General features: G+C 39.7%; 2 protein-coding genes across 5 annotated transcripts; one reads left to right on the top strand and one right to left on the bottom strand.

The window, feature by feature from the left end:
- The first annotated feature begins 4,151 nt into the window (after window positions 1-4,151).
- RDX (radixin) lies at window positions 4,152-49,104 on the top strand. 3 transcript variants are annotated; one of them, XM_050331841.1, is made up of 15 exons: window positions 4,152-4,385; window positions 12,565-12,636; window positions 21,307-21,390; window positions 26,278-26,373; window positions 27,502-27,776; window positions 29,638-29,721; window positions 30,167-30,313; window positions 31,795-31,891; window positions 32,548-32,711; window positions 33,336-33,466; window positions 35,585-35,745; window positions 36,694-36,786; window positions 37,637-37,879; window positions 38,862-39,022; window positions 48,398-49,104. In XM_050331841.1, exons 2-15 carry the CDS (start codon window positions 12,625-12,627, stop codon window positions 48,432-48,434), a joined length of 1,785 nt encoding a protein of 594 aa, XP_050187798.1. In that variant the 5' UTR covers window positions 4,152-4,385; window positions 12,565-12,624; the 3' UTR covers window positions 48,435-49,104. The 3 variants fall into 3 exon arrangements, with proteins under 3 accessions (XP_050187798.1, XP_050187799.1, XP_050187800.1); XM_050331842.1 differs by lacking the exon at window positions 4,152-4,385 and adding an exon at window positions 24,815-24,945 and having other exon boundaries at window positions 12,620-12,636; XM_050331843.1 differs by lacking the exons at window positions 4,152-4,385; window positions 12,565-12,636; window positions 26,278-26,373; window positions 27,502-27,776; window positions 48,398-49,104 and having other exon boundaries at window positions 21,332-21,390; window positions 38,862-41,321.
- A 7,300-nt stretch (window positions 49,105-56,404) lies between these two features.
- ZC3H12C (zinc finger CCCH-type containing 12C) lies at window positions 56,405-100,935 on the bottom strand. Of its 2 annotated transcripts, none has more exons than XM_050333363.1 (6): window positions 100,720-100,935; window positions 79,917-80,683; window positions 68,115-68,254; window positions 65,187-65,421; window positions 64,290-64,396; window positions 56,405-63,506 (listed from the first exon to the last, which is right to left on the bottom strand). In XM_050333363.1, exons 2-6 carry the CDS (start codon window positions 80,609-80,611, stop codon window positions 62,110-62,112), a joined length of 2,574 nt encoding a protein of 857 aa, XP_050189320.1. In that variant the 5' UTR covers window positions 80,612-80,683; window positions 100,720-100,935; the 3' UTR covers window positions 56,405-62,109. The 2 variants fall into 2 exon arrangements, with proteins under 2 accessions (XP_050189320.1, XP_050189319.1); XM_050333362.1 differs by lacking the exon at window positions 100,720-100,935 and adding an exon at window positions 86,022-86,099.
- Between the last annotated feature and the right edge of the window lie 21,036 nt (window positions 100,936-121,971).

The following is a 121,971-nucleotide window of genomic DNA, read 5'->3' as shown; positions in this document are numbered from 1 at the left end:
AAACACACTCCTCTACAAATGCTTCCATTACTTTCTGTTTTGAGCAGAAAAGGTATTAAAATTTGGCCCCAAGCGAGGCTGACACCACTGTAGTATCTTTGCTGTAGTACCAGAGGCTAAATATCCAAGAAAAACCAAAAACCTGTCACTGGAAGAAGTCTTCCTGTGTGAGAGATGACCAGTGATAAAAGCCGTTGGGCTTCTCACTCAGCACAGCCCTTGGGCTTCTGGCGGGCACAGTCATCGAGAGAAACAATGTTCCCCTTTAATCTTCCACGGGCAGGAGTTGATTGGGAGGCAGGAAAAGACACTTGCAAACAACCGTTCAGATTCTCAAGGGTAAAGGTGTCTGCTGGCCAGCCAGGTTTCAGTGTCGATGTTAGAGGCTAAGCCTCTCCAGCTGGGTTATTAAATGAGCAGGTAGAACGGCCTGACACGGAGCTTCAGTAGATGATCCTGACTGCTGTTTGCCAGGTGTTTTGGTCAGGCTTTCAGGTGCTTTCTGTTTCCTGCCTATCTCCATAGAGGAGGCAGAACCCCCCTTCTTTTTGCACACTAGGTCTGTCCTCCTCCATCAAAACACTTGTGCTATCCAATCATCCAACCAAAGAGTGCTGGACTTGGACTCCTTGACTTCTTCACTGGAGCTGAGGCTTGTTGAGGTGCTGCCAAAGTGCAAGATCACAGCCCTGGAGGACACCTAAGTAAGCTTCACACACTAGCGGTATTTCAGAAAGGAAAAAGACAAATCCCTCAGGGTCATACCATATTTTGCCTTTTGAACTTGATCAAAGCTGAGACTGTATATACACAGGCAATAAAGGCAATTGGGAATGCTCAGTGTTGCTACTGGAAGCCTTTTATTTTTATTGAAATCTGGTCTTTAAATACCATACATGAAAAATAATTTTGGGAATTAGATACATTACATTTTAAATGACAGATGAATTTAACAACAGATATAAAACTATGACTTGTAACTTCACCAAATATTTAAAATATCTGTGAATTGGATTCATCTAATGACCACAAAATTCTTTAAATTCCCTTTGTTCCTACTGCAGACTTTAAAAGGCAATCTAACATACTTTTTTGGAAAAATAAATACAATTAACAATTAAGGCAACATATCCCTTTATTGTTATTCAAATATTAACAAAAGAAAACAATTTGTTTTTACACCATACAATTAGTAACAGTAAAATTACACTGCAATAATTTTAGACAATGTAAGGTCAGTTTCTGTAAATATATTAATAGGTGAGTACGTGTGTGTTGAGTCATATACATAAATATTCCCAGAGTGGCTAGCTTCCAGGTTGGTAGACTAAGTCCACATATAGCTTTCCATGTTAGGGGCATAGTATGAGCAGAACTACACTTCTATCCTAGCTGATGGCATAAGTCTTAATTGAATTGGAGGATAAAGTAAAGCATACCATTTAAAGTTAAAAAAAAAAATCAGAAAGTCCTCATGGTGATTTTTCTTCTTAGTTCTCCTTTCCAAAATGCCTTGTCTAGTAAATGCCCCTTTATTAAAAGTAGATTCTAACACACCGTGAAGACTGGGTCTTTACTGACTGCTTTACGCTTTCGCAGGTGCACAGGAGAAGCATTTGCCCAGAAATCTTTACTTTCAAATGGGATTCTAGGATCGATTTCTCAAAATCTGTTTTTTAATGAAGAGCTGTGTTTTGGCATTACTGCTGGAAGATAAACTTTTATGTCTTGCAGTTAAGGCATTCTTATCATTACCTTTATCTTTATAACCTGCCTCTTAAAGAACTGTGTAATTTAAGTTGATATGGGTATCTGAAAGCTCTCTTTATTGCCTGTAGCTCTTTCTGTAGTTTCATTTTCATGGCTACAAAGAACACAATCTCTAACTACACTTCTGTTTTTACTGCCCCGTTTTATCATACAAACTGCAATTTTACACCTTGTTAAGGAAGCAAGGTGAGAAGGAAACCACATTATACTGTTGACAAGAAAGATAAGGCTATTATTTATCTTGACATTTTTGAGCAATAATATTCTTCATGTAACAGGATAAGAGATAAAGCATATCCTGCAGTGATAATGCAGGAACTGAGAGGAACTTTATTCCTCATGCTACCAACACTAGTAAAGAAATTGGGCCCTAGTGGAATAGTCCTATATCTGAGCCAGTTTTGAACAGATTGTTTTGGAAGAAAAGCAAGCCTTTAGTTCGGTCAACTAAAGCAAACACATTTTATCTGTGCACTGCAGTGAATCATAGTTAATTCATTTAGGTGACTGAGTGAAACGAGGTTTGTTTTCCCAGGCGTTTGTTTGTTTTTCTGGGTTTTTGTTTGTTTGTTTGTTTGTTTTTATTTATTTCCCTTATTCTGACCTGCAGGAAAAGGCCGTCTGAACGGGGAACAGTACATTGCACACTAGTGGTGGCTGGTCAGTGGAACTGTGTAACTGCAGAGGCTGCAAGTTACACTTAGAAGTGTAACATACTGCAAAATATTCTATTTCGTGCCAGGATGTTCTTCACAATGACGAACAGAAAGAAGGAGGAATTATCCATTATCACTTCTTCCTTGAAACAAAATGACATAAACAAAGTTAGCAATGAAATTTTAGTCCATGGTAAGAAATTGAACATACCTTTAATAGTCTGAGATGTTCAGGTTCTGTGATGATGACTGTGAGAGAAATGCCTGTTGCAAATATACAATATAATGCATAAAATCATCATAGCTGAAACTCATTCAATGTCTCCAGAAGTAATTAAATTCAAGCTTATATAATCCAATATCATTTCACCATGGTTTGTATTGTGTAGTCATCTATATTATTGGAATTGTTTTGTCCAAATAATCAAAAAAATCAGTCAATGAGGCCCCCACAGATTCTCTGGGAGATTATTCCTTGTCTGCCAGGCTGCTCTCCTCTTCTTCCCTTTCTCCCCACCTCAAATTCATCCTAGAATGTTCTTTTTATTTTTTTGGAAGCAGTTTTAAATTGAAAATTCCTCATAGTTCTTCCCCCAACCTTTCTTTATCAGACAGCCAGAGGGCAAGGTGTATTAATAGCAGCAGCATGACTCAGAGCTGGTAGCTCAAGTGGATCCCTTTGCACTGAGCTTTGCTGTTTGGCCTCCCTTGGTGAGTTGCCACTGAGCTCAAGCAGCACCTTCGTTTCTTGCAAACAAAAATAAACTGAGAAAACACAGTGGGGGGTGGGATTGCCTCAACCTCTCTGTCCTTCAGAAGGATTTTCCTTACTACCTTTTTCTTCTCTGTCCCCATTGGGACTCTATACAAAAAAATGAAAATATGTGCATGAAAAAAAAAAAAAAGTGTGATCCCATAACCCAGCACAACTGTTTCACACAAGAGAGCGATGGAAAAAGGAGAGAGCGATGAGATGGAGGAAGGAAAGAGGGTCAGTGCTCTCCACTCAAACTGCGTTCCATGCTCTTACCCTGAAGGGTATCCCTCTAGAGCCGTCACAGCTCGACCCAGCCCCTGGCTCAGCACACGCCGAGCCCCGCTCCTGCCCGCTGCACCCCGGCACTGGTGACATCGCCAGCTCCGTGCCTTTCTATCTGGCGAAACACCCGGCCTCCCACCGCGCCCCCTGAGCGCACGCTGCCAAAAAGGCGGCACTATTTCTGGCGGGCTTCGAACGGGAAACACCCACGCTGCCGACCGTCTCTTCCGTGGCTCTGGCTTCACCCAAGTTTCCTTTCCCGCCGCCCGGCTGCGTTAACGGGAGAGCCCCTTGTCCTCACCCCCTCCTCACTGAGGCGAGCAGGGAGTTTCCAGAGGGCAGCTGTGCCGCGGGAGCAGCGGGCACAGGCACACACACCACACGGCCCAGGGCTGCGCTCGGGCGGGTGCCGCGGGGTCCCCGAGCGCCGCAGAGCCCGGTGCGGAGGGACCGCCGCCTCCCAGGGCGGGCGCTCGCTGCCGTGCCCTCACGGGAGCGCCGTGTCCCGCCCCCACCGTGCCCGGCACGGGAGGCGCGTCCCGCGTCCCTCCCCGCCCAGCTCCGGAGCCCCTCACGGCCGCCGCCCCTCCGGGCAGCCGGCTTCGCGCCGCCCGCCGCGCATGCCCGGCCGCGCCGCGCGTGCGCACTGCGGGAGCAGCAGCCACATCTGATAGGGGGGAAAATCCGAACGGCGGCGGCTGCCGCCATATTGCGGAGCTGTCACAGCGCCCGCCGCGCTCCACGCCCCGGCCCCGCCGAGCAGCGCGGGGCGGCCCCGCAGCGCCTCCTGCCCCGCGGCGAGGGGGCGGCGGGGGGGACACACCGCCCTGCCCCGCCAGCAGCGCACAGCGCCGCGCCACACGCACCGGGGGGCGCGTTCCCCCGCTTCGCCCGGCGCCGCCGAGGGAGCGGAGCCCCAGGTGAGGTGGGGAGCGGGGGGCGCGGGCGGCTGCCGGCGGGGCCGCGGGCAGGCAGCGCGGGGGCGGGAGCCCGCCCGCAGCAGCCCTGGGTGGGCGAGGGGGCACCAGGCGACTTGTTGCAGCGGCAGGTTGGCGGCACCGCGCCGCCCGTGTGCGGAGTGCCCGCCGCCCCCGGCCGGGAGCGGGGCCCGGGCGGCCACCCCCGGGTGGCTTGGCCGTGCCGGGAGCGCGCCCCGCGTGCCCGCGCAGCCCCCGTGCATTATTGATGTCCCCGGCGGCGCGGAGCCGGGGGTACACCCGAGGAGACATGTGGCAGCCGGGCCGGGCCAGCTGACTGCGGCGGTGCGGGGGAATAATAAGGAATTACTTCATAAACAAGTGCTGTGGAGCATCTGTTGCTGTCTATTGTTTTCGACAAATGTGCGTTTTTAAGAGTCCTTAAGTGCTGACCGACGTAATGGGCGCAGGGGCCCTGAATGAGCCTTTGTGCATTGTTTTTGAATGGATTAATGTGTTGTACAAGTCGTGGGTATTTGTAATTAACTTTGTCTCTTAAAGTTTAGCGCGGATAAGAGGTTTTAGTTTCAGCTTGGTGGAATTCGCTTCTCTTTTGTCAGTTTTCTTAATTTGAACGTCAAAAAAAAACCCTCTTTGGACTCTATGCCAACACAACTAATCACTTCAGTTGTAAGGTGCTATTAAGCTGTCTTTTCCAGTCTATGTAACGCCCTAGACAAGTATTTCATGTTCCTCTTTTTGGTACAGGCTTTTAGAAAGATTCATTTTTTTTTAAACTGAGTCATGGGAGTGGCAGTTCTGAGTTTTTAATGAATTCTGCCTTTGCGACTGGTTTGTGTCAGGCTTCAGACGTGCCCCTGCATCTCGCTTTCATCAGAGATGCCTGCCGTTGTGTTTGTGCCGCGGGAGTGTTTTGGGGGACGCGTTCGGAAGGTTGCGGGGCTGCGGTTGTCGCTGTCAGGTGTGAGACAGCGCGTTGGCACCGCTCTGCCGGGCAGCGTGTGTGTGTGCCACGAGGGAGGACCTGGAGCACAGGGACCTCACGGCTACTGCGATCGAGTGGTTTTTTTTTTTAATCGTTAAGGATGGGGCAAGTAGTAACTGTTTATTGGATTATAAGACTCACCTGTATTGATCTATTGATTTAGCGTAAGAGGGACTGTGAGAAAAATAAACTGCAAGTCAGTGCAATGTTCCCAGATAAGCAACATCCCAGCAACTGGGAATTGCAAGGCATTGGCATGTTTCCAGGCTTTGTCCTGAAGCGGCACGGCTCTTCTATTAGGTTGGGAGACTGGAGAGTGAAAGCATAACAGACAGCTTTAGAAAATGCATGGAAAGTGACATGGTGTGACATTTCAGGAGCTGTCCAGAGAGTTTTCCTTGAGTGCTGACTGAAAGAAAAAGTATAAAAGTGTTTATAGAGTTCTGGTCTGACTGTTTTTGCCATTGCAGTAGAGAGCGTTGCAGGACTTGATGGTGGTAGAACTGCCAGCAGAAAACTTTCACAGAACATCGGGTGAAGTGTAAAGAGAGTGAGGATATGGATCCACCTACAAGGAACAAAATTAGAGGGGTGTAAGAAGTGTAGAGGCTATGATAATAGAAGGCAGTTCCTTGTAAAGAAAGTTTCTTTAGCCTTTGCTAGGATAGGTATACGGCCTTTCTTCTCCAGCAGTCTCTCTGCTTTTTGAGAAGGGGCACTTCTGTTGGCAGAGGTGAAGAGGAAAGTTGTTTGAGGCATTATGTCTTTCTGTTGGACGTGCTAAGTACATCAAAGCTGTCCTATCACTTTGTATTGCATTAGGAGTCTGTGGGAGTAGAGGAAAGGGAGGATTTTCAAGTTTGTAAATGTAAACAAAGCTTTATACAAACATCTGAAGAAAGTACTGATTGTTGAAAGATACTGACCCATTAAAGCAGCACTCAGTGTATCTTGCATGCTCAGCGAGTTTACTCCAGAGCTGAGGCGGGCCTAGGTGAACTCTTTCCTTTCTACACTGAAGAGCTGCATTTGTGGACTAACTTTACCAGTAGGCTAATTCTTAGGTGTACTTTGAATTACTTTTTTTTTTTTCTTTCTGCTTTAGACATTTATAAATCACTCTGTGAAGTGAAACGTTCAAGTCATGTACAAAGAAGAAGAAATATTACAGTGGCCAAAAAAGGGAGTTAATAATCTTTACACTAGAACATTTCAATTTAATAACTCTAGTTACTGTATAGGGAAAATGATGTGAGTGGTCAGTTCACATTCATAAGTTTCCTTTATTTTATGGAACTATTTCTGAGACTCAACAGTGTCATTCAGAAAATATAGTACTTGGCTTTGAGATGACATTATACCCAGCATTTCAGTTATGTCATATTTCTTTGCTAACTGTATTTTTAGGGAAAGGCTTATTTCACTTAGAAACAACAGTACTTCCATCAGTTTCCCTTCTTAATTTCCATTTTTGTTGATGCTTGGGATATATGTGGTAAGATTGACCATCCTGTCATTGTAGAACTCTTCAGGATCTTAGAGTTGTTCAAATAGTGCAGTTGTGGGTACTTGAAGATTAATACTTAATAAATAGGTTAAATAAATGAAATAATATATTGTTATGATAAAATAATACATATATTAATATATAATATTAAATATTTAATAAATACGATTAAACTTAATAAATATTAACTGTATGTAAACTGTATAAGCATGTCTAAAATGTACCAATTCACTAACTGGCAAAACTGCGAGCGTTGCACTAATATTCTTTGACTGGTTTGTGTTGCTTTTAATTGAACTACTGTGTTGGCAACTGCTAAGTTTTCATTTGTGCTTCTGAGGTTCTCAGGAACTCCAGTTTAGAAGCAGTACCTCACTCTTCAAAATGTGTTTTCCTATAAATACATTGAATACATAACAATTGTACTAGTTATACTGCAGTTATTTTTTAGGGAGTGTAAGCCTATCTTGGGTATTTCAGGGAAGGGAGGATTGGGGGAAATGGGGGGTTTAGGAAGGAAAAGATACAGTGCTCAAAAAAAAAAAAAGTTGATATGTAAGACTCTACATGTGATATCTAGCACTGGTCAAATCTCAATTATTACATATTAGCTATAGAATTCAACTCTTTGATTGTCTTTTTTTTTGTCTTTTTTCTTTTTTTTTCTTTCTCTCTATGAGATAAATGTCTTGTTTTAGTTCCCCCGTGGTTTGCTTATATTGCAGACAACTGTGTGGGCGATCTCTGTGTCCGCCTGAAAAAGATGTATGCAGAAGTAAAGTCTGTGGCAAATGAACTGCTTTATTGGACTGCAGCAAGTGTGTCATTAGGGAGCTGTTAGTGTGAAAGATGATTGCCCTGCAGGCATTCACAGAGTGCTTTGGAGTGGAGAGGTGTTTCTGTAGAAATCTGAGACCAGTTAGTCAGGTACAGTGGCCTCTAAGTTGCCTATTGCTGCCTCTCCAAAGATCTAAAACCTTTAGGTATGACAAAAAATGGAGTGGTAAAAAGACTTTGAAAAGAGAAAGTATATTAATTTTAAATAAGTTCCTGTAAGTAAATGAGTGAGTTATATTGCTATGGCTCAAGTTCTGTGGTCCCTGCTGTCTCTATTTAGGAAAACAGATAATGAACCTCTTGCTTGAGTTTAGGAGGGATGCTGCTGGGGGAACTGCTTCTGAGAGAAGGCCTTAAGCTGTCAGATAGGGACTCTACTTTAAAGTGCTACTTCTCCACCAGCCAAGCATCCTGCTCAAGCCTTCTGTCTCCTATCCCATCCTCACCTGACCTCAGACCCATAGCTGTGTGTATGAATGTTTCTTTTGAAAACAGCTGCTGCATAAATTATTTGACAGAATTTTGGCATCAAGCGTTTTATGCACCATCATTTTCTGAAGAAAGCTTTCTTTGTCATCCTTCAACAATTGCTTTTTTTGTTGGCTTCTGTGGCATAACTGGAAACATGGATGATACTGATTTAAAAATCCTAACTCTCTTGTAGTGAAATGAATTGACATCACAGTTCTTTATTTCAAGAGAATTCTTGATGTTCTGGGTGAGTTTTTTGGTCTGTTTGTGATGTGGAGCCTGCCGATACTTTGGTTTTTGGGGGTCCAGAGTCCAGATTACTGCATATGCTCTGGAAGGTCTTGAGTGTTGTAGCGGTAGGAAGTCTGCAAAGTCACAACCCTGCTAATCCTGACTCGGAAGAGGCACCTTTAGGAATTGAAATGCCAAAATGAGATAGGTCACAAACTGGTTTCAGAATGCTGGAGGCAACAGGAATATAATTTCTAATCTGAATTGACTTCCCCCCCCCCCCATTTGCAATGCCATTTCACATGAGTGTTACAGGTAATTAGTTGCTTCAAAGTTAAAAATTAAGTAAAACTGATATGATTGCATCTGCTAAATATATATTTATCTGAAATGCGTTAGTAGCAAAAGTGAACTCCCACTCCAGTAATAATAGTGGAGATGGACAATATTTTGCCTGACTGATTTTTGGTTTCTTTTGACCAAATGTGTTTTGTTTTGGTTTTGTTTGTTTTTTTTTTTTAATATGTGTTTTGTTTTTAATGTTAGCTGGTGCCAATAATTGGGATAGATAGGGTGCTTTTTGTTTTATTCAGTGCTTATTTGATTTCAATTTTTGCACAGTTTTACGATCTGCAAATTTCTAGATTTTTATATACGTATAATAGTTGCAACGTGTGTGATTGGACTGTTTTGAAATTGCACAACGTTTTGAGCATATAAAAGCATATAGACACAGGCTGTTTTTTGCATTATATATAAAATAGAAACAAGTTCAGCATAGTTGGCTATAAATTTATTAATTTTCTGTTTTTAAATTTTTTTTTAATTTTTAAAGAAACGATAGGGATTTTTTTCTTTACTCTACTGAAAGATACTACAGCAAGCATTTCAGAAAAATACCTGCGTTTCTATCTGTTTTGTGTAGATTTTTATTTTTACTCTGTTGCTCATATATTGTGATAATTTCTCACACCCATAAGATCTGTGAATCTGTGAGGCTCACAGTGAGACTTCATTTTTATTGAGTTTTGCACAAGAGGATTCTTGCTTTTTACTAATAACTTTGTTCTCTTGCGTGCAAACACATGTCTACCAATTGTGGTTTGACATAAAATTAACCTATAAAACTTTGTGTTTCTGATTTTAAAAATTACCCTAAGGTTTTAAAAGATGTTTTCAAACAAGTAATTTATGGTTTGTTGATAGTATTACAACAATGGCTTCGGGTAAAACCCAAAGAAAAAATTTGGGACATATTCAGGAAAGAATTTGTAATGATAAAATGTATGAGGGAATGACAGCCACTGTAGAAAGGGATGGACATGTTCTCTTGTAGAAGGACCTCAGAAAGTGATCAGCTGATAACAGAGATCTCGATCTTGTGCCATATGCTGTCATTCCTCTCCTGGAGACTGGACTTCCTTATCAGTCATCTTGCCATACCCCTTCTTTTCAATGCTAGTGTAACTAAAGACACATACAAATAGTGTGCTACTTTCTATTCCTTTTGGTACTGTTGAGTTGGCACGCTTACAAAATGGTGGATGAGAATCTAATTTAGCTTTTGCATAGTTAATTAACTGAGTGTAACTCTAGGGCTTCAATCTGCCCACAGTTTTTCAAGCAATGAACCTCTACTGTCAGAAAGGTGAACACAGGGGATACTGCAGCTCAGAATCCTGCGAACTTTAGCAGATATTAGAGCTAGGCTTGTTTTGCTTTTTATTACTCCTTTGAATTTTTTCAAGGAGTACATTAGGGAAAGGAGGGAGGAGGCAATCTATTCTGTGAAATGGAAACGTGCTGTTGAATTTTTATCAAAAACCAGAATTGTCAGCACCTCATTTTTTTTTTCTTCTTCCTGAAAGCTTTTGTTGTTAAAAAAAAAAAGGAGGGCAAGGAATTGAGGAAATCTGTATTCATATTTTTCAAGGATATATTTAAAAGTATCTTGGAATAGTAGTCTTACTGCTGATGTCCAGGTGTTAAAAAGATAAATTTCTTGTCAGTAGAATTGCCTTGTTAAGGCTGAGGGCTTACACGCTTCAGTGATCTCAGACCCAGGGGAAGGTTAACAAAGCTTGGGGAGAAGGATGTACCACTGATAGTGGGCACAGAGAATGCAGAATTCACAAGCCACAAGGACATTTGGCAGAACTCCCAAGATAAGGAAGAAACTAAGAAAGCCAACTCAGCAACTGTGCAGGAATCAGCTCCAACTGGGAAAAAGGTAATTCCGGCAGGAATGAGATTGCGACCATGACTCAGCGCCCACGAACTCACGAAACCCACCAACTCAAGAGAAGAGAGTGACTGAGCATGCAGACTAATGGGCCTGAGAAGAGAGAGAATGATTTAACCAGCAGAAGGTAGAATGCTAATCAGTAACAGCGATGTAGCTTGAAGCCAATAAACTGTGATTCCTTTGTCTGCTGCAATGTATAAATGTTGTGAAGTTTTGATGATCGCGGTGCCAGCCTTTTGTGGGTTAACATCCAGCTCCCTGCTTTGCACAGACTAGGATAAAGAAGTGGAGGTACCTCATCTCAGTGTGTAAATTGGTGCTACACATCGGGCAGTGAGCCTGCATTTGGGACATTACTGATACTGCCCTGTTCTTTAGAATATCTTCTGGAATTAAAAAAAAAAAATCTACTGGAATGTAATTGTCTTTATGCTAAACAAATGTATTATTATACCTTTATAGTTGGGCTGCACTAGTTACAGCATAATTAATATAACTTAAAGATACTGTTTTAATTTTTTCAGACTGATTTTTCCTTAAACAAAATTTTGCCCCATATTGGCATTATGTCATTAGATTTTTTTCTGTAATCCTTAGTCTTAACATTGATTTTCTTTACCAGCTAACAGCATCGGCATTTCTTAAATTCTCTTTCCATCCTTCATCTCTTTTTTCAGTCTCTCTTTTCAAACATATCTCTAAGATTAGAAAAAGAAATAAAAAGTGCTAGTGAACCTTACATTGCTGTGCAAATGTTTCTGATGTTTACTGTATTTTTTTATTGCCAAGAAGCAAGGAAAATTAACTTCTTTTATAATTTATATATAAAACTACTTTTTATTTATGATCGAAAGATCATTTATACGAAAGTTTGGTTTTGATAACTGGATTACTCATAAGTCTTCTGTTTTTATCCTTTTTTTTTTCCTTTTAAGCAATTCTGAAAATTTTATTCATCTGTTGCAACCATGGAGTAATAATAATGAAATCTCAGATTATTCTGAGTAGTATGTCATACTCATTTTTCTTAGTGTAAGTGTAATTCCAGTTTATATTATTTTTGGAGGCAGTACCACCTTTGATACTCTTTGCAAACCAGCAACAGGTGTGATTCATGGAAGTCATTACTGAAAATGTGTGTAAGAAGGTGTTATTACTGTAAATTTGTGCAAGGAGCTGGCTAGCTTCTTGTTCTTTCTGAGTTAGAATGAACTGAAAGGGAGGCAGGATGCTGTCTACCAATACCATTGCAAGCATATTTTTTCAAGGCATAGAAACTGTTTTGGAACAGAACACAATAGTGAATACTTTCATTACTACGTAGACATAACTTACAGCCTTTCTGCTTAAAAATAAAGTAGAAAAAGGTTCTATTTCAAGCAGAGCAGATTTTTTTTCCTTCTTTTTACTGTGGTGGTGAACTTGCACTTTATTTCGTTTGGGAAAAATGACCGTATCATTTCTTTGCTTAGAGAAATGGGTGATTTTATAGACATGAAATACAGTTTCGATGATTTAAAATTGCTAGGGTTTTTTTTTCTTCATGATGTTTCAAACTTTTACTTCCTTGTAAATAGTGTTGGAGGTTTTTAAAAGTAGATGATGTCTGATAAAAGAAGTTTTAAAAAGAATTTCTAGCACTTGAGGAACTTGCACATTAGTGCATTAATGCTCTTCAGAAAATAAAAAGGATGTTACTGCTTGGAGATCTTTAGATTCTGGTACTGGCTTAGTAGCTTTTTATTTGTCATCTGAGAAGTGTATTTTGTACATGTAGAGCACTTTTTTTTTTAACTTGTTTTGGAATGTGTATTATTTGCTGTGATGTACATGAACTCAGTTTTGATTACTTTAAAAACATCCGTTTTAATTTTGTTTTTGGCAGAAGGGGACAAAGAATTCGTAGAAGATTTAAGTGGACAGGAGTCAGCAGAAAACAAGAAAAATGCCGAAACCAGTAAGTAGCTGTTTGTTACCCATCTAAGTGGGTTTTCGTATTTCAGAGTGGTGATCTTATAACAGTTCTTTTTGTTGTTTTGACTCTGCTCTTTCTAGATTTCATAAGATCTGATAGTGCACAATTGAAGTTGAGATAGTTTACTACTAACATGTGGAAAAAAGGTGAAGAGAGCTTTGTAGCACAAGCTCTGGGGGAACACACCTAGGAATGGGAGCAGTGCTTGGAACCCATTTGGCTGGCAGGAGGAATGACTTTTCAGGAATTGTTGACTTTGAGATGAGCTTATATACAGTGGTTAATGGAGGCATAATTTAAACCTAACTCAGTGTCTCTGAGAATCGGTGGAAGGGTTTGCTACAGGATTTGGTAGGGGAAGACAGAACATGTGTGAAGTGTCTGCACTAAGTTGGATTGTATTTTTACCATGGTAGGGAGGAGCACATAGAAAGTAAATTTTGAAGGGAGGAAAAAAGCAACATTAGTGGTCCCCTATTCCTCTCACTTCAGCTAAGATAAGGGTTCATCTGCTTTTTATCCAGGGGAAAAAAAATCTCTGACTTCTGTTTTGATAATAATTCTAGAAGTCTTTGAAGAGATAATTATTCAGCAGTTTGGTTCTTTTTCTGTCTGTCTGGTTGCTTAGGATTTCATCTACCATGTGTTAAATGAGTTTTGGTTGTCTCTTCCTCTTCTATGCAGTGAGCAAAACATTCAGGAAGGGAACTGAATTGTCAGATTATTTCTACTCAACTCAGTTTATGTAGTAGCCTTCAGGCTTTCTCTGTTTACTGATGTTTCATTCCAATAGTAGATTGGGAGCAGGCAGATCTTTTACCAGAAGAAATGTGTCTATGTACATGTGTACCACATACGTAGTTATACATAGATGTATAAAATGGTTTTGCTATTAATCAGAAATTACCTGTGTTAATAGTCTGTATTGCCTTATTTGCCATTATTTGGAACTGGTACAGCTTGATGGATAATGTGAATATGGGAGTGTGCAAGGTCTAGAAGTTCTGTTCTGAGCTTTGTGGTTGGTTTGCTGACCAGCTGGCCATACCTTGTTTCTGTAATTTTTTCCTTTCCCCATAATGGATGAGGGACAATATCTTAGCACTTGCTGAAGTTGTCTGCTTCTTACAGAAGGCTGCACTATAAAGGGCAGGAAAATGAATTAGCAGCATGCTGTTTTCTGATCTGTTTGAGTGCTGGCTATGAGAATTGAGTAGTGCCTTTGATGGAGCTTCTCAGCTGGAAAAGTGTGTTTTAAGAATGAGGCAAAAAGTCACTCTGAGCTCATGTGATTTCTGAGGCCTGCAGCTCCATGCAGCTATAGAGCCATGAAGCCACAGAAGTGATGACTAGAAAAAAAAAAAAAGCCTGAATGAAGTAACTTCATTTTAAATTCTAGGATTGGAACCGTGAAATTTAGGCAGACGGGGTTCTCTATTTTAAGGACCAGAGAAAATTGAAGGAAATAGAGTTTTAGGGTTGTTCACAAGGAAGCAATATCTTTAGAACTGAGATTGCAGGGGTGTTGAAAGAGCACACAATCCACTCTAATAATGGAAATTAGCTACCAGATCTTGGGAAAGAAGCTGGACTCGTGCCAAGGATAATTTTTTTCTTTTATGAGGGACTTTTTATGAAGAGTTCTCATATGTCTTTTGACGATGTAGGTGCATGTGAGATCTTAGAGAGAAGCCAAGTGAAAGGAGCCATTAAAAATGAAAATAAATTGATTACATTTCTCAGTGTCTTTCTGTAAACTGCAGGTTGCTGTAATTGTAATTGGTAATCAGTGAATGAAGAGGTAGCACACATGCCGAAGGTTAAGTAATTTTACCTATAAAAATCAAACCTCAGATTTTGTTCTTGTTGTTTCTTAAGTGGTAGATGCTTTAGAGCTCTCTTCCTTCCCTTTTTTTTTTTTTTTTTTTTTTTTGGCTTTCTTTGGAGACTGTAAGAGCCTAGTCATTGGTTATGTTTAAGGAATCTGACGTTGTTCTTTGAAGAGTTCTTGCTGTTCTGCTTGGATTTGATAGTGCTGGACTGTAGAAGGTCTCCTGCTGTGGATATTTTACTGTAACTCTTGGGAGTTGTCTTTACAGACAATCCACAATAACCAAATGTACTTCTAGTCAGGAAACTATTTTTGCTTTAACTCCTCGTTGCTTATTTTTGAGAGCTGTTGCAAGAAGACTGTCAGTGTTCTGTAGCTTTATTGTTGGAAATCTTTTAACCTAAAAACTAATGAAATAATCATGGGTAAGAACTAAGAAAACTCAGTTAACAGAACTTGTGAGATTTTTGACAGTTATTTTATCTCTTTTCTGTATTACTGTGACCTATTTAGATTTTTTTTTTCCAGATTCTGTTCTAATGATCCAATTGATAGTTTTCAGAAAAGTCTGGTGGTCTTGTAATCTGTGCAGTACAACTATAAGTAAATTCTCCCTGTGTTTTTGGAATGATTTTTTTTTGTTATGCAAATAACAAATAATTAAGCCGTAGATCAGTTTAAATGAAATTAGCACACACTAAATCACAGAAAAAACAATAAAACAGATTTTGGTTTCATTTGAAAAGTTATGTAGCATTCCAAACAAAATTAGGTAAACAAAGACCAGTAAAGGGTCTTGGTGTATTTGAATTTTATAGCAAAAATCTTTTCTTCTTCATGGAAGTCTCAGTCTGAAGTTTCATGCCACTGTGAAATGATCCTGTACGTGGTAGTAAAAGGTCATTGTTCTTATGTGTTTGGGATTTTCTATCTCAGAGGCTAGTAGGCTAAATATCTTGAGTGAAAAGGGCTGTTTTGCAAGGGTAAAAGCTACTTTAATGTATTGTCCTGAGTTATTAAGGTAATGTGTCTGAAAAATATACAGTATTGAAACATTTTCTTGTTTGACTGCTTCGTAGAAAAGTCTGTTTGTTCATTTTGACTGTGTTTGTAACAAAGTGACTTTCCAGTTTTTCAAGCTGTTTGCTCAGCATCTCCTTTGCTTTTAAGACCAAATAGTTCTGAGACTTAATATTCTCAGTTCTACCCAGCAGTGTAAAATTGTTTCGTTTAGCATCTGTTGTGATCCATCTAAAAAAATTGGTGACTTCCTTGTTTAAATAGATCTTTGCAGCTGTAATCAAAATTTGAGCTGTTATAGGTCTGTTCTGAGTGTGCTTAGTTCTCTGCATGCTGAAGAACAGAATATTTGTTGACTGTTGTTTTTCAGTGCTTTCTTCCTAAAAAAACAGATAGAAAATGTTTTTTGGCTGTATGCCATTCTCACAGATCTTCACTGAAAATAGAAACATAGAAGCTAAAATTAGACATCATGGGTTACATAACTGTTAATCATTTCATAGGCTGAGAAGATTATGTTTAATTGACTGAAATATTAGTTGCATTTATATGGTGTAAGAGGAGTTAAATTATCGTCTGTTTTTGATGGCAGTTTGCAGCACTTTTGTACAGGAATGCAAGGCATGAAAGAGAAAGCATTACACTGGGGAGTAACAGGGGCAGATGTCAAAGTTACTAAGATTAAAAAGGATTCCTTTTTAGTCTTACTCAACATTCTACAATATTGTGTATTCAGAAGGCATAAATATCAGAATCTGGAATAAGATGGGGGTTTAAAATTTGAATTAATGTTTTTGAGATCAAGTTGATTTCTGTAAAGTGGTTGAAGTAGTATATAAATTAATTTTTTTATTAGAGTAGTGTTTTACAGGAAAATCTTTGAGACCGTGTAGTGCAGTATTTGAATTATGGTTTGAATATACGATTTATTTCTGCATCATAAATAGACAACTGATGTCAGCTTGGAGGACTGCTTTCTTTTGATTTGTCTATTAGTAAATTCTGTTTGTCATTATTCTGTAGCCTTCTGCTCCTAATGCTGTTTAATCCTTACCCTTTTACCTTATCTTCATAAAGTTTTTTCTTTCATCTCTTCCTCTGTCTTCTTTGAGATTGGTATGGAGAGCGTGCTGTATATATTTGTGCTGTATATATTTATGCAGTGTGTAAAGCGGTGGGACTAATATACTGCTATTCCTTAACACAAATGATTTAAAATGCAAACTGGAGAGAGTAATTGGCTGAACTAGTGAGAGGAATCTCTTTGAACAAATTTTTTTTGCTATATGCGGTTTTCTTATAAATATGAATTGGACTGGCTTCTGTGGCTTTTACATATGACTAATTCATATTGCATTTATTAAACCAAAGCAAAACCTCTGGAAACGTTTTTCATGTTATTTTACATGGCTTTCTTACTAAATACTGGTACCTCCTCAGTCCTACCTTTGGACTTCGTGATGAAAGCTGAAGTGCCACGACTGTTCTCTGCAATCTATGGCTGAAGTACAGTAATAGAAAGTATTAGGTTATTGAGCTAACAGTCAGTTTTTGTGCATGTTCCATGGACTGGGTCTGCGTTTGAGGAGAGGTTTAAAGATTAATGTGGTGATGCTATAATATCCCATTAGGGTTAGTTAGGTACTACAGAAAAGTGTAGTAATATTTTTTCAAGTCCTTAAAAGTGAAAGAATACAACAAAAACATAATTCCCATATGAAATGCTTGTTTTTATTAAGTGTACATAGATGTTTGTTATTCCAGATATGTTCATTGACTATACTCTTTATTGGTTTTGATAAATTATTTAATAGATAATTTGCTGTAGAATGGGTTTTTTACGAGTACTATTTTGTGAGCTGTGGCAAATGTCCTCATAACCCATTAGCAACGTTTGTTATCAGAACTTCAGTTGTTCTCTTCCCAAAGAATCATCTGTACATAGTTATGTATATGTTCTTCCTTTCCTTTGGCAATGTTTAATAATTCTGAAACAAGTCTGCTAAAATACAGATAAACTCAGACTGGTAGTTCTGATGCCAAGGACCTAAACAAGCTTGAGAAGTGGGCCAGTGTGAACTTCACGAGGTTCAACAAGAACAAATGCAAAGTGCTGCACCGGGATTGGGGTGACCCCTGATATGAATACAGGCTGGGGGATGAAGGGACTGAGAGCAGCCCTGGTGAGAAGCACTTGGGGATACTGGACATGAGCCAGCAATGTGTGGTTGCCGCCCAGAAAGCCATTTGTATCCTGGACTGCATCAAAAGCAGCGTGCCCAGCAGGTCGAGGGAGGGGATTTTGCTCCTCTATTCTGCTCTGGTGAGACCCCACCTGGAGTGCAGTGTGCAGCTCTTGGGTCCCCAGCACAAGAAAGGCATGGTGCTGTTGAAGCAGGTCCAGAGGAGGATCACAAAAATGGTTGTTGTAATGGAGCACCTCTCCTATGAGGAAAGGCTGAGAGAGTTAGGGTTGTTCAGCCTGGAGAAGGGAGGTAGGGAGACCTTAATTGTGGTCTTTCAGTACTTAAAGGGGGCTTATAAGAAAGATGGGGACAAACTTTTTAGCAGGGCCTGTTGCAATAGGACAAGGGTAGTAGTTTTAAATTTAAAGGATGTATATTCAGACTAGATATCAAGAAGAAATTTTTTACGATGGGGGAGGTGAAACACTGGAACAGTTGCCCAGAAAGGTGGCAGATGCCCCATTCCTAGAAGCATTCAAGATCAGGTTGGATGGGGCTCTGAGCAAGCTGATGCGCTGCTCATTGCAGGGGGGTTGAACTAGATGGCTTTTAAAGGTTCCTTCCAACCCAAACTATTCTGTGATTCTGTAGGGTAAAGAAGAGAACTGTCACAATCTGTTACAGAGATGTGTGGTCCTGGTGAGAGCAAGTTTGAAAAGCAGGAGTTGGATGCATCTTGTGGTATGAGTAGTAGTAGCCTTCCAACGCTTGCTACAGGAAACCTTTACACATTTCCCTCGTCACCATAACAAGAGCTCCTTCCAGTTCCTGTGTCTGTGGTAAAGTTGGTTCAGATTAGTGCTTGTCTTCATAATTTGTGGTTCAGATAATTTCCCCCTGTCACCAGTGTCACATAAACAGAATTGCTTTCAAGTAGCTGGGTACCAACAACAGCTTACATGAGTGACAATCCATTGCTGAAGTTCTTAGACCTTCATTCTCTTGGCTGTGTTTTCTCAATTCCCTGCCTTATTTATAATGTGGAAACTCCTCCCATGATTCTTAATGTAGTTTATTAGCTTTATTTTACAGACATAAAACTGACCAGAGATTTGATTTTTGTTGAGAGGGTACTGTGTGATCAAGGTTTAAATTAGATAAGTAAACCTCTGGGGCTCAGTCGCAGGTTTTGACAAAAGTAACCTTCTTATTTTCCATGCCCAGAAATAACTGAGACTGTGAAACAATGTTACAAGGTTGTAAAAGCATGGTATTTGTATGCCAAAAATCTAAGTTAGTCCAAATGCCTTCAAAAGGAAAATGATCATGTGTAGTGTTAAATTTCTCTCTTCTCAAATAATTCATATCACATTTTAAACTGAAAGTGTAAATATTAATTATTAAATAAACTATTAATTATGATCAAATTATCAAATATTAATTAGGGGATCTGTTAATTGGAAGTTCAAAGAAAAACAGGATTGCTGAAGACTTAAGCAGTTACGGTGATGTGTGTAAGTGATCAGGTAGTCCTGATGTGTATTTGTACCAATTGCAGGTGCAGAAGCTGTGTACTCTTAGAGCACTCAGATTTTTTGAGGCAGTAACATCCAGAAGCAAACAGAATCTACAGAGTTTGCCTCTGTATTACATCTATTATTTTATTGTTTGAGTATTTTAGTTCTTGTGAAGGATAAACTCTGAGGTAATAATTCCTGCGTTTGTAGAAGATGAGACTTGTTATAAGGATATTTATATAAGAAGTTTGTGCTGCCTGCTGCTGCAATTAGTTGAACTTGCTGTGCTTTGTAGATCTCCCGTGACGCTTCTTATTTTGGCAATGGTGCTGTTATATAACAGGGCACTTTGGCATTTGGTGAAGTTACTTTTTGGCCTTATTCTTTGTAACTTGCTTACTTGTAGCTGCCCAGAAACAGGCTTAATTTTTTTAATTGAAAAAGTGATTTAGAAAAATTAAGTTCTTGTAATTAAGAGGCAGTTCCTCACACTGAAAAAAGTACAACCGGCAGTGAGTTAGACCTTCCGTTTAAAATGAGTTATTCTGTTCTGTAAGGAATTTTTTTCCTGTTCTTGAAATGGGCAGAGTGAGACAATTTACAAAAAACATCTCTTTTTCCCGCTTCTCGACACACACCCTCTAATTTTTTTTGGCAATAAAACTTTACTATCATTTACTCCAAAGCCTTCAACTCTTATTCCTTATCAGTGTTTGCAGACAGAAAAAAGTTTGCTAAGCCCCTACTATCGTCCTTGTTTGCAGGTCTATAACCTACAGGTCCCCAGACTCCTGCTACTCTTGTCTTGTGTATCCTGCTCATGCACAAAGTTGTTTACCTTGACACTAAAGGAAGGAGTTAACAAGCTTAATCTGTTTCATGAGGACAAACTGTTATCCAGTTTTCTTTTTCACATCTTAGCTCTCCCTTTCATGTTCTGTCTTGTCGTCTTCTCCCCACACTCACTTCTCAAAGTATTCCACCTGGTGGTAAAATTAGGGAAATAGTTAATGGAAATGGTTCACATATGCATAGATCAAGTAGTGTAAGAACCTGTAATACAAGTCCTAATTTATTCCAGTTCCCTTTTTACAGTAATGAGAAATGAGAATATTATCTGTGCACCTTAAATAAGTTTTGCAAGTTCGGTTTTTTTGCATTTATAGTGAAATGTGTTTGATCTCTAACACTTTATATTGCTATGCACTAAAGATAAATAAAACGTGATACCCTGACAGTAGGCACAGAGAACCATTCTAACATTGATAAGACAGTACTATGTATTTAGTACTTTCTACTATTTAATAAAAATTCTCACTTCTGTGTGTGCCAGTTGCAGAGAAATTGGAACAGACTATTGTACTTCCAGGTAAGGTAGGCTTCCAGATATCTCCTGCAATATTTGACTTCTTGGTTTATAGCAAATAAAAACAGTGATTGTTAGTAGTCATCTGGAAAACGTTCCTCCCTTTCAGGAGAAAGAAACATTTCATTGAATGGTGGCATTTCTTCAGTTTTGTAGTAAGGGAAGGAGATCAATATTAAGGGGAGTTAACTTCTGTAGTTTGACTACAGATGAAAACTTTGCTATTAGTCTGTCCTGAGGTGTGAAAGCTCCAGTCCTATATACTTTAACACTGCTGAATTGCTTAATTTTAGAAATGGCAAGCAGGAGTCTGCTTGTCTTCTTATATTGCCAGGAATGAATACCTTAAAATGATAGGTATATTACTAGAAATTTTGCACACATTTGGGAAGCCCTCTGAATGGTGATGCCTAGTAGCTGAATGTCCCAACGTTCTTCAAGTGTTCAGTAATGTCAGCTGTCCCATTAAATTAATTTTGAACTTTGTTCTCTCGTTTGACCTTCAAACCTAGTGGTAAATACTATCCTGAGTATGCTTTTATACTGAATAAAAGATGAGATTTTTTTCAGATTCAAATTTTATGTTTCTCTAACTGCTGTGTTCTGTGTGTTCACAAGACCATTAAAATTGTTGAATTTACTTACCATATGTTGTTTCTTACAGGCTTATCACAGAATGTAGAAGCATTACACTGTGACAGTATTATTTAAATATTTCCTTATTTTCTCTAGATCAATGTCAGAGTAACCACAATGGATGCAGAGTTGGAATTTGCCATCCAGCCCAATACAACAGGCAAGCAGCTCTTTGATCAGGTAACTTGTCTCTGTGTATATGTGAGTACAAACACATAAAAGTATTGTGGGTATTAAGGCATAGTTTGAAAAAGCGAAAGTGTTCTCATGTACGGATTATGTTTTTCTGATGTTATCTGGCTGTGCTCTGCGTTAGTGTGAATATTCTCATTACTTCTCATGAAACTGTATTGAATTCAAAGACCACTCTGTAAATAGGTTACCAGTGAGACTTCGGTTGAATCATGTATAGAACTGTTTTTAAATGGAATAGTATTTCTTATGTCTAATAAAAAAAGTTGCTACTGCAATATAGTTGTTAGAATTACATATATTAAAAATATGAATGTAACAGTAACTTCATTAATGAAAGCTAACTTTTTTCCCCCAACAGTGGAAGCTGTAGGTTGTTTTTCACTTCCCAAATGTTAGAACTACCTAATGTTGTCCTATGAACCAGTTTGAAATTTAGGTTAACAAAAAGAAGGCAAAAACCCCCCAATAATGCAAAATAATGACATTAATATGCTTATAGATTACAGACCTATCAGAACTGCACATTCTCACTTGATAGTGTCTCTGTTGTACATCAGTCATGTACATCAATCATCAGAATGAATGATTTCTTAAAACAGGATTGTTCTCGCACTTATGTGATGCTAGCCAACAGATTCTTGAAACAATTTTTTGATCTAGGTTGTGAAGTGTTATAGAAAACGTTAAGAGTAGAAGCTTGTCAGTGCATTGTTTTGTTTCCCCAATATAACAATAAATATATTTTGTTTAAAAAATGCAGAACTGTCTGAAATTACTCTTGAAAAACAGTTCAGCTAGATGAACAGTTATGTCTAGTAGAACTGGTGTTTCTCTCCACTTTTGATGCTTGAAGTATGTACTGATAAGTACTAAGAGAAAGTAACACACTGAAAAAGTTCTTTAAGAGCATTTAAACTTTCAGGTGACCTTTTAGAGTTGATAGAATGTCTCAGTATATAACTTGAAAACAGGAGAATGTTTATTGTTTGTGACACTGAGGTTTTTCTTTTAGATAAATGAAATTTCATTTGCAATTTTCATTTGAAATGACTGCCTGACTCTTAACACTTATATTACCCATCCCATTCTCCAACATCAGTAGTAGTAGTATGTCTTCAGCCTCTACATAGGAATAGACTTCATGATTCTTACTAAGAATTCTTGAAAAAAAGGAACTGTCTTGCTTTTTGTCTAACCAACATCACCATCAAATATAAGTATGGTATTCTGTGATGTAGAAGGCTCAAGGTGTTCCTTGTCTTCTGCCAACCTTTGCTATCTTATGCCAGGCAGTGTTGGGTGGGGTGTAACATTCTACCATGTAACATCTTGTGTCCAGGTAATCAGGTTCATCCAAATTGGGGCATTCACAAACAGTGAACAAAGATACAGCCCTGAATTTGTTTTCATGCTCTCTTCTTTGTTCCTCAGTTCACTGTGTGGTGTTTGACATCTCACCAGCTCTTACCTCTGGAATTTTAAATAGAAAAAATGTTAGGTCAAGAAAAAACAACCAGCATAGATGTGTGTGAGAAGAGAAGCATTTTCAGCTTGATCTTAAATTCATCTGTGAGTTCTACAGAGTAACATGAAGAGCTGAACTGTATTGCAAAACAGTCATGAAATTTTCAGACAAAAGTTATCCTGTTTCTCTGTAGAAAGAGAATTCAATAGCACTGTTATTGAAGGGATTGCCTTATTCAGAAGTGGTGAACATGACAGCAGACTTGTTGATTATTGATTGCAGAAAATAACCTCTCCATGAATTTAGCTGTTATTTAGTGCTCCTCTATGTTTCTGGTGAACGATTTGTCCTTTTTTCAGTCAGTGTTCTTTTAAGCTTTTAATTGGTATTTTCTGGAGTTGTTGATTTGTTTTCCATTCCATGTGCGTGTTTTCACCATCTTCATCTGCTAGCAGACAAGAATGAAGCATTTAACATCTGTGGCTTTCTCTTTTCCATTTTCAAACTCGGCAAACTTCTTATTTATTGCACAAACTTTTTTAAATTATTATTACTTGCATTTCAGAAGGTATTTTAACATTTTTATCATTGGTCTATCTATCCTGTCAGCAGTCAGAATAGGCAAGAGATGACCTGTCCTCCTGTAGTCAACCAGTTAAGCATTTATAACTTTCCTAGGAGAGGAAGAACCCTGTGGTGGGTATGTTTCCACACACTGGTGGTATTGCTGGGGTTGTGTTGTGGTAGCACTGAGCATCAGTAGCTCTGGTTTACTGTGGTTGCCATTCAGAAAGAATGGGAGGGTTTGTTTTCTCTTCTATTTTGAATTATACCCTGCTGTCCTTTCCAGGTGTCTCAGAAACCTTCCTTACAGCCTTTTGGAAGGTGACTGAATGAAATCCTTATTAGATTGTCTTTGTGTATATTTTGATTTGCCAAAATGTATATTGTTCTGGTTACTTTTCTTCTTCAAGAAGGTTTTTTTTTGCCTATTAATAGTCACGTTTTAGGATGTGATGGTAGATAAATCCGTTTTACAGAGGTGATGAAGACTTGCATCTTCAGCTACTTAATGAAATGTTTGAGCGAGAATGAAACTGCTAAGTTTCTCATTCTGTACTTATTGTATCATGCTACTACAGTGCAAAAGTACATGTATTAGCTTGGTACAAAGTTCCAGGAAGTGTTTCTCTTTCCTTTGGGCTGAGAGGCCGTGTAGGCAATGCTTTTTCCTTATTTGTGGAGTCTGAAGTAAAATAGGCTAGTGTGCAAGCTGGTTTTGGTGTTGATTTGCAATCACGTGTAACTCTGCATTGCTGTATCCAAGTTGCCTGTATTTAAATAGTGTGCAGTGTGCATCTCAGTGAAGGACTGTAGTTAGTGGGTGAGAGCAAAATGTTTTGACATGAGCATAAGCACGTCTCCTTATGCCTTATGGGCAGAGCTGTTGAGCATCTGCAGCTCTTTGCAGCTCAGAGAGCTGATGAGGTACAGAGGCTCAACTTGGACAGCTGCAAAGTAAAGAGCATTCTCAGTCATTTGATAAAACCAGAGGTAGTTTGATCAACATTAAATAGGAGATATGTGTCAAAAGAAGCAGCAGGTCTGAAATTTCAGTGTTGGAACACCAAATTTAACCTATGTTACTAGGACCCATAGCTACTATGGTACTAGTAACATACACTTAATGTTTATGTTCTAAAGTAAATGGTGTGGGAATTCTAAAGGAAGTAACTGTGCTCACTAAAGACATCAATCAGGTTAGATCTGTGAACATTGTCCACTTAGTGCTTTGGAGCTTGACTGTGAAAGGGCAGAGGAGGAAAAAAGGTGCACAGTTGAATGATTGTTAAGTGATAATGCAAATATGCAAGGCAGCAGAAGTAAGTTTGCACAGCTATCTTATGACATATTTTCTAATTTTCAAAATCTTAATTTTGCAAGCCGATAGTACTACTTTAAAATGGAGGAGGATCTATGTGTAAAATTCTATTTACTTCACATGCATCTGAATGCTTCCATAAAACAGCCTTCAGTAAAGCAGCTTGCCAGCATGGTCCAACCTGAGAACATACGTAAGTACTGCCATACGGGATCTTTTGGAGCCAGAGTTTACAGTCATTTAATAATCTTTGCTGGACCTTTCAGATTAATTGTTCATTAAATCCACATGTGCTTCTGCTATGCAAGACTTGTAAAATAGTTCCACAGTTTCATTGCACTGCGTAGTAAAAGTGCTTCTTTTTGTTTGCTTTGTGCCTGCAATGTCATGATTTCTGTTGATTCTCTTAATTCTTATATTATGAGAAATAATGAATAATCATTCTCTATTATCCTTCTACATGCCATGCAAGTTTTATAGGTCTGTATCATATTTTTCCTTTCCTTGTTTCTCTGTCAGTAGCCCTAGTTCTCATCTTAGCTATGCAGAAAACGTTCCAAGTATGGTTGTTCTTTTCAGCGCTTCTGAAACATTTCAAGTGCTGCAGCATCCTTTTTTTAAGTCCTTATGTAGTATTAGAGATTTGGGAATACCATACACAAGTATAGTAATGTAACAGCTTTATTGCCTTTTTACTTTACAACTAGAACTTTGTTCCCATAATTTGAATAGTTGTCTTTTATGTATAGTATTTTGTTTTTATTAAACACCATCTTTTATTGAGGTTTGTGTTTTTACTGTTCATTCACAGATCTTTATGAAAGGTTTTCTACAGCAGATTTTGTCACATCAGTTTCATCCTTTTTGGAAGTCCTGGGGGACTTCAGTAGTGGTTACACTATAAGTCTGTTATGAAAACATTTAGGTTTTTTTTCTTTCTTTTTAGCTAGTGTATCCATAAATCAACCCTCCCTCTGTTCAAGGACAATTTTGTTTCTTTAGTAGCTTGTGGTGATAAACGCCATCAGAAATCTTATAGGAAAGTCTTGTATGGTTTATTAACTGAATCATCCTTATCCCTTTTATCAGTAACTCTCTTAGAAGCTTGTAAAAATATTTGAAGGAGCTGAGTCATCCTCATATCTGTCCACAAATGTTATTCTTTTTTCTCAATTCTCCAATTGTCTTCTGTAAGTGGACTTACATCTCTGTAGGTCTGCAGATCATTTCCCAGATGTGCTTTCCAATCTCAGGGTCCTGTTTACTACCTTCAGTTCCTCAGGTGCTGATGGACGCAGTAAGCTGCACGCTCCACTTGATAGTTTCGAAACACAGTGGTGTTTCGAAACATTTATGTAGAGCTCTGGGGTTCAATGAACCTGATGTTTTGCTACTATTTTATCTTTTTTTTTTTTTTGTTCTTGTAAGACTTGACTACATTTCAGTTTGCGATTGGTTTATGTAGGTTAATTACCATTTTAAAAATTTCAGTGATTACTGATGATTATGGCTCGTTTATCTTTAGGTGGTGAAAACTGTTGGTCTTCGTGAAGTCTGGTTTTTTGGGCTACAGTATGTGGACAGCAAAGGCTACTCAACTTGGCTGAAGCTAAATAAAAAGGTAACAATTCCTTAATATCGAGCCACGTGTACAGTTTGAAATATACTTTACAAGGTTTGCTGCTTTAGTGCTGTAGGTGAGATATAGCTGACTTCAGAGTTAAAGCAAATGAAAAATTTCTTTTCATTTGCTTTAAATGACAAAATACAGCGTTAAATTTGTTTAGTTGTAAAAGAATATGCAAAGCTGCATCAGTATTTAATTTGAGAAGGAGATAGTTTTCAGTATTTACAGTACCATGGTGATGCATGCGTTAGGAAAACTGATTCATGTGATTGTCTTGTTCTCTTGTAGCAAAACATAACAGAATAAATGTTTTACAGTTTGGGCATGTGTACCAGAACAATTTGGGCTTCAGGAATTTGTATGTACATAGATCTTTCAAACAAGGCACGAACAGCAGGCTTCTAAACTTTAGGTATCTAATAGGCAGATTTTAGGATAATTTTTATTTTGGTTCTTTTTTTTTTTTTTTCTTCCAAACAGCACTAAGCATGTTGTATCTCTCAGCTATTGGGAATCAGATCATTTTAATTTAAATTGTATTTGTGAATTTGAATGGTTACATATTTGAAAGACCACATCTGATCTGTTCACAGAAATCACGTTTATAAAGCTTATCGATTCTAGAAAAATAACATGATTAAAGGAATTATGTTTTTTTCACAGGAACAAAGCACATGTATTTAGTTGGGTAGTTCAGAGACTTTTAAAAGAATGCGGCTTTACACTGACATTGACAAAATGTACTGTAGTTCTTCCTAAAGAAATGTTGCTAGACCCTAATTTATTACTTCCTGAATATCATCCATGGATATAGTTTTTATTTTTTTAATGGTACTTTTATAGCTTCTTTTTTCCAGATTTTTATTATGATAAATACGGTTTTCACACCAGCCTACAAAAAAAATCTGGTTAAGAACCTTTAAGTAATATTTCAAGATCGTCTGGTTTATCCAAATTGGTGTACTTGATTGTTCCGTGAGAACCTTTAGTGAGTTCCACAGTGGGCTTGCTAGGAAGCACTTTGTTTCGGTTTAGAGTAGCTAAAGACTTCAGTACTACTTAATAATATTTAATATACCTTTTAGTGCTCTCTTTATTTCTTTCTGTATTCCTCTCCCTCAGGTAACACAGCAAGATGTACGAAAAGAAAATCCTTTGCAGTTCAAGTTCAGGGCCAAGTTTTTTCCAGAGGATGTATCTGAAGAACTAATTCAGGAAATAACTCAGAGACTTTTCTTCCTGCAAGTCAAAGAATCGATCTTAAATGATGAAATCTATTGCCCACCGGAAACTGCGGTTCTTCTGGCTTCTTATGCTGTCCAGTCCAAGTATGCAGATTACAGTAAGGAGATCCATAAACTAGGCTACCTAGCCAATGACAGACTTCTCCCCCAGCGGTGAGTGAGACTGATTTTGCACCAACTGCTGCATAGAAACTTAATTATTGCACAATTCTTAGAAATAAAACTATTAAGTGATAAAGTGCATTTAATGTTGGCTTTCTTAGGATTTCATGTTTTGCTAGTAAAATTTGGAGATCCTAATTTAGACTTTAAATAACAAGGAAGTGTCACAGCCACAGGTTTCTTGAGACGTATTTCCTGTCCTGTCCACAAACACCTGCAGAGATTTAGTTGAACACATTCCAAAATACTCCAAAATGGGTTAATGTTACTGGAGGCCTGCTTCTGCTAAACCAAAATCAAAATACTCCAATGTAGAAGCAACTGAGATCCATTTGGTACTCTCTCCCTTTGTTAATTTTAATGCTTTTGTACATTTAAACGGTAATTATTTTCTGAAAGTAATTGTAAAGTGTACTGCAAATAAAATACATTGCAGGAAAACGCTAACCTGAACAGAAGATTTAGAAACTAAATTGTTGCTGTTGAATATAAACTCTTTTGTATCAGTCACTCATCTAATTGGTTAGGGAAAGTAAGCACCAAGATTACAGTCCTATTTCTTTAATGCAGCTGAAACCACGCTCTTGGTGTGTTTGCCACGAAGAAAAGCATTGCAGCACAAATGTACAAAGTTAGACAATTTTGTTAGCTTAGATGAATACATAGTGATGTATTGTGGGCAAATGTGTAGTTACTAAATATGTGACATAAATCGTCAAAGAAATGAGTGACATGGGGTTATTTGAGGTTTCTTTAAGTCATATGCTTTGTCTCTTTGGTTTGAAAACTAAAAACTCACTTATTAGCATAACTAAGCTTGAGAATTTTCTAGCAAACAAAAAGACATTTCAAAGATTGTGGTGAAGTATTAAAAGAAGTATTTCTGAAAATCTTTTTTAAAAATCCTGGTGAAAAGCTTGGGTTTGGCTGTTTGCTTCCACTTTATGACAGTGAAATCTATACCTTTTCCTGGAAAATACCTTTTACGAGGAAGGCAGGGAGATGTAGAACCAGTAAAACTGTCATTACTGAGTATGTTCACAAATCCTGGCTTTTGCTCAGTTGTGATGACAGTCTGTGAACACGAGAGTGCTTGGATACAATAGAAATTCAACTATTTAAACTCCTTTTCAGTAGGCAAATGTTCAGGTGATTTTCTAATTGTCTTTTAAAATAATTTCTCCAGGAATGCTTGAAATGCTGAGTGTGTGGAATAAAAACATAATAAAGTTATCATATGCATTTGATTTTTTTTTACCACAGTACTGCACTGAAAGTTTTGGTAGGCCAAAATATAATTCCATAATTGCAGACTTAGACAAACCTCAAATAGCTTTCTGAAGCTGCTTTGCTATTGATTTTTTTTTTTTTAAATAAAGAAAAGAAACCAACACACAAAACCCCCAGAAAACTCGTCTGCTAACTTGTCTGCTAGTTTGTTACGCTCAGGCTTCCGTTTTGTTGTCATCTGAAACAAAAAGTCTTTGCATACCTAGAGATTAATTTGCAGCACTGTTGTGGGAATATTCTATAGGTGTGCATTTTCAAGTGTTCAAACATTACTTTTTACGACTTTACTGCTAGCTGAGATGTGCCATGGAGTGACTTTCATATTACAAAGAATGTAGAATACCAGGAAAAAAGAAGTGACTTTCACACTGTTTTAAAAGTGTATTTGTTCAAATACAAAGTTTGTGTCTTGTGTTAAAAAGATGAGCAGTGTATAGGAAGTCATCTTTAAGTTTATTCAATTAAAGCGTATGTTATGCTTTGTAACTAAACGTACTTTTATAACTTTAGGAGGTTAAATTGGTTGTCAGTGTCATTTAATAGCAACAACTTGTATTCACAGGGTGTTAGAACAGCACAAACTGACAAAAGAACAGTGGGAAGAAAGAATACAGAACTGGCATGAAGAGCACAGGGGAATGTTAAGGTAATAATACAAAAAAAAGGTTCTCAAGACATTTTATTACTATTAGGATGTGTTTTAGGAGGTGGTATATTTGTTTGGAAAACAGTTTTCATTTATTCTGACAAGGGTAGGTGGTTATGAAAAACTTGCATAGAAGTTTCAATAAGGGATGAATTTCCAATGAAGTTACTGGTTTACTTAAATACTTTCTGGTAGGGTTGTCAACTGCCTTTGTCCACAGTTGCCTGCCTCTAAAATACATTTAGGGTTTCCTTAGCTCATGGGGTGGAAAGACAAAGCACGGTGATTTGACTCTATGAGTATCTGAGTCAAACTACATGTGAATTTCAAAGAGATACTTAATTCATAAATAAATTTTACACCAACTGGTTATTCTGCAGTTCCCTTATTCTTACAAGATACTTATGATTTGTTGTCTACACTATACCAATTTTTCTTTCATCAGGGAAGATTCTATGATGGAATACCTTAAGATAGCACAAGACTTGGAAATGTATGGAGTCAACTATTTTGAAATAAAGAATAAAAAAGGAACTGAATTGTGGCTGGGAGTTGATGCTTTGGGTCTGAATATTTATGAGCATGATGATAAGTAAGTGGCTAATACTCATTTTCCAGTTCTGTTCTAGGAGATGCTATCTGAGATCATACAACCCCCACCTTACTGTGTGTTCAATAAGATCTGGCAAAACAGGCTCTCAAAGACCTTCTAATCTATGTAAAAAAAACAAAAAAAGAGAGATAGATGTTAACTGCCAGAATATTTGAATTTTAAAAAATAAATAGGGATGCAAAAGAAGGCAAAGGAAGAGCAGCAGTTCTGTGGAAGCTTTAAATTTACATTGCTTAATATGGATTTATGACAACTAGACCATATTTGTATGGTTTCTTTCTGTACTTTTCACTCAAGACTTCCCCTTCAGTCAGGATGAAAAGTACATATTGAAACTGGGCAACATATTTAATGAGAAACATTTTGTAAGAGCTAGGATTGGAATTACAGATGTTAGAGCATGAAAAACTTCGGTGTCTAGAAGTGAAACCTTTTGGACATCAAAGAAAATAGGTCAATCTCGTGTCCTGATAAGGAGATCAAATAATCGGTCCTACCCAAAGAGGTGTAAAGCTGAAATGTACAAGATTTGAAGAATTTGGAAATAGAACAACAGATTTATTATTTTATTTTTTTTACAAATACTTGTTAGTAGTATCTGGTGTCAACAGTCCATTCACAGTGGTTGAAGTGAAATGTGATGTGTCAGACTCCAGATAGCAGCTGTCAACTTTTGATGTATATACTCTGTAACAAAATTTTGTAAACCTTAATTGCCATTAGATGGCAATGTAACTCCTGAAAGAAGGAAATAGTCAGAAAATGTTCAGATCAGATTGTGAATGATGAGGCAGTTTTCAGTAATCTTTAGCTCCTGATAGTTAGCAATCAAATACTGAAATATTTTCTCTTGCTTAGAATTAAGATAATATGAATTGAAAAATCTTCCTGTGCAGATAGGAGAAAATAAGTACAGGTGTTGCAGTTGATGCATATCACTGTAACAATTTCTGAATGTAATTTATTTTGCTTAAGATGCAAAGGAAATAAATTTTGGAAACGAAAGAACACACCTTAAATCTGAGCTAAACTTAAGTACAGCATTGCTGAAAGCTACTTAAATTTCACTATTTAAAATGTCAATTTCTTAAATTTAAGTAGTTACTCTCTTTGCTGAAAATAAAATCATCAATAGCTTATAAAGAACTAGTACGTGATTGTGATGCTTAGCATCTAGCTGGTGGAAGTAGAATAAGTCACAAATTAAAATTCCTTTTGTTACAGTGCCATGTGATTTATTAATTATGTAATTAATTTGATGGAATAACGTGTTAAAAAAAAATGTCTACCAACATGAACTGTTGTTAATGTTTTAATGTAAACATAATGTTGTAATGGTAACATTCTAAACGTAACTGAGTGTAACACTGAAAATGGTATGGGAATAGATCTTATTGGATATATATATATATAAAGTGAACAGCCTTGCTGCTTCTAATGAGAGCTTCTTCTCTTTGAAGGCTGACACCCAAGATTGGTTTTCCTTGGAGCGAAATAAGAAACATCTCTTTTAACGACAAAAAATTTGTCATAAAGCCAATTGACAAAAAGGCCCCTGTAAGTAGTGTGTAGAATAGTATCCCTTTGTATATGGATACAAAGACATTTAAGCCTGCAGGGACTTGCTCTGGCATTATGGCATGAGTAAATATTTTGTGACAATTATTATTCTTACTGGTGGAATAGTCAGTAATCACAAGGAAATTTTGATTTTGAAATGTTACATTTTTATTTTTTGTCTTTTCTTTCTGGTTGATAGTATGGTATGTTTATTTTCTCTCTTTTCTGGTTGATACTTTTAATTACTGAGCTCTTTTTAAGTCAACTTAACACTTTGTAATGTGTTCAAAAGACACAGTGTAAGATGCTAAATTCTCTGCCCCCCTCCCTCCTTTGTTTTTCTTTTTTGTGTGTGTTACAGCAGCACATTTCAGGAGGCTCTCTAGGTCAAATCTCCTCAGAATAGAGAATAGTTTTAATGTTTTTAGAATTTTAAATGAATTATGTAAACCAGCTAATTTCTACTTAGAATATTCCAGGTGTAATCTTGAATTTATCTTACAAGATTTATAGATTATGGTGTTCCTTTGCTCAAAATGTCAAAATAACTAGTAAGTTTTCACTTAACCAGTGCAAGCATGAAGTAATGCTTTGAGTCTTGTCACAAATGTATTTTTTTAGATTAAGGGATATATTGCAATTATTTTTGCTAGGATTTTGTTTTTTATGCACCCCGTCTGAGAATTAACAAGCGAATTTTGGCACTTTGTATGGGAAATCATGAATTGTACATGAGGAGGAGGAAACCTGATACAATTGAAGTGCAACAGATGAAGGCCCAAGCTAGAGAAGAGAAACATCAGAAACAATTGGAAAGGTAATTAACAAACTTCCACGAAACAGAAAAAATTCTTCTGCCCTTTTAAGGAGTTATCGAAGTATCAGGGTTCTTAGAATTCTAGAAAAGGGAGAGCTGCTTTTCTTTCTGCAGTGTGTAAGTGGGTTTGTGGATTGTCATTGCTCACCTGTCTTAATAGAAAGCCGTATCTTTTTTGAACTTCCAGCGCAGTAATAGTAGCTGTACTGTTGTTTCTTGTTATGTTTTTTTGTGAAACAGTCTTTTGTCTCTTTTGCTTGATCTTTAGGGACTTTTATACTCTACAGGTGAGCCTTTTAAAGCAAGTTCAGTGAAGAATGGCACAGCTTACCTTTTGTGTATTTGAAAAATACTGTTGCCATTTCTAGCCCAGATTGAACATCATGCCTAAAATGCAGATATAATTGTAGATTTATGTGCTTGAACCATAACCAATGTTGCTGATCAGTTCTGTTCATAAAGTGTTGTTCTGTACAGTATTTTGAAACAGAAGCTGAATTTGAAACGTTTAAAGTCATGTGCTTCTCTTCTAGCTGAGTAAACTGAAAAATAGGCTACCAGCATACGAAGAGTAGAATTTAATATGCTTGACGGCAAAAAACCCTTTTTACAATTTTTTTTCAGGGCACAATTAGAAAATGAGAAGAAGAAAAGGGAGATAGCAGAAAAGGAGAAGGAGAGAATAGAGCGTGAAAAGGAAGAACTAATGGAACGCTTAAGACAAATTGAGGAACAAACCATGAAGGCTCAGAAAGGTGAGCTCTTACTGGTCATGGATTTCTTAAATCTGATGATGATGTTTAGTTTAGTAGGGTAGCTCAGTTCCACAATTCTTTTTTATGTTGGAGGGTTTTTTGTTATTTTATGGGGGGTTTTAAAAGTTTATTTTTCTAATAATAGCAATATTTGATGTAAAAGATACTATTTTTTAGTGTTCAGATGACGGTGTGCATGCATTTGCTTGTATCTTTTTAACATAAAACCAATTTCTAATATTACAGAAATTCCAGTTTAGTAAAAAGGTAATTAATGGATACACGGTTCAACTCAGGATTATGAAAGGCTTAAAGTGCTGAAAACCTGGAGTTGGAGGGAGCAGGGAAATTAGAGATGAAGATTCAAAGTAAATTCCTCTAGGGTTTTGTTGAATTTAGCTTGTAACTTGGAAATTCCTTTTTCCTTCATTTTCCTATTCCCTTGTAAGATCTGAGAAATTGAAAATTAAAATCTTGTCGGGTTTTAGTGACAAAAGATGTTTCACCAATGACAGTTCTTTGTGTTTAATCACCCTGTAGAGTCCCTGCCCCCATGACTTCCAAGTCCCTCCTCTTCCTGTTGTTTTAGGTTTTTTTGCTTCAGGTTTGGTTTGCATTCATAAAAGTTTTGTTACTCCTTTCTTTTCTTAACTGTTGGCTTCAGGCACGATAGAGAGAATCACTGACTAAATCTATGCAAATAAGTTACATATGCCTGGCACTGCTCTCCAGCTCTTCCACTGCGTTTTTCAGTCTTTCAAGGCAAAACAGGTTGGACACATCCAGACAGGTAACACACTAACTGTGTGTTTAAGGGAGAGCTATTTGGCCCAGGACAAAAGAGCGTCAGGGTGATTCTGGAGGTTTGACAATATACATTTTCTCATAACTTATGTAAGCAATATAGCCCAATTTCTGATGCAATACATAATGTTCATGTATTGCTGATCTTTTTAGCCTTCTGGTCACATATGGAAAAGTCTTTATATAAATGGTGTCTGTTCTGTAGTTCATGTGGTATTTTAGTGTTCTCCATCTTCATGGAAAGGTTTGTTTGAGCGGTGTTTTCAAATAGTAACATGTTTTATTTAGTTTTCTAAGTACTCCATTTGCAGAACCCCACATACTTGTGATGCTATTCATTTAATTTTATAACTGAAGTAGCAGGAAGCCTGGGAAAACAACTGATGAATAATGGTTACCTGAGACCTACTTAAAACTACAAGTGCAAAGATAAAGCATATGTCAGCATACCTGGGGAGATGCTTTTCTAGTATTAAACCATATGGTGAAGGGCAAATGGATTGTTCCAAAAAATAAGTCATTATTAAGCTTTTCAGGTGAAGGAGTCTGTGGCAGCTATGCCTAGCCAAAAACATAGTGGAAAACTTATCATTAAAATCAGCAAAGAGCTTTAGACTTTTTTTATAGTCACTTAATTTTTCACATCAGAGTAGGAGTGTAATTTGTCTGTTTAAATCTTACCTTGCAGTACTGGTAGATTATTACTTCATCCTATTTCATGAATGGTTCTACCTTTTAGATTTCAATACTTTGGTAACCAGGCACCTACACAACTATTACCCCTCACTTGATTTAAAACTGTCGTCCTCTTTCGTACAGAGAATTTTTCTGGCCCTTGAAATTGGTCTTGGGTCATTTTGCTGAAGGCACATGCCTAAATATTCAGCTTCAGTTAAGGAATCTGTCAGGTATTTCAGTACAGTAGGAGAGTTTTTTGCTCACTACAAGAGAGTGTGATTTAATGTGCATGAAATCTCCTTACTAGTAAGAGTGAGGGTGTATGTTCATGTATATGTACATATATTTTGGTGTTTAGTTTTATCAGTGAGGTGACAATTTTCTGAAACACTGGGCTGTAAGAACTACCTGGTGAGATGAAGTATATGTCCAAAATAAGTCGGGGTGGGGAAATCAAGACGTGTAAAAAGGCTTCAGGTAATGTGCTTAACAGCTTTTCTTAGCTTGAGTCAACCTTGTAAATCTTTGTTAGTGTTGTAGGTTACTTTATTTTGAGTGTGTTACAGCTGTTATCTGTGTTACATATGAGGAAGAGTTTGGTAGTGATACCTTGTCTGCAAACTTTCCTCTTGGCAGAGCTAGAGGAACAGACTAGAAGAGCTCTAGAATTGGATCAAGAACGAAAGCGTGCAAAAGAGGAAGCAGAGCGCCTGGAAAAAGAACGTCGAGCAGCTGAATCAGCTAAAGCTGCTCTAGCCAAGCAAGCAGCTGATCAAATGAAGAACCAGGAACAGCTAGTAAGAGACTTCAACTCTATTTTAAAAAAAAAAAAATCGTAAAAGGTAGTTGAAAATTTAGATTTTATTCTTGCTTCTGTCAAATGAAGAAGTACATTGAAATAGGTAAATATGTGAGATACCATTACAGATTGTTGTTGGGAGCTGCTTTAGAAATCTGCTTTAGATTTACCACTACTTTGCAAGACAAAAATAAAACTCTGGAGCTACAGGAAATTAAATGAAGACCTTTTGTACTGACAGCATTACATTCTCTTTCTAGTAGTGTCAGGCTTATCCAGCTGAGAACAAGAGTAGCTTTTTTCTGCAGTCCACTGGGAAACCTGTTCTCTAAGACAGGTCTATTCTGAAGCTTGGTTGTGGTGGGGAGTTGGTGACACTATGGTTTGTTGTGGTTGGGGTTTTTTTGTTGTTGCCTTTTCCGTCCCATTTCCAGCATTTGCAGAATCTTCTCACATTCTGTGCTAGACTGCTTGTAAGTTTGTGCATAATAATCAAGAAAGTCATGCAAATAGTAGAAGAAATGATTTCTCATCTGTAAACCAGCTTTTGATCTCCTGTAAATATAGCACAAAATTCTGAAGGCAAGATTTAGTTTAGTAGTATTGAGATTATGATCCAGAATCATAATCTTAATGATGAGATCATTAAGTTGTATTAGACTGAAACAACCTGAAATGCTAATTTGTAACTACAGCTTGCAGTTTCCCGGCAAGCTTTGGAAGTGCAGAAGGTAAATATTTTTTTTCTGGACTTATTTCCATCAGGCAAGAGTACTCTGATTCCCTCTCTCATGTATGCCTGAAATTTCTATTTTTAGCAGAGAAGTGATGGATAGTAACCAACTCCCTTCAAGCCAGGTTCATAGCAAGGGCTCAGCCTTCTTCCACTGCAAAGCCAAAATGATACCAAATGTAAACTTCTACTTTGTTTTTTTGTTTGTTTCAGGCAGCAGAAATTGCTGAATTCACAGCCAAGATTGCACTTCTAGAGGAGGCCAAGAAAAAGAAAGAAGAGGAAGCTTCAGAATGGCAGCACAAAGTAATGAACCCATGCTGTGTGAAGTCAGAACTTCAAAGAAACTAAGGGAGATGAGTGCGGAAATCCCACTGGAAGTCCATGTGGTTGAATCTCTCTCTTTCCCTTAGGCTTCAGAGAAGTCTTTCTTAAAGGTTTTTGTTCTCCAGTCTACTGGAGACAGCCTATGCTTCTATTTAAGTCACGTCTTGTTATTGCATAGCTGTGAAGGGGGGGAAATTCCCATCACAAAGGTATGGTCACAGATCAGAAATGGCCTTCTTTTGTATGATGACGTAATAGGTTGGAGCTTCACGTTAGAGAAGAAAACATCTCAGGAAGGAGGTGTATAAAATCATGAGTTGTGGTGAAAGTATGAACCAAAACAATAACAAAGGCACATAAAATGCAATTGAACAATAATTTAAAGCAAAATAGTATTTCTTCACAAAATCTGCAATTAATTATGTAATGGGAATACTTACTGTGTGCACAGGTTCAAAAAGTGATTGAAAAAATTTCATGATTTCTGGTTGAGTATGAAATTTGAAGACATCACCTTTGATTTAGGACATCTCTGAGCCTTACATTTCAGGATGCTAAGAAAGTGGAAAAGCAATCAGTATGACTGCTCTATTCTTTCACTCTTTTCTTGTCTACTTCTGGAAATAGCTTGACTCTGGTACAGCTGATTTTGAGTCATATCTTTTTTTACCCTGTATCTCTATTTGACAGTTTTCAGTGTGTAAGCTAGTCATGTTAGTTATAAGGAATAATTTCCATGTGTCTGAGAACATCTCAAATATTTATTTTTATTTTTCTGACTATTGTTAAAGAATTTTAGAAGATGCTAAATACTGTTTACTGTATTTAGGCTTTTGCAGCCCAAGAGGACTTGGAAAAGACCAAAGAAGAATTGAAATCTGTGATGTCTGCTCCTCCTCCACCCCCTCCCCCACCAGTTATTCCTCCAACAGAGAATGAACATGATGAGCATGATGAGAACAATGCTGAAGCCAGTGCCGAACTGTCTTCTGATGGTGTTATGAATCACAGGAGTGAAGAAGAACGGGTAACAGAAACACAGAAAAACGAACGTGTTAAGAAACAGCTCCAGGTAATGAAGATTCATAGTTGCATCAACGTAATTCAGGCGCTGGGTTTTCATTCTTTTTTTGTCAAAAATCTCGTTGAAGTTATGGTGTGCCAAGGAAATAGCTGTTTTATGATTTACTAGGTTTATTAGTAATTTACCAACAAATATCATTCATAGTGTTCTAGAAGTAGAATAGGTGGAAAGGTTGGATGTGAGATCGTGCTTGATAGCCTAAAAACGTTGGTACGTTGTTGCATTGGCCGATAAACGTGTCTAATAATTATATAATGTCCAGGACATTGAATATAATAATGCTTTCCTTTCTCAATACCCAAACTCATGAAGTGGTATGAACAGATGCTTGCTTAATATTATTTGCGTGTGTTTGCAGTCATTCACAGATGTTGCAAATGCAAAAACTCAATTATGCCCATTTTGGATTAATCTTATTTCCCTGAAATGGAGTGTTTCCTCCTAGAAAGTCTTACCCCTCAAAGTGTAATGTTTTATGTTAGTGTTAACCCTTTTCCTGGTTATGAAATGTCTGTTTGGGAAGAAAACAGAAGGAAAGCTGGTACTTAGCTATCTTAGTAGCATGTGTGTGCAATGTTCTTCCTGCTTGGTTGTCACTGACTAGGATCAGGGAGAAATAGAAGAGCTGTCTTTAGTCAAGCAAAAACTTAAAAATAAGGTGATTTTCCTGCTTTATCCTGCTGGTCCCTTTCTTCTTGGATGTTATGGTGTATGAGGCTTTGGTGTTGACTTTTTTTTTTAGTTTGATGCTCACACTTAAGTAAGGAAAGAATCCTATGCTCTCCTTATCTTTCCTTCTGCATTCTTTCTGATAAACCTCACAACTTGAGTTACTGAACAGCACAACAAGCATTTTGTAGGTTGGCATTCAAGAAGTTCTTGTCCAAATTGCAGAGTAGTTGTTACCAGAAACTCCAGAATAATTAAAAGTTTAGTCAAAGCGCTTAAATATAAATATTTTGTTCAACAGGCTTTAAGTTCTGAGTTGGCTCAAGCCAGAGATGAAACCAAGAAAACACAAAATGATGTCCTTCATGCTGAGAATGTTAAAGCAGGCCGCGATAAGTACAAGACTCTCCGACAAATCCGACAAGGCAATACAAAGCAGCGTATTGATGAGTTTGAAGCAATGTGAGAGCTGTTACTTTGCATATATGTTCCTCATAAAGCTGAACCACCAACAGAGAAAAAAAAGCAGGCCTTTGCAGATTTGATGGATTGCACCCCACTTTGCCAAAGCACTTAATACCAGGTTGACTACAGTGACTAGAAGACAAATTTTTAGGGAAGCTATTCAACAGTAAGGCAGTCTGTCAACCCTAGGTTTTGAGGGGGGGGAGGGTGTGGAGGTTAATAGCAGTTTTTTCCCCATCGTGTTTTTAGTTTCACTGCTTCCCGCCCCAGATGCGAAGCATAGAATGGAAACAGATGCGAAGTATAGAATGACTGACAAGTGTATATATTGCTTAACTTTAAGAAATAGAAAGAAGAATGGAACTGAACCTAAACTGGATAGGTACTATTTCAGTATGAAGTTTGAAATTAGTTTTTGATGTAGCTACACCATTAAGAGTTTAATATTCGCTGACTTTCAGTTTTGGTTGTTTTTTCCTTGTTTTGGTTTTTTTTTGTTTGTTTTGTTTTTGTGTTTTGTTTTTTGGGGTTTTTTTTTTTTTTTTTTTTTTCTCCCAAGTGAAATTCTTGTGGTGTTTCATGTCCTGTCATCATTGATGGTTTTCTTTGCCTACCTGTTCACAAAGGTCTGGATGGCAGGTGGTAGTTCCAGGAAATGTTTTTAAATGGAACACTACCTGTGGGCAGCACATGGCTGCTGATAGGCTCGAGTAAGTATTGCTTTCCTAGGTAATTCTTTTAGATGTGTAAAGTGTTCTAATGCAGCAAAGTGGGAAAAAATAAAAAAAAAAGCTTGATGTGCTATTTGCTTGTTATTATTTTATTTGCAGTAGGGAGACCTGGACCTTTCTGGCAAGGGAGCATATGAAAACATCAGTCCCAGGGAGGGGACAGTATCCTACCTCACTACTATGTACATGCTGACTGGTCCTTCAAACACCATGAAAAAACTGTTTAAATTGACTGTCACTACACAGTGATATCACAGATTGCTAGGAGTCTTTACTCCTGGGATTTTTGTTTTACTTCAGGATGGATTTATAGTGCTAAATACTGTCTAACTGCCTTCTGTTGAGTTTATATTGTAAAAACATCTGGTGTGTTTTAAAGCTGTAACTTGTCACTGGTATACTATTTTCTGGGAGGGGTGTAGAATGTGCGTGTCAGTCAGTTTGGGTTTCCAAATACAAAACGAAAGTTTCCAGAATTGGAGTAGAAGTGTGGTAGCTTCAGTTTTCAGTGAAGCTAGTATTGTAATAATCATATCTGATGTCAGATCAATAAGTCCTTTCCCTCTTGAAAAGGAGACCTGCTTTTTTGAGAAATTTGCTTATAAATTGAACTTTAATAACAACTTTACAGTTAATGTGGACTGCATTTATCCCTTATGTTAGAGTTCCCTAGTAAATATCTACAATGGAAGAACCTAACTTTCTCTGAGGATGGTTCAGCTTTTTTTCTGTTTGATATTATGCACTCATAAATTTACACTTATCTATTAAAATTTGCCATTTTATTAAACATTTTTTTTCATGCACAATAGGTTTAAATTTCTTACAAACAGTCCAACTATTTTTTTTTTATTTTGTGGAGTAAAAATTTGGCTATGTGGGGTGACATCATGAAAGTTAAATAAAGATACATTAATATATTTTTGGTTTGTGGGGCTAAACATATCTGCTTCACCATAAAGACTGATGTGCAGATGCTGTGCACATGCTTCGAAATGCTGCTTGGTGGAAGTTGGTGTTTCAGCTTGCAGTGCATTGTAAGAACAGTTTTTGTTTTATAGGCTTCATACACCGAAGCTTAAGCAAATTTATGAAGTGTTTGAACAGTTTGCCATAGCAGGTGAAATACTGTGCTTCCAGTGAGTTTTCATTTTTCCCTGGAAAGTGTGCACTAACACTGATACATCAGTTTCAGTGTTGGGGAAAAACACCAGTAAAGTTTATTGTTCATAAATCTACAACAAGTAGGGTAGGGCTGAATGAATTAGATCCATTTATAAAGCTGTGTGATTTTTTTTTTTTTTTTTCTAAATCTAAACAACCAGGAACAACCATTTGTAATACAGATTTTCACAACGAACAAAGTGGTAATAGCTGCTGTCATCAGCAGTTGGGAACACTTACTGGTGCAGAAATACTAAGAATACATTTAATGATTACTTGGTGAAGTAATTTTCCACATGCTTTTTCCTTTAGCATCATGTTTTGTGTTGTACAATTAAGCTACAATTACATCTACTATTTTGGATAACATTCATTGGTTAACAATAAAGAGATAAAGTTAATTTCTCTGAGGTCCATTGTTGTTATTTAATGCCTTTATTTCTGACAGCTTTACTGAGCACACTCCAGTAGTGTTTTCCAGAGAAGTGTACAAATTTTGATTATCTTTTGTTCCACGCTCTGGTCAGAATGGGGAAAAAATCAAATTATATCCCTAGAGAATGGTATTTTGCTTAAGAAATTACCACGTACAGTTGGGAGGAAGCACTGGTGTTTGTCGATTCAAAACAGGATGTGAATCATCAGAGCAAATTTGCTCTCTTGAGAACAGAGGGTAATTTGGCCATATAAGAACTCTGTGGGAAATGTAAGAACTTTCAATCACTGCCTACATATTGCTTAGCCCCAGGTTAAGTGAAATTTAGTTTAATGGGTCAATATCTTAAGCATTGAGAAACCTTGAAGTGTTTTTTTGATAACTGCTCATTACAGTGGACCATGCTATCAAATACATATGTTTTGGATAAGGGCGAGTTAATGGGCTTTCTCATCTGTCTAATACACTTGGAACAGTCCCATGTAAGTGGGTATACAAATAATCTGCTAAGCAGTTTTTGCATAAATTAGACCTCCTCTCAGGTGAGATTCTATTCTCTCTTGTGTTTGTTTGGCCTTGCACTCACTACAAGCACATGACCCTTTTTGTTACTCCATAGGGCAGAATTTCTGTGAGGAATTAAAACATTTACTTCATGTTTTAACTGTGCATATTTCTAGTTTGATGTTTCTTTCTTCTTGGAGCCCCTCTTGCTGAAGCATTAGATTTGAGGTTTGTGGCTTGTTAGAGAGCTTCTGCATAGGTATGTAATTTCAGAATATTGTGTTTGAAAGGGGAGGTAAGTGCTTTAGGAGGTTATTTTTTAAAAATATGCTCTTGAGGTGGAGAGAAAAGGATGCAAAATACTGCCCCTATTTACAGGCCAGACTAATACAATTGAGCAGAATGCCTCATTGTGAAAGAAGATATTCTGTCTTTTTGAGGTAGTCCCCTCTGCACATCAAAATCTACATTTTCTGTTGCTTGTACCAGTTTGAAAAGCCTCGTGCTTTTGCTTCTGAAAACGTATTCTCTAGGGCTGTTCATGTTAACTGCCTTAAGCACCACTGGGGATAAAGGAGGTTTGTTCTAAATGAAATATTTCAAACTTCTGAGAGCAAAGTACCTCAGATACGTTTTCTAAGTTTTTAATGAAAATAACAGAGATTAAAATGATTAGTTAAAACCTTTTGCTCTTGAAAAGGAACTCTTATGCAATCATTTTCCATGTCTGTTCATGTGGATAATCTAAAAAGTTGTTCTGCCCAAGACACTGTATTAGTTCCAAGAATCAGGGATTTTAACAAAGATGAGGAATCCCAGTAGGGTAGCTGATCCTAGTGTTCATAAATGTACTTTCTGAGTAAAAATATCATCATAAGAAAATTGAAAGCTTCCTTACAAAACAGCAAAGTTCCCTTATTAATGGAACTTTTCTCATACACGTGATTTAATTTATCTTGGCTAGGTGCTAGGATTTTCCTGGAAAATGTAATAGGTGTCAATGGATCAGCATGCAAACTGTGGTGATTTCTTTGACCCCCTTCAGACCACGTTCTGCCGTTTGTGCTTGGAGATGGAGAGCGCCTGCCTCCCAGCCGAGGTGCCGTGCTGGCTGCCAGCTTGGGGGGTGGCTGGGGAAATGGTTCTGGCTGGCCACTGTGAGCACCTGCCAGACAGTGTGTCCCTCTGCTCCTATTCCCAAGCAGCACAGGGCAGTGTCTGTCCTCCCCAGCCAGTTGGTCCGCAGACATGTGAGTCCTACATGACTGGTCCTTTATCCCAGTTTGCAGACCCAGTCAGCAGCAAGGAGCAACATAGGTCTGAAAGGGGCGACATTACTGGTAGAGGGCTATAAGAGGGAAACAAACACAAATGTTGCGTGTCAGAATCCCTTACTGGCCCACTTACGTGTGTTGAAGACTCATTTTCGGTGCACTACTGCAGCATCTGTGTGACCAATAATTTGTTTAGCCAACTCAGCAGCCAATTTGTTGGAACAAGTTTCACTTTTCACTTCGCTGAGCTGAGTCTATATCTAAAGGCATAGGCTAGTTATTTGATTTTGTTTTGATTCATGGAGTTTGTCACTTGTGTTCGTTTTACTGTCTGAGTTGATAAACTGCTACTTTGGAGTGCAATTAGAGCAACTTTGGCTTGTTTTGCTTTCTCTTCCTTCCATGCAAGGAGATTGCCGCCACGTCAAATGTGTATGTTTTGTTCAATGTGAATGAAGTAGGCTCACCAAGCCCAAAAGAGTTTCCCACCAAACCATCAAATTTCTTCACAAGAAGGGACCACAGTATCTGCAGCCTGCAATATTCTATTCAGTAAGAGACAGCTTGTGCCCACATAGCTTATAGCTCAGGAAAGACAAAGTTAGCAAAAGGAAATTGAGCATTTTGAATTGCTGGTATTCCATGAGGTGTTTATATTGGCTTTTGTAAATAATGTGTCAGAGTGTTTCTTTTCACAGCAGTAGGCTTTAGGCAGCAGAAGAAACGAGGGCAGATGGAAATGCACATCAAAGGAGGAGGCCTGCTTGGTGTAAATATTCCTAATACACGTGTGCATAACAGTTAATGTTTCCTGTGCTCTGGATAAGTGGATCAGGTGAAAAGAGATCAAGCTCAGAGGTAGGACAATTGCATTGCTTTTCCTGTTGTTTGGTTTCTTTTGTTTGTTTGTTTACTTTTAAGCTACCTTATTTACAGAGGAGGAGGTACCATTATCTGAAGGCTGTTAGAAAGCCTGCTGCCCAGAACCAAAAGGTCTTGGAGTTCTTAAGGCGGTGCCGTATGTTCCCAGACTGGCTTCTGTATTATAACTTGCTAAATTTCAGCAGAAGACATTCTCTGCAGTCTGGTAATTTTGCCTTAGCACATTTGTGCTTTGTCAAGAACTGTCAAGAACTGTGTCCCTGCACTGTTCTGGCTGCCCCACTGCTTGTTCCAGCAACACAAAACCCCCGTGTACCCATGTGAAACAGTAATCGCACGACAGGCTCTGTGACTGCATACGCTGAACTCTGCGGGATCTTGTATCCAATCTACAGCTCCCTATGGCCTCAGCTTTCACACTTCTTATTCACCCTTGATTTCTTCATTAAACTTGATACAGTATTTAACTTCTTAATCTCTAGCTTCAATAAGGTTCTACTAAACTGCACTTCCAGTGAATCGCTGACTACTGTGTCAAATGTTTTCTTAAAATACATTATACTGAGGAGTTGAAGTTGCCACACTTTTCTTTTATTCAAATAGCACTTCTGATTATTTAATAGTATTTGTGAATATGGTAATTCCAGTTGTGTTGTCAGAAAGAGATTAATTTGCATTGGGACAGAGGCTCAAAACTTTTCTACCAAGTGCACTTCGATCTCCAGCAAAATAAGCTGAGAAATAACATCCAGAATACACAGACCAGCCGATCCTGCCACCACCTTTATTGCTGGGAACAAATTCATTTAGGTTTAGGGATTTGGGACAGGACCGCAACCTTGTTCGCACATCAGAAAAATTTCTAAAAATGGTAAGAAATTTTCATACCATTAATTGGCACTTCTGCTCTTTGTTTCCTGTCTTTAATAGTTTTTCTTCAGTTAAATCCACTTTCTGAATTCTTGGATCTCTTCTCTTGTGAGCAGTGTTTTGGGCATCCATCTTGCTGCTCTGTGCTAATTGCTGTATTTCATAGCATTTGGAAACACAGCTCTTCCTCTTCTTTTGCATTTGGGATCTTGGTGTTGTTTTCAACAAAGCCAGTGAACTCATCTTTAAATTTAGAGCAATTACTGCTTCTTCTTGGGATAATCTTTGGATTGATTTTGACTACATGTCTTCTTATCAGTTCACACATGGCATATGCCACCTTATAGAATAAATAACTGAATTGACTAGTTAATAATTTCTAGTAGCTTTCTGGAGAACAGAATCTCAGAAAACAAGTTTGTTAATGCAGAATCTGAATTAAAGTGTTTATACCCACGAGGTTCAACTTTGAGCCCAGCACTACTCAAACACACAAGGGAGCACATGGAAGAGAAATTCTGTGCTGTCACTGTGTAACTCATCTGCCTGCCTGGACTAGGCAAGAGAAAGCACTGGAGCAGGATGGTAGTGCCTGTCCAAACAGCAGAGTTGTCAGGCACAACTGCGTGGTGCTGTGGCTTTGCTTTTCTGCACAACAGGTGCGCTGGATGTAAAAATACTGGGGGAAAAAAAAAACACAACCAAAAAAAACCCCCCATAAAATAGTTGGTTTGTCCTGTGGAGCCTTGTTTAAGAGAGTTACGCTTCTATGGCTGCCTGGGTTTGCAGGTCACCCTGGTAAAAACTGAACTCCTCTATAGCATAAGTGCAGATACCTGAGAGGAGGAGTCGGGTATCCCATGGCTCTTCAGCCCGTCGTGCCTTTAAGAAGCAGTGGCAGGTGTGTGCGGGAAAAAGTCTTATATCTGTCTCTGTTCATTTTAACATGGGGCCATGAAAATAAAATCTGGAGAACCTGCTTTCTACCAGTTACATTTGTACCCTTTGGGATGGCCCTTTTGTATGTGTTTCTCCTGCTCTCGATCTAGTTCTTCTCAACTCTCTTTTCTGCTTTACTGCTGGATTTGGCCTTGTCTTTGGTGTTTTGTTTGTTTTTTTTGCGTGGTTTTTTTTTTGCTCGTTTCTTTTTCTTGCTAATGTGTCATGCCATGTGTTTCATCCAAAGAACAGATTTCAGTTTAGATCACTGAGATCTTTAATGCAATTAAATAAGTTTGTGTCAGTATGAGAATGCAAATCAAGACAGGGAAGGGCCATGTTACGTAATTATTAGTTTAAAAACATTGTGGGGGGAGGTTTAAACCTTAAGTCTTAGCAAAAAAATATGTTGCATTAGCTGAATACTTAGACTACAAGGTGAAAACTAGAGGCAGACAGCTACATATGGCATGCTGGACTTCTCAGACTAAATTCATGATAGAAAAGTAATTTGGTAAAATTTACCAGGCTTTTTATTTATTTGCATTTACTGAATTATTTAGAGAGCACTAAAGAAGAAAATATTGTGTACTTCGTTCTTCAGCCATATATCCTTCAATTGCCTCTATTGTGGCTTATTCTACCAATTTAAAAGTAAAAATGCTTTTTTTCCTCTCCAGTGATTCTGTAAAATTGTGTTTTGCCTATGACACTGTAACTAGCTTTGCAGTCTGAAGCTTAATGGATGAAACTGTTTTCTGAGGGAAAGGTATTATGATTTGCTTTGTGTTTAACTGAGCTTGATAATTTGTATGTGTGTGTATATATATATATACACACATATATATTAAAAAATGCATTATAGCATGGTTAAACTGGAGGTTTCTAATACAGAATGTGGCGTCAGTCCTCGTAACGGCTGTATTAAAGTGAAATACACAAGTTACTGCTTATATAAACTTTGATCTTAAATAGTTTTAGAAATTATACTTTTTAAAACTGTGTTTAAAATATGATTTAAGAGAGTATTATAGCAGGCAGAGAGTGAGTGTGGTTCAGTTTTGATCTTTGATCTCAAAATCAGGTCTACTTACCTGCATGTTTGATTTTAGCTTCCTGTGAAAGCCAGTTGTTTCTGGCGTCCTCTTAGTACCAGGAAACACTTCATTGGTTTCAGTGGTGCTTTCACAGCCTGCAGTTTCGCTCGCTGACAGAAACCTATTTCTCGTCCCCACCCCTGTCCAGGAATTGCTGTCAGACTTTTAAAACACCAGAGTCTTAACCACAGATATTATTTGCTTATACTCAAGCCCTGTAAGTTCTCACTAACTTTCTGTGCCAGAAGATTATTTGTGTGGGAAACAGGCCGTGGTGTATATTTGATGTAATATTCCTACACGTTACATGCTGTAGCTGCATTCATAAATGTAAAAAAGTGCTACTGAAGGCTTCTTACTTTTGAATAGCTACTCATTCCCCCTGCTTACTAATGACAAAGAGAATCTGGTCATTAAATATTTTTCTTGATTCCTTTTAAATAAAATTCTGATATATTAATACTTAGAGCTGTAGTTTTCATCCTCTAAAACAGAATGAGAGGTTCACGCTATAAGAAGGCTGAACAAAAAATACCAGTAATTACTCTATTTAAGGAAGTAATTCTCCAAAAGGAAAGCAATTTTTAAGCCACTTCAACAATGAATTGTAAAAATGAACAATGAACTGTAGCAAGTGAATAATGAATTGTAAGAATCAACGTGGAAAATACACAGTTTTGAAATGTATCTTCACTCAAGTAAGTTTTTACTCATTGTAAAGATCTCCACCAGAAAACTTTAAACTTTAGGAAAGAAATCAGTTTGAGAGGTTCTTTATGCTGTCATCACCTTTTCTCCAAAAGGCTCATGCAAGGCAATGAACTGAACAAACTAAACCCTAGAGCTTACACAGCAAACGGCACATCTACTGTGCTAAAAGGAAAAGATCTCTGAAATCATACTGGCTGTGATTGAATGTTCTACAAATATGTCCTGTATTTGGTGTATTTGGGCACAAGGCATCTTACTTTAGCCATCTTTGGGAGCAGTTTTAACACAGTCTTTTACCTATGTTGCACTCAGCTGTGGTCTCTGTTACCTGCAACAGCAAATTGGTCCTTTAGAACTATTCTCTGGGTGGATTTTCAGTTGTGTTCTTTATAATGCTAAAATTTTATATGGAAACTGGACTGGTATGTGCAAAAATTTGGCATAGAGGAGTCCTTAAAGAGAGTTGGACCTGCTCGCCAAGTTGAAAGTCAGCAAAGACAGGTTCTGGGTGTCCCTGGGGCCTTGGCCACAAGAATCGTGTCTTCCTTAAATCACTCTGTTTCTCATGCTCTCTCATTCTGCTGACATCTTAAGAAAAAAATGTCAGAAAAAGGAATAGTCAGAAAAGTCAGAAATTAAATACGAAATAGTTAAAGGGAGTGAAGTGTGTGGCTCATGTGACATTGCTACGTATTTCTATCTATTGTTTTTGTTCAGTATTCTTTTGCTAAATCTATTTGATCTCTCTGTGTCTTTCTATGCAGGTTACAAAAGTACGATCTCTTGCAGCCCTTAGGATAGGAGCAAGGTAAAGATCAGCAGAAGACCTGGGGTCTGCCAAGGCCTGCTCTTGCACTTCTGTAAATCTGGACAATGTACAGCGCTTTAAATTAGGTGCTGCCTGGTCCGTGAAGAGTTTTTGGAAGGACCAGGAAGTGTTATTACAACATTTCATTAGTGTTTCGTTCTCTCTGGTCTCTAAATCCTTCCTTGTTGTCTTTTCCCAGGAGAAAATTAGCTTTTTGAAATATTTAAGCTTTTGTTCTTCCCAGGAAAACAGGAAACAATACTAATGTGTTAATCTTTAACATGTAATGGGATGTGCTAGAGTGAACAGTGATGTGACCTTTCGAAGTGCTTGAGGGATCCTGTAGCTTTGCTCACGAAGTGTTGCAGTACGGGAAGCCTGACTCTATATCCAGCCTGGGTAAAGTGTAATAATAGTAGATACTTTCCAAGTTTTATTGGTTTTCTACACAATTTCTAATAGCCTTGATGATACATGAACAGTGTCAGGTAATTTTCTAATGTAAACCTCCCCGTTTACTCTGTCTGTACACACATGTGCAGTGTAAGCACCCCTCGCTCCTTGCCCTTTTGTACGCTGTCAGGATGTGCACACTGTGTATACGTAACCGCGTCGGACCGCGCGCCCTGCACAAGAGCCTCAATAAATGGGTTTTAACATTCATCCAGAGAATCACTATTCATTTTGATGACCAGTGGTGCTACTGAATTTTTCTTTTGCTTCTCTGGGAAGTTCAATTCATTGTGTTGCACCAATCCAAAGCGGAGTTTCTAGGTAAATGACTTGTGCTATGACCACGTAAGCCAATGGGAGGTTTTATTTGCAAAGAATGGGTTGCTCTTGAAGGAAAAAATACCTGGTAATTAAGGAAGCTGGTAATTGAGTAGATGGGCATCCAGATTATTCCTAAATTCAGCTAACACCCTCTGGGAATGTAGAAAATATACCTCAGTATATTCCTCACAATGTGTCTCTTAGTCCTCCCAGTGCCTTCTTGCACAATGGCCTCCTGCACTGGGAACTGTGCAGGTAGATCTGTTGGAGGACTTCAATCTGAAACAGCAGCTGCCAAAGCCTTACAGTATGTGCCCAAAATCATTAGCTGATAACTGCCTAAGGAGGGAGCTGCCTCGGTGCTGTGCAAGCATCTGGGAAGCTGGATGTTGCTGGGAACAGCCCTCCAGCTTGGCCGATGGAGGGGAGGCTGTGTGGGTTGGGAGCCCCTGTCCCCTGTTCCTCAGGACTGTGGGTGGGTAGGGTAGGCTGTGGGTCATTACCAACCTCCTGCTGAAACCCCTGCAGAGCCAGGGGCTGTCCAGAAGGAACCTTCCTCTGCCTCTGACTGGTACACCAGGACACCACCAGTTGAAGCAAGACCCTGGCTCAGCCCTTGGAGAGCAAGGTATGGGTTTAGGATGCCAAGAGGAACATAAAATCCAGAGCTGTGGAATTTCAGGGGCTGCTTTGCACACGTAGGACAGCACTGCGGTCTCAGGACCAGCTTGCTCAGCACTTGAATGATTCTTCTAACATTGTTTCTGCAGCCTCCCTCTCCCTGTGTGACTCGTGCTGGCAGTTCTCTAGAGAAGTTCCTGGTGCTCAGGGGACCAAGGCACAGTGGCCTCCGTGAGCTTTATGTCTAGCAAGATTCTGACCTGTTTCTGCAATAGCTGCCATGTGGAGCAGCCTTCTTTAGGACTGTGTTTGCTTCAGGTACCAACAGTGAAAGGTAATAAGACCCTTTCACGCAAACACATCTTCAGTACAACCACAAAATGCTCCTGAGGATTTTATCTCTTCTTGTGCTACCCTTGCTGATGTCTGCCCACAATGCTTTTTTTGGCTTCTCTTGTTGGTGTTGAAGTTCTCTGATGCATGTCCTGGAGAGGGGGAATTGAGCAAGATAAAGTGTAATCATCTACCTTTAGCAGCCAGATTTACAAACAGAAACATGAAAATAGTGATTTTGATGTAATGAAAGCTTTGGGCTCACTCTTACTGCCGATTGTAGCATTTGTAGCACTGCTGATTTGTTCAAGCTGCTCTGGTCTAGCTATAACAGAGTGGCAGCTTCTTAGCTGGAATGTGCAAGTTCACACCTGCTGCTGGGAGCTGGCAGGAGCTGGTTTGGGAAGGGGTGACAGCTCTTCACTGGCAGCTACTGAAGGACCCAGCCTGGGGACAGCTCCTCCTTTGCTGCAGCAGCCACTTTATATGAGCCTTAATGGCTGGAAATGGTCACAGTCTTCCCTGCGGGATGGCAGTCGTGTCTGTGGTCAAACACAGGAGGTTTCGCAGTCACCTTTTGCCCGGGTGATGTTGGAATAGTGGAGTGGTATTTACCTGTAGGCAAAGATCTGTCTGAAGTGTTGTAGCTGAGCTGTATGATGGAAAATGCTGTCCTGCAGGGAAGGAAAGCGTGAATTCAGTCATGCCTGCGAATACTCGGAATCAGAGCAGTGCCTGGTCTGAAAGGCAGGAAGCAACTTGATTGCCACTTGAAAGTGGTGGTGTCCTTCCCTGTCCCTCTCTCCTCCGTGCCATTTCCACACTCAGTATCTGGCTAGCAGTTTTGTTTGTCCTTGTGGAGATTCATCATGGGTCTTTCCTCTAATTTTACAAGTGGTCTTTGCATTTGTGATGGCAGCAGGATCTGGATTAGAAAGCAGCCAGGCTGCAGCTGGCTTGGGCCTGGCAGGCATGCAGTCCCTGGCTTGCAGACACCCTGGGTCTCTGGCCTCAGCCACCTTGCTGCCCTGACTGCAGAGGGCAATGTAAATCTACAGCCATTTTGGGTTTTTTTTGCAGTTTTTGTGATGGCATGACTGAAGTTCTGTTGCTGCTTTGCTTTCCGTAGTTGATGTGCACGGACAAGTTAGTGAATGAAAGCCTGCTCACCTTCCCAACCCAGCAGCACCCTATGGCAGCACTTGCTGACCCTCAGCTGTGGGGTGGTATCCCATTAAATTAGTTTTGAATGGTAAAAGGGTGGGGTGAACTAGTTAACTCTCATTTAAAGTCTGATCCAGACTTAGAATCGGGTAGCAGCCCCGTTTCCTGGCAGCACGTGGCATTTTTATCACGCTGACATTTTCCTTTTTCTGAAATAATTCTATAGATGTATAGCACGTGCCAGCCACAAACAGCTTTGTTGTGTCCTGTGTGCACAGAGTTTCAGCATTAATTAAATCACTTTGTTGCGGAAGGAGCCAAGGGAAGCTCATTTAATCTGGCATTAAATAAACAAACAAGCAAACGTAACATCATCATGGCTCTCTGTAGTTTCTGGAGCATCTCCTTGACCATGCTGACCATGACAAGAGCAGGGCAGAGAGCCTCAGCCTGCAAACACTGTGGGCAGGTTGGTGCTGAGGGTCACCACGGTCTGCACCCCACAGAAATCACAGTGTTTAATGGTGTTCGAGCCCCAGCCGATCTGTGGTTATAGTCAGTCTGCAAACATGTGGCTCATGCCAGTCACCAGCAACTGCTGGAGCACAAGGTGCTGCTCTGCTCTGCTCTGTGAGGTGGCTGCAGCAGGAGGTTAGGTAGGAAAGCTGACTGCCTGAGGCGGGGAGTTCTGCTACTGAATTCAGTTCATTTTTTTTCCCCTAGAAAAATAAAATTTCTGTTTCTGAAAGTGGTAAAATGTAAGTTAAAATCCAGGATTGTGAATGCCTGAAAGCTTTGTACAGGTGGATGAAAACCAAATTCCTCCTCCCTCCTCCTAGCCACCCTGGCCAGACCCCAATGTAATTTTCCCCTTTTCCGGCTGCTTCCCAAGGGCTGGAATGTTGGGTCACCCAAACCACCACTGCCAGGTCTGGTTCCAGGGTGCAAACAGGGATCTGTGTAAGGTGAGCCTGGCCAGTGTAAGGAACCTGCCTGGTGAACTTTGCCAGCTCCTTATCCCCACACTCCCCTTGCTTACGCTTCACCCAGCTCATGTAAATTAATAGCAGCGTTGGATTTCCTGTCATATCTACCTGCTGCTCTTGGCAAGTTCAGCTCTGAGATAGGAAAAAAAAAAAAAAGCTTGGCTGTTGCTATGGAGACCATTAGACAGAGTGATACCAGGAACATCTTCCACACTGGTACCACAGGGTGCTCACATGTAGGTCCCGGCACCCAGCTGCTGGCTGTGGAGGGAGTGGGGTATCCCTGCTTCTCATCCTCCCCCTGTACTGCCCTGTGGGATTCCAGTGAATACTGGTCTGGTCTCCTGGGTCTCCTACAGGCTGTATTTAGGCAGGTCTTCCTCAGCCTGGAGCTTCTCTCAAGCTCTCTTTGAACAAGCTTGTGGGTTGGACGTGTCCCCAGGGATGGGCAGAGAAATGCAGGGCAGCAGCTCCTTCCTGGTGCTGGCTCTAGGACTCTGGGAGCCTACTGTGTGATTGGGAACTCAGTGAAACGGGGCGTGTGGCAAAACCAGTTGGTGGAGGAAGATTCAATCATTTTCAACACTTCTGCTGCTGCTTCTGCCATGGGAGGTGTGTCAGGAGTGGGTCCTGAGATTACTTAACGCAGGTCCTCTGTTGGAGAGCAGGATGATTTAATGCATGTGCTCATAATGTCCCCAGTTCCTTGACAGCTTTTTCACTACAGTCAAAGCAAAGGGAGTAGTTCATGCACTGTGGCACAAAATCTCTATATCTCCCTTCCATTTCTTCAGCACAGAGTGAGCTCAAAGATTCTGCGAGGCTGGAGGATGCTGCCCAGAGCAGCCAAAGTGACAGTTTGTCCTGCTTGGAAATGACCTTGCAAGGAGCATCCCTGTGTGCTTGTTCAACAGCCTCTCCTGTAGCTCCTCTAGACAAGGTCATGCAGGTTGTCAAGTTCAGGTTTCAGCTCTAGGATGACTGACGGAGCCCTTTCATCTCCAATGTCACAACACTTCAACCTGCATCAGAGGCTGCTGTGAGGCCTGCCAGGTTGACATGAATTTTGTTAAAGCTACCCACGAGAAATTTGTAACTTGGCGCCAGGCTCTCCAGGCCTGTCTTTTGTGATACAGGCAGATCCCTGTGGGACTCAGACACTTGACTGAACTGGGGAATCTCAGTGTCCTTGATCAGCCCAAGGGAGAAATTAGAGCTATGGAGGAGAAGCCTCGGGCAGTGGTATGACCACCATCCAGAGAGACCAAACCAGATTGCACAAACACCAGCAGCTCAGTGTTTTGAGTAAAAAAGGGCTGGATTTGGCATTTGTGAAGCAATCTCCAACCTATGTGAGCAAATCACCTATGAAGAAACCAGCCTGTCTAGGGACATACCAAATCACACTGGTGGCTTTGCAGCTCTTCTGAATTATCCAGATGGCCAGTTTCCTCAAAAAACACAGAATGAGTGTAACTCTGGTAGTGTTTGTGAGGTCTCCCTGGAGAGGAGAGTTACAGGTGGAAATACTGATACTTAAAGCAGTTCATCAGTCAAGATCACTTCTACTGCTCTTCCCTCTTTTAACAATGGCACTGATGAACACCCTGTGTGGAACAGAGTGGGTGGATCTTTCCAACCACTTGCATCTGGAAGCTGGGCTCCAGGCATTCTTGGCCCTCTTCCAGGAGAGAAGAGAATGATGGTCACCCAGCATCCCACAGCTCAAGAGCTGGAGCATCCTACGGTTGACAGTCAAACAGGGAAGTGGCAAATATTTGTTAGAAAGTAAGTAACTTTAGTGTACTAAATAACTAAGTAACAGAGAAAGATTATAGCCTGTTCATTAGATCTTGTACTGGACTTATGATCCAAGCTCTTAATGTGCTCCAGGCCCTGTTACCTCTTACTCTTCGCAGGGGCAATGAGCTGATGGTTGTGGTTGGGCATCCACCCAATCCCACTGTCTGCTCCTCAGCTGTCAGGAGTTACAGCTCTTCGCATTGGAACAGCACAGTGTCATTGTATCTTCTGCCTGCAGTTTGCTTCTGCATCCGAAATGGATGATGTGGGTTTTTATCTTCCTTTGCCCTAAGCAATGCCTCCAAGTGAACAATGACTTACAGGAAAAGCAAAACCCATCTTCTCCTTAACTCACCTAAGTGGAGGCTACAGAGCAAGTGGAGCAGGTTAGGGGCCTCAGAGAAATGCATGTGGTGTCTTGAGACAGCTCTGCTCAGCCTGATAAATGCAGCAGAGGTGATTTGGAGCTCCGAGCCCGTAAAGTGAGTTGTTCCTTTACTTGTGCTTTGTCAGATAGAGCCTCTGCCCTCCAAAATTGCATTTTCTTGCCAGGTGAATAATATGACTACTTTAAAAAGCATAAAGGAAAGCAGCAGGAGATGCTATTTAATTTCTTTATCTACTGCAAATAGAAGATTTCTGGATTCATCATGTGGAGACTTAACAAAAGAGACTTAACTTTAGAGAGAGACTTCAAGCACCTGGCTGAAGGAACTGACAGCACTGTGCCATGCAGATCAGCAGCCAAGGAAATCTCACCTTACCAATCCATCTCCTCCCACCGGAGACATGATCATCCACCCAGATCCCTCTGTCTCTTTGCACATACTGTCTTTGTTCAAGCTCCAAGCATTGACTTAGTGGAAAGTAGTTACAATATAAATAGCATTCCAGAAAAAAATTATGTATTTCTGTGTGGAGAGTGTGAGGACTCAGCTGATCTGAAGGCAATGCAAGCACCTGGGCCAGCCATGCCCCAGCCTGACTTCTGACAAGGTAACAGAGGTGCTCAGTGTCCAGCAGCAGATCAGAAAAATGCAATGCAAACAGGGACTGGTATGTTAGAGGCCAAGCAGTCTTCATGCCAGAGCTTGCAGAAGAGCCACGGCTTCAAGCAGCATACCAGTGATATCTCCAAATTAGAGAGACATGGATTTGATGGATGGACTATTCAGTGGATAAGGAATTGGCTGAATGGATGCAGAGTCTAGGTGGAGGCTGGTGATGAGTGGTGTCCCTCATGGCTCTGGTCTTGGAACTGGTGCTCTTCCGTATGTTCATCAGTGACACAGATGAAGGGGTTGAGTGCACCCTCAGCAAGTTTGCAGATGACGCAAAGTTGGGTGGTGCAGGTGACATACCTGAAGGATAGGATGCCATCCACAGGGAAGTTCAACAAGTCAAAGTGCAAGGTGCTGCACCTTGGTCAGAGCAATCCTAGACATAAGTACAGACTGGGAGAACTCATCAAGAGCAGCCCTGTGGAGAAGACTTGAGGTTTCTCATGGATGAAAAGCTGAACATGAGTCAACAATGTGTGTTCACAGCCCAGAAAGCCAGTTGTATCCTGGGCTGCATCAAAAGTGTGGCCAGATAGTCCAGGGTGGACATTCTGCCCCTCAGCTCTTGCAAGACCCCACCTGGAGCACTGCATCCAGCCCTGGGGTTGCCAACACAAGAAAGACATTGACCTGTAAGAGGGTCACAAAGATGATCAGCGGGCTGGAGCACCTCTCCTGTAAAGTCAGGCTGAGAGAGCTGGGGTTATTCAGCCTGGAGACGAGAAGGCTCTGGGTAGAGCTCATAGCACCTTCCAGCACCTCAAGGGGGCTTATAAAAGGGAGAGAGATGACTTTTTATAGGGGCACATAGTGACAAAACAAAGGGCAATGGTTTTAAACTAAAAGAGTATAGGTTTAGATTAGACATTAGGAAGAAATTCTTTACTCAGAGGGTGGTGAAGCGCTGAACGGGTTACCCAGAGAAGTTGTGGATTCCCATCCCATCCCCGAAAGTGTTCAAGGCCAGGCTGGATGGGGCCCTGAACAACCTTGTCTAGTGAAAGGTGTCCCTGCCCATGGCAGAGGGGTTGGAACTCGATGATCTTTAAAGTCCCTTCCAACCCAAACCTTTCTATGATTCTATGTTTGAAACTGTTCTAATTTACTCAAAGTGAGCAGTTTTGTTGTGCAGATAGGAACACAAAGCTAGCTCTAACTCACTGCTAACTGCTCTAGACATTTTTTTTTAATTAAACAAAAACAGCCCATCAGTGAGGAAAATGAATCTTTATTTTTTTTTCTCTAAAAGCAGAATCCATGTACAGGGTTTTTTGTATGGTTTAAAGGTGGTTTTAAGATGTGAATAGTCACATCACAGAAATAATACAGAACAACCAGTGAAGGAACAAAGAGCCAGTTTGACAACTGCTTTATCAAGTAGCCCAAACATTATTTTTAACTAATGGTTTTGTCAGAGTGGACTTCAGGACAGTATTAAAATCTCACCTACTCAACACAAGTACAGAGATAATGAGTGGGAAAAGAACTCCAAAACACAATTATTGCTGCTGTATCTGCATTTGTTTCCTTGCAGGATACTCTAGTATGCTGGGAAAATGGTTTTTATCTGAATGACATTCTTAATGAAACTGATATTTTAATAGAAATTAACCAACCAGCCAAACTAACATGGTAAATTAGACTTCATCTGAGACCAAAAGATAATGGACTGTTCTAGAAAAAGCAGAGAGGTTTTGTTTCATAAGGCTAAGAGTAGACCGTTATACTTTGAAACACTGAGAATAGATGTGCTTAAACAGCTCAGGAAATTGGGTTTGTAGTTGTTCCCGACAACCGCAAAGGGCAATCCTGGCCGAGTGACCTGTCAGCACCAGGGAGATCTCACCTCTGTTTGGGAGGAGGTGGCTCTCCAGCTGTGCTCCTCAAGGCCCCAGCCCTCTTGCACTTACACACACGCCAGTTTTACTCAGTTCTTCTCTAACGTCAGTAGATTTGGCCCATGTAAGTACTTCTGTTGAAGTCAGCTGTCTGTGTTCAGGAGACTGGGCCCTCCAAGGGCTATTTAGTGTGAGAGGGAATGAGAACTATTGCAATCATTTAGGTTAAAGGGTAGATAGAATAATAAACACTTCAAGTGCAAGTTATGGCAACCCCTTAAGACCTGCAAATGGAAGCTGATAAATTATTTAAAGCACACTCTTAACTATGAACCACACACTGTATTCGGTAGTGCCTTTATAAACACTTACTTATAGTCCATGTGTATCAGTAAATTACCTTATACTGCACATGAAGTAAAACCCAGCATACAGTAGGATGTTTCACACCAAAGGAACATTTCCCATGGGATTAGGTGCCTAGATCATCAGTTTCTGATGAAACCTTAAGATGTATGAAATGTATTCTAGAACAACTGAAGATGAAGTCTGAACATCTCTCATGTTACTGAGCAAAAGGTTATCTGGAACAACCATTTCATACAGATGATTAAACAATGTGCCCATACATATTTAATTTGAAGAAAATTCTTAAACTATGCCTCTCTAAAATTTATGAAGTATATAAAACACATGATTTTACATTTATAAAACCTCAGCCCTTTTATAAAAAACAGAACAAGGCCATAGGGTTTTAATTTTAAATCTACTGGTTTTTCTTTTCAGCAGTTTTAGTTCCTACGATAAAAAAACCGCAACAAACAGCACTCCACCATGGCCTTATAATGCCAGGAATAAATTATCAAGTCACACTGTAAATAAAAATAAATAATTTCCAAGTTATTTTTATAAAAAAAAAAAGGTCTCTTTAATTGCACAGTATTTTAAATTTTCAGTAGCAATGAAAAGTCATTTGGGTATTTTTCTAAATGCTCCAGAGAGTAGGAAAGCATTGTGTCTCATTTTTCAAGCTTTACACATTGAAAATACCTCGGTCAAACTCATCAACTGATAAAACTGATAAATATTTTGGTAGTGTCTTACTGTGGCAAGATGCTGTGGTATCTCTCACCCAAGGCATTTAGTCCTCTGGTGCTCCCCTTGCTGGGCAAACACCCCCAGCTTCCCGTTCCAAGTGAGGTACTCTGGTTTACAGCAACAGCTTTGATATTTTTGGAAAGGTGTTCTCCATGAGCCACAACTTTCCCAGTAGAAGTTCATCAACAGCTCAACAACAGTCCAACATCCTCGAAGGCTGCTAAAGTCTCCTTTGAGGGCTTCACCAGACTGGCACGCCTTCTTTTTGGGGTGTCACATGAACGCATCAGGCTTTTGGCTCTCCCCAGAGCTATTCTGCACTGGAGGACCAAGCTACAACTCAAACATACCAAATAAAATGGGACACCTGAAAAGATTTGATCTTCAGACCATTAGCAGTATCTTAAACCCACTTGCCAAATATATGTGTGTATATATACAAATAGATATATATATGTGAGTCCACACACATATTTTAAAAAATAAAAGACAACAAAGTGATTAATACTTCCATAGCCTAGGCATGTTTAGCTCAAAGTTAATTATCTACAGGACATATTTAAAAACTCTAAATATTGGCAACAAGTTGTTGTATAGAAAACAGTTGTAGGCAGATGTGTAATGTATGTGTATTCAAAATACCGTGTATCTATATACTATTACTGATGTAGCTACAACAGCTTGGGATTTTATCTAAAAATACAGAGTTTCTGCTAAGTATCAAAACAACTCTCAAGTACTGAAGACAAGGGAACGTGTTGCCCTCTTCTTAGCAGAGGGACTGCCCTAACTTGAAGGTACTTAATCCTTCACTGCACCTCCACAACTCAGCTGGCACAAAGACAGTATCACTGAACTACCTTTACTATTTTAAGTATCATGGGACATTACAGGTCAGTTATTTGCATCAGTGCAATGATACAGACAAAGGTAGAACCTGACCAGTATAATTGTGTCCATGTTTGTTACTGGTGTCCTTTTTGAAAGAGGACTGATCTCCTCATCGTGGAGGAATTCACACGCAACTCCTTGATCTGTTATCTCAGCTAAACAAAAGGAAGTATATTTTGTCACAGTAAATTTGCTTTATCCAACATAAGAGAGTCTAAGGGGAACTAGCACAACATTAAACCCACCAAATCACTCCTACTCTTACATTTTTAACGCGTTTTCACTGCTTGAGCACAAAGTACAGAATCTGTTACAAGAATTCTCTAGCAATCAACACACTTTTGGGGATTCAATACTGCATTGAGCGTACGCAGAGGCAGTTGGTACTGACAACTCAGGTCCGGGCACAGCACACACGGTCCCACGCGCCTCCTTGCCCCATTATCACAACGTGGCGAAGCCTGCTGGTCCAGTGCTCTGGGCCAGACTGCCACATGTACATGGTAGGAAGCATTCTGATGCTCCCATGATAGGGAAAAAGACAAAACACTTCCATTATATGCACATGTTTTTGTTCATGCTTAAAGGAATTGAACTTTTGGCAGAAGTAAATCCCTACATAAAAAACAAAGGTAGAAACCCATTTCAAACACAAATATAATAATTTCATTATTAAAACAGCTGTATCTACACTACGGTGTAGTACTTCAGTGTAATTCCATTTAAAAAAATCTTAGTGTACAACTAAGATGAGACCCATTTCCCAGTCCAAACCTCAGCATCAGGGCTGCATCGATCTCTACTTTAAAACATGCTCTACAGATGGTGACCAACCAAATCCAGGGAAAAACTGTTGCCACAGGTGAAGAGGTCTTCTCCCTAACCAGACAACACAGGACAGATGGTGGAGAGCCCCTCCGGTATTGCCGCAGGGACGGGCAATGGCAGAACCTGCAGAACACCAGCAGTGGGAGCTGCAGGAGCACTACGTCCTGAATTGGTTTGCTGAACATGGTTCAGATTATTGGATATTTCTATAGCACAATGCTCTTTAGAAGCATTTACTGTATACCCAAACTCTACTTGCTGCAACACATGGTGTCGCACAAGTAGCGAAAACGTCTTCGTATTCAAAGGTGCTTGGACATCATTTTCAGGCAGCATTTTACCTTTATTTTAGTGGGTTCCCACTACAAAGATTTTAGAAGGAAGATGCCAATAGTTTTTTATATGTGGAATTGAGACAGACACCTAAACGAATATCTACTGTTACTTGCCTAAGTCTATCCTATGTCTGAAATCTCTAATTTTTAAATAAGGGATAAAATGTTGCCCAAAAGACTAGTTATAATTATACATTTGTGTTTCTACTAAATCTAAAAATCAAAATAGTTCTCAGTTAAAAAGATACAATTTGTATCAACAGTAAAAGGTACTTTCTGGTTCTTCAGGGCCTTACTTAAAATTCCAGCAAGTGTATCAAAACTATCAGCTGTAATAGTGTAAACTAGTGACTTTTTTTTAATACTGAACATTGTTATAGTGGATGAAAACCTAAACTGTCAGCAACTGATCATGTCATGTAAGTACATCTGACATCAATTGCAATATCTACTTATTTTATTTATATATATATATGTAAGGTTATGATGAGGTGCTAGTAAAACCCATGATTTAAAACCAGAAAATCCCTTACTAATGCTAAAACAGACTTGGTTTATCCGTTTCTAAAACTACACTATTTGTGGCAAGAATCAGGCCTACATGATGCAAAAGGCGAAAAACTAATTTCAGGAACAGATATGGTATCTTCTCTCCCCACAACCCTCCCCAAGTGAAACAGAAAGGAAAAAGAAAAGTTTAAGTTATTATTTTGAGCTACAATATCATTACCATAGTGCAGTTAATAAATGTTGCATATCCTGAACACACAAAACCTTTTCAGGCCAGCCTTGATAAATAGCAACAAAAATCAAACAGTATCTTAAATACAAAACTTGCATTGAGATAATTAAATTCATTTAAAAACAGGTAAATATTTTATGAAAAACCATATTTTATCCAGTACAGTTATGCAGCAATACAAAGAAAAAAACATCTAAAACAACTAAACATGACCCTATGATTTCAGGTCCCCTTTTACTGACCAGAAATACACAGAGCTGGGTAACAACACAGGGGAACTGATACAGGGTGGCCTGATTCGGGGCGGTTCTGAGCATTTGCAGCTTCTCTTACCTTCAAGGGGGGAAGCAAATTCTCATTAACTTTGAAAATCAGGCAATAAGGCTTTTACCATACCCATAAATTAGTAAAAAAAAAAAATATTTTTTTCTCCTCTGTTTGCATCTGATCTTACTAATCTACTGCATCAACAAAATATGTAACTATTTAAACAAAACAAAGAAAATAATGAAAAGTGCCATACTATAAATTACCAATATATTGTTACCCATTTCACTGTTAACTGGTAACTTAATTATTTGTTAAAAAAAAAAAATGAAGTCAGTGCTGTAGTAAATCTTTGTTTTCTATAAAGAGATGATTACAGCACAAAAAAAAGCTCACAAACCCAAACAAACATACATCAGACATACTTATGGTGTTGTAAAAAGTTCACAAACTTCGCTTGAAAATTGCTTGCCAGAACTAGGAAAAATCCTCTTTCTGTAGGTTGTTTTAATACCTCACAGCCCAAGGACAAGCATCCAGCAAGTTAAAAAACTAAACCAAAAATCCCAACAACACGTAACAAGGATAGAAAGTGCTGCATATAAACCCCTGATGCACCAAAGATTATAACCAGAGACCACAGATTATTTTTATATATATATATATATATATATTAATTTAAACTGGAACATCCTCCAGCTGTGAAAATAGCCATTTAAAAATTTTCAAACTAGAACACAAAACATTATCTGGTACTTCCAATGCATGGGGCTATACACACAGACTCCATGATACAGTATTTCACATAAACGGATTACTATATAACCTCCTTGCTGAGAAGGAGATCACAAATGCTATTGTAGCAAACCTCCCTCAGCCTTAGAGCTGAGCTGAAAACTACTAGACACCACAAAGATGCATCATCTCTCAATAACCTAGCTGAGACTTTTCCACTAAGATGGCTGCAGCGAGCTGCTGAGCGTCTGTCACGTGAGGGTTCTTCTTCATGACGATCCTGACCAGATCAGGGGGGAAGATGTTGCAGAGGTTAATGTAAACCTTCTCGCGGGTGTCTTGGTGCCTCGCAGGGTCTTGAGGGATTCCACAGTAAGGTACACGCCAAGTCTGGTCCTGCTGTTCAGGGAGGCTTTGGAAGGCAAACTGCTCATAACACGGCTGCGTGGGGTTACTCGGCAAGGAGTAGGTTTGGCGGTAGCCGTATGCATCCATCCCGTAACTCTGCCTATCCCAGCCCCCGAGCCCATCTTGGCCAGAATAAGGCTTTCTGTGTCTTAGAGGAGAATTATCATACAAGCGTGAGTCTGAAATGCTGTCTATTCTCGTGGACACAAGGGCTCTCCCCAGGTGCATGCTCTTTGAATGTGGTGAACTCGGAGATGTGGAGTAGTCGTTCGGACAACTGGACCGAGCACCGACTGTCGGATGCTGCAGATGCACAGCCATGTATGGAATTGGAGATTTGTGGTGATGCTTTGGTTCTTCGTGACTATAGCTTTGTACTCGCATGAGAGGCTCGTGGTAGCTCTGTAGGAAGGGCTGAGTGTTAAGGCGGCCGTGTGGGTGCATATGTTGGCACTTCAAGTTCTCCTCCAGCTGTGGGTCAGGCGAACTCATGTAAGAGCGATCGCTGTAACCCACGTAGGAGTCACTACTGCCACAGCTAACGCTCCCTTCACTGCTGCAGTCGGAAGCTACAGAGCTAATCCTATAATCTGTGTCCAAGGAGAAGCGCCTTTCGGGACTACGTGGACCAGATATACTTAGATTTGAATATGCACTCAGCATAGAATAATACCCTACATCCACCGGAGACTCACATTTTGGATACTGGTCATAAGGCATTGGCGTTCCATGATTTTTGGTTGCCATCATCACTGTAGGATACTGGCCCTGTGATCTTTGATCCTGAGGTGGGAAGTGAACTCCGGATGGAAGGCCGTTAGTTAAAGGTGCAGTACTTTGGGGTTTTCCAGCAGAGGAACTTGGTATACTAACTAAAGAAGGTACAGACCTGGTTTCCAATTTGTTTTTGGTGGGAAGCTTTTCCTCTAAGTCTTGATAGACTTGAGTCCTTATACTAGGATCCGATTGCCTCTTTGGAGCAGCACGCTTCAGCTCAGAAGTGCTATCATTTTTAGTGCTACAGGGAACACTATTGCTTTTTACCAGTCCTCCTTCACTTGTACTTTTGGCAGCTGTGCTTCTAGACATGGCACGAAGTTCATCAGCTACAGATCGCTGAGGCTGATTTCCTCTTTCTGGATGATAGTATTTGCATTTGTGTCCATAGGTACATTTCTTCCCTATTAGTATAAACATAATCAGATTAAAAAAAAACCCTTCAAATAAAATCTGTTTGAATTGAATATAACAGAAATAATAATAAATATCAACATCATATAAACATCAAATAATAGAAATGCCTCTCATTTAAAGTTTTATTGTTGATTTGAAAGGTCTTGCAAATGGTTTTGTGTGACATGGGGCATGAACAAAGATCTCCCTTGTATTGCAGAGAAAGAAGAGGCAGTAGTAGCATGCTGCAGCTAGTGCTCTAGGAATGCAGACCAACACTACCAGCCACAATTTGAGCTGAATGTGACACTGTCAGTGTGTCTGTACGCACCTGCTGTATTGGGCCAGGGTGATACATGGGCAGAAAACTTAATAGGAAAGTCCCACAGAGTCGTAAGACCAGCAGGTTTCAGCTCAGTCAAGATGCCCGTAGGGTTGCTCAGTAGCTAAACTTCAGATAGTTCACTAAATTTTCTGGAAGAAAACCTCATTGCCTTTACCACATTAGAAAAGGGCTTCTGGAGCCTGTAGGATTTAGGTGTTGTTTTGGATCTATTCCTATGAATAACTAACAAAGTTGCTCTGTAGATAGACATGTTCTCTAACTAGCACATGAAAAAAAATCACCTCAGTTTCCACCATCATGTCAGCATTCAACCACTCTTAGGCTAAGACAACAGTGTTAAAACCAATGTTAGAGTTTTTATTTTTGGTTTATAGTGTTAAAATAAAGCAGGAGCTTGGTCCCCAGTCTCAGCAGTACAACAGATTAATGGGTTAAATCAAATTACCATAGGGACACGGTTGCTTCTTATGTTCTGGCACAATAGGCTTCTTCCTAAGAAAATTGTCCAGACTTGGACCATGGCGGCCAAGAGGATCATCAGGAGGCATAAATCTATAAAAAAAGAAAGAAGTATTATTGAAGCAAACAAGCCTTTCCATACTCTTTATGCAATGACCAAGAACCTCATGACTGTGTCCTACACCATAATCTGCCATCTTGTAATTTTTAAGCCTGGGTACCTTGAGAGCAGTTTTGGCAGGCCATATTTCTGCTGCAGTCACTGCCTCACAGGCAAGTCATAGAAACAGTCTGCTTCAGACACCTTAATCTAGCTCAGCGGCAAAGCAGGGCTGCACACAACCCATCCCTAAATCAAAAGTAAGGGCAGCAATACAGGCAGCGTTTTCTTAGAATGCCACAACTAACTCCACAAAACTGTGCTGACTGCCCAGGACTCTTGCATCAGTGTTAGGGCACTCACATACAACCGTCTGCTCGGCAGAGTACGCAGTCCCCCCCATCACAAGAAGCCATCTGCTGTAACTGCAGTTGATCTGTAGGCCAGGCTACAAAGTTACTATAGATGGATCTAATCAGACAGTCGAACTACAAACCTCCTGAGGTTCATTACAACACGGGGTTTCCTATGACTCTAGAACTTCAGAGTGTAACCACAGGCATACATTAAAAGAGAAAAAAGCATAAAAAGACATAAAGATATCACTATAAAAACAGAGTTTTGAGTACTTTTAATTAGAAGAACAAATCTATGATTGACTATTCCTCCTGTTTTTCTACAGGTACCTAATGATCTGGATGTAAGATAAAAAAATCATACAAATCCTCAAACAGTCCTTTCCTCAATTATTTTAATGGCACATATAAAGACAGAATGACTTACTTGTCATTAACAAATGAATACATCAACAAGCGCTCATCTATGAACTTCTTCCATTCTGGCTTTTCATTAGCTAGATCCCTGTAATTATCATTAGAAACAATGATGCCATCTGACTCAAAGGCCAACTTCACTATAAATCGGTCATCGTAGCACACCACCCTTCTCCCTTGCACTCGCCGGGATGGTGTGAACACAAGAATCTTCTCCTTTTCTAATTTACGCAAGATTTCTTGATCTACAAGGAATAACAATCAAAAGTTAAACAAGGAAGAAAAGAAAAATATGTTTGTTTAATCTTTAAAGACCTGAGGAAGAAAATCCAGACATTTAGGACTAAAAATGTCTTTAAATGGTTATAGTCCAGCAGGAGGTGTCCGATATATGATATCTGAAGTTAGGGTCAGCAGTCAGCTGGCAACACTTTCAAAAAAACCCACAAACAAATCAAAACCTCCTGCTCCACACTAGTTCTCTAAGACTAACACAAGGAGGCTTCATTCATATTCCTCTGGTTCAAAAGAAATACTACTTATCAAAAAACCCGTGAAAAACTCCTCTGGTTGAAGGGGTGGTTTTAAACATCACTGAATGTTTCAGTGAATAGGAGGACCATACTCAAGCTATGCATTTCCCATAACTAAGCTCCTTGGTAAAGACAGACCTTTTTCATCTATTTGTGGTACCCAGCAAGAAACACGTTTTGAAAGAATTCCAGTAGCTCACATTAATAGGACTGTCTCATAAAAGTTTCTGCCTATTAAAAGAAGGGGTTGCTACCCATAAGGACTAGAAAACCCACATTCAGTACAAGCACTCAGGCTCTTCCCAAACATTAACAGCATTCCCCAAAAAGACCTCTGATGTCATTTTGTAACCAACAGCAAAAGTTTGGCTTTGGGGTTTTTTTTGTTAACATCAGTAATAGTTCAGATTGTATCTTTCCTTGAATGGTTTACATATTATTTATACCTAAGTTCTTATCAAAGCCAAACAGATTTCTCTTTAATCCTGCTAAATAAGAATATTTAGTATTTTATGCAATTCCTTCTTGTCCTACACAATCTGTCAGTCACATATCCAAAAGCATTTTCTCTTTGTCTGTGTGGAACCTGGAGGTCCCAAGGAGCTTTGAAAGACCTCAGGCTACCAAGGAGGTTGTACCTAGCACTGGGGCACCTACCCCTTATGTTGATTCTCCTACCTATCACTCTCCTCAGACCAGACAAGCTATGAAAGGAAAATATACAAAAAGCTAGGCAACATCTAAACCAGCAGAAGAATATGACTCATGGCTCTTAATAATGATTAAGATCTCAAATAACTCAACTGTTTTGTAGCATAAGAAACTTGACAGGGAACATGTTCCATCTGGGGAAAAAAAAGACTTCAACAGAAAGAAATACAGCATTAATATTACATATAGGCAATATATTTAATACAAGCATTTATCTGCTTAGTAGAAAAAGCAAAAGATTTTAAATTAAATATAACCTTTTTGTATTTACCACTCCACAATAATAAAAAAATCTGCCACCTGATGACTGGCAGGTACTAATAACAAAGATGTGGCTGTTGTTTAGTCCAAGAGGCTTCTCATGAATACTGACAGTCTAGAGCCATCCTCACATCTAGGGCTTTTTCAGAATTCCAGGTGGCCACATGTTTCAGGTGCGTATCTCTGGAAACAGAGTGTCAGCACAATGTATTTCACAAGACTGCTAGCAGATACAGGCTCCCTGTTTCCTGACAAGACAACTGAAGAACCTCTGTTTTACAGAAAATACAATAACCTGCTTTGATCTTCCTCCCATTTTCAGGGTCCATGATGACACATGGAAAACTGAGTTCTCATCGTTAGACAACAGGTCAATTATTCTATGCATTACTACTTTCTTGAAACTCCTTTTGGGGCTTCCAGCCCTATGCACACTTCTAGTTGATGTCACAGTTTATTTCCAAGTACCCACATTTTTATATACTTAGCCAATGTTCTTCCCATACCTCAAACACTAGTACAAGTGAAAGAGAATGGCTTCAAAAGAAAGGCTCCACACTGCTTGTGAGGATGGGAGAACAGCAACTTTCCAAATATTTTCTTGCATTAATGTGATATATTCTAGTAGCAATCAAGTAAAGAGAATGAAAATCTTTCCAGATATCTGAAAATGCACATGGCAATCAAAACATGTTTACATATTCTTTTAGAATCCAGATCTACTACTCTCAAAAGCTTTCACCCCTTTAAAGTAGACAAGTTGGGCCTCCCTTCAAAAAAAAAACCAAACCTTTCCCTCCTTAAATTCTAGGGGTTTTTTAACCCCCAAATTCCCCTCAGTTTCACCTCTAGGACAGATGGAGAATGCCTCTTCAAGCCTTTACACAGAACCTGTTAGTTGCATCAAGAAATAAATATCTCTACACCAATTTTTTTTTCCTAGATAAACACATTCAAAATTAAAATATTCAAAATTTGTCTCACTTGTTAACAGTAACAGTGAAGAGAAAACCATTCCCTTTCTGTCAGGATAGTTTCCATAACCCAAAGCACAGGCAGTGACTCACTGCAGGTGACTAGCAGACAGGCCAGCCTGGCAGAATCTGCTCACCACAATAAAGATCACCCAGCAAATGACTCACTTCAAACCTTTTCACTACTAATGATGCACGGGTATAACAGACGTAAAAAATGGCAATTACATTCTTCACGAAGTAAGTAGCAACGTTAATGGAAACTTGATCAGATGAGCAGAAAAGGAGGACTTGGAAAGGGCATTGCTTTGTCTTTTTCCTTCCTAAAGATCACAATGAAGCTACTACCCCAAAGATATTCTATTAGAACCTTTTATGTCTGAACACTTGTTCATTTGAGCAGTAGCACTCAAGCTGTGCAAAGCATCAGCCAACCAGTGAAGATGGAACAGAGCTTACCTGTTATAAGAGCATCAGGTCTTGACTGTTCTTTCCTCCATGCTGGCACAAACACAGTAACATCCTTGTGGCCTCTTTCCAAAAACCAGTCTACTGCCAATTTGATTCCTCGACAAGAAAATACTTCTTTGTTCCCGTGGCTGAAACACACATTCAAATTCTTTATTAGATGACTTTATTTTTCTATGACCATAAATGGAGCTCAACAAAATGCAGATCTCAAAGCCATGCTCTTCACTTGTTCCATGATTCCTAAAGGCAGCTGGGTGTCAGTCTGAGCCTTGCTCAAACATGGCCATCACTTGCTCCATGGTGTGGGAGAGGGCTACTAAATCTGCCAAACATTTTCATCATCTGTCCACAGATTTGACAAGTAAGGAAAAATATAAGTAGGGTGTGTTAAAAATCCTCATAGCCCAATGAAAAGTATGGGATATAATAGGCAGCTCCAAGACTTGATGAGGGAAGCCAAAAGGCCTGAAATACCAACAGGGGAGTGCAGTGTGTTCAGGAAATGCTAGCAGTTGAGTACTGATCACATGGCAGCAGGGGAAGGGACGGCAGATCCCTGCTGGAAGAGCTCCGTGAGCTCCCATGGGAAGAGGGAAAGACAGAAGAGAAGGTCTCCAAGCCCAAGGGGATGGCAGGCACTCTGCAGGACAAATTAGGCAGTCTGGAGAGACTGTCCAAAATCAACATGACAAAACTAAGAATTAGCTTAGTACTGCACTTCAGAAGGAGAAATTAGCATGTATTAAAAAAGCCGTGGAGAGACAGTTAAACAGAAACTGATCTGACATAAGCAAAACAAAATATGTGTGCCTGTTGTGCAATAACTGTCTGAAGTAAGGCAAGAGACGCAATTATGTCATTTTCTAAAGGCAGACAAGTCCTTGCCCAACTTTTACATCCAGTTTTGGGCAGGACATATTATAAAAGACACAGATGAAATGGAAAGAATCCAAAACAAAGTGAAATGAGACCTATGGGGAAAGGTTGAAGGAAGTACATTTAGTTATTCTGGTGGAAAAGAAGCAGCTTGTGGAGGAGCAAAACAATCTTCAACATATAGAAATTAATTAAAATAGAGGACAGCAATCAACGATTGGGTCTCCACAGAAAAGTTCTGGGAGCAGGGGGCTGCAAGGTGGTTGCTATGAGAAGAGGTCTGTCCCACGCTGGGCATGCCCAGCTCTAGCCTGCTCCACAACGAAGGAGAAGGGAATGAGGGAACACTTAGGCTCGAGGAGGAGGAGGTGCTTCAAGAGGAACAGGTACACCCCCAGAGGGACTTGCAGACTGGAGAAGAGTAAAAGTGCAAGAAGGAAGGAGCAGCAGAGAAAAAGTGACAGCCTGACCCCAATCCCCTGCACTGCTCACAGCTGTTTTGAAGGGACTGACTGTCATCTGCAGCCATGACAAGCTGTGAGAGGTGTCTGAGTGAGGCTGTGATGAGGTAGCACAGAGGACACATATTTGGAGTGAAGAGAGCCTGGGAGAAGGAGAGATGTTCTTCCCCCAGAAAATATTTTAATGTTTGCCTCTTTTGTTTCATAGTACCTGATTCCAGAATTAAATATTTATGTTAACTGGCTATAAATTAAATTCCCCAAGATGAGTCTGTCTGACGTAAAAAATTACTCGGTGAGTGATCTCCCTGTCATTATTTTGACCCATGGGTTTTCTTGCTTCTGTTTCTCTCGTTTTCTCTCTCCCATTCTGCTAGGAAACAGGGAGCCACAGTCAACCCACCATAGTCCCGCTGGATAAGGACAGAGGAGTCCTTAACCAGCATAAGGAACCATTAAGCATTATGTCAGTAAAAGCTTTCAACCTGATCTGTGAGACAGTCTGGACATAGATTTTGGGATCTTCTCACCGGGCACTTTGCAGAACAAGTTAGACAGCTCCTCTGGGGCCATTCTGGGCTCTCCGTGCACAGGAGGAGACAAGTAACTTTTGTGAGGTCTCTCCCAACCCCACAGCTCTGTGTAGCAGAAGAAATACAGGGCCATGGAAATAAACTATCACCTTTCAGTTGGCTGGCTTGTCGTGTATAGCAGGTATGCCACAACCTGCTTTCCAAAAGGGTAGAAGACAATTCTTTCCCCATGGTTTGTGAAAGGGACAATATCGTGATGGATAGCCACTGGAATTTTAAAAGCTCCTTCTACTTGCATGTTTTGAGGTAAATAAAACCACCAGAAAGTTACTTAAAAACACTTTCCCCCCCTCTCAGTAGGGAAATTTTAAGTACCTATTATTTCCAGCTTTCTAAAACATAGCACTGCTGCATGTTTCTTGGTACTGAGGGAGCTTGAGTAATTGTGCAATGGACAAAGTGCCAAAGTAAAAGTGAGAAAAATTTTGAAACAATGTTCAGATTCCAGAAGCCTGTGAAGGAGGTGTCGAGAGAGAATGAGTCATGGTTAACACCTCTCACAAAGCAGCATCCTCAGCAGAGGTTGTGTTGAAGGTCACAGATCCCAAACAAAAGAAAAAAATAAGTTAAAAAAAAAAAAAAAAAAAGAAAGAAAGGAAAAAAAATAGAGCCCACTATCATTAACTGGATTTAAGTGAGGACTTGTACTGTTTCCTCCTCTAATGATACTGGAGAGAGTACCTGGAAAATTAATTATATACTAAGATATTGCAATTGTTGCCAGCCATAATAATCAAAGTTTGTTGATTTTAGCTGGCATGGGGTACTCCAAGCATAGTTCTAAATCCATCTTCTGTGCCTACACTAGGAAGGCTGTCAGGAACAATACAACTATATGTCACTCAATATCCTGTTTAGCTATGGTTACAGGCCTCATACAGGGTACGGTTATAGGCATTCCCTGTTTTGCATGATAATATCATGCAATACAGTATTACATGGTAATGTAATTACCACTAAATGGTAATGACACTGTAATAATAAAACACAGACCAATACTTTTTCTAGGCATTGTTTTATACCATATGACTATTCTTGTGCTTGTTTGTCTGAAAGAGTGGCATATTTGTGTATTTCAGGACTTACTGGGAGTCACACACAGATGTGTCATGCTTAAAAATCACGTGCACATATGCACAGCAGAAATGGCCAACAGTATTTCAGCCACAGAAGGTCTAATTACATCTCCCCTCAACAACACAAAATCAGAACACCTGGTGTGCATTCAGTGCCCACTGGACAGCCAAAAGGCCTCCTTTGCAAAGCCTGATACAGGACATTACTGAACGTGCTATCAGCAGGTGGTATGCAACCACAAACATATTGAGAACCATTTTAAAACAGCCAGGAAGGGCTTGTTCCAGCTACTAAATTCCACTGGAATCACTGTGCTGTTATTACTCTAAACAATCTCCATGGTTTCAAACGGATAAAACCACTTTTCACTCCTGGCACTGAACAAAAGGTGAGTTAGACTACATTTTAGTAAATTATGCTTCTTTCCATAAGTCTGAAAAATCATTTCTGGAATGAAGTCCTGGAATCTGAAAGAAATGGATGCTCTTGCCTGTTGCTTTTCATCTTCCTGTAATTCAGGCATCACTTTTGAAAGCACAGGGAGGGTCAGGCAGTTCAGCTCCTTAGTTTTCTCTAGCCTAATACAGGCTATTAAATATCTTTCATCCAGAATATAAATTTTAAATATACTTAAACTCTATGAAAAAGAAATGCGGAACGCGTTACCATGCATACTAGCTATTTTGCACTGCTGAGCAAGTGAATTTATAACACGTATAAATCTTCACTTTTTTTCTGCTCCTTTTCAGACATATGCCTAAGCTGATAGCTGAGTGGATACAAATTCCAAGAAATTTAAATGATTAGTGAAAAAGTCCGTGAAAGAGATGTGCAATTAAAATTTGTTCTTTTGGCTTGTTGTCATGTAGATTTGATGCTCTTCATTTTGTGATTTTTTTTGCTTCATCAGCTTTGTGATACATCATGTGGTGAAAAGACTGGAATCATGCTGCTGCTTCTGACTTCCTTCTGCTCAGTTGTAAAAAAAAAGGAGAAATGTTTGTACTTCTTTGCTAAGAAAAATTCTTTTAAAAATCTCTTCCCATTTATTAGGAGTATGTGAAAACTCAGACCAGTCAGGTTGACAGCTGTAGCCCTGGGTGAGATACTGGTGTATATACTTTGGTTCTGCTTGCTGCTTATGTTTAATCTGCAACTCTTAGTTGGAAGGTAAAGTATGTTCCTTCAGAAGCATCTATTTCTCTTTCATAGTACACACGAATGATTCTTTTAAACATCACTTTTATATGTGGCCTGTTGATAGTCGTAGTTTTATTTTTAAATGAAAAAAACATCTCCTGGGCAAAAATCAACCAATCCTTTTTTAGGCTAGGAATGTTATTAGAAAGTGGTGAAACATCTGATGAGAACATTTTCATTTTCTCTGTTACCTTCCCAGACCCTAGATCTTCTATTAGATTTTCTAGTGACTGTCTTGAAAAGACTTCTGGTACGCACTCCTAAAAGACTGACTGCTTAGAATACTTGCAAGACTTCTGGTGTGCTCTAATGCAGTATTCAAACCAACACAGAGCTCACATTTTGAAAGCTACAGCAAACATACACATTGATGACAAGAGCTGAGGTCTACAATAGTGCCTTGTTGCAATATGCATACAGGGTTTTATATAATTGAAATCTGCACACATCAAGGCACTTCCCATGTAAAAGCATATTGACTAAAAACAAGAACAAAACTCAAACACATACCTGCCCAGTATAGATATTACAGAGCTACCAAACAGTTATCTTCCATCATACCATAGGAGGAAAACAGTGTTCAGTCCATAGCACAAACAGAGAAGAATTTCCACCCTGTATTGTATCAGTGACTCATAACCCTGGCAGCCTGGCTTTGTAACTAGCCTCATCCCTTTTCAAATTTTTTTTAAGCTCTACTAATTTCTTAATCACAGAAATCATTTGTCCCAGAGGACTTCTCAGTAACCTGGGCCTTCTGTCAGTGCTGCATTTGTTCCTTATATATATATATTTTGATGCTGACACGAACAGTTCCCAAATGTTTTGGGTGTTTTTTTTGTTTTGTTTTTGGGTTTTTTTGTTTGTTGGTTTGGTTTTTTTGTTTTGATTTGGGTTTTTTGGGGGTTTTTTTGGTTGGGTTTTTTTTTTTTTTTTTTTTTTTAGCCCATGGCAAATTACTTCAATGCTTTGAGGTCTTAGAAGGAAAAAAAGCCTTTGGCAGCTGTAGGGTTTCTAATGCCAGGGCACTCTATGGGGTACAGTAAGCACTGTGCCTGGTCAGACCTGCATGCGGGTGTCTGACCGAGCCAGAGTCACACACTCAGCAGTCAGAGGTCAAAACAGGCAAAGAGGAGCTATACTCAAAGCTGCCAGTGACATACTATCCACATGATTGTTACTTGTTGGAAAAATGCCTTTAACTATTCCTTACAGTGCCTTCTCAAAATAACCTAAAAAGATAGACAGACAGTGCTACTGAAAGATGTCTGAATCAATGTATGAAGATACAACCACATCTACCAAACTCAGCACCATACAGTCTGGGGAGGAGCTAATGCAACTAAACTGTTACTTTGTTAAAATACATAAGCAATTAAATTTACACATGAAAACTCCATGTGGCATAGACAAGACAACCGAGCCATCCTTTGGTTGACACAATTTGCAGCTGTGGAAAAACTTCTCTGTAGGCAGGGTATCAGTGAAGCTTTTACTACAGCCAAATGACCTGCCTCATGGTTAATACATGGGGACATGACTCAGTTGCCTAACAGAGATATCTAATGCTGGTTAGGCACCTTAGTAACACCTCCTCCAGCTGACTGCCACTCCTGAACGGCACTGGGGTCTGAGACATGACTGTCAGGCCTGGGTGTATGTTTCTGATGCCACCAAGGCAAGGGTTTTCCAAAAGGGAAACTGAAGAGCATCACCTTCCTGGCCCAGGAATCCTAAGGGCAGAGTTTTCAGAAGATGCAATTGCTCAAAACAAAATTAATTGATTTTGATCTGCAAATCAAGACAGCACATGATCAAAATACTTTGACTATTTTGCCTACAAAATTCTGAAAGTGGTTGGCTAAAAATAATAATACAGTAAGTAAAATATCCAATTATTTTCAGTGTTATCTTCATGTTGAACTCTCTGTAAGCACAGCAGACTTCTTTTTTGCCTGTATGTTTTCAACATAAAGTTTTATATAAATCTGAAACGCTCTTTTCACTTTTAGCAAAGAAAGTATGAAGGTACTCAGGGTAGCCATATGGGACAAAAGTGAATTATTTAAATAGTTATAATTTTCCCACAGTATTTGTAAATAACAACTCTGTTCCTTATTCCTTACTTTTTGGTGGCAAAAGCCTGACTTTGATTCCAGCAAAGAGAAGTATCATAGCAGTAATCAATTTTAGGCCATTTTCAGCATCCCAATCTTATCCTTGAAAAGGACAAGCAAAGGCAAAGGGCTGTGCAAATATGTTGCAGTATATTTCTCTCTTCAGAAGCAACTCCTTCACTCTCAACCTAGCAGTAAAAGGAAGTCTTATAACAAAGGGACAAAAGAGAACCTCAAAACCTTGCCTCTGCTGCTTCATGGAGAAACAGGACCTACCTCCGTCCCAAACTGTGGAGGCTCAGCTGAGGAAGCTGGTGATGCATAAAGAGCAGGTCCAAAAATGTACTGGAGAACAGACAGAGGTAGAGGTGACAATGACGATGAAGAGTTGACAATGACGATGAAGAGCTGACAATGTACTGTTGTTAGATTGCTTACCTCAGTTATGTAAAGGGTAAATTTAGGGTAGCTAAAATCTCATCACACAGGGAACTACTATTCACTGAAACGTGTCCCCTGTCTACTATCTATGCTGTGCAGCCAACACTAAATAAGGTCCTAAATGCATTTTTATGGAGGACAAATGCCTTTCTGACTCACGTGGATTGAGGCTCTGAATGAAGATTTTGCATTACAACATCATCATCTACATGCAAGAAACCAACCCACCTTATGAAGCAGGGTTAGTGCTACACAGTTCCCTGTCAGGAAAGCTCATATAGGTCAGTGCTCAGGTATGGCATGACTGAATCCTGGGTCCTATTCCTTAGCACAGCCTCACTCCTTGCTGTGGGAAGAGTCTATCAGAAGTTCCACAGCAGCTCTAGGGGATTATTTAATTTGCTGTTCAGGTCTGATTTTAAGTTTATGCACACACACATGGAAAATCAGTCTCATCTGTAAGGGAATTTTAACAAAAGACTTTGTGTGTGTGAGACTCAAATGTGCAGGCATCTTTCCTCTTCTGGAAAAGGATTAAGTCAAGACTAGGAAAGCCAGAATAATGAAAGAACAAAACCAGAGTTTAAGTATCCTATAGAAACTAAACAGCAATTCTTCAAGTCATAGCCTGCAAAAGCCCCCTTTCTGCTATTCCGTTGAAAGAGGGGGTTTGCTTTGTTTTTAAAACTTTAACATATTCATATTTTTAGACCATCTTGGAGCTTTAAACTTGAAATACACAGACATATTTGATAACCCAATTTCAGTTCAAGGCACAAAAGACAAGCAATGCCATCTCAAAGCATAAGAAAAGCTTTCCAAGCATTACCAAAAGGCAGAAAAATTGGGAGTGTTAGCTTTTTCTTAACCTACAATTTGCTAAAGCAGCTTGTCTGGAACGGGAGTAGTCACCAGACTAGACCAGCATACATGCTGGCTCTGTTTGGCCAGAGGAAGTTATTCTGCTCCAAGCCTCATTCTGTGCTGCTCTCAAGGAATTCACAAATCCACTCATTATCAATTGACTAGATGCAACCAGTTACACAAATCTGAATATCCAATCACATAATCAGATATATCCTTCCTCCTTTGAGTCAGACCTAGTTGTTCTCCCACTGACAAAAACATCAGGTTATGTTTATGTGTCTAATGGAAAATAACCCTTTCTGGTTCGCCCCTCTGAACTGGGATGCTGAATCAACTCATTTTGCAGCCATGTAGTCACTAGATGAGATGCAGGTAGGAAAGCATCCCTGGTAGTGGGATAGAGGTAAGGCTGAAAATAATCATTGGATGTTTTGTGAAACTACATCCTTAATTAGTCATGCAATGGAGACACAGGGCAGCACAATGTTTGATCCTTCCAGAAGAGGACAGCTGCCTCATCCTACTTGCATTATTGGAATCAGTCACCTCAACCTTCTCTACAAAAATTCCCCTCCCCATCAAATACATCCTTTAAATGAAAATTAGTAGTTCTTACTTAGAAAAATCAAGTATGTGTATTACAACAGCGGGAGTAAGAATATAAATCACAGTCTAACTATTCCTGTGAGAACATATAAGAAAGCTTCCAAGAACATCTCTCCAACTATCTACAGTCTTTCTTAGGGCATAGGCCCATTTCCCTTAAGCAATTCCAAAGTGAACTCATCAGCCACAGCTTGGAAGAGCAAAGAGGAAAGAAAAGACTGACAATTTTTAGTTACTCATAACAGAACCCTGGACATTCAGACACAGAAATCTCAACAAGATTGAACTGCAAGTGAATCTCCCTCACTTCTTTGAACATTGCTCATTTACATGTAAAAGCTGAAATCTTCCCAGTATTTAAAATGCTTATTTACTATTAGCTATTTTCTTGAAGGGGAAAGGACAGATCCAGTGGGTAAACAACTGGTTGCACAGCTGGTGTCAGCAGCTGGGACTCACCTTTTACACACATGGGACTGGCTTCCACAATCGACAAACGACTGATTTCTAGGAAAAGGTGGGATGCACTTGACCAAGCAGTTAGTTGGCAAAGATGCTTTTGTTCTGACCAACAAAGCAAGGCATGAGCAATCCAGGAAGCTTCTGGAGTGCATTGAGAGTAACTTCTTAACATGGGTAACTGAGGACCCAACAATGGAACCTCGTCAACCCTCACACTTAGAAATAAGAAGAACGAGTCCAAGATGTGAAGGTCAGGGGCAGCCTTGGCTGCAGCAACCTTGAATGGCAGAATCCTGTGAAGAAAGAGCAAAGCAAAAAGCTGAATCACAATGCCAGACTTCAGAAGAGCAGATTTTGGCCTGTTCAGGAGAATCCCACGGAGAGAAGAGTGCACAAGAGAGCTGGTTGATTTTCAAAGATCACCCAGGCCAAGCTCAAGACTAGCCCACCGCACTGTGCAGGAAGTTGGGCAAAGGTCACAGGGCAAGACTTTCCCAAAGCAGACTTTTGGGAACACTGAAATGCAATATTGCCAAGCTGCTGGGCCCTGATGTGATACACTCAAGGGTGTTGAAGGAGCTGGCCAATGATATTGCAAATATCAAAACCTGGCAATTTTTGAAAGGTTGTGGTGATTAGGGATGTTCCTAAGGTGTAGAAGAGGGAAAATATCCCTTCCATTTTCAAGGAAGGCAAGAAGGAATAATTCAGGAAACTACAAAGCTAGTCAGCCTTACCTTGATCCCTGCAAAGGTGATGAAGCAAACCTTCCTGCAAGCCCTTTCTGTACATAGATTGGACAAAGGTGACTGGAAACAGTCATCATGGATTTATGAAAAAAAAACATGCTTGACCAGCCTCATAGCCTTTTATGGTGAGATGACTGGCTCAGTGGATGAGGGGAGCAGTGGATGCTGTTTATTGTGGCTTTAACAAAGCTTCTGACAGTCTCTTCTAACAGCCTCACTGACTAATGAAGTAGGGGCAAACAAGGAGACAGAGAGGTGGATTGAAATCTGACTACTGCTGCACTCAAAGGGTTATGATTAGTGGCATAAAGTCCACCTGAAGGTCAATCAGTATTGGTGTACTCTAGGGACTGACACTGTGGAAAGCATTGCTTAACATCTTCCTTAACAACCTAGATAACAGGACAGAATTCACCATCAGCAAGTGTGTAAGTGGGGGAGTACACCAGATGGATGTAGTCCCATTCAGAGGGACCCTGGCCAGGATATAGAAAATGGCCAACAGATAGCTCTGCAAGTTCAACACAAGGACATGCCCATCCTGCACCTGGTGAGGACTGACAATAGCCATCAATACAGGCTGGGGGCCAACCAACTGGAAAGCAATGCTGAAGTGAAGAGCATTGTGGTTCTGGTGAATACCAAGCTGATCACGAGCCAGTAAGGTGCACTTGCAGTACAGAAGACCAATAGTCTCCTGGGCTGCATTAGGAAAAGTGTTGCCAGCAGGTCAAGGGAGGTGATCCCTTCCAAACTGAATGATTCTGTGATTACATTTGGTAGAAAACAAGTAAAGACCTGTTAAATTTGATTCTTGGATAGAGAACTGTTATATTAATAGATTCAATCTGGTTTTGGGGCTCTGTAGCATGCATAGTTTGCATTCGTTATTTGGCTCATTTGATGTAGGTGTCAAGAAAGTAAATTGAGCATAGGAAGGTAGGTCCTAAATATTTACGCTAATAGCTGAATGAACATTAAGGAAAACTGACAGATATGGAGCTAATTCTGGAATGTGTTCAATGCAGTTTGTAGGAGAAGTTGAACCTAAGTCCACCCACCAAGACTAAGCTGCACTAACCAGCTAACACTTACACAGCTGTTTTGGATTTATGTGAAATACAATACAAACCCACTTCAGAAGTCTCTGAGTATCTTCTTGGTTGAATATCAGAACAGTGTTTGTTCAACTGGACTTACTTCCTTTACAGCTTAACTTGAACAAAAAGAGAAGGAATGACACATCCAGTAGAAAGAACTCACAGAAACATCCCCTATTAAAAAAGTAATATTCTTGCTTTGTGGGCTAACTCATCTGCTTAAATAAACAAACCCCACTATAGTGGTGTAAATAAGAGGCATATTTAAATTTAATTTTTAAAAACCTCATTTAAAGGGAATTGACTTGCTTAGAAGCTTTAAAAAAAAAACAAAACTGGAATGGCCAGGGGTTTTTTAGCCCAGAAGTGTCTTGCATTAAGAAATGTCTTTTATTCCTAAGCTAATGAAAACCACATCAAATCTTCAGAAGATTAATATTGACCTTTTAAACCATGGTACTAGTAATCAGATAATCCTTATGAGATACTCAAATAGTTACTAATCAATTTATCATTTAATAATTTTTATTGCCACAAACACCTAATCTCTCAGCATGTCTCTCTGCTGTTTCCTTCTCTCTTTAATCATGGATGAAGTACAAAGCACTCACCTTCACAGGCAAGGTTCTTGATATGCACCTAAATGACTGGGATCAAGATTAGTAATACTGTAGGCAAATGTGTCATCTGGGGGCATGTAAGTGAAAGTCTAAAGCACACAAATCTCAACAATTAATGGCAATAAAACCTAACTCCACAACTGATAATCAAGACCAATTTTATGGACAGATCAGTTCTCACACATTAGCTTACCAAGGAGAAGTATCCCTTATCCTGCTGAATTCTACATCACTATTTTATAATCTCAAGGAACCTTACATTTGCTTTAGCTTTCTGTATGTAATTGGATACAGCAATTGCCCACAGCAATTGTGCCTGTAGCAATGGTCCCTACCAAAAATTAATTAAGGACTAGACTGGTGGGAAGGAGAGATTTGATAGCTACCTACAAACGGAGACTGATACTAACATAAGATTGTTGTAACAGTGAGTATAAACAAAGGTAGCCCCACAGATCTCCAGCCTGATTATGAGATTGGCATACCGTGGGGTTGATAAAGATGCTTGCAAGAGAACCTGCATACAGTTTTAGGCAGTTATACCAAACATCAGTGCTTGAATGGGGCAAGACCATTCTGTTTCCATTTAAATAGAAAAGCAAAACCTTCATGGTCACATACCTCATTGCAACATTGCTGCCATCAATAACTATTGGCCTCAGGTTGTCACCATCCTCTGTCACATCCTCCTGCAGTGGAGACTCTGACCTCTGAGACTCTAGGGAAGACGCTTCACGTATTACACTAGCGTTAGCATTAGTTACAGTCTGATCAGTCTCAGTTTTATTCCCAAGTTTGACAAGTTCTCCCAAAATATCATTTATTAAAGCATCAGTACCAAGTTTATTGAGTACAAGTTGAACCTGCTCTTCAGAGTAACCCAGCTTAAGTGCAAACTCCAGTTTGGTTTGATATTCTTTCACCACATCAGGGGGCTTTTTGACTTCCTTAGGTACTATCTGAGCCTCTTCTATCCTAAAGTCTTGCAAGATTTCATTTCTTTTTAGTATATGAGGCTCTAAGCAAGGAGATCGGCACAGCTCTCGGTGAGTTTTAGGCAATAAATGTGACTCCGATGCAGAATTATTCAGTCTCTCTGAATCATTATCAGAATTTGTGCTTTCTTCAGAGTCACAGCTGGAGCTTCCAGAAGTCTCTTCAGATGCCTCCTTTTCTACATCTTCTTTCCTAGAATTAACCTTATCCATTGTTGGCTTCTCCACCATTGACCAAGGTACAATTGCATTTATTTGTGTGCCAGTGCTCCCCACATAAAGGTGGCCTAAGTCATGCCCCAGATGATCCTTCAAGCCCATGAAGCTGCTGCATGTACTTGACTCCACCTTGTTGTTTTTCTTGTATTCCTGAATATAAAGTGTTCCGTATTCCTAAAGAGAAAACAAAAATGTTGCAACTGGTTACATGCTTTACTTGTTTTGTACTTCCTTGCTGCTTCCTCAGAACCACATTTATTCTCTCCCAGCAGAGAAACAGGACCTTTTTCTTTCTTTAAACATGGAAAACTTTTTGTGGGAAAAACTTTTCCTAAGGCACATCCATAGCTAAGTGGATAAATAACTAACCATTCTGAGTTTATCAAATGTTTTTACTTACACAATTCTAGGAATGGATTTATGAAAGAATACGAAACCAAACGATGCAAGTTTACCTACTTTAGCACAAAGACAGGAGTCTGTCACGATTTAAAAGCAATGAGATATTTCTTCTAGCTTAAGTCTATATTATAACAATGAAAAAAATGCAACTATAAAATACAAGAAAAGCTTTTCCAACTAAATATCTTAAACTATGTTGGATAGAAAGAAATTAGCATAACACTAGATTATCTGGCTTATTAGTAACAGAAAACATGATTAAATAAAAACTTACTGGCCCTGAAAGACACTATCTGTTCAAGTGAATACACCAAAACTACTTCTGAATTCCCTTATAAAGTTATAATTAAGTCAAGAAAGACTAATTGCTCTCAACAGAGTGCTGTATTACTAGCACAGAGTATTTAGGAACATGGATAGATCTAATGGCCAATAAAGCCAATGGAAGTCTTTGCACTGACTGGAACAGATCATTTATCAAGCCAACAAAATTAAAAGCTGATTTCAACTTTTGGACATGGACAAGCTTTTTGCTGAATCAAAACTATATATATATAGATAGGAGTCATTTAGGAAGAATGGAAGAACACAAACTGCAGTTTTGTGGACTTCATACACTTGCCATATCAGTTTTTCTGGAGGAATTTTGCATAACAGTAATTGTTCAGAAGTTAGCCACCCAGTTCATCACAAAGATTACTTCCACAACCTACACTTAAAGGCAGATTGCTATGTCTTTCCCTTACTATGTTCTTTCAAGCAGGAATATTTGCTAACTGCTCCAATAAAGTAAAAGATAAATTATTTCCCATAAATAAAAATGGACCATATGGACCAATTGTACTGCAGGGTTACCATAAGAAAGAAGAATTTAAATTAAGGAAAGACTATGAAACAAAGAGTTCTTTCACACTTCCATCTTGCAAGGCAGAATATAAACCAAGATAAAGAGGCAAAGGACTTCATTTGAACTTGATAGATACACTACAGACACTAATTTCATCAAGGAGGACATACTGAGAAAGAACATGTCCAACAGAATCTCTTGACCTATACTAATACAAATTATAGGTACGTCTCATGAAGAGCCAAAACATATTAATTCTCCCATGCCCTTACAGGTGAGCATTTAAGAGTGACTCAGTATTTTTAAAATACACTGTACCTTGCTCTTCTTAGGATAATGATTTGAGAGTGTGCACCAGAGAAATTTATCCAGGCTTAAGATTAGAGAGAATCAAACAAACAATCAAATCCATGGTTCAGTAAAAGCAGACTCTATAGGCACTGACTGCCAAGACATCATAACTCTGGTGGAGATTTTTGGTTATGAGGCACAAAAACTTACTTTACCTAGTTAAAATAAATAAATCTATCATCAATATTTTGATCTCCAATGCCTTAATCCAGGCAGGACTGATAGAAAAGAAAACAAAGTTTTATTTAGATCTTATCTTGTTAAAAAGCAGTAGGACTGTAATTCTCAGGCAGCGTATTAATGAATATTGCCTTATCTCAAAGCTTTAGGATTTCAAGCAACACCACAGATTAAATACAACAAGAATTTAGGAAATTAACCTTTTCTCATGGTGATTTATTAACTAAGATAATACACTTGATAGCACAGAGCTAGTAACAAATCACAATATCCCAATAAAAGGATACAGTTAAAAAAACAACATTGTGGCCTTCACAGAACTGACACCACAAAAAAAAAAAAAAATTAAAACAAATCGCAAACAAGCAGCCCCTATTGGAAGCCAGGCTGCTTAGCAACTGGCCTCTAGTTGCTAGGATGCGCTCCTTTAACATACCATCATGAATACTAGCACAGCGAAAGAATAATTTGGTATGAACAAAAGCCCATGAAAGAGAGCGGGACTTAAGTGCGTCTGGTTTCCCCTCTGAGAACAATGCAGCTGCCAAACCAATCTGGAAGCCCCGACATCATTGTTCCACCAACCCCACAATCTGCTCTGACTCGAGGAAGTCTAGTTAATGGGCAACACTTTTAAGCTGGACTGAAAAGTTGAGCTGGCTCATGTACCGCTGCTGCAGAATACAGGGAGATAATGGGTCACTGCCTAAATCCGTGTACTGTGAAATGTCATTTTAGTATTGAACTAAAAGTGGAGGGAGGGGGTTTTTTGGAAGGGGGGAAAGAGGAGGTTGCATATTAACAGCATCAAATAATGAAAGTCTGAAGTGCATAGATTATAAAGAGGATTTTTTTTTTTTTTACTGTTAGTTAAAATAATACTTAAGTCATTCTCCAATCGCTTCTTTCTTGAAGTTTAAGTTCTTTACAGCAACTACCAGCATAACACCCTCCAGCGGGATTCAAAGAAGTCACTAGCATATGAATGTGTCTGAAGATCAGGCATTATATGAAACGTACTTTAGATGATTTGCACATCAACTGCGTATGAAAAATGACCATAGACTGAGCTTGGTCCATTGTTAGAAAATATACATAATCAGCCTCACATCTATCTGCTTTTAGTCTCCTGTCAATCTCCATCATGCTCCAATATACAATTGTTTATTTTGCACAGAACTCTACTGTTTTTCAGAAACTATTTAAAGAATAGAATAATAAAAGCAGCAGCTTTAACATCTCCCACACACTCTCCCCCATATAGTCACTATACTATTGCTTTAAAAGGCTAGTTAAAATAATGTTTTTACTGTAAACCCAAAGCTAAAGATTTTTAAAATAGTTTTGCATAAGCAGTACACTATTCCTGGCATTTGGCCTAAACCCTGCATGCAAACTGCAATTATTTTCAGGAAAATTTTTACAATGCCTGTGAACTTTGTACATCATATCCATGGTCAGTAGCATCTCTTAGAAACACTACACTTCGGAGCTCACATCATGATGTCCTTTATGAGATTCATTGATTAGAACCATGAAAATCAGATGTCACTGCTGAATGCTGCCAATTATTTTATCTTGATCTGGTTAGTGAACAGCAACGTGTCAGCCAGTCATTTTGAATGAATTTGTATCCTAAATAAACACTAGTGTACCTCTATACAGGACACTGAAGCTTGTGAAAACTAGAAAAGGTCACACTTATCCAAGGAGTAACATCAGCTAAGAACTCCTTATTTAGAATGAACTCTCATTACACACATATGGTTTTAAAGTATGCTTTCTTATCAATGCAATATAGCTAAGAAAAGCATCTACTATGAATTCTGACTCAAACAAGACCCAAACAAAAAAACAAAGTAATCAAAAAATTCCTGTCAAGGAAGTCTTCAACTTTTGGTTATGCACACCACAGTTTAGTAAAAGAATTCTATGAAATTTTATTTATGAAAAAGTCAGTAAAGTGGCTAAACTCCCAGTTTAGACATAGCTATGACAACATAATCTTTAAACTGTAGCCTGTTTAAAAGTACAGTATCTCACATTATTTTCACTGTTAAAGGCCTAAAATACTGTGTCAAAGACATTTATCCAGTATAAATGTAATAATCCAGGCAAGCATTGTGCTATTACATTGTAGAAGTGTAATCTTTTCCCATTTCTTAGAAGTCACCACTATTTTCCACTAACCATCAACAAGCAGCCCATTGATTCACCTTCACACAAACCAGAAATATTTCTCAAAGGAATGCGATTTCTCAAAGGCAAGTAGATCATCTAATCTTTTACTGCATATTCAGAATTTTTCCCACTTACAACTGAGCATAAGAGAAGCAATTTAATGCAAATTTAGTTCACAAAGGAAAATAGCAAGGAGTAAAACAGTGTGTCATGTGGCACAGTATAAGAGAAATTGTGTATTCTCAAAAGACCATCAAAAAGTTTCTGAAGATACATTCTACAAGGAAACACTTCAACATATTTTCACATAGGCAGACTTTTTCTAAGTCTTCTATATATGAAATGGAAAATATTGAAATCAGTTTGTTGCAACACTCATTACTTGCACAAACAGAAGTGCAGAGTTGATCAGAAAAGAAAAAAAAAAGAATGTATCCAAAAGATACTGCAACAATGCAAATAAAATAATGAATATGTAATAAATACCTACTGCTGTAGTTTCTATGTATTTAATTACCATTGTATTTCAGTGAGTGCTGTTGTCTGCATCATTCTATCCAACAAAGGAGGGATGTCCCATTGAACAGATTGGTTAATGCTCTGGGGCAACAGATGTCTACTGGAACTGCAGGAGACCAGCAACTGGTGGCCTGCCCATCTTCTGAAAACTTTCAATAGACTCATGCATATGTTCACACAATAGGGCATGTGGTAGAAATGCAAACCTCTTTTTAACCCTTTTATATGCTCTCTTTCCCTCCCAACTGATATATGAAGGTCTTTGTTTTGAATTTGGGTTTTTTGGTTTGTTGTTTTTTGGTTGGGGTTTTTTTTTCCTTTTCTTTACAGGATCCCTGGAACACAGGCTCATGGAGTACACTGTGTTTGTTCTTCAGCCTAACATCTGAAGTCAAAACATAAACCAAAACAGATTAGAAACTTTATAAAAAAAGCCAGGCTAGATCTGACACACTGATATCTAGTTTTCAAAGCACAAAACCTTTGACTGGAACATCTGAGAGCATCCTAATGCTCCATCTTACACTAGAGTATCTTCAGATAGCTCGCAATGGAGCTCTTCCTATTTTCACAAACACAGGACATTTCATCCATTGTATGGTATAATGGAAAACGTGTTTGATTTTTTTTTCTTACAAGCTTTTTCAACTAGTTACAATGTAAATAATAGCTCATTTGCAAAAAAAGGGTTAATATCTATAAAGTTGAAACCTCCCCATCTCCCCACTGGGCTAGAGAGAATTTGTTCTATTGATGGCTACTGCCTACCATTTTCAAATTCTGGGAAATGCACCATTACCAATGCTTTTCAAAGTTCCTTAATAGAACACACTGGGAGATATCATTGCTCTTTAATATACTTAGTCTTAAGTCATAACTGTTTTTCTTTCCGTCTTTTTCCAAGAGACACCCAAAGTGTGCAAATCTCAGCTGGCAAACACGCTAGCTCATTGTCCAAATGCAAACTGGTAACACTGAAACACCTGAAAGGTGAAGCATCCCATTTGTGCAGAGAGAAGCCCATATACTTACGTTCGCTGGAAAACACACAGACATTGGTTTCTCGTAGCTGTTCCAGAAGCAACTCCTTAACACGATTTCAGCTGCAGACTTCAGGCAAGCAAGCAGAACAATGAATGGACGAACAGATGGACCCGCGATGTCTTTGCTTAACCTATTACTGAGCAGCCGCGGAGCCAATCACGACCCGGAGAGCTCACAATTAGTTGGCCGGGCAGATGCAAGGCAACCTCCCCACCCTGCATCAGGTTCGGAGGTTTCTAAGATAAGCAAGTTGATGTCATTCTCAGGGTCTGCCCCGGGCAGCATGTGTATTAACGAGGGGTGTGCAGCAACAATAGGCCATACAAAAGAGACTAGCAGGCAGCTGCTGTATGAGAGCCAGAGTCATTAGGGAGCAGGCTGCCAACAAGAAACACCTGGCTTGGGCAGACTTCAGCTTCTCCTCATTGTTTCTAATTCACCAAACAAAGAAAAGAATTATTTTTTAAGTAGTAAAAATTGTGAGTTTCTATTAAAATATATCAGTCTTAAGGAATATAATCCCCTCCATTGTGGAAACAAAAAGTTCTTTGTCAGGAAAAATATTAAAGAGAAATAAATCTATCAGTAACTATTGTAGTCTCTTTTTCTTGTTAGCAAAATTAATCATAGGGGTATAAAGCACAAGGAGGTATGAAAGGAGCCTACACTAAGTACTGAAATGTATTCAGAAACAGCTTTCTGAATTTTCTGACACTTTTGTACATTAGTCAGTAATTGCAAAAAACTTGCATTTACACACAGCTCTTAGAGGACCTGTGCATAATTTCAATGGAAGGTGAAAGTGACTGAACTAAAACCACATAATATTAATGTGTGGAATAATGGATATTTTTAAGCAGAAGAAACATTAGAGCACTTGATAGAAAGGAACTATGAACCACTCTTTTGTTCTCTAGTCACTCATATTTGTTTGCAACAGAACTTATTTCCTTTTTTTCCCCCACAGATCTGTTCTAGATGCCAAGATCTTTCCATCTCTTCACAATGACAGAATATTTGAACAAAAGTCTGGAGCTACACTATAGCCAACTTTTTATTGTCTTTATTTTTAATTGAAGTAAGCCACACAGAAACACAAACTCCAGTCCACATCTCCCCTCACTGCCCAACATTGTCATTGCCTGACATAGACATTTAGCAACATAAAACTAGCAAGGTTTGATCCTAGAAAAAAAAAAGTGGAGCACTGTGGATTTTCAAGTAAGAAATTGCCACTGTTGATAACTTCAGTGAAGACAAGTCAACACACAGAAGGAAGAAATTCTACATTTGCAAGTGTTCATCTGAATGACTACTAGAAAAGCATATTTACTAAACTTCAGCATCATTACATGACTAAAAGCAATACTGAGAACCACAGAGGCAACTGTCCTCCTCTGCTTGTGAGGACAGGCAAACTGCTGGGAAATATCTACTGTGATTTATAAAAAAGAAAACAATGCGAACAGGTTTGTTAGAACTGTTTTGAGTAACTTCTCAAGCTTTATGTGGATATTAAAGCAATTCAACATAGTAAATGAAATTACATACCATCATGCTATTACACTGATGCATTTATCATGTGGCCAGATATTAAGCTTCAAAGAAGAAACCCCAACTATCGTTTCCCTGCACTATTCATTAAACACTCCTAAAAACAAATACTAACACCCCAATTTTTGGGGCTTTTAAATCGGAGGCAGGAGGAGACTCCTCACTAATTTCTGCCACTGTGAACACAAAGAGTGAGAGAAAGCTACCCATGAGCACAGTGGGATGCCTGATCTCCAGCACTGGATTAAGCCTCTTTGCAAACAGTGAATAAAAGCAGTGATCTGAAAAAGCTAATCAGTCCCTGCTGTGGTATTTAGACTACCTCAGTTGCCAGTATTGGATAACGTTAAGCATATTAAAACTTCTGTAAGCAAAATAGGAAACCAGTCCAGTTCACCTATGTCCAAGAACTGCCCATAAACGCAATCAGGATCACTTGGCTAGCCGTTCGCTGAGTATCTCCCTGATCAGAGCTAGGTATTTCTTTTGCAATACCAGAGATGCTTGCTTTGAAGAGGACACAATACCCTTTAGAGACATCTAAAACAAACAGAACTCTGTAGCAGAGAATTGGTGTGCTTAAGGTTCTACAAGCACATCTAGGGCAAGTCTATGATCTGGCTTAGTAATCTGCCTTTAAAATAATGTTGTAAGACATTCACTTGCAAAGATCTGCCCCCTCTATGACTTCTACAGTAACAGTGAGAATACTGTCCTGTCCCATGTCCCTCCTCAATCCCCCATATCCCAAGTCCCCATCTTCAAGGAACCAGGGCTAAACTTCAGTTGCAGATTAATGTTCATGAAACACTATGCTGCAGCATTTTGACCAAAGTAAGAACAGATACAATCTGAAGACATAATGTTATATCATTTAATTTGCTGTAAATATTCCAGCAAGTTGTAGTTGCGTGAATTGAGAAGACATTTTCTAATTCTACCTCATGTACAACATCAGTTGCTTAAACCAGCTTCCTGTTCTGCAAGCATCTTCTCAGCTCTTCCCTAAAATATGTTGGGCTGTCCAAGGTATACACAGTGTCAGATAGTCCTATTATATCACACACGTGATGATAAAAAAGCATTCATATTAAGGTTTAACTAGTACATGAGGCTTCCTTCTGGTAATGATGAGCTCAGCAAAGACACCTTAGTACAAAACAGTGTAGCTCTCCCATCAAATCTGTGAAAAGCTATAAGAGTATCACTAGAAGGTATACAGCACAAAAGGACACGGTAAGCTGTACTTCTTGTGCTAAAACCTCCAAATCCAATAACTAGTTCAACAATTTTCTATTACCATACCAGAAATACAAAGGGTCAGTAAGTTAAATCTGGTCACCAAAATACAGAGCAAACACAACAGCTCCTTCAAATTTCTGATCTTGCAAGATGAATAAGCTATAAAATCCTATTTTTGTGGCTGCCAGGTATTGGACATTTTGTACAGTGCTCATCAGGTCCCTAATGCCACTTGATTAAATAGCAGGGCAGCACAAAATCCTGAATTGCCTGGAGGCAATGATCTTGGGAACTCCGTGGTAGAAGATTTCTGAATGGCACACACCAAGGTGATGGGATGCTGTAGAGAGACACGGACCAGGGTGAACCCCTCGTTTTGGGTGAGGGGTGGAAAATAGAGCATCCCACACACACACTGCCCAGTTTGGTATAAAAAGCATGCGTGGAAGGATCAGAAAGACCTGAGGAAGAGCTGGAGCATCTGTGAAATTCAGCCAGCATGGTCTGAAGATATAAGGGAAGCACTATTAAAAAGGGGAAAAAAGTCCCCTATCATTTCCTTCCCCCCTACCCTGCAAGAAAACCCTCCTAGTTCCAGCCAACTCTTGTTGTTTCAAACACATTGAAAACAAAGGCTTATTTGAAAATAAACTATTTTATGCCAGCATACAAAATGGTCATTCTGTAACTCAAGTGGTATTATTGCAGCAATTAGAAAGACAACTTGTCCCATTAAAGTATTTAATTATCTTTTATTGTAGAACTTTATGCTAAGCCTGCAATAATAAATGATGCATTTGCAAGAATACACTGCACAAGTTAAAACAACCACATACCATTGCATTTATAAAATAGAAATGAAGGCTGTATGCTACAGCATACAACTCACCGCTGTGCCATTGCAAAATATGCTACATTTACCGCTGAACTTGAGAGCTGCAAGGGAGATCCTTATCTTTAAAATTACAAGGTGGAAATACAACAGAAATTCTTTTCCAGTTAGTATGTGAAGAGATGCAAACTATCCTAAGTAGAACACTTGAAAGAAGTTTACCTAGTTTGGAGGAATGGTAAGTGGTGCTCCAGACTGTATCTACACACATTCACAAACACAAACAACCACCACCACTCTACAACCATACAGAAGAGCGAATTAAATGACCAGTAAAAAGTGGTCATTAATTCAGAAAAAGGACTGATATTATGATAAAGATGACTACTGTTTTGCCTAGAGAATAACCATCCTTTAAAAAAGCCGTATTTTACAATAAGGGTCAACTGTATTTTCAAATGCAATGTAAATGTTTGTAGAAAAATATGCACTTTCAAATGCATTAAGGCAAAGTGGTGAAGAGTTTTTTCACTCTTTGAAACAAGACTGATCTCTCTCTAGTTATCCTTAAAATTTAAAAAGGCAGAGATGCAATTTCCAGAAGGGTATCATCTTAAAAGAAGATCAGAATGTCCACAGTTTCTAGTGTAATCCCACTAGATCAGCAGCATGGACTGCTTGCAAAACTTGTGCAAAACCTGCAACATTTATCATGACGTCCTCTAATGTTTTGAACAGAAGATTAAACCCCTAAGTTTTATCATAAGTAGTGATTACTTTTTTGCTAACCATGGTTAAAAACAGATCCAGTAGTTCCTTGTCTGTGGGTAGACAAAGGCAGCGACCACGAGCTGTTCATCATGAGATGACAAGGTGCCCGCCCGCAGCTGCACAATTTGCCTGCATTAGGAGCCCAACAGGCTTGAGCCACACCAGCCAACTACGCAAAAAGCATAAAGCAGCATTCTACAACAGCAAAAACCCTGGCATCACCCCTCAGTACCACCCTGAGAAATAGCTTCTGAAATGAAATATATTTTCTGAAGCAGACTTTCACTTTGAAAGTAAATAGTTTTGATCTTTTCTTTTTTCTTTTTTTTTTTTTTTCACCTAAGAGGATGGTGAAAAAAAATCATTGTCTCAGCACTGTAACTTCAGATATTCATTGTAGGCACAGATCCCTGTACTATGCTCCTTCCACAGTATCACAGAACCACTGAGGTTGGGATAAGACCTCTGAAGGTCATCTAGTCCAAACCCTCTGCTCCAGCAGAACCACCAAGAGCCAGTTGCCCAGACCCTGTCCAGACAGCATCTGAACATCTCCAAGGACAGAGATTCCACAACCTCTCTGGGCAGCCTGTGCCAGTGCTTGGTCATCCTCACAGTAAAAATGCATTTCCTGATGTTCAGAGGGAAGAGTCTATGCCCATTGCTTCTGGTCCTGTCCATGGGCACCACTGAAAAGATCTTGGTTCTGTTCACTTTGCACTTTGGGTATTTGTATGCATTGATAAGAAACTCATGAGCCTTCTCATCTCCAGGTGGAACAGTCCCAGTTCTCTCAGCCTTTCCTCCTAGGAGAGACGCTCCAGTCCTTTATCATCTTTCTGGTCCTTTATTAAACTCACTCTACTTTGTCCATGTTTTCTTGTACTGAGGAGCCCGGCACTGGAACACAGCACTCCAGGTTTGTCTCACCAGTGCTGAGCAGAGGGGGAGGATCGCTCCCTTGACCTGCTGCATCGATCTTTATAACACAGTCCAGGACATTAGACACCTTGGCCACAATGACACATCACAGCCTCAAGGATTTTCCCATTTTTAAGTGGATGCTCCAACTCAAGTGTGGTTAAAACCCAGCACAAACATACAAGCCACTATAACCACGCCTGCACACATATACCAGGGCACACACCCAGACTTGATCGTGGAAGTCTTGCTTCCAAGGGTAGTTAAGTCATGTGGCCAGAAACTTTGGGGTTTTGGGCAAACAGACATACAAGAACATGGCACCAAATGTGCCAGGGAAATGTTTTCCTTTGCTAGGAACATAAGCAATATGACCATTTCCGCAGTTTGTCTGGTTAAGGTTCAATTTTGCAACTCTGCCTGTATTCATAGCAGTAAATCCCTGTTCTGATACAGCCACTGATAAGACCCAACCCATTTGGAGAAGTCTTTCTTTAGGACAGAGCCCTCAGCTACCACTTTCTGTGCAAAACCCCCCACCTCTTTATCATATTTAAAAATGCAAATATAAGGGAAAAATACAACAGCTGCCACTAGCACTATGAGGAAGGTCTGCTAGGGTTGGTTTTTTTGCTTTCTTTAAAACTCTATTTAATATCTTGTGTTTATTTCTGTCATTTTTAGGGATGCAAGAGTAAAAAACATCTTTAGTTATCAAGAAAATTACCCAAACTAAAAATCCTTAAAAAACCAACAAAAACCACCCTCAAGTTTTTCAAATTCCAGTCTATAGACACCAAAGGGCCTTCTCTGTTTTACGCACACTGCCAAAGAAACACAAGGAAAGTCAGCCTGCAGCTTTGCTACTTTGATGCTGGGCCTTCCAGCTCTACCAGAAAGTATTCAGGGGTTTGCAAGCCAGGAAGCACTGAAACCCCCTTCCATGCACTAAGATGGAACAACAGGGGAGTGAGGAATGCGCTGGCCATTTCTGTATCAAATGGGAAAGGAGTGATTATTTTAAGATTATAACTAGAGCCCACTCTGTTTAATTTATTTTTTAATTTTATTATTTATTAATTGAAGCAGACACTGAGATGTAAAGCCTATGTGGCGGGGGGGGGAGAAAAAAAGAAAAAAAGATTTTCCATCAACACATACATGTTAAATTTGATCTTCTTCCACTTCCAGAAAGAGTCACGCTGTCTGGATGCTTTCTGAGCATGAAAATTTGAACTACCTAATTAACTTTCCCTGTGACAATACTGGGCAGCCAAACAATGCCTACAACTGTACATAATGTACACCATCATGCTTAGCAAAGTACTTTTATTCAAATTTGTTCTGTCAGAAGAAAATCCTCTAACAAAACTAACATGGTTATGTGAAAAAAAAAAAGTATTCTCTTCATTTAAATACAAGTTTAAGAGACTTAGCTAGTCAACTTAACATCTTTTATCTGTGCCACAGACTATTATTAAGAGTCTGAAAGGCTCGTCAGAATAAAATAGGCCTCTCAAACTGTCTAGAGACATGGCCAGGTTGTGTTTCAAGCCATGCTGCTGGCAATAGAGCTCCATAATCTCCAGGGTTCCTGGACAGAGTTCAAGGTGTTAGTTGGACTCTGTGTTGCCCTAAATGGCTTCACAGTGTTATGCTTATTTGAGAGACAATTCCTGTGCCTGTACCACACGGCTGCAGTTGTTCTTTTGGACTGGAGCCTTCTGCGAGATAGCTGCCAGCAGTGGATTTTCTGCAAGACTTTCAACCTTGCCATTTATTCTCTACAGGGATGAAAGAGTCAGAGAACACGTTAAGATTCAATTTTTTACCCGGATTTAGTAAGTTAAGAATCTGGGAAGACAGAGATAACCATGCAGTTGGTCGAGACATACTTAGTACATAATTGTTTCTTACTTTTCGGGGAAGCCTTTAACAGACCTGACAAGTAGCAACAATAGCCAGACCTTATACAAAGTGGGTTACTGTAGCTGCAAATCCAAGTTCAAAAAGAAATAGAAAGCAAATAGCTACACAGAAGTCTATGTTACTTCCTGTCATTTAAGGATAGCTTTTCTTCAGATTTAAGGTATTCCTGAACTCAGGAGAGACCGCCGAAAGTCCCCTGAGCTACATACTCCAGGCTTTGAAATCCCAATATTTTACACATTAATAAAACAGTTTCCTCACTTCTGTTTAATAACCTAATACATCAAAAAGAGATGAACCATATTAGTGATTTCACATGAGTTTTCTAGGTCTTCACAGTCTCAGAGTCATTTCATTCTGAGCTCAGAAGTCTGCAACTTTTAAAGTAGAAATTATTATTGCAGACCAAATTTTCTTACATTTAGTTGGAAAGCCAGCTAGATTTTAGACCTGTGAACTCATGCACAGACTTCTTGATTAAGGCTAATACTGTGAGCCCTTTTGGGCCCCCAGAGCTCACACTTTGCTTTTCAGAGTCCCATCTTGTCATAAAGTTAGATCTGATAACAACAGATACAAATGGGAATACTTCATTCAGAACTGGTGATGCTATTAATATTTGGTATTAAATAATTTAGTTTGGAAAGGATCTCTGGAAGTCAGCTAGTCCAACAAGCCCCCACTTAACACAGGGTCAACTACAGTAGGTTGCCCCATGTCTTTTCCAAGTCAACTTCTGAGTATCTTTAAGGCTGGAGACTCCACAGTCTCCCCAAACACCTGCCCCAATATTTATTATTTATTTAATATTTATCCTCACAGTGACCTTTTTTTTTAATCTCCAGCCAGAATTTCTTTGCTGTAACTTGCAACTGCTGTCTCTCTCCCTTTTGCTACATGCCTCCAAACAGAGTACTTTGTCTTCTCCATACTCTCAAATTAACCAGCTGAAGACATCAGTAAGATCTCCCTTAGTCTTCTCTTAAATAATGCTGAACAAGTTCAGCTCTCCCACTGTCTCTCTTTGTACACAATGTACTTTAGCACCCTAATCATCCTGGTAGCCATCCACTAGACTTGCTTAGTAAGTCACTGTCTTCTCCCATCCTTCAGAGACCAAAACTGGACACAGTGCTCCAAATGCAATCTCTTTAGGGCCAAAAAGAGGTAAATGATCACTCTTCTCGACACAATGGCTATACTCTTGCTAATACAGCCTATTTGGTCTTATTACCTATTTCTGCAACATCATCTTGCACTTATCAAGGGATGAGGCTTTACTTTCCACAAAAGGATTCCATGTCAGCAGATGAACTAAACCCTATTTACAATGCCCACTGGAGGCATCTGTTTTCAGTCTGCCTGCTACAAACATTTTCTCATCAGAGCTCCCACAGGCATACCAATGAGTATATCCAAGCCGCAGATGAACAAATCAAACTGCTCACAGAAGTAGGCAGCAAGAAAGACCAGCCTTAAGAGGTCTCTTGCAACAGCTCTATCTAACAAAAGGGAGCTGATTTGTAACATACAAGCATCCAAAATTTAGCAAGGTGTCCCGCATGAACTACAGATTGCTATCACAGCCTCACAAAACTCTGGAGATGCCAGTTTTGTGAGACAAATCAGATGGAAGACCATCACCAAATATTGAACAAAACCTTATGGAGAGATCATGCACAGTACCAACACTGTTATACTTATCAAAGCCAAAGGACAATTATTCTCAGTCCTGAAAAAGATTGGCTGCATAATTCCACAATGCAAACGCACACTAAGTATCTGTGAGATCTGTAGTTTAGTTTCTCCTAATTTATCAGGCAAGGGTGGTTTACCAAGGGTGGTTTTCACTTATAAGCAACAGCCAATTCAGTGAACAGGGCAAAGAACTAACAAGAAAGAAAGTCACGATTTTGAATGAGTCCTGGCAGTAAAGTCAAACTCCAGCAAGTGGGCACTACCTAAATAAACACATTTATGAGCCATGCTGTCTTTTGCTGGAACCAGATGAAAGTCACATCAATGTATACATGATACCAGATGTTATTTCCTTCCACACAACAGCTACAGTAAAAAGCTACTAAAAGACAAGTGAACAAGTGGCTGGGGAAACAGCAGCTGAAGCAGAAAGCTCTGATTTTAATCTTTCATCAGTAAGCATGGGCTGTAGCTCAACAGCAACTTCAAGAAACCCAGACTGTAATCCCAACAGTGACAGTTCCAGAAACTCTAATGAGTCCAATTCACAGGTTGGCAAGAGCAGCAAAAGTCCAGTTGGCAGCCCAGCAAGAATGGCAGCACAAATCCCAGAAGCAGATGCTACACAGACTTGTGAACCCAGGTGCACAGCCCTGGGCACTTCTACATCACAGCCCTTCCCTAGCCAGAACAAACCATTTCCAGAGGTGTATCTGACATAACAAATAGCTTGTATTGGAATTACTGCTGAAGAAAAATCATCTGAGGTCTTCAAATTAGTTGAAAGTTTTAAGGTGGAAAGGCCTTAGGGGATGTTGCTGCAAACTATGATGCTCTAGGACTCTTCACTAAGATAAAGTGGTTATCTCCATGAAAGTGTTTATGGTACTTTTTATAAGAGAACTGTCATCAAGAATGAGGCCATGCATTGAATCTGGAAAGATTAGATAACTCAGGGATTCAAAGATTAGCTATAGAGATGACAAAGGATTGAAGAGGCCTGTTGAGAGTCAGGGCACCAACTATAATGGCAACTGGTAAAGCACAGAGATGAAGAATCAGATACCAGCTACTTATGTTAACAGTTTAAAGAACAAAAGGAGACTAGGGAAGTAGCTTCTGTTAAAGGGAAGTAGCTTCTGCTTAAGGAAATGCAATCTGTCCCTTTTCCAGACAATCTCTGCCAAACCACCAAATTTCATTAATCCTAAAATGAAAGATCTAAGTCATAGCAAAAGAGAAATTTTCAGTTCATCACAAAACTTCAAAGTTTGATGGGACTGATTCACTGATTTCACAACTTAACACATTAGTATTTACAGCTCATAAGGGAGCATGGCTCACGCAAATGGTCATTTAGGAATTACCATGTAAGTTTTTGCCAATTAGCAAAAGGTTCAAGGATTTTACTCTTTAAGATGCTTCCCAGCCTCTGAGTTTAACCTACCTGTAGCAAGCAGAGTGTCTTTCAGGTATTTGCAATAACCTGTGTCACATTTACTGAACACCTCCAGCTTCACTGATTCTCCAGTCTCTGGCACTCCTCTGCAACTTTCAACCACCTCCCAAGACATTCCTTTCATACCAAAAGAAATTACTGTATTTCTTTCATTGGGAGGATTAATAACGTCCATTACACTTTCCTGCACTCCTAACCATTGAATGTCTTGCTTTTCCTCTCTCTCTTCTCTCTCCACTTTTTTCTCAAAATACTAGTTTCCTATAAAGTAAAATCCTCCCTCCTGAATAAAGTTCCTCACTATCCACCCTCAAAAAACCTATAATTTTAAGATGCAATGCATTTTAAATAGTCTGTATAATCCAGCAGAAATTTTATGCAAAGGACTTCTTTATCCTGAAAGAATTTAGAACCAAATCATTTTGGTCTAAAACAGAGGTATTGGGAACTACATTTGTTAGTGCATATGAAGTTTCTACATTCAAAGGACAGTAGGTCCTGGGATGGTCTAGCATTCTATTCTGTATTTATCTACCCATACACACAAGTACATATAAATTTATAAACAGACATCTACCTTCCCAGGGAGGAGGATGACATATGTCCAATTTTAAAGTGTTACACTGGTATCATAAATCAAGCAAATACAACCTTAAAACGGCCAAGCCAACAGGAGAGGTAGTCTGGCACATGCTGTGAGGTAAGCCTGGAAGAATGATGAATCTCACAGTTGCAGAGGATGAGCTTCGTTACTCCCCAGGGCAAACTTTGAAAACGCCTTGTCTGGACCTTTCCAGTCAGGACAGCCGAAGTGCAAGTCTTAAAATTAAGGTACACTTTCAAAACATTCTCATTCTGCAGCTATGACTCAAGAATGAATGGAGCTTGAGTTTACCAAAAACCTAAAATAATTCCTTAACTGGGTATTATTTTTGCATGAATGCAAAAGTCAGTGTCAAGCATCAACCTCAGCACTTTGTACTAAGCAAAACACAATTTGGATTTTTGGTAGCGCAAGCTCAGCCTTTTACACAAGAAATGTGATCTAACCTGAAGTAATCAATCCTGATAGGTAAAAGAGAAATGCCTAGTTCATCTAAGCAGAAAGCCCCAAGGTTATGAAATCCTCCGTCAGTTTGTGCTCATCACTAAACAACTTGGTAATGAACATGCTTTTTGACAGAGCCTCAAGCTGTTACACAAACACATTTAAAGACGCAGAGCTTTACAGTGAAAAATCTCCTCTAACTCTGGAGATCTGCCTATTCCACAAGGCATATAGAGGAAAAAATACAGATACTGAGAAAAAAATACTGAAGATAAAAAGGAAGAAAAAAGGGAGATGAGGAGGGCATGGGGAAGAGATAAGAGCAGGTGAAATGCCTCATAACTCTACCAAGAAGGCAATTATGAGCAGATTACAATTGATTTTCTATCTATTTGCTAACTGAAATAACTGCAGTTTGAGACCAGGAGGTAAAAGAAATGACTGCTGCTTATTACACCATCTCACCTCTGTTCTTGTTATATTCTACTTTTAACATATAATTTAGTAATTAAGATGAAGAGTCAATTCTTTCAAGCATAAAAATATGGGCTTGTTCAATTAATGGGTTTCTTGCTTCAAACATATGGCAGAAGTGGTACATTTATTGTAAATATTTAGTAAGCTTGGAGACATGAGGCATTTTAAACATTACTATACATAATAAGAGATATAAGGAATCGCTATACAACAACTTCAGTCTGAGGACAAAAACATTTCAGTCTCTTCAAAGAAACAACTCACTGCAGTCTTGGTACAACATCTGTTTCTCACAGTACCTCAGATACAGTTTTCAGTACCACAAGTCAAAAAAACAAAGTGTAATCACCTTGATCACTAATAAGGCCGCCAGCTAGATGCCATGGCAACAAACACTATGTAAATGAGAGAACGATGAAATATCTCTTGAATAAATTAAAAAAAAATCTTATCCATGGCTGCCTAGCTACATGTGGGACATTACCTCACAGAACAGTAAAAGCAGCAGAATAATATTTACAGAAGAGGAAAAGAAGTTTTACGTGACACATTTGCTACCCTTCCTCTTAGTTACGATAACCCTCACTCCCACTTTCTTACTACTGTTACTCTCTATGCAGCACTTCAGTTTGTAAGAATTATTTCAAATACAGATTATGAAGAGATTGATGATTGCAAGCTGGGGCTAGAAAATCCAAACTATGATCTGTTTTAATTAAAAAATAAAGTCCAACCAAGGAAAAAACTATGTAGACACTAAGTTTTCAAGGGCAGCTATTTTTGGTGTTGCTGTTTGTTTGTTTGTTTGTTTTGTTTTTTAATTACTGGTTCTAAATAGAAGTTGTGGATCTGATGCAGAAAATACCAAACAAGATTTCATGACTTCTATAATAAAAGAAGTCAAACTAAGTCACAAAACTCCTTTCTACTGAATGGAGTTGCTTAGCCCTAGCCATTTCTGAGTACAACAAAAACTGACCTGAACCAAAACAAGTTCCCCATTTCACTTCACACTGAATTGGGTTTTTTTCCAGATTTTTTGAAGAGTATTTTCAACTGCATGTTAGACATATAAGATCTCACAAAATAAAATCTCATAAGGTTTTCAATTTACCTATGTAAAATTGAACAGTAAATAGGTTTCACCAAATATCAAACTGAATCTCCAACCTTTCCAAGTCTTACAGACTGCAAGACAGGTTTTCTTTAAAAATATGAACAGCTCTGGAACACCAGTAATGTTTTTAAAGGTTTGTACTACCCAGAAAAGCAGGCAGTGAAATCACTCCAGAGGAGTGTTGCTCAACTCAGCAGTCAGCCTGAAACACACAATCTACACAGATGAGTCAAGTCTGGATAATCCCTTCATGCTCTGTCAGGTTGGGAGTATGGGGTTGTTTTTCAACTGCATACCTTCAATAAATTCCACTTTTCTGCATTTACATTTTTAGACAACATTTTTAAAAATGTGTTGTGATTTGCAGATGTGTAAATATATTGCTGGTGGAGTTCTGCCTATCAGGACCTTGTAAATAATAACTGCCTTTTTAAAAGATTGCAAATGGTAATGTTAATTATAACACCACCGAGTGACTGCCTGCCCTGTGGAAGTCCAGGGTAGTAATAAAGGTGTAATAACTATGGCAAGGTTTGTAGAGAAATTAAATACCTGGATATGTTTCAACTACCTCTATCTGGAAAAGACAAAAAGAAAGGAAGTTTTTGAATTCTCAAGACTAAACAGTCTAATTAATAAAAAGGAAGGGGGAACAGAGAGAGAGAAAGAAAAATTTTCCCCTACTTCCTTAAAATAGTTGCAAATGTTTTAAACTGACATAACAAATTCTCTTTAAAATAAAAACATGCTTGAATTCATACCCATTCATGACAGATTACACTCTGGAGCATCACCAGATAGAAAATTTATTTCACTAAAATATATCTAATACAATCTTGGAAGAAGTCTTATTTCCAACTTGCAGGCACTCTATATGGGCAAATGGTTCGTGGTAAGGAGACAGTGGAAGAGGAAATACCCTGCCAGTTTGAAAACCCAGACATACTTGAATGGTTTATTTTCCTTCCAGATCAAAAGACTATGCTACTGCTATCTTAAGTATGTCGTTAATTGCATAACCCTAAGAGCCGCAATTATGAATTATGTCTCTGCTTTGCAAACACAGATCAAGAGGACAAGACAGTAAACACAACATTTCAATACATCTGTTGTTCAAGAAGTGTGGTCTACTGTTCAGCAGGATGGGCTTACTTAACCCAACTTTTGGCAACACCATCGCTTAAGGGCTATTTGGCCCTGACAGAGCTACCAAACCAGAACCTGGCACGGGAGTGTCAGACAGGGCCAGGTCCGACTGCAGAAGGTGCTGCAAAGCACAGCCCAGCGGAGTTTCCTCCCCCGGGGGCATTATAAAATAACGTCACCGCTCCACAAATACAACCCTACATGCCCGGCGTTACTCAGACATGCCTGCAGGATTAGGTCCAAAACACACAGGTGACTGAAAATTAAGTTTTAAGAGAGATTAAAACTTAAAAGCCACAGCCAGATCTGAGAATGGTGAAGCCAACACTTATTACGGTTCTGTTAAATAGAGCAAGCCAACTTATGCAGCCGGTTCTCTCACTCAAAGCGCAGGGAATAAACCAACACTTTCTCATAGACTTATTAAAAGAAAACCCACAAAACTAACCCCAAAAGTTAGAAGCAGGGACACGGCAGGGGAGGTTAGAGTACCTGAAATAACTTTTAATTCCTTCTCAGGGTCCCGGTGCCCGCGGGTCCCCGGGACGGTGCAGCCCGGCGGGCGGGCCAGCCCGGCGCTGGGGAAGGGGCACGGCCGACCCGCCGGCTCGGCCCGCAGGCTCCGCCGGGGTCGGCAGCGACCAGCTCGGGGAGAACTTCCCGGAGGGACGGGGCCTGCCGAGGCGCGGGGCGATCCCGCCGGCCCCCCGGGACGCAGGGCCGGGGCTGTCTCCTCCCTCCCCGGGAAGCGCCGCCGCGCCGCGGCCTCCGCCGCCCGGGCGACCTCCGCCGGGCGACCTCGGGGAGGCGCCGGGGGCAGGGCCGGAGCCGCGGCCCCGTGCGGACACACGCGCCGGCCCGGCCCCAGCGGTGGGCGGCGCCGGGGCGGGGGCGCGGAGCGGGGCGGTCGCGGCCCGGCGCTCCCCCGCCGCCATCGCCGGGGCCCGCCCGCGGCCGCCGAGTCCCCGCGCCCCCGCAGGCGGCCACCCACCTGCAGCCCGCCGGCAGCCGCTGCCGCGGGCGGGAGCAGCGGCTGCAAGGTCGCCTTCACCTCGCCCGCCGCCGCCGCGCATCCCCGCCGTGCTGCGGGAGGCGCTGCGCGGGGCCCCGCTGGCCGCCGCCGGGCCGCCCCTCCCTGCTGCCCGCCGGGCAGAGCCGGGGCGGGAGGGGGCACCTGCTGCCGGGGCACCGCGAAACCCTGCTGGGGAACCGCCCGGCCCGGCCCGGCCTTCGCAGCGGCCGCGGGGAGTGGGCAGGCGAGGGACACGGCTCCCTCCCAGCGCCGTGGATTCCTGCCGAGGGTTCCCGAAGGCCGCCGTGGTGACCCCCTCCCAGAACACCGCAACGTTACCGGCTGGGGCCAGCGGGGACGGCCGGGGTGGTGCGGCCTGGGCAGCTGGTCCTCCGGCCCGGCAAAGGTCCCGCCGCCATCGGAGAACACCTCCCGGTGCTCAGGGGCGCTCAGTGTGCCGGTGCCCCTGTGCCCCACTGCCCCTGCTTTGCAGCTGGAGAAAGGGCTGTCGGAGAGCTTTTTTGGCAGGGATACTTAACTCCGTCTACGGCAGAGTTGGTAGAGACCTTAATTTCCGTCCCGTGTTCTAATTGCGAGATGTTTCCTCCCACCCCGCAGTTACTTTTATGCAGATGAAGCAATCTACCTCTCACCATCCCACCCTGCCTTCTGTGCTCCTGCCGAGGCGGCTTAGCGCCAGGAGCTGCTTAGAAGATATGAATGAAAGTCTGGTGTTGTGATTACGGCTTGTAGCTGACGGAGCGTATCGTATACAAGATAAGACATACAGCTATTGCTACTCACAGGCTACAAGTGTGGATATATATAACTATTATCCACTCCTGTTCTACTATTGGAGTTTAGAAAAACTTCTTCCGGTACCTAGCAGAAAATGGGCTAGATGTTTTAAATTCTGCATCCAATTTACACAAATCCTACACAGAAGGCCCACTTTGCAGTGGTGCAATAAAATGTGATAGATTTGCCTGGACAAAATACTATGGAGGCACAGGACTATGCTGCTATATATGTTTCAATAAACCCTCCCTCTTAGAGATGGTACAGTCTGTAGAGCGAGGGCATGATTTTGTTCATTTGACTCATTTATTATAAGGTGTGTTGAATTTTTCGTACCCATCCTAGGTATGAGTTTGGAGGGTTCAGTTCTCAGTGCAAGAGGCCACTTCTCTCCCCTGTTTAGTTACTTACGCGTGCAGAAGGAATTTGAGGCCTCTACTTAACACAAAAAAAAAAAAAAAAAAAGCTTGTTCCCTCAGTTCCACATGCTGATTCTGTTTCAAGCCAGAGTGGTGTCCAAATGTGACTATGAATATTAATTTAATAGAGGAAATTGGTGAAAGCAAGACTGAAGAATTAGACACTTGCAGTGCTACTTTGCTGCTTATTATGGAAGCCTTTGCCGGTGATTGAGGAACATATGAGTCAGTTAAAAGCACTGCAGTGCTGGAGAAAATTATTCTCAATTATCAGAATAAGAAAGAGCAGAATAATATGGAATTGATTTTGAAGCTACTTAAAGTCACAAGAGTTTCACATTATGTTTTTTCTTGTTATATTATAGTTCTTGATAAGTTCGTGTAAACCATCTTTTTGACCTTATCTGTTCTGAAAAGATTGTGATCCTACAGTATCTTAAAATATGCTACCCATAAACATGAGTTACGTCTGCTCAAGCGTGAGGTTTACTCAAAATGAAGTGAGATGCTTGATGTCATTGCACTGCTCATTGGTAAGACCTTATTTCTTCCCCATTGCCTTAGGAAGCAATGTACTTCCCAATTAAAGTATGTACTTGGGAGTCAGAATCCAGGATTTTTCTGTTCCATGACCATAAAATGGAAATACAGCAGTGGTACCTTGGAAGAAGGGGTTGTAAGTGTTAAAAGACTTTCTCAAGGTAGGACAGTAGAAGCTGGGGATTCATATTCCTCCAGAACTTCCCTCATCTCTCTCTTCCTTCCCCATAGCATGTCCCCAGTCACTCCCACATCACTGTTCTTCAGGTTTTGATGAAGCTCAGAATTTCCGTAGCTTCTTTGGGACTTTCACAAGTTTCATAACACTTTCCTGGTCAGCTAATGGGAAAAAAAGTTGTTGTTAGTGAATGAGAACACTCTGGAGGATAATCAGTACTTAAAAGCAAGAAAAGGAAAAATGGGACCTGCTGCCCTCTTTGGAAACCAGAACCTCCTTTGTTTCCAGAATCTGTATTGGTATAACTACAACATAACAGTGCAGAATAGCAAAAGTATATAAACAATACTTTTTCTGTTAAACTGGTCCTAAACATATTAACTTTGATTCTCTTCCATCTTCTTTATGAATCTCTGTTATGTCAAACTTTCTTTTGCAGCTTTGCATCAGTTATCACTTTTTAGTATTAAAAAAAATACACATCTTTTCAGAATTTCTTTGCCTTCTCAATTATGCTGTGCATTTAATCTGCCATTTCCTCTCTTCCCTTATGAGCAACAATTGTTTTTCAGGACTTGAATATTTTCTGCTTCTGACATAGAGAATACCCCTTGTATTCCTGCAGTTGTCCAGAGAGCTGTCCAGTCCCTATAATTGAACGTACTCCTCACCCTCTTGGTCTGGGAAACCTGCATTTTGTGCCTCTATCCACAACAACCCGCTTCTTAGGTAAATCCCGCCCAAACTCTCTTGATCCAGCTTGTGCTTGAGATTATCAAATATGCCAGAGCAGATAACAGATTTCAGCAGAATGTCATAGTATTAGTGTCTGCTGCTTTTGTCTTCTTGAATAACTGCTGCTTTACTTGAAGGTCTTGAACATTAAGTCCATTTCTTGCTGGCTTTCTGCTTCAGCCTTCGAGTATCTTTTACAGGTATCTTCTAGTATCCTTTTCTTCCATTTAACCACAGTAATGGTCCTTGGTTCTAAACTGACGTTCTTGAAATGTCTATATGATTTCTCAGCTCTTTGTTTATCCTCTACCTGGCATTATTTTACCTTTTCAGCCATCACATTTTGTGCAGATACTTTCTCATTTGAGAATCTTGTGCAGCTTCTGCCATTATTTGCGTAGAAAAGCCTACATGCTTATATGACAAAACTGCTACAACAATGTACATTATGTTAATTTGTGTTACCACAGCAACTGAGTCATACAGAAATGTAGTGTTCCATTGTCTTGTATTGCAACCTTGGTATTCTGATAAAAAGCTACAGAAATTTAGTCTGTGTGGAGCTGGAGCAGAGCTGGAGCTTAACTAGTTGATAACTGTGCCTATTGAGTAGGTATCAACAGCTGGTGTCAAAATGGGTTTACCAGCTAGGATCCTCTAGGAATCTAAGTCCTGTTCTGTTCAGTTCTGTGAGGAATTGCAGGCATCATGGAGGAGGGGGTTAGGATCTTGCCATTTAGAAAACTGGTCTAGAAAACACAAGGCATAGATCGGGAGCATGAACACAAGCTGCTGAGCCTGGGCAGGTGTAACAAATTCCACAAATTCAGGAAAGGAAATACTGGTGAAAAAGTAATCTGTCAGAAAGGAATATGAAGTCTACCACAAGTCACTAGCGGAACATGAGTCAGCAATGTGTTTTCATGGCAAAAATAGTAAACATTCCAGGAAGATGTACGTGTGGGAAGCAATCTGTGAGCTCTATGCAGTATTGATAGTACATTAGTGGAATGACTGTTTTTGTGCATCATAGCTCAAGAAGAACGTGAACCATCAGGAGTCAGGCAGGTGGCAATAAGGATGAACACAGAACTGGGAAGACCAAAGGAGCTGGAGTTGTTCAGGCTAGAGGAAAGAAGGCAGACATACTAGGAGTCTTTGTATACTTAAAAGACCATTGCAAAGAAAAAGGGAATAATCTATTCTTGGTAGGTAGGGTAAGATGTAATGGACTTAAATTGCATCAAGGAGGAAAAGCTTTTCTAATGGTAACATTAGTGAGGCACAGCTTTATATCACAGAGAGTGTAATAGTGTCTCCGTTACTGGATGTCTTTTAGTACGTACTGGGCAAATAGCAAGCACTATTGATCTGGCATTTAAACTGGACGATGGACTAGGTGACTAATCAAGGTCTGTTACAGACCTATTTTTCTGTGATTACATGTAATCTGAAGCTTGTCATTAATCATCATTTCTTTATCCAGTCCCACTGTACATTCTGTTTTCTTTTTAAATTGTATCCCTCATCATTCCTGGGTTCTCTGGAGGACAAAAAAACATTTTGTCCCATTTTTCTCTATATATACTCAAAGACCAAAGCCTTTCTCATTTTTCTGGCAGCCCACGACAGATACAGACTGAGTTGTACTGCATTTTACTCCTAACTATTATAACTACACAAGTCAAACATGCAATAGAAATTATTTGGATGACAGTTGTCAGTTTATTCAGATATGTTCTACATAAACTATACGTAATGTTAACATAAATCTGAGACTCTTTAGTCATATACTAGACAAAATTACTCAATTCATAAAATGTTACTATATTCCAGACCTACCTAATGCACATAATCCCAAATTCTCTGATCATCACTGCCAGGAACCCATTAAAGTTTTTAATGTGAATTTTAATGTTACCTACTCTTTAGGCATGATTTGGTTTTGGTTTTGTATATTCAAAAAAGCCATTCACTTTTACATTTCAATTTAAAATAAATAACTTATACCAAGAACAATTGGCATTTATTTACTTGGCAGATCTGATCAACAGGCAGCATTTCTTTTTTTTTTTTTTTTAACCAATTAGGTATTACTTCTTTCTACAGACATTTGCTGTTCTAGCCTTGAATCAGCACATCTGTGAGAGCAGACCCATACACATTTTGGGTACCCTTGAATAAAAGGAGCTATTGCAATAATTGCCAATGCTGAATACATTATTTGCTGAGTTTTTAAAGAGGATGTCCATCAGGAGTTTAGACCTATTCTTTTTCCGCTTGAGTACAATTTTGGCAAACTGTACAGTCATTTTATCCTTTCTGAAAATGGGGATTTTCTTCCTGTAATAATTTCTTGTTGCAGATTAATAATGTATTTTTCAACACAGAATATGTATTGCCCATGTGCCTGTGCTGATCAACACATTTGTATGTGATGGGGAAAAAGAGGTGGGGAACAAAGTGGAAAAATTTCACTATGATGTTGGATTTCTCAGGGCCATAAAAACTAAATGCCAACAATGAAGAACCATTGACTTTTTGTGGGTTGAAGGATATTGGAATTGTAATGAAAATGTCAGTGTTCAGCTGGGGCTGAAAGAAATACATACTAAGAAAAAAAAAGGAAACATAAAGCATCATTATGCCTCTGTTTACAGTGCTCCAGTTTTTAAATGCCCCAAGCAGCTCTTGTCTTCATATTTCAAAAGAGATACAGTAGAACTAGACAAGAGTATTATGGATGATCAGGGATAGGGCACAGCTTTTCCGTGAGGTGTGGCTGAATAGACAGATTCTTTAACCTGAATAGGACACAGCCAAGAAAGGGTATGAGAGGGATCTGTAAATCATGAGTGGCAGAAATCCCATATATAGAGTACCCATTCTTTCTTAACAGAGGAGTTGAGCAGCATCAGATAAAATTGTCAGATGTCAGTTTTCAGAGAGACAAAAATGAGAAATTCCCTAAAACTATCCATGTTTTCAGAAAGAAAGTGGATATGTTCGTGGAATAAAAATCCATCTAGTGCTGTTAAAAGCTAATATGTAGAGATCTCTATTTCAGCAAGTCCCTAAGACAGCCCCAAGTTCCAGCTCTGCTGGAGCCTTTATACATTTGTTTAATTCTTATGTTTGGCAGAAAACGTCTTCAGCTGATCACTGTCAGGAAGAGGTCTTGGGCTGGACTGAGACACATGTCTCAGTGTGAGCATTCTTACTTTGTTGTTTATTCGCCTGCTGACTGAGAAGGCTCTGACACCCTTTGACTTGTACAGGTCTGTGCTTCTGCAACCTTACATCACTGTGGGAGACACAGCCTGGGAAGTGATCAAAAGAATAAGCAGGAGGCAGAAATCTGCCTTTGATAAGTCACCTTTTTTTTTTTTTTGAGTTTAGGAAAAAAAAAGAAAAAGATTGCCTCCCACATCCTTGGACACAGTCAAGCATGGACAGATGCCTGACTCCATTATCACCTTCTTCTGCATCGTGATAGAGCCAAGCAAACTCCTAAGGCACTTTAAGGCCACAAAAAGAGTCAATAATGCTGGGGGTGGGGGGAAGCAGTGAAGAAATTCCCTTGCTGCGCCTGCCAGAGAGTGAATCAAGCGGATGCAAACCTACTTTCTGCAGCTGGGAGACATCACTTGGGGCATTCCTGAAGTGGGTCAGTGCAGGGGTCGCACTTGCTGTTCTCAAAATTTCCAGAGCGTCAGCAAGAAGGAGAATTATCCCTTGTCAACATATCCAGAGGTATGATTGAAAACTAACATGGTAATCTTATTCACTGCAGAACACAAGAAAGCATGAATTTGATGTTTGAAAAAGTCTGACTGACAGGAATATTAAATAGGCTTTCAGTTAGCAGATGCTTACATGTTGGCCTCTGGGGACCAGGAAGGGTAGAAGTCACCTCAAGCAGCAGCCTGTTGGAAAACAGACATTGTACAGCCAGAGGAAGAAGGTCGGTGCTGAGGGATTCTTCACACATATGATCCCCTTTAGGCTGCAGAGAACACTGGCAGAGGGCGAAACCCAGTAGTAGCTTAAGAAAAACAATTTTGTCCCCATTTTAGGAATGTCTTTATTTACCCCATATATTCATCTATTGTGACTGTTGCTGTGGTTTAGGGAATAAAGAGAGTAGGATATGGGAGTGTAAAATGCCTTCATCTCATGTATTTACAATTGTGTATTTGTATTTTGAAGCAATGAAAATTCAAACAAAAGTAGTTGCTACAGCATTTCAAATTCTGAATCAAAAACCCTAAAACATTGAGAACTTTTGGATTTATACATTTTACAGAATCTTCACTGAGTAAAATAATTTGTTTCCATCTATAGTTCACTTTTTGATTCCTTGTTTAGTAAGAAATTTTCACTCTGAAATTTTCTTTATCTGAAAATATTGTAAATGCTAAAAATTCAAATGAAAGAGAACTGGGGTGATAATTTTCAGATACTCAAATGTTTTATTTTCTTCACAACTGGCAAAAATTGGCAGATCATTACAGAGGAACAAGCTCTTTTCTGTTCTTCTGCAGCCAATATGATGCTTAGTCATATTCTGCTGTTTCACTTGTTGGTATTTTTTATTGTAAGTTTTATAGCTCTATACTGTGGGTAGTCAGTGCTTCTGTAAGGTGAGGTGATACCATTTTGATTTCCTTCATTTTGGAGAAGTTTGATCCTACTTATGCAAAAAAAAAAAAAAAAAAAAAAGAAAAAAAAGAAAAATCAATGCTGGTGCTTTTTTTTTTTTCCTGGAAGGGGAGTGGTGTTATTACGTATATAGTTCTGTTTCATTCTGTTTCATGATGGCTCAGAAGTGAATGCAACAGTTACCACAAATGAACAAAATGGTTTTTGGTTGCAGTAAAAATTCACTGTGCAATTTGCCCAAAAGCTGTTAACAGCATTAACAACACGCTACCATTTTCTTAGTGGGCTTGCATATCATTAATAAGATAATAGTAATATCTTTTCTCCTAATGATAGCTGTTCTTTATACCTCATCTCCTTGGAGATGAGAATCTCTACTTTCTTTATTCCTTCCATTTATACAATTTTTTCTGCCCTCTTTTTTTGAACAAAGTCCTGAAAGCAAGCAAGTATTGAATCATCTCAGTATTTATTTATTCATTGTATTTGAGATAGAAATGCCATGATAGTTGTGACTGAGCATCCATGTTCTTAGACTTTGTTTCACTTTGATTTCTGTACTGATTTTTTAACCAACAGAATAGTTCACAGTTTCCAGTCTGTAGTTCAGTTGCAAGGCAATAATGACTTTAGACACTCACCTTCACTCTGCTCCAGTCTTTGAGTCCTTTGGAGCCTGTTTCCCCCATTCCTGGCCACATTTCTATGTCCTCTGCTGAGATGCTGGTGAGACACTGGAACAGGTTGCCTAGGGAAGTTGTGGATGCCCCAGCCCTGAAAATGTTTGAGGCCAAGTTTGATGCAGCTCTGAACCAACTTGTTTAGTGAAAAATGTCCCTGCCCATTGCAGGGGGCTTTTAACTAGATGATCGTTAAGGTCCCTTCCAATCCAAATCATGCTATGATTTTATGATTATAAGCAGAATTGTAGAAATCATAGAAAATAGAATGAGAAGAAACATTATTTGACCCATCATTATAGTCCACAGCAGGATCATCTCCATGTAAATTAGTCCTGAATGTGTTTGTTCTATTTCTTGAAGATTCCCCAAGACACCAAATACTTTGTAGGCAAAATTCTCCAGTACTGACTGGCCTGTTTATTTACTGAATAATTTCCCTGGGAAATGGCTTTCAAATGGTCATCATGGGATTAAATCTCTAATTGTACATGTCTACAGGTATATATCTACTAAAACTATAGGTTTCTAACTTTCTGCTAGAAGAAATCAAGATGTGGATCTTGTCTACAGATAGGTGTTAGGAACTACCTGAGCTGGAAACAACACCCCTAATATCTAACCTATACTGAAAGCTATTTTGCTCTGTCTCATTCTTAGGAAAAGGATGGAGTGCAATTTATTCCTTTCCTTTTTGTTGTACCTTTTACCCTTATTTTTCATGTTGCTTGTTGTCTTCTAAAGGCTAAACCAGTTAAACACTTTAAACACTGTTTATTTTCAAGTGATCCTCTTTGTTCCTCTTTTGACTCCTTTCAGCTGGTTCATGTAGTTCTCATAATAAGGAACTTGAAACTAAGCACGTGGTGGAAGAGAGACTGCATGGCATTAAACATACTCTGCATGAACTCCAGCTTATCTTTTAAGACAGTGGGTGGGAAACTTAATCATAGGAAAAGCTGTCTTCCATTACATCACCATTGAAGCAAAAGCAGTACATGCAGCTCCGAATTCCTTGCTTCAGGCTATACTTACTGTAAAGCTGAGCCTGGATACCAGTGAGCCACAAGGCCTGGTGAGCAAGCATCACATCAGCAAAACAGTGCTGGCTGTTTCTTGATGTCTACTGTGCTTTAAAAAAGACACTTTCAGTAACAAGATGCCAGAAGAGCTCTTTTATTATCTCTGTTGCAGGTTTGAGAAGGTATTGTCTTCATTCTTGAAGTTGTGGAGTAAATTTTCAAGTTAACATGTGAGGGAGAAATACTGAGAGGATTTTTTGCATGTATCTAAAAAGCAAGTTGATCTAAAAATATGCTCCATTGTCATTCAGTGTTCTGAGATATTACTCTTTTCAGTTCTATTTTTATAAACAGCTTAAATAATAGTTCCTAAAAAAAATTCCTTATTACTGTAGTACATTTTATGATGGAGGATAATTGTTTCTGAATCTTCTAATTGTTCATCTGTCAATCAATCTATAAGAAACTCAGAACAGTTTTGTGAGAATAACAGAATGAACTTCAAGTAGAGTGAATTGTCTGAGGTCGGAGGAAATAAAAAGAAAATACAAATGACCAGACTGATGTTAGAACTGTGGGGGAATGCATGAGTATCTGCAAAGAGTGTTTGTGGTAAATCCATACTACTTTGATCATACCTTGATTTCAATAGCATTATGATACTAATAATGACCATAATGCACATGTAACCTTGGATTCTGAGTTTTACATTATTGTCACTGGTTTAGGGAAATCATCACTGTTTCAAAGATAGAAACCAAGACTCAAGATAGAAAATTTACTTCTTGTGCTGTTGCCACTGTTTGTTCTCTAGAAACATCATATTTATCTTCTGCTGCTTTGATGTTATGGGTTCAAAATCTTCTGAGAGGAAAGATAGAACATTCTCTTCTCTATGAAGACAGAGCTAAATTAGATTTTCAGGTATGAACTGTCCTTGCACCTCCAGATCCCCAGGTGAGAGCCCACTGGAGTGACCTTTTGATCTCTTGTTTTGATGCAGACCCTGACTGAGTTCCAGAGATGACACGTGACCTGATATATGGATTAAAAACACAAAGAGAATTCTTTGGGTTTGTGATCCTGAAATTCAATCACAACATTTTGATTGGATACCTTCTGCTTTATGACATTGTCTAAGAATATGTAAGATTTTCCACTTGCACCAGAGTGCTTTGAATTCATATTGTTATTCATTAACAAATCTCTCCTGCAGTATTCTCTTACTATTGTTACTGCTACTCAATATAGTTTTAAAATTGTTTTTGGCAAATCAGAATCAGTTTATTCACAGAACCACAAAATATGGGGAGTTGAAAGGGACCCATAAGGACTGTCAAATCCAACTCTTAGCCCTGCACAAGATGTCTCCAAGAGTCACACCATGTGTCTGAGAACATTGTCCAAACACTTCTTGAACTCTGTCAGGCTTGGTGCTGTGACCACTTCCCTGAGGAGCCTGTTCCAGTACCCAACCACCCTCTGGGTGAAGAACCTTTTTCTAAAATCCAACCTAAACCTCCTCTGATACAACTTCAGGCCATTCCCTCAGGTCTTGTCCCTGGTTACCAGGGAAGAGATCAGTGCCTGCCCCTCCACTTCCCCTCCTATGGAAGTTGTAGACAATAATGAGGTCTCCCCTCAGCCTCCTCTTCTCCAGGCTGAACAGACAAAGTGACCTCAGCCACTCCTCATACGGCTTCCCCTCAAGGCCCTTCACCATCTTCGTTGCCCTCCTTTGGACACTCTCTAAGAGCTTAATATCTTTCTTATATTGTTGTACCCAAACCTGCACACAATATTCAAGGTGAGGCTGCCAGAGTGGGACAATCCCCTCCCTTGAGTAGCTGGTGATGCTTTGTCTGATGCTCCCAGGACACAATTGACCCTCCTGGCTGCCAGGGCACTGCTGACTCATTGTGATGTAATACCTGCTTCTAAGTTTCTCCCTGGCCTTTTGGGTAGTGGTTTTGGTTTATAAGGCTTTACATTGTTCAGGACTTGCTGGCATAAAGAACAACCTGTTTTTTCCAGTTATTCAATGATTATTTATTGTTTGTATTATTGTTACACTTAGTAGTAGCAGTAGACATAGGACATGTTCTAGGTGTTGTACAGAGAATAAAAAGAGGGCCTCTGTCCCCTCTACAGAACCTAACTGAGAACAAGAGAAAATAGATGATGGCACAGTCAGAGACGTGATCTGAACAACCATTGGTTTTCGAGGTATGAAATGAGAGATTTCAAGATTTACATGTAGAAAATTCCTCTTTTCTCATTTGAAAGTGACTTTTCTACTGAAACTGTATGACGAAAAAAACCCCAATCGTCAAAAATGAACTATCTTTTTTTTTCAGTTCTTGAAAATTTTCTCCATGTGGGAAAATCATTTGCATCTGCTTCTTCCCCAGAGGACAGTGGGATGAGGGAAGGCTTTTTGGGTCTTGTGATGTAAACTGCACAAGCACAAGGATGCATACTGTAAACTGTACAGCTTTGGATCAATATTGAGCAATTTTATAGTCAATATCCCTGATTTTGGCTTCTTCCAAGTAATACCTCATAGCAATTACTACCCATGTCATTAATGCTTCTCAAAATTTAGGGTCGATCGTGTTGTAGGCGGTCTGTGTTAAAGGACAGCTTCTCTCTAGAAGCACTGTCAGAAGCTTTGTTATAAACAAACTGAAACCATGGCTCCCTGCTTAGCATTTGAGAGGTAGGATGTGGAAAATGCCCTGACATTGCTTCTCTTTTCTTCTTGTCAGATGTCAGGTTGCTGCTATTGCTTTTACTTGGTGTTTGCTCTATCTGCAGTTGGTCTGAATTTGTTTGAGCACTGCAAACTATTAGACAGTGTGAACTTAAGGCAGAGTGACACTAAGTAGGGTTGATTCTGTGTTAACAGAAGATTTGTTATTGTTTGGGAACGCTGTTGTGGGGTGAAATCTGACCATCTATTTAAAAGTAGAGGTGTGAAAAGATTAACAGCTTAGAGAGGCATAATTGTCTCCGATCTGATGTTTCAGTATGTCCTATTACAGAATTTGATACTGTTTGGCATGAGTGCTCTGTGTGCAATTTGTCAAAATTACTTAGGCGAAACATGATTTGAAATGGTGGCATCTTAGGCAGAGGTGAAAAGGCAGCTCAGAAATTCCTTCCTAACTCAAATATACTTGCCCCATGGTAGACCTGCCCTACAAATGGATGATTAATCTTCTAAATGTCTTGAAGTCCCCAAAAGTATTCCTGCATTTCACTGTGTATAGAAGATATTAACTACAATATATTTTGATAGTCTCTCTGGTTCAAGTCAAAATAATACTGCAATTGTTTATTACAACCCAGAATTAAATTAGCACAGGTCTAGAGGAATGTACATAATGCCGTATGGAAAACTGCTCTTCTGAAAATCCCCTGCGTGTGGGTTTTCAGTAAATGAGGACATTTGGTGAAGTTTCAGCTTTCACAGATGAAAGGTAAGAAAGATTTACATTTATACATAAACATGCACAGCATGGGGGAGGCTCGTCTGCCTCACAGCATGCAGCAACTGTTCAAATGAAAATGAACACTTCTTAGGAGTACTATTCTGGGAAGTGCTAAGAGTCCATGCTGCTCACTGTGCCAGCGGCCCCAAGAGCAATACACCTCAGATGTGTGCCACAACATGCTCTGGCTAACAAGTATCTTCAGCTTCAAAGGGCTATGGACTTTATCAAGTTGTTTATTGATCATATATGAAAGAGCTCAGCAGCTAGTGGTGGAGGTTCTGCCATATTCCAGAAACATCCTGGCCTAGGGAGAGGCACAGTTTGGTAATGAAACAAAATTAGCACAGTTACTAACCCGGCAAGAGGTGAGGAGGTGGGAAGAGTCTGGGCCATAGATCTGCCTTGTTCCTGGGATAGGTGTTACAGATTCATGTGATACTGTAGGATCTTCTTATTGGGTATGGCAGGGAATTTCTTAATGGCAATCAATACCTCTGATTTTAGCTCATGTCCATTGGTGGGTTTTGCCCCTGCTAACAATCATGTTCAGGGTTCTGGCACCTAGATGTTCTGCATGAGGTTTATGTTTTGAATACTTGAGTAATTTTTGGTTGGCAAAGAACCAAACTGTGCCTGTTTGCTGAGCAGAGGAATGAACCCTTACCAGGGAGAAAACAAATCCTGAAACAAATACCCAGGCTGCTTCTTAGAGCCATAAGCTGTTAGAGACAGAGCTAGGTGTTCCTGGGACAATCTATGGCATGTTAGAGGGAACCAAGAGAGTATTAAAAAGAAATCACAAGGCTATTCTATTTGCCTCCTCTAGGTCTTACTCAAAGAGAATCACTTGGTCTCATATTTGCTGCTTTATCGTAGGTAGCAGTGGGACTTAAGAGACCTGACATCATCCAGGACTTGAATTTAGTCTTACCTCCTCCTACAAGGGCCACTGCTAACCAAAGATTGGAACCTTGCAGCTCGGTCTTGGTTTTGCCATCTTTATAACAATTTATAGGCATCTTGCCAAAAACTTGGCATAATGTGTACCAGAACTGCCTCTAGGCCTATTGCTGCATGAGCAATTGCTCTTTGTCTGCTTCTCCAAGTTTATTGCTGAAGGCTACAGTTGCAGCAGGTAATGGTTTGCATGAGGTTAAGTTTGCACCCTGTTGTCTGAACAGAGCTTGCAGCAAGCCTGAATGAAACTTGCTTTCTTGCCTCATTTTCTGTTAAGACATTTTCAGATCATCTTCTAGTATTACTGTAAGTATATTTGCATCACACTTAATCAGTATGATTAATCTGCCATTTTTCACAAGTGACAATCTTCTGTATTAGGAAAATGCCAGGTCCTTGCTTAGATGTCACAACATTTCTTCCCATATCAGTTCTTATTTTGAGGATTAATTAAATTTGATTTAAGTTATGTCATACCCTGGGATTAACACTCATTTTATTTGAGAGTAGATAAATATTTCCTTCTTTAATGTGATTTATTGTTGGGCTGAGTGAGAGTTTGTGTCTGGAAGAAAGTTAAAGTTTAAAACAAGTAAATACGCAGCCTTCTGCTCAATTGCTTCTCATCCATATAGGGCAAAAATTTGTAAGATACCCAATTTATCTCTTACTGGATTAAGGCCATGTCTTCACTGTAGATAATAGTAGGGTATCTGAGCAGGTTTAAAACTGGATTGCTTAAGTACCACTGGTAGCTTCAGTGTGCCAGCATGGTACTCCATCTGAGCTGTGAAACCTGGTGGCATGACTTTGGGGAAGCTCTAATGACTCACAGGGTTTCCCCACTGCTCTGTTGCATGCCACCGACACCCAGTGACGGTCAGACTGCTCATGCATGTACCGGAACTGTCTACTAGCCCTCCAAGGAGCCTGAGAGGGAAGCTGTTGTCTCTGGGGTCACCCCTAATTTTGGTGTATTTTAGTCTCTACTTTTCCAGCTACCCTAAAATCACCCAGAAATACGTGAGGTTTTTTCTTTTTTGTTTACCTACAAAGCTTTCAGGTTGCTCGCTGAATAAAGTTCTTCAGTGAGTCTCACCATCACATTTGCTTGTCTTGAAATGGATTCTGATTTGGGTTCAAACTTATTGTCACGGTTTTTCTCCACAAACCTGCAAGGAAGAGTTTAAGGAAGCTCACAAGTGACATGCTGTACAGCTCCTTGTGGACTTTTGGAGTACAGTTTATAACTGTAAAATGTAGCACCTGGAAATGAAATTTTATGTGAACATATCCCATCTGAGACAGAATGTTTATGTTGTTTATGTTTGTATTTATAAAAGAGGTGAAAAATGTAAGTGATTACTGGTGGTTTCTAGGTAATACCTATGAAGATACCAAAATTAATCTAGGAGCAATAACATATTGGTGGAAAATGACTCCTCTCTTTTCCTGTGGTCTCCCAGTTCAGGCTTTCTGACAATGGGATATCGTGATGTGTGCTAGAAAGCTGATAAGACCTCTGACAATTAGTTCTGTGTTGGCAACTCCACTGATCTTTGCACATCAAACAGCATTTTACACTGAGCAGATGCTGTCAAAAAATCTTTATTTTGGAGGTGCCTAGTTCAGCTAAAAGAGTGGCTTCATGGTGCAGCTTCTCACTAGTTGTTCCTGGCCTGATGGCACTCATACTTCACTGCTCTGTTGTGGGGGATGTGGAGGAAACTGAGCCTTTTGTGAATTTTGACACTTTTTTTTTTTTTTTTTTAATTCCATTATTGTAAACAGCAAAACTCCAGCTGGTGCTGGAGTAAAGATACCTTACATCTGCTCATGTATTTTTAAGAGCTCTCGCTATTGCTTGTGGGAGGTTTTATACACACACATATGTATATATCTATAAATATAAAATTACATACTTGCTGCATATTCATCTGTGAACTCCTCATATAATTAATTGAGTAGCAATCAAATGAGGTATATTTTAAAATGGCATTTTTTTGTTTCACTGGGCCCTGACATCCATGTAGTATCAGGAAGGGTGGCATTACTAACCCGTACTGTGCGATGTTCTGCACCTGTTGCTTTTTTTTACTTTTGATTCTCAAAAAGTGCCGTACTTAACAGATACCTTGAAAAATTGTTTTACCTTGCCAGATTTTTCTTCATATTTGATGAATGTGGTTTCACCAGGAAATATTTTGATAGAGGGTTATTTTTCCCCTCTGCTCAGCGATTTTGTGCCAGGTTTTATGAAGTGTTGATGTGTTTTCTGTCCAGAGAAAGCACTGAATGATGGTATTAACAAACAAGGGGAAAATGACTGGTCACAGAGCATACACACTAGTGGCTACAGGAGGATCTCTGTTCACTTCTAATGCAACTGCTAATGGGTTTTGCATTAAACTAATACAAAGTTGTCCCAGGCTTATTGCAGTAACTTGCAAACCAGCCAGGGTCATGTTTCTGTTAATTCTGCACATGCACTCTTTGCAGAAAACTCTTGCTAAAACCTATCAGATGGCATTGATCACAGAAGCTCCGATGTGTGTCACTTTTTGATAAAGTGTCTTCAACTGCTGTCACTTTTGGTGGCACTGCTATCTGCAACTGACAACTCCAAGCAGTCACTGTGGAGAGTTGCTGCTACCTGGCTTCATCCATAGCTTTGGCTAGGAAGGGGGTGCTCCCAAATGGCAGCTCAGGGTGCTCAAGAGTGACTGTCCCACCATCAATTTATGCCGAGTTCATAGAACACTTCCCACATTGTTTTGACCTGGACTAGCTGTTGATGTGTCAGACAAAGCCTAATTTAGCACAGTGTAGGATTATTAGGGATGTGGTTTAGTGGTGTACTTGGCAGTGCTTAGTTAACAGTCTGACCCGATGATGTTAAAGGTCTTTTCCAACCTAAATGATTCTATGATTCTATAATTCTGCTCCCTGCAGGCAGTGGTATGGATGAAGCATACATTGGGAAAAGACCGTGAGAACCTCAGAAAATGTGGTTACTGGCACTACTTAAGCACTGTTGATTATCCGGAGCATTGTATTTAGTGAGTCTCTGCCATTTCTTCTCCTACTCTTCTCCGACTCAGCATAAATGACACTCAAAAAGCATGGAGAAGTAATAATATAATATATAATAATGTAGAGGATGCATATAAGCCATCCTCCCCAAAGTAAATGATAGGAGAAAAATAACCATGTCATTAAGTGCATGTATTACTCTATTGCAAGGCATGTGAATTTTTCAATTGCTGTAGGAGTGAGTAAGCCTCTTGTTCCTACCCATTGTTACTCTTTGTTACTTTGTTTGACATAAGTAAAAGCATTTATAAGGCCCTCTTAAAAAATTAGAGAGTGTACTACCATCCAAAAAGCATCTCCTTCTGCATACAAGGAGTCCTTTTGCTCTCTTGTGCAGTACTTTTAGCACAAAGCCTGACTAGAAGAATACAGTGGGCTGTCCATCCCTGCTATCCCAAGGTTGTCTCTGACCATGTAGGCACAGCCTGTGGTGTGCCATATGCCGTAGCTCCTACACAGGTCTCAGTCAGCTTAAAAACCACAACACTTGATTGTGCCAAGTGACAACATATTTGGTCCAGGACTGTGCCTGTACAGTGCCTGGTCCATGGAGAATGTCCCCTGAAAGACCTTTACGACCCTGGCATGAGCCTCCTGGGCCCCCGCTGCTCCTGGGGTAGTGTGTGATGGAAGATGCTGTCCTCTTCTGAAGGACATTCTGGGCTTGTCCCATAGCCAGGCATACTCCAGCTCCCTCAAGGTCAAAGGTAATGGCATGCTCTGAGAGAGGAATATTTAAAGCCCTGAGTGTGCTGGAACTTGTTTAGTATCAGAGGAACTCACATATACTAGCAGCTAAATAAATACCAAACTAACTGCAGACTCACAAACATGGAAAGCCCTTCCCAGCTGAGCTTTTAGTTAGGAATTACCGTTCCCAAAATATCCATATAGTTTGTCCCATGGGTCACCCCAGCTATCTACTGTATTAATGAGACCAGGAATCACTCGCCCTTCCAAGTGAAAATATGTGGCAGGTGTCAGCATCTTTTCCAAGGTAGAAGGCCAGGCTGAATGTTTCCTTTCCAAATTAAAGGTCAGATGTGCCAGCAGAGAATTGCAGGAGCCAGAGCAAGATGCCACTAATCAGATATTTGAAGCATCTTGGCTCAGGGTAAAGCATGGGATGGAGGAATAGAGATCCAAAGTCCTTATCTCTCCTATCCCTCAAGATGTCACAGTCCTGAGCTCCAGCTCTCTGTGTGCCATGTGTGCTCTGCCTATCAACTTCCATGGTTGCTGTGCACAGGTTGCTCATCCCTCATACTCATCAGGGACTATCTGCTAGTAGCTCTTTTAAAATTATTATTTTGAAAGGCAGCAGCTCAAGGGAGTGGGGTGGGGTTAGGAATCGTAAAGATGTTAACAAAGTTACCAGAATCAGTTGTTGAAAAGTTGTGACTCAGATTCCCACACCCCACAGCCTAACCCCTCTACCCCAAGTTACTGCTTTTTTCTTTAAAACAGCAATTTATGTTTTCTTCTTGCCCTCCCTCCCCACTGCCTGCTCATGTCTCCATACTTTGTTCCTCCACGACAAGAGTTAGAAATGGAATTAATTTACTCTAAAGGCCAAACTCCTCACATGACTACTGGCACTGGGCTTTGAGCTGGAAACGGGCAGAAGTTCAGATAACAGCCAGGCAGCCAAAACCAGGGACATCAGCCAAGACTGAGGGTGGAGAGCCCACTCCCAGACCATAGGCAAATTCAGAGGGCAGAGGGAAAAGGCAAAAACAGGCAATAAAATGTATTTTAGCAAGGTCAGAGGAGAAGGGCTGAGGCTGAGGGACTCAAGGAACAATTCTGTAGTTCTGTGCAAATCTGAGGAGGCATTAAAGAGCAGTATCAAGATGTTTGCCTTCCTGACTCACTAGAGAGATTGCCTATGGCAAGTGCTCATCTTACTTTAAAATTGGTCCAGGATTGGGATTTTCTTTCCTGAGAGTAATTAGGAAAGCTCAGAAAAATATGTTTTCCCTTATATTTTTGCTGATGACTGTTGTCAACCTGTTGCAGACATTTTGGCTTGTATATGTCAGAATTAGACCTGCTGTTAGCTGGGGTCTTGCATGGGCTTGCTCTGAGTCCATTTTATACTGCATCCTGCTTCCTAGACCCAAAAGACCATTCAGATAAACTCCAAATGAATTTAGGAGAGTTCAGTGCCTTTAAAGTGACACTGGTGGTTGGGGCCAAAGATGTCAGGATGTTTTTTTCCCACTAACTATTAGTGCATAAAACCAGTGCTTATTACTCATCTGCAAAATATCTCCCTTAAAAATGTCAAAAATTGGTACATAGAATAACATTTTCAAAAATCGTGCTATATTTATTATGCATTTAGTTTTTTTGGCTAACAGGATTGTGAAAAAGAAATGGAAAATGGGTGAGCTCAAAAAATGAAATACAAATATTTTTTTCCCCTGTTATGAAACATAGCTGTTCCATTAGCTGAACTCCGCTCCTGGTGGGTCAATTCCAGCAGCAGGGCTGAACTCTTCTTGCATTTAACACCTCTGAATGCTCCTGTGGTCATTACTTGCGGTGATACCCAGAACTAATTTGTAGAAACAATAGGTAAGAGAGGGGAAATTCAGTCTGAACATTTTGTCCTTGAAATTACGGGCAAGAAGTTAATAACATAGCTAAAACCCTAATTAATGTTATTTTTAATCTTCATTCTGAACCAGAACTACTGACATCTCTGGTGTAATCTTCTGAATGCAACTCCATAAAAGCCTTTGCCCACATACCCCTTTGTAGGAATCAGAGCACCTGAACACATCGTTGTTTGTTGTCCTGTTCAATCAACCTTATGAACCATCAGCTTTGCCTCAGCAGCCATGCCTTAGGCATGTTTCCTCACGCTCTGTGCACTGACTCAGTACCCTGCACTTTGCCATGAATCTAACCTTCCCTTTTCTTTCTTCAAAGCCCTTGAGGGCAAAAACCAATTTTCTGGTAATAGTTCTGCTTTTTTATGGATGGAGAAAATATTCTATTTATTTGTGGATATGTACATTCACCTTTTATGTCCTTTTCCTTTTCTTATTAGCTAAAAAGCTATTGCAAGAGTTTCTTTTTCCCTTGCTGGATTTTTCCACGTAATTAGTGAGAAATGGCAATTGCAGTGTTCACCATGTACTTGTGCTGTGGACAAATCACGTGCAAGCACTGTGAAAAATGTAGTGTCATTTCCCACCAAACTTAATGAACAATATCATGTCACCTACTGAGTTGCAATCTGTAAAGCACTGGCTGCTCAGGAGTTGATGAAGAATGGTAATTTAGTGGCGGATGTTCTCTATTGACCTATAAAGCCTAAGTAACATGAATTTGTAGTCCACAAGATTATGTATAGGATACAATTTTTTTTTCAAAGAGTCCTTTCAGGAGGGACTGTCATGGTTGTGGTCTGTCTGAAAAACTGTCTCTCAAACAGCCTCAGAAGTAAGGGTCATACAGGGCAAACGTGGGCTAGCTATAGCCAGCCATCTCAGGTACTGGTAGCAGGATAGCCATGATGTTCATCTTGTGCTGCCCATTTGCCCTTTGTCCCAGCCTGCTGGTTGAAGCTGGCAGCTTTTGGAATGCAAATAAATTCCCACTAATAGCAGAACTGGGATCAGAAACCTAGTCATTTCTATAATTACTTCAGCTTGAGAGGACTGAGATAAATGGGCATCTTGGAGGATAAAAAGTCGTCAACCCCTTCAGCTAAGCCTTCTAACAAACCCATTTAGGTTTTTTTTGAGATGAAGCAGAGAAACACTCACTGCCCTCTTCATTATCTCCCCAAACCAGCCAGGTAAAGCTGAGAGCCTCAAAATAAAGGAAGGTCATCAAGTACCATGGAAAGTCCTGGTCCCTCCACTAAGTAGTGTTCCTTAAACAAAGCAACACTTCACTGCTGCTACACCATGCAACAGATCTTCATCTAGTTGGTATGCAAGGGCATGTGCTGTAGAGCTGGAACAAAATAGGATGCAAAGGTGAAAAAAATAATTCTCAGTCATTTGCTGATAATTTGTCTGTTTGACAACCCTAATAACAATAATTTAATAAATGATTCAATATCTTTCTTTACAGGGGACAGTAAAAGGTCAGTTCTTCACTGTTAAGAGAATGAGACTTGTATTCCAGGTGTC

The sequence above is a fragment of the Myiozetetes cayanensis genome, unplaced genomic scaffold, assembly GCF_022539395.1.
Source record: "Myiozetetes cayanensis isolate MyiCay16 unplaced genomic scaffold, myiCay2020 scf5-8, whole genome shotgun sequence".
Taxonomy (NCBI): domain Eukaryota; kingdom Metazoa; phylum Chordata; class Aves; order Passeriformes; family Tyrannidae; genus Myiozetetes; species Myiozetetes cayanensis.
This window is presented reverse-complemented; position numbering and strand designations above follow the sequence as displayed.

What these genes read in the sequence shown, in the direction of transcription:
- ZC3H12C (XM_050333362.1), bottom strand. Translation starts at nt 86,045, where the DNA reads ATGTCTGTGTGTTTTCCAGCGAAC. An exon ending in CTGTGTGTTTTCCAGCGAAC is followed by an intron (nt 80,684 to 86,021) that starts GTAAGTATATGG and finishes TTTTCTCTTTAG; the next exon opens with GAATACGGAACACTTTATAT. An exon ending in ACCTGATGCTCTTATAACAG is followed by an intron (nt 65,422 to 68,114) that starts GTAAGCTCTGTT and finishes TATTCCTTGTAG; the next exon opens with ATCAAGAAATCTTGCGTAAA.
- RDX (XM_050331841.1), top strand. An exon ending in GACAGACTTCTCCCCCAGCG is followed by an intron (nt 27,777 to 29,637) that starts GTGAGTGAGACT and finishes TTGTATTCACAG; the next exon opens with GGTGTTAGAACAGCACAAAC. An exon ending in CTTCAGAATGGCAGCACAAA is followed by an intron (nt 36,787 to 37,636) that starts GTAATGAACCCA and finishes TACTGTATTTAG; the next exon opens with GCTTTTGCAGCCCAAGAGGA.